This window comes from Dufourea novaeangliae, unplaced genomic scaffold, assembly GCF_001272555.1.
Source record: "Dufourea novaeangliae isolate 0120121106 unplaced genomic scaffold, ASM127255v1 scaffold64, whole genome shotgun sequence".
Classification (NCBI taxonomy): Eukaryota; Metazoa; Arthropoda; class Insecta; order Hymenoptera; family Halictidae; genus Dufourea; species Dufourea novaeangliae.
The window spans coordinates 642,479-786,657 of record NW_015373954.1 but is presented as its reverse complement, the minus strand read 5'-3'; the positions used below and the strand labels follow the sequence as shown (position 1 = coordinate 786,657).

The 144,179-nt window shown below is 43.6% G+C and overlaps 7 protein-coding genes across 7 annotated transcripts; 5 read left to right on the top strand and 2 right to left on the bottom strand.

Moving 5' to 3' along the window:
* The first annotated feature begins 6,277 nt into the window (after positions 1-6,277).
* LOC107186295 lies at positions 6,278-20,944 on the top strand. Its single transcript, XM_015574128.1, has 7 exons — positions 6,278-6,439; positions 9,329-9,513; positions 10,390-10,628; positions 10,838-11,116; positions 18,215-18,557; positions 19,522-19,813; positions 20,726-20,944. Exons 1-7 carry the CDS (start codon positions 6,278-6,280, stop codon positions 20,942-20,944), a joined length of 1,719 nt encoding a protein of 572 aa, XP_015429614.1.
* Positions 20,945-31,853: 10,909 nt separating this feature from the next.
* Positions 31,854-33,536, top strand: LOC107186301. Its single transcript, XM_015574134.1, has one exon. The coding sequence runs from the start codon at positions 31,854-31,856 to the stop codon at positions 33,534-33,536; it is 1,683 nt and encodes a 560-aa protein (XP_015429620.1).
* Positions 33,537-48,950: 15,414 nt separating this feature from the next.
* LOC107186279 lies at positions 48,951-55,255 on the top strand. Its single transcript, XM_015574112.1, has 7 exons — positions 48,951-49,063; positions 49,168-49,363; positions 51,652-51,968; positions 52,273-53,849; positions 53,927-54,322; positions 54,391-54,785; positions 54,902-55,255. The coding sequence occupies exons 1-7, from the start codon at positions 48,951-48,953 to the stop codon at positions 55,253-55,255; spliced, it is 3,348 nt and encodes a 1,115-aa protein (XP_015429598.1).
* A 1,298-nt stretch (positions 55,256-56,553) lies between these two features.
* On the bottom strand, positions 56,554-58,027 carry LOC107186202 (protein HGH1 homolog). The gene is made up of 5 exons (XM_015574024.1): positions 57,921-58,027; positions 57,566-57,800; positions 57,263-57,496; positions 56,900-57,184; positions 56,554-56,824 (listed from the first exon to the last, which is right to left on the bottom strand). The coding sequence occupies exons 1-5, from the start codon at positions 58,003-58,005 to the stop codon at positions 56,554-56,556; spliced, it is 1,110 nt and encodes a 369-aa protein (XP_015429510.1). The 5' UTR covers positions 58,006-58,027.
* A 941-nt stretch (positions 58,028-58,968) lies between these two features.
* On the top strand, positions 58,969-82,685 carry LOC107186314 (ras-like protein 3). Its single transcript, XM_015574153.1, has 4 exons — positions 58,969-59,656; positions 78,743-79,019; positions 79,570-79,851; positions 82,039-82,685. Exons 2-4 carry the CDS (start codon positions 78,837-78,839, stop codon positions 82,126-82,128), a joined length of 555 nt encoding a protein of 184 aa, XP_015429639.1. The 5' UTR covers positions 58,969-59,656; positions 78,743-78,836; the 3' UTR covers positions 82,129-82,685.
* A 176-nt stretch (positions 82,686-82,861) lies between these two features.
* Positions 82,862-92,606, bottom strand: LOC107186201 (carboxylesterase 5A-like). The gene is made up of 4 exons (XM_015574022.1): positions 92,451-92,606; positions 90,665-90,938; positions 86,018-86,127; positions 82,862-84,879 (listed from the first exon to the last, which is right to left on the bottom strand). The coding sequence occupies exons 1-4, from the start codon at positions 92,604-92,606 to the stop codon at positions 83,551-83,553; spliced, it is 1,869 nt and encodes a 622-aa protein (XP_015429508.1). The 3' UTR covers positions 82,862-83,550.
* Positions 92,607-96,593: 3,987 nt separating this feature from the next.
* Positions 96,594-139,659, top strand: LOC107186274. The gene is made up of 11 exons (XM_015574107.1): positions 96,594-96,675; positions 133,777-134,310; positions 135,158-135,369; positions 135,444-135,544; positions 135,797-135,913; positions 136,041-136,191; positions 136,302-136,640; positions 136,720-136,945; positions 137,028-137,185; positions 137,246-137,350; positions 137,437-139,659. The coding sequence occupies exons 1-11, from the start codon at positions 96,594-96,596 to the stop codon at positions 139,657-139,659; spliced, it is 4,248 nt and encodes a 1,415-aa protein (XP_015429593.1).
* The last annotated feature ends 4,520 nt before the right edge of the window (positions 139,660-144,179 follow it).

The following is a 144,179-nucleotide window of genomic DNA, read 5'->3' as shown; positions in this document are numbered from 1 at the left end:
CAAAGTAATCAAAGAATTTTAGCTATGGAATGTTATCGCAACAATATTTTTTTTTAAAGTGGAATAAGTCCATTTCTAATAATCATAGTTAAAACAACTTTCTAATTGCAATTATTATTGATTATTACGACTTCAGTGTGCACTGCTCTTTAGTAGATATTAGCTAGTGCCTGAAAAACTGTTGAAGGGTTCGGTCAGTAGTTGGACTCTTGGAAACTGTTAACGAGAAATAAGTTTGAAATATAAATCTTTTTTTATTTTTAGTTATCTTAACGAAGTAAATTCTTATAATTGAAATTAATTCTTAAACTTGATTATTCGTGTATTTACATATCTTCATTTTAATTATTGTTTTAAATTAAAAAATCCATTTCAGTAAAGGAAATGTCTATAAAAATATGGACTTAAATTTCCTCTTGTTCTTACTTCTTATAATATGTTATTATTGAAAGTGGTATAAGTCCATTTGGAGCTAAAAAATCGTTCATTTTCTTTAACAATTTTATACCGTTAAAAACATCATCCGAATTGATTAACGTTTGCCAATATTTTTAAATTAATTCGAACGCGAACCCTTAAATATCTCGATGTATGAAAAAATCGACTTACACCACTTTCAAAAATAACAGCTCAATTATGGATGCGCGTGACGCGTTCACACGACGGGGCTAACGAAATCGCTTTCGATCTGGCGAATATACACGATCGAAATTATTACTCCGCCGATCGAAGAGTAGGTACCAACTGTGTTTGTGTGTGTGTGTGTGTATGTGTAAACTTACGGTGCACCCTGCCAGGATTCGTTACGTCAACCGCGTCTTGTATTCGAATAATATAATAATACCGTGGGTTTCCCGCTGATCGGATAATCGGATTACGAGAAGTCAGGATGATATCATCCCCGTCGTGGACTCGCGATCCTAAACGCTCACGCATACCACCTATGCGCAGAGAATCGTCCTCCATCTCGGTTCTCTCGATTAATAAGACCGCACAGGTCGACGACGATTTTTTGAAAAATTGCGTTAGCCAGTCAGTGAAATTTCCGTGTGCTTGTCTGCGTCACGCGAGCGTTCCCATGGGGCGGTGGGTTTTCTGAAACAGCGCGGAGTCTGCTGTCCTGGTCTTACTCGGTTGGTCTCTTTCGTGTCCATCCGAGAGGAAATTTCTCGTAAAGCCTGAGAATATTATCTTGTCATCGCTGTACGAACATCTCGAGAAAGAATGAAATCACAGGAAAAAAAAAAAAAGAAGAAAGAACGTACGATGCATAGAAGGGTTAGCCGACCGCAAAACGATCCTGACGTATTGGGTTCGGTCGGATGACTGGTCCAAATAAGGTTTCCACTGTGGTAGTAGTTAAGTTAAATCCATCTTCCCGTTTAGGTACCCGCAAAATAGACTCTGCACGGAGATGAAATTACCTTGGAACAATGCGGTGAAATGTTTGATCAAAGTAGGATCGCTCGTTAATCGGTACACCCTATAGAGGTGGTCGGCGTCGGGTTAAACGAGTCGAAGAGTATCTGTACAAACGCGTAGGTGGAGGGAGAACGGTCCCCGTTGGAAGCCTCACCACAGAAAATCGTATTGGGGGACCGTTTTGAGTCAGACAGAGAGAGAATCGTGCTGGCTAACCGAAGGAGAAGGGAGAGAGATGACAGGGGAACGGAGATGGCGCTAGTTTAGTCGTGTACAGAGAAGGCATCGTTCGCATGGGCATGTTCGGTTGTGTTAGAGGTAGTGATGGGACCGACTTGATCTTTATCTAACTGGTTACGAAACTCTGTAAACTGATTTGAATATCCTAATTCGGCGGGGACCTTCGATGCAAAGTCAACAAGAACATGTATCGGTAGTTTACAGTTTTCCCGACTAATATTTTAATATCTAATTGACTTGGAAATACAGGTAGATTCGCAATGAGAGCTGAAAATGTTGGATTTAAAAGGTGGATACGAATTTTCTACACAATTGCCATTCGTACGACGTGGTCCATACGTGCTTGGGGTCACCAGGTTCGATTCGAAGAAACTACGAAATAAAATCTACACCGGTACTAGCAGCGTCACCAGGTCCAATCGGTTGGTAAATCAGCATCCCTGTCTCGTCGGCCCGAACTTGACACGCTGACATTTGATGAAGCCAAAAAGCGTGAACGAGCAATTGACACCGGGCCGCATGTTCTCTCCATCGCTAATCAATGAGCCCTCTCTACCTGCCCGGTTTAACCTGCCATCCTCGAGCAGGGGCACCACCGCGGCGTAGAGACTAAAACAGGCAGGTAGGGAGTCGAGTGTACTTGGACAGGTAGGGAGAAAGAGGGAGCGAGCGAATGAAGGAACGAGAGAGAGAATAGGAAGGAGAGTGAGAAGGAGGGAAAGTAGAAGGGGCCCCTGTACCTCTCAACCATCGCGTCCAGCGTCTCCCCTCTCACTCTTTCTCTCTCTCCCTCTCTCTCCTTCAGGCCGACTGGTCGATCTCAGTCTCGCGGGGCCCCGGGACTAAAATTCAGGACAGAAAACCGTCCGGTTAGTTCGAGCCTGCTGGCAGAGAACGCGCGCGTTTACCGCCGATCGCGAGTCGATCCTCGGTAAGGTGTGGCGGTTCGTCCGAAAGAGAGAGGAGAGAGGAGAACGGAGAAGATCCGAGACCCGTCGAAACGGGCATTCGAAACGAGCAAGAAGGGGCCCTGATAAAGGACAGACACACGGAGAGCCTCAACGAAAGGTCGCTTCACTCTTTCTCTCTTTTTTTCTCTCTCTCTCTCTCTCTCTCTCTCTCTCTCACTCTCCCACTCTCCCTCTCATTCTCTCTCTGTCGCGCCAACACGGGGCCTTTCTCTCTCGCTCACTCTCCCTCGTCCGCGTTTCACTCGAGCTCTTCGCGGAGGATCTCCGCCGTAAAGTCAGTATCCCGTGATGGTTAGGTACGCGCGAAACCCACTCGCGCCGCGTCGCTGACAAGTGAACACACGTATTGTATCGGAGGAGAACCGACCGACGCCGTTTTCGTTTGGATTTCGTATACACGCCCGACGGGATTTCGTGTTTGCCTCACAGCGAGACCTGTGTACAATACACGCCTTTTGCGCGCCTTTCCCGACAGACGTTCAGGGACCATCGGTACCAACACGAAAAGGGAAGCCCGCCGTTTGCGAGAGGTTGGAAAAGTGGTCGGTGTGCCAGCGCAGCTGTCAGACTCGAGGGGCCCAGGTCTCGGCCTCTGTATCGCTGGTGCCCGCAGCTCTTGTGTATATATACGTACAGGTACACAAAAGGTGTGCTGGACGCGTACTTGGGAACCACGTAGCCGGCTCTCGTAACCGTACAACTTGTTCCCCGGGCCGAGAAAACCGACGGGGACGGCCTGGTGCGCGCACCTAAGACCCGTTGCCTCGACGCGACGCGTTCCTCGATTTCAGCAAAAAAAACCTGCGGCCGTTTCGATACTCGTCGAACACCGATCCTCCTCGGTGATCAGTTCGTTCGATGATTTTTCGTTGTAATCATCCGTGGTGCGTCGTATTTTTGGTAATCTTGTGCATTGCTCGAACGTGGAACCAGTAACGGGGAATGTACACAACAGAAGTATCAAGAGGTTTAATGGACTCGAGTTAACTCTTCGAGGCAGACGAATTTAAAGAAAATAAAAATCCTAGTTGCACAGAATTTTTTTTTAATATAAAAAGAATTATGTAAAAATAAAATGGTGAACTGTATGACTGTGAGTAACTGCAACTTTTCGAGGTTGGTTAAAATATATCCCACCATGCATAAATGGTTAAGCAAAAGGTGGGACAGTTTTTAACCCATCTAACCCTAAAGAGTTAATTTGGGTTAGACGGTTTTACGGTGTTAGAAAAAGGAATGGGAATGAACGGCCATAGGGGAGTCGTTTGATTCTTTTCTAGTTTGATAAGGTGTTATGAATAATTCGGGAGTAATTCTCAGTGTGGAACGATGGAGAAATGTTTCGGTAACTGGAGACCACAAACAGATATCATTCAGTAGCGTGGAAATGTTTGGAAATAACGCGAGAAGTAGCAGTGGGATCAAGTTCAGTGCATTCTCTGTGAATCGAGTAGACGGATGAATATCGTGTCCTTTGAATCGCGTAGTATCTGTACGAACAATTTGCTTGCTATATACACCTATGTTAACATCTAATACTACCTTTCCACGGGCAAGTATACTTTCGTTCACCATTGTCATTTTCGTATATTCGTTCGGTAACATTAGCAAGGTCGTGAATGTTCGATTCAATTTTGAGTTTCCAGTAATCCTTTCGCCAGATGCTGACGAAAATCTGAGACATATTACACGAAATTAGATGCCCCAAGCAAAGCTAACGACGATAATAACGAACTCACCCGAAGAAACTCGAATGTAACAGCTACCGTCAAAGTTGATGAAAGCAGCAGATTTGAAAGTTGTAATCTTCGTTCGCGGGGGATGTGGTTGTTGCGCATTTAATTGAACGGTTCGGTTAATTGTATTTTTCGTAAGTCCAAACGATCCTGGTTTCCCCATCGAACGTCTTCCAATGACAAAAGGAAGAGAACGCCTTCCTCACGGACCGTTTATAAAGTGTTACTATTGCAATAGCATGCGCAGCCGGTCGGTCGAATGCAATTTATCGTCGAAAGAAACGTAACCCTTCCTGTAAACGGCTCCGTGTCTGTTGGTAAAACGAGCCTATTACATATTTACGGGGTACACGCGAGCGTATAAGATTTCGAAACGCGTGTAATGCATAAATAAAGAGAGCAAACTTATACCGTAACAGAAAACGCGTCCCGTATAGGTTCTCATACATCGCGTTACCGTGTATCGATCGACTTGAATTCAACGACAACGGAAATCGAGAGTCTGTCCTATCTCTTCCGATCGGACGAAACACTGTGTTCAAGGGGCAGGGACCACGGACTCGTTGAGAAAACTGGGAGAAATTCCAGAGACTAATTTCGTTCGTTAGTAATTACTACGAGTTAATATTTGTACGCGCTTTCTCCTGAGATCACGGCCGAGGAATTTTTCTGCATAATATATATTCGTTGAAATTAACCCGTGGAGAAATAAGTTTCACGGTTAAATGTTTGTAAAGAAGAATACAGGTAGAATTTACATTTCGTGGAGGACTCGAGTGGTGAAATTATGCTGATCGTGGGTTCAGGGTAATCTATTACGACGAGGAATAATTGATAATTCACCCGTGAAAGACTGACATTGATCTTCGACACGACGGCTTCCGGTTCCTGGGCCGTTTTCGCTTCGGATACACGATCGACGCGATGCAAGATCGGTGGGAACCGATTCCTCGCCCGGACGGATAACGTAGAAACGGGTTTAAGCGTGAAAGTAATTGAGGAAGTGGATGAACAGACAAGCTGCTCGTGTTCTTCGCGAGCCAGGAACGGTATAAGCTCGCCTCGCTCGGAAAATCGGTATTCTTGCTCGGGGGAAAAGTCGTCAGACACCTGGACGAAGTGGCAGAAATTTTCCACGTTACGCTTATCACGGTGCTGGCGCGTCCATTTATCGGCTTATGTAAATCGCTTCGTTTTTTTTATCACATTATGCAAAAAAGCGGTGGAAATAAATTCAGGGTAACGCTTTAGGAATGGGTCTAGTCGGGTTGATCGACGTGTAATCGTTAACCCCTTGCCCTACGATTTTCTTAACGTCTGCAGACTGCAGGAATACATTGTTGTCGCTGGTTTCCCAAAAACTGTATTTATCGCAACTGTATTTTTACTGTAAGAGTTAAAAATTAATATCAGCAACGTGGCATTTCACTTCGACTCAAAGAAAACCGAATAATATTCTTGTATGTTGAAACGATATTGAAATCGTTAACACGAGTCTGACTCGATGTTATAGAGCAAGGGGTTAATTACGTCTTTCGAGCGATGCACATATTAAGCGATAAATTTCATTCGATGAGAACGTTTAGGGGTTAATGTCAAGTACAGACGACGCATATATTAATCGTGTACTTCGATATGCAACAAATAATAAATGATCTTACCCCATAATTGAAGGCCGAATATAAGCCTACCTTTATCGAAAAATGTCCACTTTAGTGTCCCACGATCTTATCCTACATAATTGCCATACCTATAATTTTGCAGTTTCACCAGAAGTATAGATTTAATCGTTAACAAAGGGAGGACCGGTAGATCTTCCTATCGCACACAGACACGAATAATGTTTGTGAAACAAGTGATGATAACACGAAAGAACCTAACTCGTTGTCTGATCCAGAAACGTGAGTGATGGCCCTACGTCTGAGGAGCAGCAAGGATGTCAAGAAGAGCTCGTACTACGTTTGGTACCTGGGCGCGAGGGAGGCCAAGGGGGTGGACGCGATGCCCGGTGCCATAGCTTACCTGCTCGAGCGGGAACGGCTTCAGGAGCCTTTCAAGGTCACGCTGCAGGTGAGCGGTACCATTCCGAGATCCGGTTTCTCGCCCCGGCACAGCCGAAAATACCACGAAAAAGAGAATTTTAATTGTCGGTGGGGTTCAGAGTGGCGGTCACTTCCCCCACGGATACTCGCGATATTTTTCGCGACTGTTCGAGACTACACCGTCCGATCCCCCGTTCACGGGTGGCAGTGAAAGCAGTCCGCGGCTCGAATAAAAATCACGAATTTATGACCTCAGCCTACATACCGAAATCGCCAAGCCTCGACCTGCTGCTGCTGCTCGCGCGACCACGGTTATCAGCTTCCTCGGGAACGCACGTCACTTTTCCACGAAATTGCCCCCCTCCCAAAAAAAAAAAAAAAAAAATGAGAGATCTGAAGGCTTAGACCTCGGATTAATGGTCCATCGATCCTCGGGGATGACCAGAAGGTCGAACTCTGCGCAGCCTATCTGTATTCGCGATATGCAAATTTCAGGCTAGTTAGATCGGCTATATTTTTTGATTTGGAAGCGCGTGGTGTAAGTTTATATACACTGGATTTTGGACTTTTAGGCTGTTTTTAAGAGGGGTGTGGTCTGTTTTTGAGCATTTCTTGGAATCGAGGATATTATACTTTCGACTGAGCGAGCTATACTTCGAACTTTCGTTGCCTTGTAAAAAAATATCTTTGTAATTTCTTCGTTTCTACTCAACGAAACTGGTAGTAATGAACTCTGTAAAGATTAAATTAGCAGGCTCTAGCGAGAAGCGTACGCAGTCTATCGCGCTGAACGCGTTAACTGTATTCATCTTTTTACGAGTGGTTCACGCTCCAGGCATTAAAATCTCCGCGATATATGATTCTTTTATTCCACGCCGCAGCCCGTACTGTCTAATCCAATGTTAATGTAGTTTTCCGTTGAATTAACTTTCAATGGAATCGGTAATTGATAATTCGTAATGGGAAGTCAGTCTTCCATTATATGATCGATTTGCCTTGATAAGACACGTACCAGTCTACTATGTAGTGAAGGCTGATTAAATAAGCGCAATAACAAATTCGTTGACCCGAATCTTACAGAAACTAGCACGCCGCTAATACATCCGGCGCGGTTCGATATGGGAAAGAGAAAAGAAAATGGACGATACCGAAATTGTCCCGCGACCGTTAAACCAGCGTGCCGCTCGACATTCCCGTTGCATGTCAATTGAAATTTCCAAAGGGGGTTGCACGCAGGCTTAAAAAGGTCTCGTTACTCGCGATTCCGGCCGCATCAGGCAAAATTGCTGACACGATATTCGCATGGAAACGAACGATCCTTCTTTCGTGTTGTGCCCTGATTCCGTGGTAAATGGAAAATTTCGGTGTTACCGACATTCATTGCCCTCGAATTTAGTATCCAGAACCAAGCGTTCCGAAATCGATATCGAGGATATCAGACGTCGACGGTTATCTCTGTGTTCCTAACTCGAATTATTATGAAATAGAACTTTCTGTCTTTTTTAAAACAATGTAATATCAAACCGAGTTTTCATTTACATCTGTTAATTTAATGGTCGATGAAAGATGAATCTAAAAAGTGTATCTCACGTACGAAAGAAGCCCACCGCGTGGTTTAAAGGCCACGGAAACAAAGGTGTTCTTATCGTACAGCCGGGATCTTAATGGATGCGATTCGAGGTGGATTTAGGCGGCGAGTACACGTATGTGTCTTCTCAAAAAAGAGAAAAAAAAAACAGAAATATTACGAAATCTCCGGGGCCCGCCTAATTATTGTGCAAGTTTAATTGTCGGTGGAGTTGCGAGAACGCGCTGCTCGCCTTGAGAATATTTTAGCACCCCGAATTTTCACGAGGCTCGAGACCGCCTTAACGAACCGTCTCGGAATTGGAACGAAAATTGCGCGTGATTTTCTGCGGTCAGCGTCGTGGAAACCGCAGACACGAGGACGGTCGATCATTTGCTCCGCCATTTTGGAGAACGCGTGCTCCTGGATTTTGTAATTCGAAGTTACATCCCGAACACGATAGTAGGAAGGATTTTGAAGGAGGCACAGCTCATGCTCCCAGAGGCCGGAAATTTTCTACGCGTTTCATAATAAATTATAGGATATTGGTATTTCGATCGTTTCGTTTTCGCACTTTCTCCGAACGAGATTTATGTTTAAGCATCTCCTCTCTTCGTGATGTAAAATTTCGCATACTTTATATACTCCTTATCGCCTTTCTTGAAGAGAATTTTATTTCCTGCAGTAACATTTTTATGATCGTACGCCAAAAACAGCAGATTACTCATCGAAATTCGCGATGGATTCTCATGGCCGTTAACGAAACACACCGAGCCCGGGTAATTTCAATGCCTCGGGCGGAACAACAATTATCGATACGCTCGCACACACCGTTGTTCCTAAAAGCACGATCGTAAAATTAGAGAAAGTTCTATATTTTTCTAATATCGTGTTCACTTTCATCGTTCCGCCGTTACTATTATTTGCTTTCGAAAAGGAAATTGCGTTTCCACGCGTTCGTAGGAGGCGGTGTACAAAGCATTGTCCCGAGGAAAGACTTTCCTTCTTAATGATAAACGGAGTCGCTTATCGAACGCGGCTATTTGCAGTCACTGAGCATCAATCGCATAATTTACAAAATGCTTAACCAGTCATTCGATGTAACCATCGAGATTACTTAAAATTACTTTAAATGCTGATTCTGCTCGGATATCGTCGTCAATTTGTTCTCTATAATCCATGCTCTCCGAAACAATACATCCGAGTGACTAACCGCTTATTAAAATTCAATTCAACGAACCGAACAGCGTATTACGAGCGGCACGATTTGCACGTTTGAGCGTAAGAACGTTGCATTTTCGCGGGCACACGCGATGGTCGTTCAGAAGAATCCTGTTTTATGTCCGGCAGGTGAGCAACAAGGGTCTGAAGATCATACAGACGGTACATCTGGGAGGTTCTACGAGGTCGGCCGTTAAACATTTGGTACCAGGACACGCGGTACTTGCGGCCGTGCAACGGGAGGACGTCGTCGCGGCGACTCTTTTGCTACCGAATCCGGCTACCAACAATCCTGTCCACGTGCACGCCTACAGGTCGCTATAAATCCAAATTAATTCGCAACAATGCGGTGTATTCGCACAATCTAATAACAGATACTAATAACGGGCAATTATTCGCGGAGGTAACTACGCATCGTAAGGTTCCCAGATGATTCCGTGACTCGTTAATTCAGGCTGGTAGCCTCGTTAGTCGGGCTAACTCGTTAACGAACCGTTTGGCGTGGTGTCAAACCATCTACAAAATACCGCCGGTTTCCCTTCCCCTCAGAGTAACACTGTTCCATCGTTGAGAAAGACGGTACGCGGTGGGGAAATCGATTTCCGCGAGACAGTCTCCGGATAATCCGATCCACCTCGATACACAGAGTCTCGCTAATTAACGACTCGCGCGCGATTCTAACGGGTCGATAATAATGTTCGTTTGCGTTCACACGTGCCGATGACTGTATCCGCGGCAGCATCGCGAACAGGCCGCGAGAACAGCCTTGCCATTGAAAACAAAATCACCGTACGTATGTATATGCATTTTCATTCGTCGTCGTATCCGATCCGTGGGAAAACGGCTTTTCCGTCGGCGTAATCGGGAAATTATACAACAACAACAACGGTCGTTGAATTCAATACGTGCACCGATGGTCCCGATCGGAACCAGGTAAATGGCTCTCGCCAATGGGACCGTGATAGTTCGGTGACCGCGATTTCTTCCCGAGTTCACGGAGAATATAATAAAGGTCGGGAAGGAGGGCTGATTACGCGATGCGCCGCGATAATTGTGCTTGATTAGAAATTGAAAGATCGTTCCAGAATAACGGGGAACGACGACGGGATGGAATGAATCGGTTTGGATGATTGGGTTGCCAACGCGTAGCCGTGTCCCTCACCGTGATTCGGATTCCTCTCTGACTTCAGATGCGACTCGGTCGAGACGGCCGAACTATTGGGCAGCCAGCTGAAAGCACTGGCGTCGCACTCGGACAATTTGGCCAGAGTTACCTCGCTCGAGGGCCGAGTACGTAGCAATTTGGGTAGCGATGGCAGGAGTACCAGAGAGTCCGAGTCCTCCGAAGGCAGTGGTGAACTCAGACACGATCCCGTGCAGACCACCACGATATACGAGTCTTTGGCGGCCGAGTTACGCGCGAAATTAGGTAAACATTCGTCACAGAAAACTGTTCACCGACTTATTAATACAGTAATGGTAATAAAGTTGGTATCGCGACTACGGTTGCCGATAAAACTTCTATCAAAACGACTGCAAAGACTCCGACTATGGGTCCGAGTATTTAAGGTTCTAGTGGGAATAAAATGTCACAGGGGGATCGGTGTTAAGTAAAAGATATGCTTCCTGTTCGTCCAGGCAGAGGGAATTCCGGGGACAACGACGTTGGACCGATACTACTGCCTCCGCGGGATTACGATACGGTCCACAGACACCGTGGCAATCTGACTGGCATCGAGTTCCGGCGTTGCCTGAATCAAACGATCGTTGGTGGTAGTACGACGATTGACAGAGGCGGCACGAGAAGTGCTGCCAGCAGCGGCATAGGCTCGGACAGCGCAGCTACGCCCCCACCTTATCAGAGCCATCATCCTTTGGGCCCGAGACCATCCAGACCATCCAGAGATTCTTCCTCGGGTAAGTGGACTTTGTTAGACCTCGATCGTGAATCTAATTTCAATCATTGATCGGTAATTTATAACCTGTGTCGAATTGGAACGATCTTATGGTTGATTTTCGGGGAATGTTAACCCTTTGCAAACCGATGTCGTCGCTGTGGCGAAATCTACGTAGAAGCAACTTTGTATTTTTATACATTTAAAAATTAAAATATTCTTCACTTTTCCATCGGGACCTCTACTGTCACATTGTATTATAATTGTGTGTTAAAATTAAATAGTCCTGGACTTGCTGGTATGTCATATTAAAAATTGTTCGGAGTACAAAGGGTTTAATTCTAGTTCTAGCTACTAGATCGGTGGAACATTACAAATAAGGGGTACCGTATTTCCTGAAATGATTCTTGAAACTGTATCTGAAAATGTCGCAACGATTACGAGTCATCGATGGGCCAGGTAAGGATCGATTCGGATTTACCGAAATTTCGGAATACTTTGTTCAGCAACTTCGTCGCGGAACACTTTGGAAATGATGTCACGTCGCGTCGCGGCGACACCGAAAGAATTTCATGACAAAATAGCCGCCGAGTTGCGACACCACGGAGGCGTGTAGCGTTCGCGGCGATTCGACAGTCATGCTGAGCAAGTGTGAAATTTATTGTGAATGAGAACCGGGAACGAACGCAGAATTCACCGTGACTGCGATGCAAATGGCGCGTTGCTGTTCAACGCCTCGAATCGACACGCTTACGGGCGTTATTGACGACTGTGTACAGTATTATGTCAGCTGAGGCTGGAACATAATTTCGCGGAATGACGCGCTCCTAAATTTCGATCGAATTATATCGTTCTTGCATCGAACCAGAGATGGGAAAACTCATTATCTAGATAAAAAGTTTCGAATAACGTATAAACGATGAAAAAAGTATTTTGTCGTTTGTAGTTGTTCAAACGTCGAAATTTCAATTTTTATAATAAGATAATACTTCTTTATGAATGAATCGACATTTGTCGAACAATTATTTAATCTCATTAATTGTTTAAAGCTCAGGACGACACCCTTAGATACTGCTGCTTTTCACTGTGTATTATTCGAATAAAATTCTGCCCAACTCTGTATCGAACACATTACGTAACAATGATTAGGTATGGAACAACAAAATATACTCTGCCTATTCGAACGAAGCTTCAACGTACGTCTACCTGCCCCGATAATTGTTTCTATTCGGTCCCAGTCGCACGACGATTAACAAAGCAAATTGCATCACGCTGAAATTGACTTCTCTGTTGTTCCTGGGTATTTCGTTCAAGGAACAAGCGTTTGCTTCACACTCGTCTGGGCAGGAGGATTGTCGTGAGTCGGTGTCGGTTAATTGCCCCCGTGGAAAGTGGTCCAACCGTTTTCCTAAGAAATTAGGCGATCCGGGTGAACGCGCGCGCCATTACACCGACTAAGCGATTGCACCGGCAGATGCTGCACGAAAGTGAAAGTTTTCCCTCCTGGTTCTTTTCCTGGTCCCACTCAGGAAACGATCCTTGCGTCCCCATAATAATTCTCCACGACGAAAACAGATGAAGCGTGGAGGTTCGCGTTTCCGCGAAAGAACCAGTCGCGGATATTTATCAAGTTACGCGGCGCGGCACCACGCGCGGCTCTGTCACGTGTAGGAAGCTTCAAATTATTTATACGCCGCCGTAATGACGGAAAAATGCGTGACAAATTATGGAAGGAATGACAGAGTGAAGTGGCAGGGTGTAGTAACTGAAATGAATGGCTGGCAATAACGTAGGATACTTCCTGTATGTTGCTAGAACGTTAACCAAAATGATTACCGAGACCTGACAGAGTGGAAACGAAGACCTAACATAGGACGTAAAACAATGAAAATGATACATTTACGATAGTTCGATGAAAATAAAAGAATCTGACTCTAAGTCCGGGATTCATAGTCACTACTTATTCTTAAGCATTTGCGTAACCTCTTGCCCTATAACATCGTCTCAGACTCGTGTTGACAATTTTAAAATTGATTCAATAAAGAAGAATATTATTCGATTTTCTTTGAGTCGAAGTGAAATTCCACGTTGCTGGCATTTATATTTAACTTTTACAGTAAAAATATAGTTGCGATAAGTACAGAACTCCTTTCGTTTCTGGGAAACTAACAACAACAATGTAATCCTGGTTAAGAATAAGTAGCGAATATGAATCCCGGCCTAAATCGCCGAAGGTTTAATTGGAAATTGCCTCACGGAAATTCATAGTGTATGACAAAAATTTGGACGCTTTCTACCTGCGTACAGGTGGCCGCGTGTTCCGCCTCGAATCTTATCGGAGCTCGTAGAAAACCGGGCAGAAGCCGACCCCGTAACCCAGTTTTCGTTGTCGGCTAAACGAAAAATCGTTTCTTCATCGCGCGTCGCGAACGTCTTCGATTTTTCTTTCTCCTCGTACGAGTGCTCCGTGTTGTTGCCGCGCTGAATGCAAAACCGCCCGGTCTAATAACAAATTCGTTCGTCTACTTTCACTCCGATCGTTCGGGAGAACGATCCGCGCAATTGACGAATCAACCTTGCGCCACGGAATGGTTGAACGGGTTTGACCCTACCCGGGAGAAAGTTCGCGATTTTGGAAAACAACATACCGATCCGAATCACAATTATCGGTCTCCTCTTTCTCATTTTTGATTCGTCGTAGTTGCGCAACGATCGAATTCCACCGCCATTTTCGAGCTAAGCTTCTCAGGAACGATTCGTATTTGCTGGAAGAACCAAAGAAACCACGACCATTGGTACATTCCAGATTCGAAACGATACGCGGTATTTTCCGCGGCGTCGAACGGTACTACTCGCCAGGATATCCAGAATTGAAACAGGATTAAAAGGGAGACGATTGGGACTTCAAAGTCATCCGCGATGCGCGTCCACATTGGGCGTGACTTCCTCCCGTGGAACATGTTTTTCAACGGACGACTGACCCATATAACGTAAACGAATAAATTTCGTCAAGAGGGGAAAAAAAGAAGTAAGATATTCCCTCTCTCTCTCTCTCTCTCTCTCGTGGTCCACGGCGCGGATGCTGCTGGGGACCTGACTCGGCGTTAACTATACGTATATACAGGTGAGAGAGAAAGAAAGAGAAAGAGAGATTGTATTGGGCACCTGTTACAGTGGAAGGAATACCGTTAGGACGTCGTGTCTGCGGCAGGTACCGGGCCTACGGGTATACACACATATATCTTTCCAGACTCCACGATGGTACCAACAGGCAAAAATCAAGCTGCTTTGACACAGAGGATGTCGATCCGTGCTACTGGAATTTGTACTCGACCACGACGATCTGTTGAGCTAATTTACTGTCTACCGGCTGAAGCTATCGGACGAGTGTCTTGCGGAATGAAATATCACTGATTATACCGTTGAGCTTTTTTAAACACCGTTATCAATAATGGAAACAGTCCTCGGACCAACCTGAAGTATTAATTCAAGATTGTCCGTAGGATGAAATATTAGGAATTTAGACACTGGACAGGGATGAAGCTTGAAAATTTCGCAGAATTATAGAGAAGAGATCCGTGAAGATTACAAGAAAGAATTCTGTTGGACAATTGCCCTCCGCGTTAAAAGGTCGCGGCGAGTCGTTACGCGAAACTTTAATGCGCGCTGGAAATTATGGGTGAAAATCTCTCTCGTGGATGTCCATGCTCGTCGCACAGAACCACCGTAGGTTCAACGTGTGTTACTTTATCTGATGCAATTAAACCAAGAGGGGATTAGGAGTCATTCGGCAGATTTACAACCTTAACGCGAACATACATCAAGCTGCGAGTTCTGTTATTTTCTAGTTGAACGTGCTACTGACCGACTAAAGCCACTTTTCACCGGCGAGAAAACCAAAACGTGGATTTCCAATCGTCTTTGTACGCGACAACACGGTGATTCCTTCGGTTTTCGGCTCGAGACACCGATTCTAAACGCAAGAAATCTCGAGTACTGCTCTTAAACGTGGTACCTACACAGGGTGATTAATAAATGCATGTCAATACTTCAAGGTGTAAATCTACACAGTGATATAAGTAGAGAAACGTCATATGAACATATGTCCTGTATACCTTAGTTTTCGAGTTATGGATGATTTAAGAAACTGTTCAAAATGCACGATCTCAATCCATTAGACTTTTACTTTTAGAGCCATTTAAAAATTCTATTCTGCAGTCAAGGCAAGTGAATAATGTGGACGATCTGCAGGAAAGGACATCAAATAGATTTGAGACTGTTCGAAGAATACCTGATATTTTCGAGCGAGTGCGGAACTCAATGTTACAGCGTACAGTAGCGTGTGTTGAGGCACGAGGTGGGCACTTCGAACGTTTTCTTTAATCATCCATAACACGAAAACTTTTATTATTATTAAATCTAACACAACGCAACTTTTATTTAATACTGTATAACTGTACAAGTTAATTATAGTACGTCTCTCAATTTAAATAATGACGGTTGTCAGCGAAACGACTGACCGATTCAGAAATCGATCCTCTAAGTCAGAGGCATCTTCAGTTACAACGCGAAGCCAATTTCGTGGCTTCGAACGTCATAACAATACATATAGGACAGATCTGCACATGACATTTTTTACTTATATCAGACTTACTTATTTATGAATCACCCTGTACCTATCTCGAGCATAAAAAGTGTCAAATTGCAACGGTTTGTCGCGCGTTCGCGGACGTTCAAAGGAAAATCGTGAGCCACGGTTTGACGTTATATCATCCGTCTTTCGCGGGCCACGGAAGAACCCGTTTCGCAACAAGTGTCTCGGGGACACGATGCATCACGGGGATCACGATTTCCACGTTCGTATCTCCATATAAGCGCCGTCGCTTCTCTCGCGGCCCACCACCTCGGCGTAGACCGCGAGATCTGGCACACTTTGGCCGCGCCGAGCTCACGATTTGCGTATGTATCGGTGCCACGCGCCGACGATACATCGCGTGAAACTATCCCGAGCTTCCCAGATTCCGTACGGCGATTAGCCGATTAATTTATCGCTTCGTTGAGTAACTGCTCCGCCATGGACGTGTTGTTGCCTCGTCTCGATGGTCCTCGGGTGCCCGGTTCATCTCTGGCTACGTTCGAACGCGTTCGCGTGTGTCTCGTTTCTTTTCTAGAACAAAAATCCGTATCAGTTATTTATAAACCGTACTCGGTAATTTAAAGTGGGCCATCGATGGTTCGAACGCATATAGGGGAAAGGTGTCTAAAACGATCCCTTTAAGGCGTAATTTATATAAAAAATATAAATGTTCGTTATTTAAATAAAAGTAATGTAGTTTTTGTGAGTTAGTCTATCTATCTTATTATTGGCTTAAATAAAATTTCGCTACCTGATTAGTTAGACTTTTTATTCACATTTCTTTGAGGGGATGCTTAAGGATCATTTCGTGATGTATGTAATACGACGAACATTGAAAAGCATTTCATTTATTACATTTTATTTAAATAAAAACAGCTTTGACGCATTGTTTTTCTTTCATACTGACGGGGCATTGTTGTAACTAATACAAAAAAAATCAATAATATAGAATATGGGTAAAATGATTCCTGGGATCATTTTATCTTAGTAGAAAATTATATGACCCCAAACATCCAACTCACATTCAGTGGTTTAATATAACCTCAACTTATTACATGCGATAACGAACCATTAATAAACTTATTATTTAATTGTGGTTAAATCCGCGCAAGAAACAGCTGTCACATTAAACCGTTTATGACAAAAGTTACACAACATTGAAAAAGACTTATCTTAGATAAATTGTAGTAATTTAAAATTTTTCTTGTGGACAACACACGAAGCACTGATATTCACATGGCACTTCGAGCAACGATTAGTGACTATAGGTGGTGAAATATAGCACCACTAATAGCCACAGGTCAGCCAGTAATAATTTTACCCCGAGTGATTGTTTTAGACACTTTCCCCCTATATACGATTCCACTGAAAATCGACCATTCGAATGATTTATCAAAATGTTCCGGTACTGAAAAGAAATCATTGAAATTTATTCGATCGTCTCTCAGTCACAATCGATCTCGAACTCCTACAATTTCGTCTGACTAAAATTAATCGAGATCCCCTTTACAGAGCCACGCCAGTGAATACCAAGCTCTTTCTACTCCCCTGAAAAGCGACGAACAAGAAGGTTGCATTACCCAAGGCGATGATATTAAGAAGATCCCAGGCTCTTTGCCTTTTAACTTTTACCTAGCGCACGCGCGCGCGCGGTAACAGCATTCCGTATCCCGGCTCGACGTTCCACGTTCTCGATTATTGCGCAAAGGAGCTCTCGAAAGGCACATTTCCATGCGGGAGTGCTCTCGCGCGCCGGCGCGTCGCGCGCGAAACCTCTCGTTACCCGTGACGATAATCACTGTGATCCGAGTGGTAATCACTGGACGACGGTAATGATGATGACGACCAGGCTTGGACGTCACTGGTCGCGAACCGCCTGAATTCGTGTGCAAATCGACCTCGTGTGAGGTCATACGAGGAACAAAGTTCCGCATTCTCGGCCCACAGCCCGGGGGCTATTTCTCCTCGTGTCTTTTCGAATCCTCCTCCCCCTTCCTCCTCGTTTCCAGCTTCTCTTCAAACCTCCATGACCTCTTCCGCGGCAGATACTCGGGCATTCCGGTCCCCTTGATGTTGCAGGTTCTTTGATAAAAGAGAAACCGCGGCTTTTACCTTGACGACTCTTGACATTTTATTTTCCTTCGCGATTGCGGTCTGTCCAGTACACCGAGCGAACGGGTTCGATCACTTGATCGGGGTTTAGCGGTGTTCATTGTTTCAATGAACACCCTGTAACTCGAGAACGAACGACAGACGGGAGAGCTTGATGTTTGTCGTTTCGATGACGGGGAATTCCGATGACCATGTTCGAAGGAATCAGAATTCAAGGGAGGACTTTGGAAGTTGAATATTTGCTAGAATTTTCGTAGAGCCTAGATGATCACCGGATCTAAGTCGGATCTACGGTCAATTTTAACGTTACTTCAGCCGTTCATTATTCTCGTATGTCAAAGGAACCGAAATAATGACACGAATTCGTTTCAGACGACGACTGGGGAGCACCAACAGAGGAGAACGAATATCTCCCCGAGGCAGAGACAACGACCACGAGTTTAACGCTGCCACGGCTACCGAGAAGCCCGGAAAGATTGCCGAGCCAGGTCAACAGAGGCGTTTCACCGAGTTGCAACAGAAGCCGCAGGGCTCCAGAATTCAGGCAACGATCGCCGAGCCCTCAATACCAGCCCAGAATGAGCCCCGGCGAGGTGACCAGTCCCAGGGAGAGATTCCAGGATGCCAAGGAGATGTTCCGAGCAATGGAGAGAGAGGCCATCGCCAGGCCTGTCCTTTCCAGGCAGAGAGAAGTTGAAAGTCATCCCGTTCACAGGTAGAGCGCAAATATTTCTCTTGGTTCACCGTTTACCCTTCTTTGATCCGCGCGTGTACGACGTGTTATACTTTCTTCGACGAAGAACCACAAGTTCCGAATAAAATAACAACTTTCTCGGTTTGAAATATTTCAATTGTCAAAGTTACAAGCTCCAGATATCGATCGAACGCCTAGCCATGAGTCATAAAAAAATTCTGGGATATTGTTGGAATTCTAAACGAAATACAAAAGAGAATTAAAAGGCTATAATTTCATGATCGAGAAACTATGTTACACTTTCAGTCGAGACAATTTCGAATCGAGTCCCAATGTCGCAAGAAAGTCCCGAGACCTTAACAACGTCGTCAGATTCGTTTTCTAGCCAAGAAAAAGTGGATTCTGCTGAATGAAATCCCGGTTCCACTTAATTTTCTCCCGGTCGACCAGATCGACTAGTTTTAAAAGGCCACGTATTATCCATCGCGTTCGGTTTTTCTCCGCTGGCATTCGTTTTTGGGCCAGCAATCGCCGTGTGTCAGTCCCAAGTAAGAGCCGTCCGTCCAGCCGCACCGCGAACGGTGTCTCTGGTTTCCAATGTGCCCACGATTCGACCAGCTTTCGGTTCATAGAGTGACAAACGTCCCTGTCGATGGCGTGCGCATACCCGACGGCGATTCGTTTCGCGGAAAATCGGTTGGCAGAAGTGGCGCGTGTTTGCAAGTAGAACGAATTCGGAAGTGGCACGCCATCGAATGAATTCCGATTCACCTGTCACCGAGGTCACGCTAAAACTTTTCCGTCTAATCGTGTCTTGCCAGTCGAATCGTTTCATTAATTTTCATTATGAAATGATGATTCAACATAGTGTCAGTAGGACGCGTAATAGATGCCTAACGTAGACGAATATTAATAAATTTGGATGCAATAGCTACGGTTATTTCACCGTTTTTTTTTTTTTTTCTTTTTTTTCTGTCCACGACAGGGTCGAGTCGGCCAGGCAAGCCCACGATGATCATCTGGGAAGACACCATCCAGTCATCAATAGTTCGACGACTGGCCACGAACACCTGATCAGACGGAATCATTCGGAAGTATCGGAACGAGAGAACGATATTCCTTACAGAGCTCGGCCACGGCCGCGAACCCATCATTATGCGATGGAACGCCCACCGGAGCAAGAGGTCTCGAGGCCCCGGCCGAGAAGCTGCTACGAAAACCCGTCGGTTGGACGGGACTTCCGAGATCAAAGGAACGTCGTCGTCGATCCGAGAGAAGTAAGGGGTCATTGATTCCACGATGAGCTGTTCTGCTTCGTGAACGTTCCTCAAGGTCTTTCGTGCCTGAAACCCCGCAGGAGAGGAGTCAGACTCGGGTCCGGATTGGTGCAACGACTTTAACGTGAATCATTGTTACTAGAATGATATTTAACCTTTTTGTTTACTGGATATTATACCTATGCCATTTGCGATCACAATTTCGTTGCACTAATACGGATCATTATATCGTGAGGATTTTACAGCTATCTTCTTACTAATTGAACCGAAAATTTACTATATCTTGTATTGAATATAGGATTGAAAATAGCAATCAGAGAGATCTATTCGGAGATTCTAAACGGTCTGTGAGTGTAGTATTTTCTACGAGAATGGCTGATCCCTAACTGAAATGCTAATTGCTGCTCGCCTCGGTAAAGAAAAGGGAGTGTCTGGTAGCCTTTTGTTGACTTTTGCTGCACTTTTGTCTGCCCGCGAATTCCTTGGAACTCGACTAGCAAATATTCTTCGCGATCAACGTATCGTTACGAAGTCACGTACTAAATTTCACGGAGATATTAGTAAGTCACGTAGATGTACAACAACAAGAGTCAGCTCTTCCTTGAAGATTCTTCTACCACGAAAACGTCCATAACCCTGAATCCCGTGCATAAATCGTGCATTTCAAAGGTAGTTCATGAAACATCCTATGTTCGAAACAAACGAAAAGGAAATTCGAAGTATTGAAATTACTGGAATAAGTAGAAGCTAATTGTCCCGCATACCTGTTCTGCACTTCAATTAATTACAAACAATAGAATACGTGTTATAATTGAGCTTCGACGAGCCGCGTTATTAATTTCAATAAGGCGATCTAATGCTATAGGTGCAATATTGAATTCGAACTCACGTGCAATCGACTTTTGTCCACAGGTCCGCGACTTCCGGGATCGCGCGCACGTGCGGGAAATACGTGAAAAGGTGCGGGCCAGGGCGACAACTTATCAGGAGCTTTCAGAGCACGAAAGATATCCTGGTCTGGATCGCGAAAGCGCGAGACCACCCCTCGAGATCGTACCCACCCCAGGAAGATACCGACACAGCTACGCCGAGCCACCGAGACTCGGTCTGGCCGCGCTTCATCCCTACTGAGCTATCCGCTCGTTGTTAACTAATAAATTATTTAATTAATCGACGTATGCGTACTATTCGACCGTCTCCGAGCAGACTATGCAGCATTCCGACAGATCCGAGTGGGAAAATAAACCTCCTTTAGAAATATGTTTATCATATATTCCAATAGGGTTCGAAATCGACTCCTGATTCTGTGTAAACGAAGTTTTTAGAAGAAGTATTTTACGATGGGGAAGGTGTAACGTTGATCTGTTTCAGTGAGATAGTGACTAGAACTGCCTTTGACAGAAATTCTATCTCGAATACAGTGAGATAATGTTATTTTCGTGGAATGTATAAGCTTTTAATGAAAGTCTGAATTAAAGTAAAAGATGATTGCTGTAGTGTATAATTAATCGAGGGAAGCGTGAATTATTTGACGTATCAGGAATTCGTTGAAAGACTTTCGTGTGTCTTATTGTAGTAAGTCGACACTGTCGAGAATGCTGTGCCCAGTCAAGAGACGAATGGAGATTAAAATTTCTTATTCATTTTGTATTTACGTGGTTCGTTGCGCTGTGGACCGAGATCCTCGAGTCGAGGATCATTTGTTGACTTTTGAACGCGACTCCGTGCACTATATTGTTACGCGCCGGATGCCAGACTAACGATAATGATAGGAATAATAAGCAGCTGTAATACTGACAGTAATTGTAACAATAATAACGGTTAATAACAAGAAACTTTATTGTTCTTTCTGTTCGCCCTTTCATGCATCCTGTATTTTCACAGAATATAACATAAGGTTAAATTCACAAGTATCATTAAAATCAGCGGTTGTAATTTATAATATAAAAAGAATATTTAATGATTCGAATGTGAATGGCATATCGAAATGGTCCGTAGTAAGTGCAATTTGTGTAATATAACTGCAATTTATGAGCCTAGCCAAGCAAAAGGTTTGCTTGTAAATTCGTGGCACGATGGACTGTAGAAAACAATGGTCGTCAAATATGCTATATAAATCCCAGAAGACCATGTGATATATGTTTCATGCAGCTAGAGACGCATCTCCGAACGTACGATGCAGTTGCACTCGGATGTATCTTATTTCCCTTTGTGTTTTCGTAGTCTTTGTTACATCTTCCATTCTATTACCCTCAGACACAGTCGTAAGAATGGATTCTCCGTTAAAATTGTCGAAAATAGAAAGTATCGTCGAGTGTAATTATTCAATTGCTTCGAGAAGTAAAGAAATATTCTCCTTTGACGCTTCAGTTGTAACACGATCTACAGATTTATAGCGGCGTTATCTTAATTTACGCTCTAAAAAGGGAACCGGCATAAAGCGTTTCACGGAGATTAATTATCCGCGTGACTTCCTTCATCGGAATCTTGAAAGAATTTCAATTTTTTTTATCGTACGTTCAATTAAATAATACACCGCAACTCGACGAGGCCTTTCTCCACTTCCTCCTCCGTAATGACTTTCAGACGAACGACTTTCCCGTTTAATTGAAACTTAATGGAAGTTAAACATTTTTTCGAAAGTCCAAGAACCGTTTAAAGATTACATACATGGTGTTACGGTACTACATACATTGAAATAAAGCATCTTTATACTATAAAATATAGACCTGAAAATTGGCGATGGCCGCGAATTTCACGTCTAATGCGATGCATCGATTAATTTTATCGACGAAATGAATGTTCCCGCGGTCTAAGTACAATCTGACTCATTAGCACAGTCTCGAGCAGGTCGAAAATTTCTCTGATAAGGCGCCGGGCACACGTCGAGACGGATCACGTACAGTGGCTCGTTAAATTGCTTTCATGGTTAACGGAGCAGGAAGTCGCCGGTTTGCATTGTTTCAGTGCCTATAGTTGTTGCACGAATAACAAATGAATAGAAAGTCTTTCGTGCCGCCGAGCAAATAAATCTCGAGCTCATATGTTCCGTTCCTTTTTTTTTTTCCATCACATGCCTCAATTTGTTGCCATGCGTCGCTGGGAGAAATTAAAACTCGTGGTGAATCATTGCGGGTTTCCTGTTTTTTTTTTTTTTTTTTTTTTGCGATATAAAAGAAACATCCGATGATAGATATCCTCTCGTTTGTCAACGTGTGACATTTAACCTGCTCTTCTAAATTAATCGAATGTCCTGATACATTTATTTTACGATTAAACGTTCTGCTCAAACGTTATCACGACTCGAAGGTGATGAAAATTAGATTCTCACCGAACGATTTTGAAATGATCACACGGAATTTCTATGACGAAAAGCAACCGCCTTGGATCGCAACGGGGACGTTCGACGCGTAAACGATATCAATTTCCCTCGATTTCTAATGCATCTCGGTTTTGCCCTGTGGTTTCCCTTCGTTTCTCGGGGACGATGGAATTTCGCAAGTGTCGACCAGACCGTTGCGTAACCGGCCGCGAGGCGAAGTGATCGTTTCTTAAGCCGAAAACACCGAGAGACATCGATGGCTTCTCGAGACCGTACAAGCGTTTTCTTACGGGCAGAACGAAGTAAAGCATGAAAGATTGTCCGCCTGAGAGGAAGTTGTCACGGCTCCCTTCGTTTCTCCCTGACGAAGCCTGTAATCGCGTAGTAGAACGTTACTCCATTCGCGGATCGGCTCTCTGCGCTTGGGGACCGTTAGAGCGGAGACGAGGGGAACGGTACACCGTGGAATGGGTCTGGTTGTCGCGTGTAATGAAATTCGCACGGCGGGGTCTAATGTAATTCAGAAATTTGATTACCGTTGCGAGACCTCGTGGTAATACATTCCGAGCGACGAGCTACCTTGCACGCGAAGAAACGCATGTGAAGCAAACGGAATTGAACAATTTGACGATACAGGTAAGACAGGTGAAACTGGAGGGATAGAGCAGAACAAGCGTGAATGAATTACTGTTTTGGAACAGAATTGATTCAATTATTAGCAGACAAGAATATGGATACCAGAGATTAACCCCTTGCCTTATAACATCGAGTTAGACTCGTGTTGACGATTTCAAAATCGACGCAACAAAGAGGAATATTATTCGGTTTTTTTTTAGTCGAAGTGAAATGCCACGTTGCTGGCATTAATATTTAACTTTTATAGTAAATATACAGTTGCAATAAGTACAGAATTCCTTTCGTTTCTGGGAAACTATCGACGACAATGTAATCCTGGAGTCTGCAGACATCGAGAAAATCGAAGGGCAAGGGGTTAATGGTATTCGGTAGCATTCGGAAAATCTTTGATCTCTGAAGCTTAATAACCCGTGAAGGCCACTGCTCTCCGCAGTCTGACGGAAATACAGTCAACGACAAAGAAACTAATCCAAGAAAATCTTCAGCTTCCCGTCCCACTACCAGGAATTTCTACCTGTAAAAGAACATAGATTTCTATAGCCGCGGTGTGTCTACTGTGTCGTGCCTCGATCCGTGAGAGAAACAGATTTACGGATTAAAGAAGTAACCTGAGCGAGCCTGTGTGTCTGTGGTCTCGCACAAGAATAAAGTGGATCCCCTTCTCCCATAAAGGGACTACGAACCTGCTTGCTTCTCTCGATGGCAGTGACCTGTTATAGAGGGTCTCACGGGCCGCGTTTGCCTTTATGCTCACGTGCGATGCTTCTCGGTTAAATGCCAGCCGTTGCGCAGCTAAGAAACTCGCGTTACGATATGATTCAGCGTTTCGTGAACGTGGTTCCCGTGAAAATCTATGAGAAACTAACCTGTAGCATAATCATTACGCTCGAGTGACTCGCGGGAATACATTGTCGAACCCTGAGCCCCAAACTACACGTTCGAAAATTTCATAATTCTAATTGTTGGTCGTAACGTACCTAGTATTATCTGTCAAAACACGAACTTCGAGTATGAGACCGAGCTTTTGAAATATTGCCAGCTGTGAATATTGAATATCGTTGCGAATCATTGTGTCATCGGTTGGAAAAGGTCGACAAAGGAATTCCAATAAGCACGTCGCATGAACTACACGCGCGCATTCGGATTCGGTCGGAACTGCACGTCATTCAATGCTGCTTTCGCATGAGTTTCATGCGTCGCGTCAGACCGCCATCAATAGGCACACGTCGATGTACACTGCAAGCTACGACCCGCTGCCTATCTAAAGGCAGAGCTACGTGACGGAAAAACGGATACTCCGTGTCGGAAGTTCCGTTGCTCCCGATGCGCGTACGAGAAAGAATTTTTCTAGTTTCTCCCCCCGGCACTCGGCCCGGTTATGAATATATTCCACGTCTCAATGCCTGCCTGTTAATTATCGTACACCGCGAACATTGTAAAAACAACGCTGGATTCCGTGAATGCTTCTGCTGACTTTCGAAAGTATTTAAATCGCTGAACAATTATTGAATTACCATGAAATCGATGTTAGAAGCGAAATCGCGACGACGAAAGTAGCTCTCGAGTTTCCCTGTTTCTGAAATGATGTTTACATTGTTCGTAATTAAAGTTAACAAAACACGAAGCTTACCGATTGATTACTTCTGTGCAGTTTATAATGTTAAAGTTTTGTAATGTAAACTTTGATCATCGAGAGAAATATCTTATTGACCGACACCCGTTAGATTGGCAAAGCACAAAGGTTTAGCGTCGACCGCATTAGTAAAAGTGAACCGCTACGCCACCAATATATACACCTCATCTCGTGTTCCTAACGCCTGCCGTCTCCCGTTACTCTAATCGGCCGGAGATTTCAATGCGCGCATGTGCCCACAGGACATGTCTTTTCGGTCGCGCGCATTGAAATCTCTGCTGGCCTGCATCTTCGAACATGCGCAGCTAAAGAAACATTTATGCGTCAACTATATTGTGTCTAATAAACATTATTAACATCGTACAGTTCTCCAGTTTCGCTGCTACAACAAAAATTAATAACTTTTCTTAGAGACATAAAAATAGCGAATACTGAAATTTACTTTACGACAGGCAACACGATATATGCCTCAGCACCTGCGGCTGTCAAAGTAAATGTTTACCGAGTCCATTGATCAACACTCGCGGGTTTCGCTCGTGGTTAGACGAGCCAGCACGTAATTCCCGCCGACAACAATCTCTCCGGAAGAATTTCCGTTACGTCGCCACCCCTATTTTAAATGTCCGATGAACTTTCGCGTCGCTAATCAAATAATAATCTTCACAAAGAAGAAGAGAGTCTCTGGAATTTTGGGAGCGGACGGAAGAAAGTATTATACGAGCCACTGAGACGAAATGCCAAGTATACTTGGCAGTGGACATCTGTGCCGGGTGAACAGACCTCGGAAGATTCATAGATATTTACGGGCGTCGCGCGCGCGCGCAGCCCCGGGGCTTATTTGCATAGGACTTTCGAATTGTTGGCACGATCCGACCGTAGAAACCAGTTAAAAATCACCGACGAGCTTTCGAGCTGATTGATCGATGACCGCGATGGATCCGTGTCTTCCGGAATGCAACGAAATTTCGTATCGAAGTATAAATAAGGAAACTTGCGAAATCGTGCTGAAATCAGCTCAAGGAACATCGAGTTAACCGTAACGACCGAACTCTTTCGAATTCTTGCGAAAGTGACAAAACCAAAATGAGTAAAGGCGATTCGAGAAGAAATAAAATTTTACGGTAATTTTAAAATACACTTAACTGTACCCCTTTTTTCCCTCGCGACCGATGCAGTACGCAGACGAGAGAGGATACTTTCTTTCCTTTTTATCGAAGTACCGTGACTCGTGTCGGCGGCGGAGAGGTTACTAGACTCCCCCGACAGGATTCTCCGCATATCTTGCGTTTTTTCCGCGGACGAGTTTGAGTAAAAAACAAAACAGGACGCGCCGTTGATTCGTTCTTTTCTGCTTGAAAGACAAGAAATTATATTTGAAAAACCTTGAATTATGTGTCGAAAATTCTGTCAATAAGATCGTGTCTCTGCGTCGACGTGAATTACAGATTGGAAAATCCTTGAAGTTGCATCGAGATACTTGAATTGCAGATTGGATATTAAAAGATTCCGAAAGGAGAACTGACGGTCATCGGAACATACTGTTCAATTTCGGAATGGCACGCGTTTTGTGCCGGAAAGTTAAAACGGTGCTTCGTAGCGGCGTCGAACTTGTCTGCGAAAGATTGTCATGCATCGACGCCTTGAACATCATGACCGATATTCTTCTTAGTCACGGGAAGGCTTTTTACCGTCAAACTATTCCGAAGCCGCTGGAACGGTATCCAAAAAGGTGTCAATATTCTTGGACAGAGAATCACGGATGATCTCTGTCGCAGTTTTTGAATTTAGAAGAAATCGTTCATTACATCCTATCGATTTCGAAAACATTTTTCATTGAACACCTTTCTTGCGGGTAGTATTATGCGGAAAAAGGAAATGCACGAGTGTCCCAGCGTAGTTAACCCGGAAAAAGAGAAAGAAGACTGTTAAGTGTTTTGAAAGCTTTCCCCGCTAACTGGAGACCGGTGCTGTTCCTTTACCGGAAGTATAAAGTGGAATTTCTTTGTGGATTCGCGCTACCTGGTAAGAGTTTGTCACGGATCTCTTGTTATTTATCGTATCTCCGTGCGCGGTCGCAAGCATCGACACCTTTCCAGGAAGTCCACTAAACCGAATGGAGAATAACAATGTTAAAAGGAACTGCGAAATACTCACTCTGTAATTCGTAATGTACTCGAAATGACGCGACGAGAGGTTAATTAAATGGTCGAAGGAATTGAAGAGGACCGAATTCCTGATGGCGACTGTTCGCGATGCAGACAACTTCTGGATTCACCGTAATTAACGCGAAAACGACCCACTAACCCACTCGTTCCACGATTTCAGGAATCATCAAGATGATATAGGGGCACAGTTTAGTACTCTATAGGCAAAAATTATTCGGGAATAAATCAGAGATATTTCTTTTAAGATGAATTATTCGACTAAACAAATAACTATGCACATTCGTCGGTGGAATTGGAATTTCCAACGAATAATATGTCGACGTTCCAGTAGATCGATCGTTTGCGTGTAAAAAAGAAAATAATACACTATGAATGCTTCTTCCCTAACCGAATAAGTGTATTCGAGGAGCGTAAAACACGCGAACGACGCCCAGAAAATCAAAGGAATTTATGTCTTTTGCTGGGAGGAACCGGTGATTTCGACGATTGGCCAGTCGGTTCGCAAAACCATGTGGTTGTCCTTCGACCGTGAACGAAGGATAAGCGGTTCCATTTTCTCGACTGAAATCCTCGAATAGCACGGACCCTGTATCCGATTATTTGCATACTAATGTCCCCATTCTCGATCGGCTCGGAATGCACGCGTGTTTTCGGGATTCCATTGGGTCCACAGCACACTTCGCTCTGTACTTCTTTTTGTACCCGAAACCGTATGAATTAAAATGTTTGTCGCAGAAGTGGAGGACAGTGATAAAGTTGCGTTCTTTTTCTCGAACACTCTTTTTCGAGAATCCGATTCGATCTTGGGATTAAACGAATAAAATATAGTCTTTGACCGTTGATTTATCGACGTGATCTGGTACGAAACTTTCTTTCACACCTCTGGGATTATTATTGTTCTCACGACGACGGTGCACGATGAAATATTTCCTTCGGTAACGAACAATCACCGTGCAGCTCTTACGTTCCACTTTCCTCGGTACGTTCGACCGTTGCAAAATTACTGAAATGTGCGAGGCATGCGAAACGTTTCGCGGACCGTTTCCCAGTACGAAATTCCCGACATTGGGCCACGGTCAGGGTCTTCGGTCACGCGACCCTGATTCCAACATTTTCTGGCTTTACGTGACGCATGCGCCTGCCACGATTTTCATCCACCTTTCCTGTCCGCGGCTAATTACATGGAAAACATTGCCGTCGTCCGGTTCCACTACCGGTGTTCTCCCTTTTTAATCTAATGAAGTCGTAGAAAACACGACGGGGGAAGCACTTCGCTCGCAGGAAATGCCAAACTAGATTCGTCGTTTCCTACGCGGGCTAATTGCAAGCCGAAGAAGAATGAAGAAGTATTTTTTTTCTTTTATATTCGAGACAATTCGATGCACTTTTGCTGAGACAACAAAGTATTATTCTTGAAATTTAATGTATTCTTGACTTTCTTATGGTGCATCACAATAATTTATAGGATCTACGGCTCTTAGTATTATTCAATCTTGAAAATTTCACATTTACCTTCAGTTCAACACAACATATTTCCCTGAACTCAATGTTCTGTTCGATTGTTAACTGATTTATAAAACTTTACACTCTAATATGAGGCCAACTGACGGTCGATTGGTGCGGTTGCGCAACGAATATTCGCGATTTCACCTTCGCGGCCACGCGGTACCGAACACACATCCAGACGTGCCGACCTCGAGACCTCGAATCGGCTCCTGTCAAAAGAGAACCGCACGCACTCAAGTCTTCCGTGGTACTGACATAGTTTATAATCGGTCATACGTCTAGAGGTAAAGGGCGGCTCGCTGCGTTTGTCCGCAGGTATGTGTTTACCTGAAGGCCACCCGCTGTGGCGGACCATTAATTGTTCCGTTGACCTTCGTTTCTATGAAAAATCTCCCTTTTGACGTGTCCAAAGATATTTATGAACGGTGAAACACTAATTTTTTGAATCTTCCAGTAACGGTCTTTACTGAACTATTGGAATCTACTGCGTAGTTGCAGAATCTTCAAACTAGAAGAAACGATAATTATCGTCTTGTCTTAATTATAGTTGCTTGCAACTGTCCAATCATGGTGTTAATCAGGAAATGGATCGGCAAGCATTTACTTATTAAATTACAACGCCTGTGGATTGCGTATATTGATACCATTATCAGGGGCGGAGTGAACTGCTCAAAAGGAAATGGAGCAGCCTTTTTAATTGCTCGTAACCCGCACGGACTCACCCAGGAACGTTAAACGCACGCGTCTCAGGGAGTCAGGGGCACCTACCCGGCGCGCATTTACAATTTTAATCGAAACTGATTAGATGCGAATTAACGCGTGAAAAGAAAGTAGTACGAGTTCGTTAGCGCGACGGCTCGAACTTAATCAGGACCGCTGAGAACTGTTCTCTCGAGGATCGAACGATCGATAAGCGAGCGACAGCTTCTTCGAAGATGGTTCAGCGTTTAATTAGTCCCTCTCTAAAATAGCAAAGATTCCGCGAAACAACAGAAAACGAAGTCGAAAGCGTGACAATTAAACTGGGACGGGAGTTTATTAAACAAATTATCAAGGGATACGCATCCTGGAAGAAGCAAACGGTGGATTAACGATGGAAACAGTGCGTGTTCTAATTGAATTCAACGTTGAATTAAACGTACCCCTTCTAAGATTCTTTTGCGAGAAGATGTATCTTACATCCGTTTTCAATGATCGATTACGTCCTTCGAACAGAGAACTTCCAGCTTGCGGAATGTTGAGGCTGAAAAGCAACATTTCCCATCGGTGATCGCACAAGCGAATGCGCAAACTACCGGCGACAAAACGCGCGGTTGCATCACCTTCTCTCTCCTGGGAAAAAAGGCGAGAGCTATTAGCGTTCCTCCATAAAATCAGCCTAAGAATGCCCATTTCCCTCGGCACAATTCCAGACACCCCATCGAGCGTAGGGCCGAAAGGCAGGCAGCCACACGGGGACACGACGAGCCAGGGAGTGCCTGACTCGAAGCAGAAAAGCGGCTGGCGAAGAAAGAGAGGGGCCCAGCCAGGTGAGTCGTAGTGGGGCCCGCTCCGACGGAGTCTCACGCCTTCCGTCGGTCCGCAGTCCGACGAGGAGCGTACAGGCGATCGCAGCTCGGTATATTCCGCTCGCAATCGTGCGCGTTCGGTGGCCTCAGTTGCGGAACAACCGATAAAAGAAAAGGTGTTTCGATCGGTCGGTTACCCCACGAGGAGAACGATTCTCGCGGTTGGGCTAGAAGAATAAGGGAAACACAGACCGAGAGAGGATAATCTTGACGGTGATCGGGTGAAGGTAGAACCAGCGCCATCTGCGTTCACCTGGGCGTCCGTGATCGAAGAAGAATCGTGAGAAACGCGACGTGTTCGGGATCAAAAAGTAAACGAGAAACCCGTGGTGGAATCTCGCCATTTATCGTTGGTGTTCGAGGTAGATGAGGCTCGCAGGAAAGTCGGAGACGACGGCTCGCGTGGCTAACGCCTGCGGCCGCGCCTCTGGATTCCACCAGCGCCGACACAACGCTCAGCGGGCCCGTTGAATTCCAGGCTGGTTTGAACGGTGTGTGCGTTCTCCTTCGTCCGTGCGCCGGGTGTGTACCTGTCGATCGGTACACGTGGAGGTGAGGGGCGACCGGGAGGACGACGACGCCACTGCGCACACCGCATACCTGAGGAGGACCGGGCCAGGTGAGAGCGGAGTGGGAGATTGGAAAAGGTTGGCGAGAGAAGGCTGGAAGAAAGAGCCGGACGAAGAACAGAGGCGGAGAAACGAAGGTAGAGGAAAAGGAGGAGGAGGAGGAGGTTAACTGGGAAGTGGGGAGGCCGTCAGAAGGCGGCCATAATGGCCTGACGCGATCTCGAGCGAGTGGCGGCTACAGCTGCTGCGAAATAGCCGAGAGCGGCTCTCCTCGTCGTTCACGCACCCGTATTTTGCAACAACTCGCTGCCTCTTTGGAAAGTGACTGCGTAATCGCGAGTGGAGTGAATTACCCCGGAGTCCCCAGCCCGGAGTTTTTGTGTACAAAGCTAACGTCGCGTGTGCGCGCTCGGTTCTCCCTCGGTTCACTTGGTTCCGGTATATCGATGCTCGTTCGAATGGTGCTCGATGGTTCGAATGTTCCGGCTCGGTTCTAGTTGTTTCGGGGTCGTGCACGGTCCGTTCGAGTTCCTCGTTTGAGTTCTTGTCATCTACGTTGGAGAAGGAAGGAGATCGCCGGAGGCTGGCTATTGTCTCGACTATTCTTGGCACGGTTGCGGTCCATTGAGTCAGCTTGAAAAATGAGGGGTGCCAATCAAGACACGGCGACGCCGTATTGTCGTTGCCGGGTTCTTTACCTGGGCAGTTCCGTGCCCCATGCTAGTAAAGAGGGTCTGCTTGGCGTTCAGGAGCCGCTAAGGGAACTCTATCCGGAACAGGGCGCTCTTGGGGCGCGTGGAATAGACTCGTGGTTGAGCGTGTGGAGCAACGGTCTCCTGTTGGAGAACGTAGACGAGCACCGTAAAAAGGTCACCAGATTCTTTCCGATCGAGGCGCTTCATTACTGCGCCGCGGTCAGGCACGTAAAAGGCGGAAGCGGAGACTCGTCGAACACAAGGTTCCTGCCCCTGGACTCGCCGTTCGCTAGGACACCCAGTGCAAATCATCCGCCCCTTTTCGCCGCTGTATTGAGAAGGACGACCGGCATCAAGGTTCTAGAATGTCACGCGTTTATCTGCAAACGAGACATGGCGGCCAACGCCCTGGTCAGGTGTTGTTTCCACGCGTACGCGGACAGCAGCTACGCGAAGGGTCTGGACCCCACCACGGTAACAACGAACGGAGTGACAACTGGTCATCCATCGAACAACAGCCTCTATCATACCCTCGGGGGTTCCAGCACCACCCTGGATAGTCCGCAGGCGAATCGTTTGGACAGCACCTCAACGGATGATCTGAGTCTCTACAACGGCGACGAGAATCACAAGGTATGGGCAAGGGGTCGCGACGAGGTAGACGGTGTATACCAGGAACAAGGGACCCTGCGAAGCACAAAGGGTTCGAGACCCCGTCAGCTAGTCGCTCCACCGCCACCACCACCCCCACCACCTCCCCCTTCACAGCCCTTGCTTCTCGAAGAGTCCTCGTCGTCTTCCGTTCGCAGGAAAGCGAACAAGAAGCTGAAAAAGCTGAAGAACAGAAGTCACGAGGATCCACTGCAGCAACCGCATATTCATCATCAGCTCCACCAAGGAATCTACACCAACGGCCATGGGCATCATACCCTGGGTCACCCGGTCAGACAACAACACCATTATCCTCATCCTCTGCCACCCAGTAGTCGATCCGTTGCCGGTACCCTAGCCAGACCAGCGCCAGTTCTCTTGGTACCAGCGGCAACGCTACCCAGGAAGGCGCATCATCATCCGAGAGGACTCAGGCCTATCCCAGCAGCCGCTCCAATTGTCCCAGTGTACGCTCCGCTCCCGGTGGTGCCCCCTCCACCAGCAGCGGCCATGTACCCGGCTGGAACGTACGGGACAGCTGGGAACAGAGGCAGAAGACAACACCCCGATGGCGGAGACACTTCGACTCTCGGAGCGTCCAGAAGATTAGCCGCGTCCCACGCTGACCTAACGACAGCGGAAATGAATCGTGCGGCCGACAGTCCGGAGAACGAGTCCCGTTTTGGTACCGGGATCTATCGACGGAAGGGTCATCTGAACGAGAGGGCATTTTCTTACAGCATCCGAGCGGAACACCGTAGCAGAAGCCACGGCAGTCTAGCATCCCTGGGCTTCAGTGCTCAGAATGGGAACGCTTTGCCCAAGGAGGAGAAGAAGGACCGAGAAATAGCTCAACTGGTGGCAGGTCTGAACCTGGACGACAGTCCAGAAAGAACGCTACCACCGGCGAACTCCAGGACTGGATACTCTCATCATCAACAACAGATGCAGCCGTTGCCCAGGCCCCGGCCCCGTTAGGACTCTTACAAGTTGCTGGGTGTTTGTCGTGTGTACTCCATTGTTTTCTCGACTGGATAGAGTTAGAGGACAGTTTGATTGATGAACGATAGCGATATATTGACTTGTTCGAGGCCTGGGCTATTCCTTGTCTTAATAATCGAGGATGTATAGAAGTGAACGATAATCCGTTATTGTATCTTTTAATCGATGTAGGATCAGTTTGGTTTCGAGGTCCACGAGGACTGGACTTAGAATATGAATGAATTCGAAGTTGTTAAGACAGTTTTGATTTTCGAACGATACAGAGGGTGTATTCGTAGCCGGAAATTCGGACTCGTTTTAAAGAGTCCACGAGGTACTCTAACCGGGACACTCGTTTAAGGAAGAGGAAAGAGCCTCTTCTTCCTCGCGAGTAAACGATCCATTCGTTTGCAACGTTCGCGTGGAAAATCGTGATGGGTGGCCAAGCCGAGAGCCACGTCCGACCAGTTCAGGTGGCTTTCGATTCTCGGAACGATCCGAGTAGGAAAATTACTCGGATAAAAAGTTGATGGTAACCCGGCCCCATCTTCGTCACCGGTTTCTACCTGTGACCTCTTTCATCTCATCTTGAAAGTCGATCGGCTTTGACGAATTAAAGACTCGGATCCTTCCTATCGCGACGATTAACAAGATTCACGTTGAAGATTTACCGAAAAATTTACGAGTTTCGTTCATTTCCGTCCAGGTATTCGTGGAAAGATTCGTTGCTCGAGGACCAGAAGATTCGTAATAAAATATTCTCGGAAGAAGAGTCTCGAAATAGTCTTCCCAAGAATTTTAGGGAACTCATAGGAGAGAAAGATTCGGAATAATTTATCGCAGTCGTAAAATTCACGATCCGAAATTTTTCGGGAGAAAGTAGTCGCCCGCTGGGAATCTCATTAAGCTTGTCTCACTTGACGAAAAGCCCTGGTAGTTCATTAAGGTTAAAAATAGATTTTTCAATAAATTCTTGTTGCCGGAAAAGATTGGAGTCGCGAAAAAAAAAAATGACGTAAGAGTGGAGACCATCCTGTTGTAAAGCGAGCGAAGTAATTAGACGTGCTCGAATTATTGTCGCCTGACCGAGAAGATCGTTCTAATGGCTGGAGCTCGTCAGAGGACGAAATCGTGGAGGCATGCAGCTCGCTACCTCGTAATATTTCCTTCGAGAAAACATTGTCGGTAGCTTCGGAACTGGTTCTAGTGTCTGCGTGAATATAAAACTTAAATCAATCCGATTACGGAAAGAAAACTGCTCAACCTTTGACCTCTCGACTCGTATAAAACCATTAAAAATTGTATCATTGTCGCGAACTCATTGACTGATTTAGAAGAGAAACAGCTTTTCTTATGGAAAGTAACGCGACGATTTAAATTCCTCCGGCGTGAGTTTCTGTCGGCGGGATCGTGAGAACGTGAACGTTAATCTTAATTGCGTGGGAAGAAAAAATTACGCGATGTCCGGGACAAGAGGCAGAGGCACGAGATTAAGGTCTCGTATTTCTAGTCCTTCTATCTGCATCGATAGGACCGAAAAGTTATGAAAATCGAGGAGACACGATCGTGGGGAAGATAACGCGAATGGCTGGGGAAGAAGTTTCCATTGTCGTCTCCCGATACAGGCTCACTTTTCCCTGGGAAAATGAACCGTTGTGGTAAAACACCGTTGACCGTTTAATGAGAGAGGGGACATTGGAATCACGGGCGACATTTTAACGCGACGCAAATAATTACATACGTGAACTGGCTCATGGGAACGACAGTACGGGGGAAGCTTGATGTAATCTTGAAACACGGTGCCAGCAACATCGGCCCCTGACGCGACTGGTAACGCGTTCCGCACAATTAACGCAGTGAACGTAATTGGAGGTCGGTTTAATCGCGGGGAAAAATTGCGAGACTTATATATTTTTTGGGCGAGAAGTCTTGGATTGAAGGACACGGGACGCTTAGAATCTGTTCGATCGGTGAAATTACGGATGTCGAGGATGCTAGAAATTGAAATTTAGAATCTTGGGAATTCAATCGGGGAATTAACGATCTCGATTAAACCTGTCGACGGATATTAAGACCAAAATTTTCGAGACTGGATACGTGCTCGTGTTTGCTCGGATACACGGAACGTGGTTATTTCGAAACTGGTTGCAGACACTCACTCGTATGCATCGATGAATACTCATTGCCATCGTCGTGTATGCATATGCAATTAGGCTTGATTATTATCGACTCGTGGTCGATGTCAGTTGGTTACACGCACTACATTTCGCAAACCCAGACGGATTTTTTCGAACGTCGTGACTCGCGTCTTGTCGACGCTCGTCCAGACCCAATTCACGCGGATGAATACGTGCATTTTTTTTCTTTTCGTCGTTCGGTTGACGGAAAGTCGCGAGATAAATTCTATTTGCATTCGAATACCTTCAATTTGAATAAAATACTTACTCGTAAAAATCAATGTATCCTTTTTGTAACTACGGATCATTGAATTCCAAAGCTTCTAATTCCTTCATTTTCACGTAAAAGTCTCTGTAACTACTAGTTAAAGACTGCAACAGCCTCCCTGTAATCGCGTTTGTCAGAACGATCCTGCTCCTTTCTAATACACAGCTAATTAAGATCATCACGCAATTTCCTCCGGACAGAAGCAACAGAGTCAGCGTGAAGGTATTTAATGATCGGTTAACGGACGTATGGAAATTACGACGCTCAACAACGATCGTCTGTCGTCGTTCGCGAGCGCGGAGTGTCGCTTCTGTTTCGCAACAAGGTTCTCCGTTCGAATAACGATCGAGAGGGGAAAAAAAACGTATCGCAAGGCAATATTGGTTTCAAGGTATCGCGAGTGCAATGGACCGAATTAATATTGAATAAATAATCGGTTGGAAATCGAGTCCCACGTGGGCCTCGATAAATTCCTTCGTTCCTTGCGTGCTCCATATTCCTTTTTCTCAATTAAAGTTACACCAAAGTGAAGGGTGAAGATATTTTTCTCGTACAATTTCTCTGTATCTTGGGTTCGTGATCTTGCTGACCAATTTTGATCCGCGATCGAATCACCAGCTGTACGACTGATAGCTGTCGTAGGACTCTGCTGTTTCCGGCCTCCTTTGTTCTCGGACAGTAGATTGCCACCGAGTTTCTCGTTATGGAATAGGTGTGTGGGTGGGCTAGCTAACCAATCGGTTTTCATAAGCGTCACGCGGTCAGAGGAGTTTCTGAAACGGTGACCTAGTGACACTTCGCCGACGAATCGGACTCGTCGGTCGTCTTGCGACACTGTGAAAAATTCCTTTCACTGTTCATGAATCAGAGATCGATACCATTGCTCGCAAAGAACAATGGTACACGTTATTTGTAGGCAATGAGAATATTCCTTTTAAATAAATCTTCTGTCTCTTATTATTCGACTACAATTGAATGGGTCATTTTTTTAGTCTCGAACTCTTCGAAACTTCTGGTACCTCAAGAGCAACATATAAGATCGACGTCTCGAATTTGCCATCCGTTTTCCGTTTCCACGCGAACGTCACCATTTTCTATTCACAAGAAGTATACCTAAGCGTTTCGATATGCGGGTACTACAGTGCCTTCGTTTTATTTCGTTTCTATTCCTTGGGATTTCGACTCGACAGCGCTACCCCACAAAGGTCCAGCATAAGGATCAGTGCCAAACGCCATAAAATGTCCGACTTGGCGAACTCCGTTGCGGTTTTTTTTTTTTTTTATTTCGTTTTATCGTTTCCAGCAGCCGTTTGATCCGCTCGTCACGGTGAATTTAGCAGAAAAAACTCGAGTCTGGTTTTTTTGCAACGCGCGAGAGGTGTTCAACAGGGATGACACGCGAGTTTTCGTGGACGTTTCGCCGTTATCAGGCCGGAACGAGCGCAGTTCTGTTTCTCGCGTTTAGTAGAGGCGAGATAAAATAAATAAAAATCAATTCGATCGATATAAATTTCGCCGCTTTTACGTACAATCTCCACCTTTCCACGGTCTCTCGTGATCGTGTTTCAAAACAGAACAAAACCGACGTTCCAGCATGATAGTTCGTGGAATCTCCGGCTATCGGTTTGTTTCTTTTTGTCGATCGATTCTTTTGACAAGAGAAACATCTAGTTTTTTTACTGTTCTGGGCTTGTTTCCCATAAAGTGGTCTCCGTTACAGCCATAGAAGCAATAAAACGTCCAAGAGAAACCGTGTATTAATAAGTAAATGGAGGAACCCTGTCTTATGGCCATTTTAATGTTCTTCGATGCGATGTAAAGTTAATGGATTCGGCAAATAAGTAGTTCAATTGCTATGTTATCAAATTTTTACAGCTTTTCGTGGCCAATGAACGAGGCCCTACTCTTCGTTGTCTTCAGAATCCTTGAGCTGCATTGAATATAATAATATAACGACAGAATACCACGATGAGTGGACAAAGAAAAAAGCACATAATTAGATGAATTCCTATAAAATTTAAGTCGTCACTGGTTTCCAAGTCGGACGCAGGTGCAACTGGAACTTATTTATTTAATCGTATGTGCCAGATGATCGCATGAAAGCTCCCATGCGGAGTGTTTTCAGCTCGACAATAATTATTTTTTTTTAATCCTTTACCTAGAAGAAAACGCGTCTTACGTGATAAATATTTGCGGAGCGAAGTTTGCGCTTGCATCCGAACACGATACCTATATTTCACTGCCTTCTGAAAAGTACTGTACCGTTGTAGAATTGCAAATTGTCAATTTCATCGAACCTTTAGGATTTTTTCAGAAAAGTACGTTTACACGTCGACTCTTCGTTTGGCAATTGAGAGGACGAAAGATTCAGTAGCAAGGCATTAAAAGTGTATAGATAATTGCTTGATGTTTCGAAAAGCGTGATAGATTACCAAACGAAGAGTCGATCAATGGAAAAACCTCGGCGTTATTTATTTATCGCGGGGACGTAGAACCACGAGAAACATTGTATATTGTATATGTATGTAACGATGGACCCTCCTCCTTGATTTCCCGGTTATTTCATTGCGCACGGAATCGCAGAGGCGAAGTTTCCACCGCGACACGCACACACGCCCGCGAGCGTCCTCTTATGTAAGCCTCGAAAGATCACCGACTCGAGAGCGCCGCGTGGAATGCTGTTACCCTGACGCACGATTTCATCGAAAACCACGGCATATTTTCCAGAATCGAACTGTGAAATACGTTGGACGAAAAATTCTACGATCATAAGAGAATACGTTGAAACGGAAACGCGGGAGATCCATCCATTTTTCCTCTTCAGCCACATGCGAGAACGTGTTATGTGTATTGTTACGTGTCGATTGCCATGCAAGATTAATTGATAATAAACTAACAATGCAACGAGAGGTTCACGTTCATTAAACGGTTCGGAAACGGTCGACGCCGTTGGTTCTCGGTGTACATCCACGAGCAAACTCGGCTTCCACTAGGGGAAAAAGTGACGTAGAAGAAAAGTCTTCTACCACTTGATAAATTTATTTTAAGTACTGAAATAAATGTTAAACCGAATGTTAATTTGGCATACATTTCAATAGTTCCCGATACCAAATGGTAGGAGGCCTTTACTCTTACGTCAATTTTTCCCCTAGTGGAAGCCGAGTTTGCTCGCCAGTGTATGTATACATAGGTACCTATAATTATCGAGAAAGGGCCGATCGACTATGGCGGCGGGGCCGATAGGGATCGACAGCGCACCCGGTGCACCGTGACTCGAATCAAGCGTTTCCTGCACGGTGCATTATGTACGGCGGCGCATACCTATGGCGATCTTGGACAAGAAGGCACGCGAGCCTCCGTCGTCGACCACATTCCGTTCTCGCGTATAATTTTCAGGGTTAACCACAGCCGACGATACGGCAGTTTCGCGAGTCCCGCGAGAACGTCCCTGGAATGCAAATCGCCTTGATTGGCAGCTTAAGTGGAACGCGATTTACTTCCCTCCTCTCTTCCTCGTCCAGCTGAACGCCGCGCCGCTCGGAACAGATTTTATCGATATCCGCGCCTAGAGTCCTTTCTTTCGCGGTTTCCTCCTCGCCGTTCGCCAATTTACATCGTAGCGGACTTAATAGTTTACCGTGAGTGTTTTCGAATCTTTCGATGTAAGAAATATTATTATGGAAAACTATTTTATCTCGTAGTGTTTGTACAACGATCGGTTGCATTACCGACATTAAACCGAAGAATGTACCGTATGCGATCGACCAAACGCACCATCTGTCCCTCCCCAAATCACTCATTAATTGGCGACGCTGTTTTCTTCCGGCAATTACCCGCGCCATGTAAAGACGACCAGAACCGCGAGGAAAGTATCTATCCTTTTCGAATCGGTCCCGGTTTTAATTGGAATCAATCGTCGTTGAAAGTAATGTCACGGTTAATTAGTGTCCCCGTGAGTGAGCATGATCTACGGTCCCCGCGATTCAGACGATGACACCGGCTCCTTAAACGCAGTGTCTGGCTAACCTTGCGGGAAGCCGAGCGCATCGAGCCAGAGAGCATTTCAACGTTTGATTATCATGCGTTTGGTCTACCGCGACAGTCGGGACCTCTTTCTTTTTTTTTCTTTCCAACGAGGAACACATCGATCCAGACCCCTTCAACCATCGTCCCCGCTCGATCGGAATCGATTATCGTATTCGTTAGATACTCACCGCGGTAATTAACCCAAGCGTTACTCCAATTTCTTCGATCTTCTTCAAACTGCGCGGTTCACTTGCAGCAGGCTGCAAAAAGTGCACTCACGTTCACCCGACATTCTATAGATCGACATCTCTTCGTAATTTTATTTTGCTACTGTGGAAACCTTTCGAATTTATCTATCTTTTTCTGCGTAATCGTTGCGAGATGATTCAACGAAGAAATAATTCTTTTACACCGTCTTGCGTTTCAGTAATTTATTTTACTTGGTAGAAGGGTACGATCGGTAGTTATCTCGGCGAAGGACATCGGAGTCTTTAAAACGCGCCGAAGATGTCGAAGGTGGAAATCTTTATGCTCATATCCGTGTCATTAAAACGATGTCCGACGTTAATTCAAACGATGACACGAATTAAAAGAAAAAGGGAAAATAAGTGATTACCGTGAAGCGTGAACACGTAAGCGTCGACCTTCGTCTACGGAAGGATATGCATCTCTGCGTCCTTCTGTTGCGATGCTAAATTCCGTATATCATCGTTCGCGACATTCCATCGCAAAAGGTTCAGGTTTTTCCTTCGCGATTCTATCAGCGGCTAGATTCACTGTTACTCGATCGACGACGCGACTTATCGATCGGCAGGATCTACTTGTGGTCTGATCAGGAATGGAAGAACATGGAAAATCGGCTTTACGTGGACTTCCTGCTCGTAATCGGGCAATTTCAAGTCGTAATGCGACTTCAGGTTTTCACATTTCTCAATTTTCCGAGGAGAAGCAGGAACGTACGATGCAAAGGATATAAATTAAAGTGCCGCGATTTCATGCGATTCCAGCGTTCATTACGACTGTTGGGAACGATAGCGTAATTACGTAACCACCGCAAGTAACATTTCACGAATCGCTATCGTCGAATTATAGCGTCATTCATGATTCCCCTCGCGCCATAATGAATTCTCCTGTTACATAAACTTTTGCGTCACTCCACTCGGTTCCATTATATAAATTATGCTCATTGAGGTTCGAAGTTATCGATACGGGAACGATGTTTCCCAACGAAGATTCGTTTGATACTCGGGGGAAAAAAAGATGAAACGAAATTTTTATAATTTTCAGGAAAAACTGACCCGATTTCTTTAACACTTTGTACGGTCAGTTCAATGCGTGGGAGTAACCAGCGTAACAGTACTAAAATCTAGTAGCACGAACGGTACCGTTACGGATTATAATTTACAAACAAGTGTAATTAAACTTGCGCAAAATAATTCATACAGTCTTGTGACGTTTATCGTGACTCTATGCAAAGTTTGCGAACGCGAATGGGCTTAGATTAGTCTAAAAAAAATTAGAATTGGCATACAAGTTATATAATTCGTCGTTTTTAATGACCGATACCGCTGTGATAATTTTCACGGAATTTTTTATTAACGCCGTTCGTCGATCGGGGGATTCGAATGAATTTCGAAGCCTCCCATTGTCGTTCCTGTAATATCGCGCGATAAATCACGTTACCGACATCGGAGAAGGACGATCACGCGTAGTTTCGTAAGACGATACAACATACATAACGTAATATGTAGTCGCGCGTGAGAGAGAATGGAGAAAGAGGAAGAACAAGTAGAAGATGGGAAATGATGAGAGAGAGAGAGAGAGAGAGAGAGAGACGATTGTATGCAATATCTATTCCTATTTCGAAGACGAGCACCGATAGGAATGTGCCATCGAGGATAACGAAGAAGACTCATTAACGCTATGCTGCGTGTATAACCAACATTCGCAGGCACGTGAGATGGGAAAAATGCCCAGTGAATTTACCGAATCCCGTTTTCGTACTCCTTTTTCACGATGGAAAAGTCATTTCATTCTGAATTGGGCAAAATAAATGTTCTTTTTTAAATCGATTTTGTTCCGTTTTCCTCTGTCATTTTCATCTCCGTACATGCGAATGATCGTATAAGTTTGCAAAGTATAGAACGAGTAATTATAACTGTATAAATTATATGTATAAACGAATCATTATAAATATTTACCGATAATAAAATACATACTGGACTGAATACTCGTCCAACACGAAATTTGGTTAGTTTTTGGTGTACCATTGTTGTGAAACGTATGAAACGTATTAACGTGGAATTTAAGAAAGACTGGAGCTGGCTCTGATCATACGTCATTCATCGAACTTACAAGAAATGAATTGACCCTGTTTCGCATTCACATAATTTTACTACGGGGGGGCACGTCAAAAGCCCGAATTACAGTTAGAACGTAACACGACAATTTACAGTTACAGACACGTAAGTGTAGACATTCGCGCAAGAATAAGGTCAACGATGAAACGATACGGTCCTCGATTTAGACGAATTTTGTGTCTAAACGTTGACCAACGTCTAATTACTGACAGAATGAATCTTCTAACGGTGAACCATAGGCTACGCTATTACTATAATTTATTAATAATTTGAAACTCCCGTATGCCGTGTCGTAACGTTGCGTCGCAGTGTGAATTTTTTATCGCAAATCTTCCATTCGAAATTGACGAATTATATTTGCATACAATTCGTTACTCTACTCGTTACCCTCGATTAAGTTAATTCCTTTGCTCCCGTTGAAACGTTGACAATCGGAGGTTTCTTTTTCGTACGAGACAGACTGTGTAATTGCATCAGACGTCGTGCGTTGCAATTGTAGTCTGGATCAAAAGGAGCACACAGCCAGACAAGGAGATGCCAATGGACAAAGAGGAAAATGGAACGAGAATGGTGAACGAACCAGCTTGCAACCCAACGTAAGTGGATCAATGTATGTAACATCTTTTTTTTTTTTCCATGATAATCGAGCCTTTCGGAGAACGGGTTTGGTTTGGAGCGACTCCTGGCGCAAGTTTCTCGAACGTGATTCGCCTCGAAAGTGTTGATAACTTCCACGGAGAATTAGCGAGATTACCGAAAATTAAAGATACCACCGTTACCGGTTCACGTTTGAAATTTTATTAATTTTCCAGAATCGCGACAGTAATCGAAGTGTTACGTAATGAACATGACGACCCAGTTACATTTCATAACAATATCTTCCCGTATCACGATCGCGGGCAGAATCGATGTCGTAATTCCGTAATCAGTGTATTCGTTACAGTCGTGGTAAATAAATGGTTTAAGAGTTAATTACGGTCTCGTCTTTCGACCGGTGCGTCGGAGGCTGAGCCGAAGACGGCCAGCTCCAATTATAGTCCGTTCCACTTTTGCGCGAAGCGAAATAATTGGTGGACAATTATGTGAGAAGGTTATTTGAACGCGGCGTTGAACGCTTGTAAAAGGAAACGAGCCGGCTACAAAACCATCAGAGAATTAATGGTCCCCCGTGGATCACTTCGAAATCATTCGACCAACACGATGTGTTTTCTATTTATAAAAAAAAAAAATAGTGTCACCGAAGGAGTTGCAATTTCGTGACAGAACCAGGCGAGAAGTCGACGGGTCAAATTTTAATGGACGCAGAGGCTTTTCGCGACATCGAAAGAATTTCGAGCCAGCAACAGCTGCGAAAGCGATTCCTTGAAAAATCATTAAACCCGGTAACTTCCGCTTCGACCGGTCGAAGCGGTACCCGCCAGCTGTCGCTGATGCAACCGTACCGATGATCTTTACAATACATAAAATAACTGGACATTATTATAAAACGCGCCGTATGTTTAATCACTACGGGTCGTAAATAGGAGAAAGAAGGACAGGCGGATCTTACGGTTCCTTGGAAGCTAGACAATTTATGACGACGTGAACGTCCCTCCTGCGTCATCAATTTTACGATCGAGAACGATCTCGGAATATCTTCCGTAGAAGCAAGAATTTTTCATTATATTCTGTGTAAATGTGATTCTTAAGGGAATTGTTTAACGCACCATTCTTGGAAGAATTCGTAATAGAAAGCGGGAATCGCTGGTACATTTATCCTACAAACGATTACTTTCACTGGAAAGGCAAGAAAAACGCGGAAAATACGGGTTCCCTGTGCGGTACATTAAAACGTGCAATTTTCCAGGGTTCCTGAACGTTCCTCCTGTACCGTTAATCGTTTCAACGCGAGACGAGTTCATTTAAATCTTCGTGACCCATGATCCCCGCGCGTGCACGGTCAGATTAGTGCCCATTAAATCGCCGTAACCGTGACGGATGAACCTCTGTCCATGAATATTAAACCTTAATTGAAGCAACAGGTGTGAAATGTAATATTCGTCGTTCAGTTGAACATTATGTAATCGGCGAGTCGAATTTTTTAAGTTCAACTATACAGCTCCGGTGTATCTAGGCGTAACGAAAATGCGGGTATTCTAATCGTACCCCTTTACCGACCCTAATGGTTCCTAGATTCATGTTTACTAGTCTTTACCGACTCTTACAAACCTCATAGCCAATAGAACCATTACCAAAACTTGTTCCCCGACACACCATCCGATCCCCAAACCAGTTTTGATTCCCCTGTACAATCTTCTACCAACTCGACCTCCATCATCGGCTACTGCCCACCCAAACGTTGCCCTTTCCCGTCACCGATGATCCACTTTAAGCGACTTTCAATTTTCCTCGAAAAATAATTCGTATTAATATCCTGGCATTGGTCTTCGAGTAAGTTGAATCTCTTGATTCCTCCTCAACTTCTATCATTGAATACCGAGCACAAAATTCCTGTCCATCACCAGTCCCAGTGTCGATCGATACTAATAGCCCATCCAGTGCTTAGGAGATCACCATCAGGCATTGTCAGGCTGAGTCGTTCCCTCAATCCGGCAGCCTTCGAGCACTCTTCGCGTCCCATCGATCTACAATCCCAATGAACGTAAGAGTGATCATCGACGGTCTACGTCTACGTAGCCATCGTGCACGAGGGAACAGGACGGGAAATATGCCGGCGTTGGAAGTGGAAAAGAGAGAAAGAGCTGCATCGTTGGAATAACTGTACTCTCACATTGGTGAGCGCCGTCGAAGCGCGGTACCGTTATCGGTTACGGCGTTACCACGGCGTGGAGGACCAGCAATGGAAACCAGAGAGTCCAGACTGCAGCTTCTCCTGTAACGATCTTCTCCTCCTCCTCCTCTTCTTCGTCGTGTTCTCCTTCTCCTTGTCTCCTTGTTTCCTTGACCCCGACACCGTCCTTTCCCGGTCAGCGTAAAAATGTTGGTCACCCGATGCACTGATAACTGTAACAAATAATGGCGGCCACTCGCCTGAGGATTTATGGTGATGACTGATACGCCAGATTGCACCTCGAGGGTTTAAGAAGATTAATCGAACAAAGGGATTCGTCTGTGTATTTACTTTCTTTAACATTGAATTTTTAGATACCGTGTAATTTGTTGTATTTTATTTTCTAATCGAACATGGGAGAATTTTGTTAATTCTTGCAAGCATCAACTGTCGATGAAGGAATTTCTGTTAAATTATCCCCTAAGATTGAGTATCTGATTATGAACAATGAGACTGCATTTCACTGGTAAACTATTTCACGATGCAAACGTTGCTGGGTTATCGAATTTCATGGCATCTCCCACGCTGCTTTCGGCTAATAACTATAGACAGACAGCTTGGCAATTAGCGTAGCATACGTAACCGGTAAGCAATTTTCGACCCACTTTCCTTCCGCTGAATTTCTTCGGTTTACTAAAGCGCAGAGAATTTGAGTAAATTGTTATTACCGCGGGACTGAGCACAGTTCTTTCGGTGGAAGCGTTCACCGAGGAAAGGAAAGTTTAAAAATATATATCCTGAAACATTTCAGAATTCAATCGACTGAATTCGAATTAAACGAAGATCGTCTCATAGTCAACAGAACATATTAAAAAGATTTATTCCACCGTCAAAAAGAGGACTCACCAAACGGGCCACATCTCAATACATTTTACTCGACTTATATATATATATATCAAGTTGTAATCAGAAACACGTCTATTTCAGGTTCTTCTCATTAAAACTTCCTTGTCTCGTGCCAAAACTTGTACAGACAATCATTAATCCCCGACGTCAGTCCCACGACTCAATAATAGAAGGCATAACCGCACTCGATCATCATCGAACGGTAGTCGTTCGAGCATCGATCATTCGAGTCACGGCGGAAGCGACACGAGCTAATCGAGGCGGGACCAATTAATCACCTTGATACTTAGATGTCACCGATCGAGACACCGCGCAGTGATACCCGGCGAAAAACGTACGGCAGACGTTCACCCTTTCCGGGAATAACCAACGAGCAACCGAGGAGAGGCTCTCTCCGTCGATCTTCATCCTCCTCCTCCTCTTCGTTCCACCGTGGAGGAGCCGACTCACTGGCTAGAGAACTCGAGTCTCTCCTGCGGAACATCCCCGGCAGTTTCACGTCGACGGTCATCCGGATCGACTCGCGGCCAAGGTCGATCGTCAACGGGAACGTTTTCTCGACGCGTTTGTCCCATGGGACACCCAACGGGATGCCGGATTAATAATCGACGTTCAGCCTGGATCGGTTTAAAATTGAAATACGACGCCGAATAGAGGACGATGATCCAGTTTCGATGAAAGACACCGCGATGTTGTTCGGTGTACGACGTGGATCTTGGGATTTGTGAACGTACATGTCGGACGTTTCTGTGCGATGGGACCCACGGTGGTGATGTGCAAGTGCTCTCAGGGATTATTTCGAATACGTTCAATGCTGGATATCGAGGGCAGATTTTCCTGAAGATTTCTGTCGGCGGACCGATCGCGTGAAAGTAAGTGTTCCCGAAGGGATTACACGAAAGTGGGCTACGGATGCTGCGAAAAATACTAAGGATTATTGACACGGTATAATACGTACGAGTAGGAAATTCAAGTAAATTTTCTTGTTCCGATTTCCAGTGTCCCGGCGTTGAACGCGTAAAAATGAGAAAGGCGTCGAGTCGGTTCGACACGATTTTCCCCGGCGCTCGAATACGCGCGAGAGAAGTTTCGTGTTTCACGGCTTCCGTCGGTCTGTTCGATTTCCATTAAGCCGAAGGCGGACAGTAAACGAGCCGTGAACTTGGTAATTGTAACTTGAACAATCCACGCTTAAATCCGGGCGCGCTGTATTGATTCTCCAAGCTGGAACACGTGACACTATTGCAAATGGTCCTGACGCGTATCGATGGATCTTATTAAACCTGTCTGTTAAATTATTAATCCTTACCCACCATTTATCCCGTCAATTCGACAACGTCAAATCGCTATAAATATACTTAAAGAAACTCTATACATTTAATAATTATAACAAAGAAAATAAGAAGCGGACAAAATTTAAAGGACCACTTTTGTCGACCCAACGTTATCATCGCAAAAATATCATCATTAAAATCCCCCTAGGCCCAATTACAACCCAGTTCGACTGTAACAAAAAAACCCCCATTTGAGCAAAAATTCAGTCTCGTTTAATATCGAGGTCGCAAGCTCGTACGATGTCGATCGGGGTAGGGGATTTCTCTGAATCGGATCGACTACCGTTGCCGTAATTAGCCGGGATCGTAATCGTCCACTTTTCGATAATCAGTCTCGTCACGACGCCGCTGTGCAACGGAACACGCGAGCGCTCAAGTCTCGAGATACACGTATAGCCTTTAGAGGCGAGATATCACCGCCACGCTTACGGACGCCGACAGTTGTCTAGCGTAATAAGCGCGTGTAAAGACGCCATCTTTGACGCGCCGTACGATTGTTCGACACCGAACACATTCGGGAAATCATCCGTGCTCTGCGAGTCGTACGACGTGTGCGATCGGACCGGTTAACTGTAAAAAAAAAAGCGCCGTTTGTCCGATCCGGTGCCTTTTAGGCTTGGAATTTGAGCGAGAATTAGAAATTAAAATCACGTCGGGGAAGGGGAGGGGGGCGTGTTGCGATCACGCGTCTCTCACGGGACCGTTAATGTGATCAAATGGACATGTTTAGGAATAACATTACATCGGACGGTATGTGTATCTAATAGTCATGCTCCAGTCAGTCCAGTAAGATAACAAAGGACCGTGAAAACATTCTTCGTCGTAAACGTCGAATAATAGGGAATTTTTTTTTCAATTAAGAAACGCATCGAGTCTCACGCATCGCCGGTGAAAATCGAGCCTGCAGTCGTGTCGATGGCGGGCACGCGATAATTCTGCACGAACGAATATCAAGTAGTGTCTGCGATTTCTAGTCCATAAAATACTGAAAAACACGACGAACGTTCATTTTGTTTTTTTTTTTTTTTTTTTTTTTTTTTTTTTTTTTGAGAACATTCGAGTGTCTCGAAGTGGTATAATCAAACGTACGAGATAGAATGAGGGCTCAGGGCTCGAGAACAACCCCAAAAATGATGAAAATCACTTTTACTCCATATCGAGCATCAAATCTTTCGTTCCTCAATGGAAAACTCCTAGTGCAATCTCGTCGGCAATTACAGTTTTAATTACTAGCGTCCGACGTGCCGTAGTCTCGCATAAATTTAACGGCCGCTGGGGAGCAGGGTCCGTGGAAATGAGGTGAGATCCTGGGGAGATCCCCGACCAACGTCCCTCGCCCCGATCCACGAAGCATTTTTTCATCGTGGCGTAGCTTTGTGAACTTTTTTATCGCGATGCTCGATCTAACTATCTTGCAGGTAGCTCCCCATTGGGTCTTTTGGCGACACCGATTCGATTGTTCCAGAACGAATGAGGTCGTTTAACGAAAGCACGTCTGGAGAGGCTTTGGGGAGCTCGCGAGGTGTACACCTGGACCCGTGGATCGTCTAATCGAACGGACAACACGAGAATGTCGTGCGTAGGGATGCCCCGTTACGAGGATGGCTTCCGGTTGGCTGGGCCCCCGTCGGAGTGCTCCCTCAGGAGCAAGGCTCGGATCGACGCCCTCTTCGAGGACTCTAGGTACCGTTTTCGGTGATACTTTTTACCAGATCGTTCGATTCCCTCCCCCCCCCCCCCCCCCAGCGTTACAGTTAAAGTATATTGAATTACCGATACCGGTTCAGATCGATTTACGGGTCCACGATGGGCGGATGGTACGGGGCAGTGTCCACCATGAACTCGAACAACATCGAGGATACCACCGGCGCGGATGAACAGAGACGAGTGAACAGCGCAGTCCAGGCGCGAATCGAGGCGATGTTCGCTTCCGTGGAGGCCGAAAGCGGAACACCCGGGGAATGCGCGGCCGCCATTTTGCCGGTAAATATATAAATTACTTTCTTCTTTATTTTTTTCCAAGCTGCTTTCGTGTCAGCGTACAGTCCGGTTTTTCGGGGCAACGACACCGTTCCACCGTTGTAATTTAGATCACTTCTTTTTCCTTATGATCGACGCTCCTTTTTTGAAGCTGTTTGTACGCGTTTATGCAATCTCGATATTGTTAGTCACAATATTCGATAGAAAGAGATGTCTTTGCTAGTCAGAACAGTCGCAAAGATTTCACTGCAATTAGATACAATCACAAGAAGAAGAAAAAAAAAGATTTTCACTTATGTTAATTCGTCCGCGAGTCCCAGCTTTTCTCCCTTCCTTGGAATATCGCACGGGAATGGCCATTCGTTCCACTCTCGAGACGGGTTCGAAACTGTCTACACCTCTTTATGGAGGATTCACCTACTTCGTTAACGAACATTACCGCCGATCACGCACCAATCGTATATTTTATCCCAACAATGCGAAAATCTCCGTGCTCCTATCTTTGCAAAATGAACAAACACGCGGTTCGTTCAAAGAATCTTCTTCTCTGGCGTTGAGATCTCTAATAACGCGATTCGGAACCGAAAGAACCTTCTTCACTAGCGATGAAATCTCAAACATGTTATCCCATTTCGCGAAATTTATACAACCTTGATATTGTACGATTTATCGTAAGATTAACAGAAATAAAAACGAGGAATCGAGGCTGTCTCGGGCAGAAATAAAATTTAGATCGGCGTATAATTAGTCGTGAACTGATTGCTCGAAAAGACGACGACCGCGTTAAGACTTTCGAAGAGAAGATCAACGTTATTTTACAACTCAAGTGCAGATGAAACAAAAAAATTGCATACTGTTGCTCGCTTGGTTTTCTAAAAAAATATTGACATGTATAAAATTACGAAGGCTGAAAGTTGAAAAAACGACAAAGAAATTAATATTTCTGGTGACTTCGACCGCAAATTTCTCTGAATTAATCGATCGACATACATACATACTCAAGAAATCGTGGAAATCGGACGGTAAATTGTTTCTAAGGTGTAATTTAAAGGAAACTTTCCTCGTAGAAATCGAATTTTTCAAAGAGACTAGGAAACGCGGAAAGATGGAAAATTGAAAGAATGTACGATGTAAAATATCTCGGTACATTTTTGCAAGATTTCCAAAGTGAGGTGTGCTAGAAGACGTAGAATTCCTGTTATTTCTCGCGGAAAGAGCAGTCGCGGGTAGTTCTAAAGCTTGCCAAAAGATAAGAAAGACTCGGACTTTCCTCTTGTCGGCGTCGTCCTGGCATTCTTAATCGTCACTTTCATTCCGTTCACGATTCACGGAGCGTGACGGGCTACCGAGCCTATTTGGAGCACTGAAAAATTCCCCTTCGTTGCCGCATCGGCACGCGGATTTTTCTTATTGCTACGGTTTTATTGGCCTCCTCTTCCGCATCGTTTCGTTGCGCCATCGATGATTCCTCTCGGAGCAACCGAGTTCAATAGAGTTCATGTCTAATCGACTCAGTCGGATCCATGATCTATCCGAGTCTATCAAATTATACTGTACATAATGAACACCGTGTACATTACTACGGAGCCTACCGCGAAATAAACGGATTTCGATAATCCAACAGCGGGACGTGAGAAATTTTTGCGACCCCCACACCGAACGCCTATTAATAATTATTCATTAAAAGGTCGTCTGATGTAATGTTAACAAAAAATATGCATATTCGGCGTTCGGTTAACTGTAAACGAAAAGTGAGTATCCTGATTACCATAATGTGCTGCGAATTTGTGCGCATTAAGGAATGAAATTCTTTGGATAAAAGTAACACCCCCGACAGATTCGTCTTATGCAAATATGCACGTTCCCTGGTGTTTCCGAGCGGCGTCTGTTAAACGCGAGGATCTAGGCAACGAGTTCATGTAAATTCGCCCGTCTGTACTATGTCTGTGCCAAACGAACAGCCACGCCGTGAGCATTCAAAAAAGTACATTACAATACCGAGTTGACAACGACAGAATGTTCGTTCTATCCGCCAGATTTCAACGTGATTTCATCGAAAGACGTATCGAAGAATTTCTTGAAATTCTTATCGCTACATCATGAATTAATCTATAAACTTTCTAATGCAAAGAATTATTAGAAATATCACGTTTCGGATTAAACTGACGCTGAATAACTTACAACGGTTACATATACCAACACTGTTGGAATCAGGACGGTACTTGATACGAAGGTACTTGTGAGGCGACAATTAAAATAAATTATTCCGACTGACCCATTGTCGCTCGCAGGTGAAGTACATGGGAGCAGCTTCGGTTGGAGGCCGCGTGGCGAGCGTCCGCGGGCTTCAAGAGCCACTTCGCCAGCTTCTAGAACGGATGGAGTGCTCGACGAGGGCCGAACTCGAGGTGTCCAGACGCGGTCTGTGTTTCCGCACCATGGACGGCTGCGAGAGGAACAATCCGTTCCGACGTATCGCCGTGTGGAGCGCACTACGGCTACGCTGCAAGAGGACACCGTCCGGCGATTGGCACCACGCTTTCCTGCCGTTGGTCGGCGATCAGGATCAGGGCCAGGCCGGCGAGGACAAGCACGCGGATCTCTACAGGCGAGTATCGTGAACGAAAGCCGGTGAAATTAATCGGTCACGCGACACCGAAATTAATCGTCGCGATACCATGGCCGCTTTGAAAGCGTACACGGCCATCGGGACACGTATTCGTTCCGAGAGACGAATATTTTTCCGAGATACTCAGTTGATCGTCAATCATTTTTAGTGATCTCTACTCCGATAAACTTTCACCTGGAATGTCTCTGATACGAATTTAACCCTGCTAGAGTATACGAAATTATCTGGTTGATGTATTAAAGAATATAATTATGGTTTTGACCAAGAAGAAAATCACTTACAGGACAATGAGGGGTTTGAAAACCACCGTGGACTGCTATCCGCCGATATTCGCGGTGGTGATGAGGAGGACAGGAGCAACCAGGGTGTTGGAATGCCACGCGTTCGCTTGTAATATAGAGGAGGATGCAGTCGCAGCTGCAGCGACCCTCTACAGGGCTCTGCTCGCTGATCTAGACACGAATAGGCGTCGTCCAAGGCACACGAACGGTGTCGGCTGCGTCAGTTTGGCGTCCGTCGCGTCTAGTGTTCGAGAGCCTAGTCCGTGCAGCAGAATCAGTTCTAGGATAAATGTTCCGCAAGTAGAAGGTGCGTTACCAACGACCGCACATCCAGTCCGGCCACCCAGGACGAAGAAAAGCTCGATCTCCAGCTCTGTCACCGAAGACGACAGTGGAAAACTGTCGGAGGTTCAGAAAGCGCCAAGGAGGAAGAAAAAGAACTCGGACGTCAAAGCGGAGGACATTCTGGAAGCTCGAGGAAGGAGCCGAGAGCCGAATCCAAAGGAGAAAGTTAGTAGTCCCGCGATTCAGACTTTTGGTTCCGTTCAGAAAAGCTTCGATTCGAGGACGTCCAAGGAAGAGGAACGACAGAATGCCAAAAACAAATCTGACAGCAAGTCTGCCACGTCGGAAAAGGCCGATGTGGTGAATAATTTCGTGGGTCAAACGGAAAAATCTTACGACATCGGTGCCAGTGGATTCTATGAAAAGTTATTGAACAGGTACGAGAAACTTCCTGTGAAAGCAAAAGTGGAGAAGGTTACCAGTCCCGGAAAGCAGAGTCCTCCGAATGAATTCGATCTGAATCCTTCTGTGGAGGCTGTGAAGAAACAACAAATATATTCTTCTAGACCTGAGTCTTTGATCTACGACAGAATCGACAAACTCGGTTGCAAGGACGAAGAGAACTCGATGTACGAACGGTGCAGGAAACGAAACAGCCATGAGAGGCTCTACGAGGACCATTTCAAAGATGCAGACAAAATCTACAGCATCGCCCATGAGGATATTTATAGCGGCAGGAGCAGCAGACTTGATCGAAGCAAGGTAAAGAGCTCTCAGGAGGATATTTTCTTCGGGAGGTCCTCGAGAAGCGACACCTATCAGCGGGTCCAAGAAAACTCTGGAGAATCTGTATCCGTGGAACGTAGACGTTCGAGGGATCAGGAGAAGGTCTCGACTGGAAGGAGAGTGAGTCGAGTGGTTACCATGGATAAGCCTCTGAGGAAGCACCTGAGCGATTCCACGTCGAATCTGAACCTACCTGAGTACAGTGAACCAAGAGTTAGAAAGAGGAGCAGAGCAGGCAGCGAACCTCCTGTTAGTCATTCGGAGGACGCAATGAAAATTCTACAAGAGGGTAGATTGAAGAGGTCTCAGAGCGATATAGACATGGATAGAGGTGACTTGATGACTAGGGTGGAGCTACCTCGAAGGGGCAGCTTCTTGAAGCCTGGTAGCGCAAGAAGACCGAATAGCATTAAGGGTGGAACACCTTTAGGGTTCACCGAGTTGTTCGACGAGTTCAGGAATCAAGAAGGCCTGACTAGCGTAGATGACATCTTGGCAGCCATTATTGGTAAGTACTATCTGCGAGACAGAGTTTTCTATGTCCCATTTGTACTTTAATTAATGATTTCTCGTGCCCGATTTTAGACCCTGAAGGAATGTCCTTCAACGATTTGAAACCCCTGTACAAAGAATTCCTGTTGAAATTAGCAGCAACGTTAACACAGGATGAACTGTATCAGAGGTCGGCCAGTATAATGAGAAGACGCCGAAGGCCCCAACGAAGAGGATCGAGTCACCGGACCTGCTTGTTGGGTAGGGCCATCAAGAGATCCGTGTCGAGATTAAAGGGAGGACCAACGGAATTCACTTCCGTGATCTTTCCAGCAAGGAGATTGAACGACAGTTTCGGTAGTAGCTCATCGTGTGACGTTAGGAACAATCATAGAAATCGCGTTTTGGCTAACAGGCTGGTGAAGAGAAGATCCTCTTGGAGGGGGAATAAGCCTGGTTGTCACACCACTTCGGAGGACAGCGATACTTGTGAGTATATTGGAAGGTCAATGGCAAGTGTATAGCCGAGTCGAATACAATGGACTTGATGCTTCCAGGTAGACGATTGAGTCGCAACGTAGGTGCAGCCGCGAACAGAAGTAGCAGCGGTTACGTTAGTTGCAGCGAGTGCAGCTACGACTCCGAGTCTTGCACCTGTGTCTCGGCGGACAAGTGTTATTGCTCATTATCGAGAAGGGTCCTTCCACAACCACAAGTCGTCTCAAATACAGTCATTTGTGCCTGCGACACAGATAGCTGCTCAGAGAGTAACAAATGTTACTGTGCCCGACAACCGAATCAACAGATTCAACCGACGATATTAGAGCAACTTAGACAAAGAGGCATCGTACCCTCTGAAAGCACCCTGAGCAGAGGGGGAAGTCCAGAGAGGATCCGGGCGGCGAAAACGACCAGAAATCGAACGCCTTCTCAAGGTTTGGATGTACTCAAGGTAACAAGATAGAGCTCTCGTTCTGTCCAATACTACTTTGTTGCAATAACACACAACATTTACACTGAAAATATATATCTTGGATCAATTTTAACGACTACAACGTTTGATTCCAGAAGCAGTCATCGTCAAGCTACGGCAGTTCGAATAATCTAGCCTTGGATTACGATCTATTCAATCCAGGAAGAAAATCTCAGCAATCCTCCGACAGCGAGAAGGTACTAGTCGTTAGTGCCAGAGACACTCAGGGACGTTTGGTCTATGTCGGTGGTGCTGAGAGGGACAAGAAGTGTACCTCGCACTGTTCCAGTAGATCCGGGGCCCACCATGAGGCTCTTTCGATCAAAAAAAGCGCGGAAATCGCAGCTATCTTCGGCTCTGATTCGAATAGAATCAGCAGACGAGCCAGTAATGCCTCCAGTGTCAGGAGTTCCATTAGTCTGGAAGCTGGACTGGGCTATTTACCCTGATCATCATGTTTCCCATGCTATGTGATCTGATCAAAGAATTTCAAATGGTGAAAATTCATATCATAGGTGTCTAGAATAAAACGGCTAGATACAATGTGTCAGTATTGTTTTATGAATAAACGAGGAAACAAAATTTCATTAAGATATCCCTAACTACTCCGAATAGAATGAAGTTAATGGTACAAATTAATGAGAATACTTAAATAACGAGAAAAAATTGTGGAATAATTGATGCTAAAGGTGCCAAAGAGTATCAGAAAGGACATGACTTATTCCAAAAGGGATTAATATGAAATTAATATTTATATGGATATAATTTTTCAAGTAACTTATTCTAGAAGTTTTTGATCAGATTCTGTAGAGATATTTCACAATATAAACAAAAAGTTAAGATAGTTCGAATATGGATGCTAGTGATAACAATATCGTTTAAATTATACTTTTAATTATATGCATTAAATTATTCAATAGCGTTAATTAATGAAACTAGAAATGTGCAGGCATTTATTTATGCAAGTTTGAGCCAGTTAAGAAAAGAAAAGTGAAATTCATGTTTAGATCAGAATTCAACTTTAGTTACAAATAATTTCCAGAAAGAAACGACCGACGGATCGATGTACACGATCAATATACCGGACATACGGGTAATAATTAATTAACGGTACTTTTATCTACAGGCTACGCAGAAATGTGTCAGAAATGTACCAATCCTCTTTATAACGGTATCATACTCTCATTTCTGCGAGACTTGATCTCAGCAAAAGTGGCTTTGAGTCGAGCGAAATAAGTTTAGCGAATTACTCGATACATTATAAGAAAAAAAGCGAATTTACGATATTCTTACAAGTACCTGTTTCGTTGCTTGTAAGCTTTATACAAAGCTATACATTTTATTCTTCTAATTTATACAGGAGAACCTAGAACATACAGACTAAAATTATTAAGGACTTGAAAAAACATTGTTTTCAAAATTGATTTCTAAAAAAGCAGTAAGGCATTTAATTACTTCAAGAGTTAAACAAAGCTCCAATAATGTTTAATCAAATTTCGCATAGTCTTACTTAGAGGATTGTGGTTGAATGAGATTTTTCATTCATATGTATTTATTTTTGTTGCTACACTGGACCTGAGAAACTTAATGTAACTAAAGATAGTCTATTGCATTAAAGAAAGGAAGAATGCAATATTTCGAATCACTTGGAGAATCATTCATTGTTCTTATTCTATTATGTACATTGTGTGCAGTATCAATGAAATAAAGAAACAGTGTTGTTCATAAAATTTATTTTAAAAACATTCTATCGTGTACTATTAATAAAATCTTTATCCATTCGATGAAACTTCTCTGTGTACTCAGAAGGAACCTCTACTTCCTTCAAATTATCTAAACCTATTTCGTCTTCAGTCCTGATTAAAATGTCTATAACATTTTCACAAGCTAGTAGGGCATTTGTATTCTTTTCCCATTTGTGATACTCTCTGAGTATTACGTAAGTATTCTTTGCCCTCAATGTCTCCCTACCTTGCTTTGTGGCACACAGCTGGGCCAATGCCTCCAGCAACATTATCCTAAAACAACCTAAAGTTACAATTCTGCCTAAGGCTAGTCCCCTAAAATACAACCTTAGAAATATATTTGTTCACCTAATATCTAAGTCTGGTTCCCGTGTTTTGGTCTCTGGCAAATATTGTAAACTAATTGGTAGTTTGTCATTATCCTCATCATCAAACTCTTCTGGACCAGCCAATGGCAACAGAAGATAAGACAAAATATCTACTTCAGGGCTTAACAGCCATTCATGATTTTCAACATCAAAACAGCAATTTTTTAGTGTACCCACTATTCCACCACGTCTTAATATGCTATCTGTATATTCTGTGAAAGGGAATAGCCTTTGGATAACACTACGTTCTCTGTCCATTAAATATCTATGCCCAATCGTGAAACAGAAATTGTTATTACAAATGAAAAATACTGTTTCAATGCATTAACCAATTTGTATGTACCTTCTGACTCTTGGGGATTGACTGAGGTTGCTAAATACAGGTCCTAAATAATGTAGTTTAGCACCTGTATTGTTGTACTGTTTGGCAGTAAATGCAACAATTATACTATCCCACGTATATTTACTTTTTTCAATAAGTATTACAACTCTATCAACTAAATGCAATGGTCTGGTCATGTTAGAAAGTATCATACAACATGGATCTGCTAAGGTACTCTCCTTATCCATTATAAATCTGGAAATATTTACTTTCAACTCAAACCAGAAGAAATACTGCTACTTAGCTAAGGAACATAGTATCTACCTAATACAAACATGTATTAAATTGTAATTATATATTGTATCTTGACTCTGTTTAGACATTTCTGAGATCAGTAGGAATGCGCTGGTCCCTGCTTCCTCTGCAGTTATATTTATTAAAGCTAAAGAAGCATCTTTAGAAATTGCTGTAGAGGAGTCTTGTATTAAAACAACTAACTGAGTTAGTAATTCTGGAAGTTTCAATAAAAGTTCTCGTCCTTCGGTTGTTCCAGTTACACCTGTTGTTTATTATTAATCATAAAACTTGTACATTTTCCATTCAGATCATAAATAAAAAAGAATCCGTTTACTAGCAAAGATTAAGGTTAAAAAATATTTTTTTGAATAAAAGTACTCACTGAGTACGTGTTCCAAGGCAACGGCTTTTAAATCTAATCGCATTCCTGGACGTAAGTATTGACACATTTCTTGAAGAGATTCCATTGCACATAAATAGTTATTCAGAATAAAATTAAAAGACAAAAGAAACACGCGCTCGAATTAACATCTATCAGCATCTGAAGAAAAGGTTCTTAACTATAAAGTGACACACTATGCCATCTACGGTAAAACGTTTAAGCTACTAGCCAAATACTAGTAGTAGCACATGTCAATAGATAACGCTACTGTGACCTCTGAGAAAATTTTATATCACTAATTTGACTAACATTTTAAAATATGCAGCAATTAACAGCTGTTATTAAGTAATATTCATGCAGGAGACATCACAAAACAATTCAGTGTCTTAAAAGGATTTAAGGATTATTTCACTACCTTATTGTCGTAATCAATGACAGTTTTAACTGTGATGTTGTAATTACTTTTAATTCACACTTCCTGGGACTTGATCTACGTTTTCTGAACTTTAATTTCCGAGCTTGACAAAAAAAAGTGTCACAAGAAAGTGTAAAATATTAATTTTCTTACGATCCCTCGGTCCAGGTCTCGGAACCAATAGCAATGAGCATTTGCTAGGGATTTTATCCTGATAATAACACCACGTATGAGTAGGCACTGTTCACATATGTTATTCAGTCGAGTTTCCATTCTACTTCATCACTTCTCACTGCGTATGTTAATAGATAAACATATACAGATAGGATACAGATTGTATTACAATTTTATTACTATCTATTTCTTGTAATTGCTATCAAATCGTTCGACGTTGATGCATTTTTAAATGTAATTGAAATATAAACCCACTTATGATCGAATGGACCACGTTTACATTCAAATGTCCCGCTTATTTCTTACGTTTGTTCCGATGGTGGCATATCCGCCGGAAGGTCACGTGTCATGCCTGATTTCGGTGATTCCCGTTTGGTAAAGCAGACTTGAATGGCGTTCATCTCGTTTAATTCCCCACCTATGCGGCTCTCTATCGTATAGTCACGGGTAGAGGGCAAAGCGGCGAGCAGCAGAGAGGCATCGCCCTAGATAACGGTAGAATCGTGGGCTGGTGTCGTGCTGGTTTTTCGCGAGAGTGCTACGAAATCGAGGGGGAATTCTGTATTCGCGAGTAGTCCCCGTGGAGTAGAAATTCGTCCACGGGACCCAAGTTATTCCGGTGGTATGTGATCCGGGCCGCCTTGAGGACAGTGAGTAATCGGCTGTTCGAAGCGACCGAAGAGGAGGAGGAGGACCGTGACCCGAGGAGCTTCGGTGCACCCGCGGCGCGCCGCGCAAGACTCTCCTCGACCAGCGGGGAATTTCTCAGGCAGTGACACGTTCGTTTCTTTCGTTCGGTCGTGTTTTCGTATACCGATCATAGAGAGACAGAGCCACGGATCGTCTCTTTGGCTTTCGATGTGTCCGACAAGTCGACTGGACGACGAACCGAGAACAGCAGTAGGAAACGAGTAATCGCCGGAGAATTTCTGTAGATTGGGATACAGTGGGCCGTGGACAAGGACGGCGAAAGAGGGACAGAGAAATAAAGAGAGAACAAGAGAGAGAGACGCGGATAGTAAACGAAGGAGTGCGCGAGGAAGAAAGGGAGAGACGGAAACAGTGCGACATAGAGGGCCGTTAGAAACGAGGATACCGATAACCGAGGACGCTGAACGGATTCAGAGAATATTTTGAAGGCGCCAAGGTAAGAGGGAAAACCGTTGTCTCGATAGGGATATGCGGTTTCTAAAAAAAGATCATCGTCCAACCCCCCCATGAGGTCTTTGTGGCGTGGCACGCCAGGCAAACGCCGCCGGAAATCATGCACGGTGGCCGCCCGCGCGTTTTCTCAGGCGGTGCCCGATCGACACTATTTTCTCAATTAGACAATACATCAAGCGTCCATTTTCTCGCATGTCCTTATTCTTGACGTCGAATCGGTCACATTTATCCAATGTTGTGATGTCGTCAGTTTCTCATGTCAAATGGTATTTGGATGCCTTGAAAGGGGACCGAGTTCTCGTGCAGGTTAGGTCCGACTATCAAGCTGGTTCTAGCTTATGGAATGAAGGTCCGATTATCCTAACGTCTTCTAACTTTTTTAGCTTCAAATCAAGTAGATATGGGATGGACCTAATGATTCCCTCCTCGCGTGAGTAGAACGACTTTTTTATGCGGTCCGGGCCCCAAAAAAGTCGAGGGCCAGTTCCAGAAACATGGGCAATATCTTCTTGAGGTAATGTGTCCCACATTGGACGTCGAAATTTTTAAACTGTTCTGATTGCTGTCTTAGAGTGGACACCGGTCTGCTCTCTCGAACTCGGGATGTAACCTCCTACTACTACTATTACTACTACTACCACCACTACTGCTACATGCTACTAGGGCCTACTATCTCGACAGATCAGCTTATCAGACAGTTTAGATAAAACGGTCGTTACGTTCGCGCGAAAACCCGCAGAGCACACCGGCAAGGACGAGAGTTGCACGGTGAATGTAGGCTACAATGTATTATTAGGTTGATCCATGAGTCTTGCGTTTTTCACAGTGTTCTAGGTTTTACTTTCGATTTCGTTTGCATACAAAGTTTATGGGAAGAGCCTAATATGTTTTTTTCCAATAGTGGATTCATTCATTTGTGAATCACAATCTGTGTCGCATTTTTTTGTTGAACTGTCAAAGATTTAAGTCAATGCTTTGTCTTGTTCTTCAGGTGATTAGACCATAGATAATGCTACCAAACTATTGTAGATGGTAAACTCATTGGAATTTGTTTAATTAATGTAGTCCCTTTCTATGATATTATTGGTCATATACAATGTCGAAAAAGTTTTCGAATGTTTAAAGTTCTTTTTAAGTAAATAAATTCTTTGTTATGTACGATGTTTCAAATATCCCTAGATATACATACAGTACCTAACTGTACCTGTGTTTCATTCAAGTTCTATTTTCACTGCAGAAATGTTCCTTAGAGTTCAACGGTGCAATATAGAATAACATAATTTTTGTCACATTTACAGTAACACTATAAATTTTATCTTACTGCGGTCGTCTTAAACACTTTCCCTGTTTCGTCTTCCTGACTCGCCGGTGATTCACGTGAGTCACCGCAAGACAGGAAGTGACTTGGGAAGAAAGAAACCCAGCAACGTGCAACGCTTGTGCGTCGAATATTTGTTTCTCTCGCGTTTAGAACGCCACTACGCTTGTCATTGAACACACAGAAATATTCACGCGAAAGATCGGCAGCCGTCTAATCTCTCCAGAACCGAAACTGATTTCGCTGGAACAAAAACAATGATCGACGGTCTAATAACAGCGCGATTCAGTGAGGTGCATCGAGCAACGTGTTGCGTATCGTGGAAATATTCTAATTCGGTGATCGATAAATGCGAATGTATTATTGATCGACGACAAAGATGAAAGTTTTGTTAATTACCGTGGCCATTAAATAGCTGTACCAAAGAGTACACAGTTGTGTCACGTGATCTGCAAATTCTGGGGTTACAATCCGTTTTGAATTTCATAGAAGCCTCATCTAATTATTGAAAATCCCCTTAAAAAATATATAATCAGTGGTATCAACTTTAGAATAATAAATACTGTTATTAACTGTAAATTTGTATGCATTCTTTTGATAACAGAATAAAATCGTAGTTAAACGTTTCTTTCTAAATTAGTTTACCGCGAAACCATTAAAAGATAATTATAATTGAAGTAAAGAATTTTCTGTTTTAAAAGAGTCGGTTAAAAAAAGTTTTTAAATGAAACAATGTCGAGTATTTTAAGTACGCGTGGATTTCCTTCGCAAGATTTCCTTGTTTTCTGTTCAACGCTGATTTCTTTTCTCTGTACGTGTTTGTACGCGATATTCGATATCAAAATCACGCAGAACTGCCGCTATGCATTTTTAGATTCGATTGCTCATTCCTCGAATTTTTTTACTTCTCTTTCTCTGTTCTCGCATCATTTTTCTCCTCGTTGTTTCGTGTATCTGAGATACAATTGTAGCTTTTGTAAATTTTAGAAAACGCACAATTTGTAGATTTCGAAAATCAACTTCGTTGCTTCGAAATTCGGTTTCTGATTGTTCTTTTTTCGGGATTCCAAACGGCCATCTTTATTCACGCCGCAATTTAAATCGAATCACGAAGGGTAAAGCATTTTCGCGCTATTTAGAGAAAATAGCAAGCGTTAAAAATTTCGAAAAGGCAGACTAATAAAAGTCGCGTCGAATCGGCCACGCAGTAGCTTTCAAATTCGTTATCTGTTTTGCCACCGATAACTTGCCACCATCGTCATTCTCATCCTCAATGCTACTATCGATAAATCTCGTCATTTTACGAATTTACTGGACCCTTATATTGATTCAGAAATTTCTTAACCAACTATCAAATCGATTTATCGAGTTTATATGGTCACGAAAAATTTCTGCAGATATTGCAATTGAAATGAAAGGTCTCAATTAACGTAGATTTCATTCGGAGAAAGAGTACGTTGTACGTGCATCGGTACCGATAGTTTCGTGCAAAATTACTATTACCTTCACTTAGCGAAGCGGGAATGACTCACAAACTAATGTAATCATTTGTGACGCCTGTTTTACAAGAAATGACGTAACAAACGTCGCGTCGCGTCATATCCGCATTGTTCCGCAATTATTTTTTATCAATTTTCACTCGCTTCACAGTGAGTTTCCCATGATTTAATTATATTGCACATTCTTCCAAGTCCAACTAATCGCTTGGTGACAAGTGGAAAACCTTCGAAAAACACATCGAATCGCCAAACCTTTTGTATTTAATCCGGAGAATAATGTGGAAATTAAGGTTTAATGGTCGAAGGGGGGCAGCAAAGATCCTTTGAGAACCGAAATTGCATTCCTTCCGTATCAGAATCAAGTCTTTCTTTGCACGGATCCTCCCACCGAAGGACAGTGAATTACGGTCGTTTAAACGGTTACGGAAGCACCCGGTTTATATCGTGTTCGTGGGCTGTTCTGGCGTATATTTCAAAGGGCGATACGTCGCCACTAAAAGGGTTGATATAGACGCACGCGTTATGCTCTGTAATCGATAGTTTCGGACTAGCCCGGACTACTGGCTCGATCACAACGGCATGATTATACCTCGTTGGCCCGAGTCTAACGTGAAAATTCGCATCTTTGCTAAATTTAATAGATTCCTACGATAGATTATTTGTCATTCGCTAATTATGTACTTAAATGATACAGATGGTATCTACTGCATAAAATTATATGTACAGTCCACAACACCTTTAACCATCTATGACTCACCTTTGAAAACGATACCCCCCGCGACTTTGAATCCGACACCAGCTTGCAGGTTAAAATCTATACGATTCCCTCGTTATATACGTTCCGCGCGACGATGATACAGCGGCGGGGATCGATTTGTCGCGGCGGAGAAATCTGATATCGAGTTACGCGTAGATCTCTGTCGGGCCACCCTGCTAATTAGTCGGACCGACAAGAATTGGCCCTTAAAGGTAGCCAGAGGCGTGTTAACTAGACACCAGCTGCTTTTCTTTCCGTAGCCTCCACCCTGTGCTCGGGTCCGTAGATTTTTTTTTCCCTCGGTTACAAGGACTTTCACTGATTCGCGGTTGTTATTGATGGTTTCCGATAAGAATTGACCTGAGGGTACACCGTGAGATAAGAGGAGCGCTTCACTGTCTATTGCGCTATCAGGTGAGGATACGATTGTAGCCCCTCCTACGCTTATAGATCCGCAAGTTACTGTCGTTTGTTACGCTACAGTTTGACCAATCAATTTTGAGACCATTGGTAAGAGAGGAAGAATGATTCAATGAATTTCTCGCCTGATATCGATGATCGTGAAACGAGAAGAAAAAAATGGCGGAGGATCGAATACTACGCGATGGAAAATCATCCGGTTCCAGGGTTATCGTATCGGCGTTGAAAAGTCAGAGATCGAGAAACATGAAAATAGAAGACGAAAACGTCGGGGTACGATATCGTCGATTCTTGGAAGCACCAGCGATGCGTTACACGGTCAGCGAAGAAAATTGTGGGGCTTACATGCTTGGTGTCATTGCGTGACGCGAAATGAGTCATGAGTTCGTGAACCTTATGGCGGGTAACGTGTTCCCTGGTTCCCTCTCGATAAGTCATCCTACTTCGTCGTCGAACCTTCGTGTTTTATTTCATTTTTTTTCCCTCTCTCTATCTCGTTTCGTTTCCTTCGGTGACTCTTAAGTCTTAAAAGGATTAAACTCGTTAGAATTACGATGATTCATGTCCTTCGGTCTGCTTCTGGGCAGGATCAACGCCGATAACGTGTTCTTCGTTGTTGTAATGTCCCGTGAAGAATGCGGACGAATATTTCTGAACACTTTTTGCCTATGCAAAATGAGGAGTCTGTTGAAAATAGATCTTCCATGTTCTTGAACTTTAGATTTGAATTGTGGGTTCTTGATGAAAACGTACAGATTCTTAAAGTAACGTTCACACGCGACGTTCCTAATAATCCTTTCCAAACGTTTCAACATTATGCAAATAAACGTATCTTATCGAGATTATTGATGCGTTTTTGCTGGATATATCGTTCTCACACATGTACGAAGCATCATTGTCCCGAGTGAAAGTTATTTTTAGTAATATAGACACCCTTAAGAATCAATGTTACAAAGTTTTTCTCCGAGTACCATCAGATCACGGACTAATAATTGAAGATACAGGCGTTGTATCAAATATCCCTACCTTGTTTGGAGGCGCATAATAGGGTGAATCATATGTCTGTCAAGGGTTGATCATACTTCCAAGTTTCTCGATACACCGTTTTCATTAAGGCAACTGGAGACACCCGATAGAATATCCGTGATAGATGCTGTGCTATGGTAATATTATACGAAGTATAGGAACAGCAATTTTGATAATGCAAAGCTTAATGCGGTTACCAGTAGGCTCTATCGATTTTGTATCGCGAAAGCTATCGCCGTAAAGCAATCATGTCGCAGACCAAGCTTAATTAATCTAATTCTGTCTTCTTCGGATCACTTGTAAACACGGCGTTGGTTATAAATAACATAAATAACTCGAGGGTGAAAAAGAGACATTTCTTCTCAAATTTATGGACTGATTAGAATTTCTGCAGTCTGTGCGTTGGGAGTAATTTTATGATTGTTCTGTTTCCTGAAGATGGGCATCTCAGAGACTCAGAGTAACGATGGAACGCGAAGAAAAGCGCTCTCATCGAGCCGCGTAAGACGTAAAGGAAAAGTCGCGTTATTATGCCACGTCTCCGGTGGAAGTGCCGTTTTATGTAACAAAATATTGGACTCCGTACGAGATGCTTGTTACGTTATACCTCATTTGTTACGAAATGAAACGCGAGGGAAAAAGGGGCCATCACTTTTTTCTCCCTGAGTACATAAAACGCCATGGAGAGGAAAGATTCCACCCCGAATTCTTCAAAATACATTGAAAAATACACGAAACTCCCTGTCGTTCTCTTCAACCATACATCATTCTTATGGAATAAAAACATTTCCATTTCTAGCGTGGAATATTCATTCAGAAAAGATTTTTCCAGCGTGCACAGAATTCTGCCAATAAATCAAAGAAGACAGAACATTCGTTCCTGCGATATTGGATCTATCACTCTCTTTATTGGCTGAATTAGAAATTATTAGAGGCACGATTCGTCGCCGTCTTGGCGCAAAAAAAGATACAATGGACTGTACAATTTCGACGAAATCTATGATTCATTAACATTGTATAGAGTCAATTATTTTATTCTCTTTCATCGAAATATATATCAATACGAGGGGTTCTATTATTTATTGACGTTGTATTATTTCCATACCAGTGACGGATACACAGAATGACCGCGTGGAGATTCCGAATTTTAATTAAGATTACACTGGGCCCGTTTAGGACGCGACAATTACGTCCCGATGTTAATTAGACATTAATTATATCCGTCGATACGGTGTCTCGTTGCGGGATCAGCTGAGATAACGCGAGTTCTTTGCTCGAAAAATCTCCCCTGGGCGTGTCTTCCGTTCGTGACAATGATGCCCGCTAATTAGGGTCGGTTTTCACGCACCGTGACACTCGACGGAAACGTTACAATTGATATTTTTCCGTCGATAATTTCATTCTCTGACAGTCTTGTTAACACTCGCGACGCGAATATACTTTTAATTTAGTCCTAAGTTAAGTTTTCCGTATTTGTGGTAACAACTTAATAACATTTTATTTGTTATTAAGTCTGGTTAACAAAGAACTATTGAATTAATAAATTAGAACTGCAGTTAACACGTAAAATAGACGTTCCTCGCTGAATATTTGAATTCATCAGCATTGCTTAAAGAGGCCAATCGCTAATAGGCAGCTTGAAATCATCGTCCACGAGGAGGACGCATAATGTGCTCGCCCCAGATACATGTGGCTGGCCTTACGTTGGCGATTCACTTCCTGTGCAATCAGGTCCGATCAATTAATGCTTGAATGCCTTCTTATTTGATCTCATAATGAACGTCAATCAGTGATCAATTTGTCCTTTGAACAAAAAAATGTCGTATTACCGGAAAAATTGAATCTCTGTAGACTTCGGAGGTTTTCCTCTTCTAATCGTACAATTATTAACAGTGAACACGAAGGATGATCTCAAGTGGATAAAACAACGTGAAAGTATAGAATAGCTTAGAGTCCATCAAGAATGTATTGCGAATAAACTAAGAATAAGTAACAGAGCTACATATAATGTTGGTTAAGCTGAGTGGTCCAGAGTTTCGCGAATCGAAATGTGTAAACGTTTGCACGTGCCTGATCACGCAATTTCTCTCGCGAACTAGTTCCTTTCACTAGTGACTACTAACCCGTATATAATTCCGATAAATCGATAGTATCTCGGCTGTAAACGTTTTGTCCACGTAAATCTTACACTGGCAAATTTTCTAATTTGATATCGAATCGAAGAATGTGGATATCGATCGTCTATAGTCTATTGAATAAAACTTTCGAACGTTGGTTGTTTTTTTTTTTTTTTTTTTTTTTTTTTTTTTACTAAATAGAATAGAATAAAGTACGCGATACTACAAGAGGAGTCGACGGTTAGCTGGTTCAGCGATGATTAAACGCTGAGGGAATCGGCTTACTCCTAACTCGTCGCGTCAGAATACGGAGAACGACGCGTTTTTGAGACGTAGCACAGTCCTCGGATTGCTTTGAAATTATCCTGTGCTTCCGGGACAAGTTTCTAATCGCGGGAACGTTAAAGATAGTATTCAGAGTCATTAGTCCCAATCTACACCCTATTTAGTCTTTCATGGTGTCTATTTAAAAAATTATTTTACATATACGTATAAAATTATTTTACATTTACGTATAAAAACCTGATGTATTTTTTAAGATACCGGAGAATCCACTTTCGAGCTGCTCTTGAATTACAGTGTATCCTCGAAAGGCAAAATATCGTCGAGTAAACACAGCGTGAATGTTAAGTCTTTGAACTGCAGTTTAGAATCTGAAGGGTTCTTCGGTCGAGAAGCGTATTTTTACTGCTCCTCGGTGAAAAATTGAAGGAACGCGCGGAAAATTTGAAGAGGGCAGTAACGGCTGCCGCCGCGGAAAATGTATGTACACAAAGTAGGGGTAGTTTCACCCTCTATTGGCCAGAGATTACCCGACCCACTTAAGGGAACATTAGTCCGCGATTAACGTCTTCCGTGGAACCGAAGGTGGGAGCACAAAACTGTTTGTACACACTTAACCCAGTTAAACGTGTACACGGCCGGCGGGGGGAGATCGATGTATCTCCCGAGGATTATTAAAGAACGCTCCTCGAAATTCGCGATTCCAATTTGCCCGTCGATTCGTTCGTTTAATTGCGAGAAATCCTCCCTTTGTTCCGCACGGAATCTTCCTACCGTCGAAAGATTACTGGGTTCCTGCGAAGTTTCTACAATAGACACACCTTCGAATTCTTTTAAAATTTTGTTACTTTGTATTATTATTCTATATTTTTCTTCAATTCTGAATGGAAGAATGGTTCGCTATATGTGAAGTGTCGAGTGCTAAGATTATTTTAAAGATTGTCTCCGAGAGAATCCCAGGAAAATTCTCGTTCGATGCAAATACTGTCTAGAAAACTCGGTGACGTTTCCGACTTAAAAATAAAACTGAGCAGGCGTTCTTACAGCGGGGTACGTAAGCTGATTTGAAGCAGTCAGTAACAGAATGAAAAATCCACCCACGTGCAATCTATTTTTTCAATCTGTTCCCGGTTGTTCCCAACCGAATGTTTCACTGGTTTCATTTCTGAATGTATTACGAGCTAGCTTCTTTTTCAAACGGAATGTAAATCTTCTCAGGTTATCTTAAATGTTGAATTGAATATTTAGTAGTATCCCACGACGCGCTCGAAAAGAACCAACAAGCCTCGATCAGACATCCGACACGATCACACTAATTCGTGTATTCTGTAAAATATCCGTTCGTGGATGGACCGACAAATCTGGGTCGAAATTGATCCGAACCAGCATTCGTTGACACTGATCCGCCGACAGAAATAAAATAAGGAACACTTTTTATAACCCCCGATCGATCGGAGCGTAGTATTCTATTTTCGTGGCCGTGGGGATCAACTTGTTGACGAGACATCGAAGACGGTACGAAAATCAGCGAACCCGGCAATGGTGGATTAATATATTACATCGAACGTTTCCTCACGATAATCTGCCGTAACAAGACGGAGAAACCGTGTCCCCGTGGCTAGACCCGAGGCTGTCGACATTGTTGAAATCGTTCGGGAGCTTAAGGGGTCGCGATGCCCTGAAACTTGCTTCTTAAACACAGGCGAAGCGGCTGGTAATGCTTTAATGGACCACTGACAGCGTTCTTAATTACCGGCGAGATGAAAAAGTCAATAATAATAGCGAGCTGTCCGAGAGAACAACGGCCTTAGTACGTTCGCCGACGTAGAGACCCTGTCAGATTTCATCTGGTCTTTTGTGTACAGGCGAACAAAAATTCTTGCTCAGAAAACACCATAATGGAACAGATACAAGTTGAAAAACTTGTATCTTTCACATTTCTTTTGTAACCCTTTCGGTCATCTTCGATCGCACTTTTTCTCCAAGCCTTCTCGGGTCATCTTTGGCGAACTTCTCGTTGTTGGCTTTTAGGAGTCTCTTGCGGGTTCTCGGGGTTCCTCGATAACACTCGAGGACTTCTGGCAGGTCTTCGGGGTTCTTGAACGATGGCGTATAGTAATTCTTAAAGGATCCACCCGCGTCAGGCTTCTAACAAGGAATCTTGGATGGATATTCGCCGAAGACCATCAGCGTTCATCGACCCGACCGGTGGTTCCGCAAGCGAACAGCCTTATATACCAAAGCGGCGGCGGTTTCCGGTTCCAGACAGCAGCTTCCGGTATCCTCGCGTCACACCGATTGGCCGCTGGCTGTCCCCCTGCTCTTCTGGGACACGGATTGACCCAGTTGTTTCAGTTCATCCGCGCGGGGGAGGGGGAAACAGAACGCACCGTCGACGACCGTGTTCCTTTGACGTTTCGCGGATTGCTGGCAGGCAGCCGGTTTAATTTACCGGCTGCCGTTTTATTTCCTTTCGACCCGTCCGGGCGACCGAAATGAATTCGACCGTGTTCGTAATTACAATGTCAATCTCGTCTTCGTTTTGAGGGGGCTCGGGGGCGGAAGGGGTGGCTCAGCGACAGGGACGCGAGACTTGCCTTCGAAGGAAGAAGGGGAGATCAAGAGTATTTTTAAAAGTACGCGACTGATCAAGGTGGAGACCACCACACCACTTCGGAGAACATCAAGGCGCAGTCTTAAGAACACGGTTCATGCATTTTTCATCACGTGTTTCTAAATATAGGTATATGTATATAGGGGTGGTACACAACCTGAAAGTGTTGCGGCTCGGATAAAACCGAGTGTAGTATTACTCGCGTGATTAGCGGGAATAAGCAATGTTGGGCCAGCAAGAGCACGGCTAAGAATTAATCTAGCTACCGAGCAGTTCCCCGTTACGCGCGATTTGTGTCGCCTGTTCTCGTTATCAGGCATTACTTCATATCCTGTGAACTTGCTATCCGGGACATGTATCTGCGCGTGATACAGTTTCACCGAGAATCTCGTGAATTCCCCGAAACTTATTTATTTAACTTGTGGTGTTTATTTCGTAATAAATGTTCTGACACGCAGGGCGATTTGAAATTTCATCAACGTGATCTACGAGAAGAAATAATGTTTTGTATTTCCAATGCAGTCTGTTGAATGGTATGAAGAGCGTTTCTATCGATCACTGTGGGAGATCGGTAAAAGGTGAATGAAAATTTGATCGAGTAAGAGGGTAAGAACTTCCAATAAAGTTTCGGTTACTCAAACATTTGCTCGTCGCCAATCCGTTCTAGCAAACACGAGCGGGGCTTGTTCAAACGTTTCACTGATTGCACAATTATTGCAATTTCGTTGGTGCCCGATCGATATCCTTACTTTGTAGCGAACACCTCGGTTTTTTTTCTTTTTTTTTGCAACGTGATCCATGAAAGTGTGTAATCCGTGTGCATCGATTCGGTTTTCCTGGAAATGTTTTGGTCCAAATGCTCCTGGCATTTTATAATGCAACAGAAGAGAACTCGCTGGACCGAGGTAAATCCGGTCGGTGCATTCGAAACACGAAGAAAGCCTGAAATACAGTAGAAAAATTACTTCCGGTTCGGTCACTCGGCTATTTAGCAATATCTTCCTTCCAGAATCTCGGGCTGTAATCTATCTGGCCATCTATTCTCGGGTTATTTTCGTACGTTCGTTTTCGTTCCCTGTTTGGACGAGGAGATCCGAAAGGATTTCACGGAATTCTATGCGACTGGAAAATCAGAAAATGTCTCGGCCAGTTTCCGTTCGAAAATCGTACAAATTTAATCGTTCGAGGAGATCGTTCGTGACCAATTTCGTAGATGGAATACCTGGCGATCGTTTAATTAAATTTCAAACCTTGTGTCATCGGATTTTCTTTTTTTTTTTTCTTGTCGGAATTTCATAATTGAACAAGCAGACAATGATATAACGGAGATCGTGAATGAAGAATATGTTTTGGTCTTATAAAAGGGATGTATGGAAGTTAATATCCGATTGAATACATGAACAGAAATTGTTATAACGTCGGAAATCTCGACAATCTGTTTACGTCTAGAAAGAACCTTGTGAGCATTCAGCGTTTTGTCACGAGTCCCCTCCCGGCTTTCCGTCGAAAAATTTTAACGTCAGATCTCTCGACGCCTTTGTGGTATTCGTTTTCCTTTTTCAGAGGAGTGGCGTTGCGATAATTAACAAAAAGAGGGTGCGAGGTTGAACGGGGTGGGTGGCACTCGACTCGAATACTCCTGTAGTGGTTCGCCGATAACGTTTTCCTGGGTTTCCTGAGGGCGAAATTCTCCCCTGAATTTTTCACCGACCCCCATCTGTGTTCGTCAAAGAAAAAGGAAAAAGGACACAACCCTTTCTCGACGATGGCGATTGAAACTTTTACTAGCAAAAACCCTTTTCGATACTTTCAACGGAATATTGACACTCACGCGACCATGATTTTTCAAGGGTAATTCAAACTCATTCTTTATAAATGATAAAGAAGGAATTAAAGATGGCATATTATCAAACATCAAATTCAAGCGATTTTTAGCGGAATGTTAACAGTTGGAAGAAGTGAAAGTCAGGATAAGTTCGATTTCACGACGATTCCATCGGATTCGATTACGTCCCCTTCATTGATAAATTTGCTTTTCCCATCGCGTAGGAATAGAATTTTTCTTGCTTTTTCCGCCGAATGACAAGCCCCTTGGTCTACGGAAGAAATCATTTAATCCTGAAAGCAATTTCTATCGCGACTCGGAACTTGAAATTACTATTCGCATTACACTGAGCCAGGGACCGACTTATTCGCTCAGCTGATCCGGCATTTTTCTTTTTCGCGTCCCGGAAATAAATTGCACTCGCTAAGTGCTCGCGGAAGTAATTTTTTTTCGCGGAGATATTGCTGTTATATCATTTTTCCACTCGGATTCCCACAAATGGATTAGGGTTTTTTTCCCCCTCCAATTACTTCATCCCGGTCATTTTTACGGCCACGAATCTTAACCGTTTCAATGTTAATGTTTTTCGATAATCCACAGATCAAACATTCCACGCGGAACAAGCTTTGGCGGTGGTAGGTATATTGTTTCATGTGTTCCCCTGAACGGACGGGAGCTTTGGGAAGTCTAGACACGGGATATATGTTTCAATTCCTCGAAATCAAAGTTCCGCTCCCCGAAAAGGGCGCAACAAGGCGAGACGTACGCGTCGACTGGCTGTAAAGTTTACCATCCCCGTGAAAGGATACGTCGATGTCGCGAAAAGCCGATAGTTCTGTCATTAATTCTGCTTCGTTAGAAGTTCGAGCACGCTCCCTCCCCCCCCCTCTCCCGTTCCTCTTCGCGCGGTAGAGAGACTCGAATTAATTCTGTTTTGGAGGAGAGAAGAGCGCTGCAGTGCAGCCAATTGCATCCTCGAGTGTCTCGTGGCCGTGTTACGTCTTGTTCCGCGGCATCCCTCGCTTGTAATTAACTATACGACAACAAGTATAAGCATCAGAAGACAAGAATTTTCTGACAACGAGATAATGAACGTGTAAAGTGATTTTTTCGTCGTACGGTTTCTCCTTTTTATCGGTCCGTTTCGCTCGAGAGGAGTTTCCAAGGCATTGAGAATCGCGTTATAAAACGCGAAAATCCTCCGATATCTCTGCGCCTCGCCGGCCCAGCAAAGGGGATGAGAAACCATCGAAATAACGGGTACCCTGAAAGGAGGTGCATCCGATAGGATAATTCGGTTCGACTTACCGGCCCCGCGGATCCGTCTTTTGTGCTCGACTGTGAAAAGCAAACGACACGGGAAAATGTTTGCTAAACGCGCTCGATTGGCCTCCCATCGACGAGTTTTCGACGCGCCCGGTATCTCGGGACGTTTCTCGAGTGATATTTATTAAAACCCGTTGCACGGTAAACATACAGATGCGGTAGGTTCTCTGTAGACGCATTACACAAGGCTAGGAACACAATTATTAAGGCACAGATAGTGCAACACTACACTTTTTCACTGCATCGTTGAAAAAAAAGTTTTCTAAAAAATCATTTTTATATCTTCAACAAAACAGAATCAACTTTTTTCACGGTGAACCGCAGCGAGATAAAACGTGACAAGGGAGAACGACGGGAACATAAACGAAAGCGAGACGATTCAGCCGACGTAACGAACGACCTTGCCACGAAAAAAAAAGACAAAAGAAAATACGAAAAATCCTATTCAAAGTGCTTCCCCGAAGGCGCGAGCGAGCACTTCCGCCGGAAGAGAAAAATAAAGATTTTCCAGGGAGAGGTGGATCCTGGTCGAGGCCAGGGGATCCATGGATCCTTTTCACGGCCAAACCGGCAGAAGTGCTTCGTGCACAACGATACGACGCAGAAATCATTTGGAGATGAAAAATGGACGGTGAGAGCACTCTTCGCTTCGCTCTTACCTAGTGAAACACCGCGAGTCCCTGTGACACAGTTTTGCACAATAGAGTAGTCTGCCGCTTTTACCGAGGCTATGCGCCATTCTTTTTCATTCTTAAAGCACCGGCCTCACGGCCCTCGCAATTCATTTTTAATTGTCGCTGCACCCCGACCAACCACCGCGTGACTGTTCCCCTTCGAGATCACTAACTTAATTTTCTGCCAAATCGCAGCTTAATTTTCGGGATCGTTCTTCTTTTTAAATCGATATTCTAACGTTGGTTAAACGAAACAAGAATCGTTCGTTGAAAATTGTAAATTATTGTCGTTTCTTCTTATTCAATTTAAAGACCCAGATTGGACAATTCTCTCGTATAATGTCCAGCTTCAAAGGACCTATAGAGATTCCGCTATTGTTCGTTCACCCGAAGTAAATTAAAATCTAGTAAAATTTTCAAACAATTTTCCAAGCAAAACGGTTTTCCGAGTCAAGTATGTATTCCGCCGCCCCGTCAATAGCAGGCTGCTTGATATCGGCGGTCTGCCCGCAATTTTCCCGTATATCGAGAGAGTATCGGACCTTCGACGGGGCTTTAAAAGCTCATAACACGCGGTTCCCGAATCAATGAACCGTTAATTGGTTTCGGAGAATAATGCGAAGGAAAGGCCGTGCGCTAATTGCTCGGCGAACTATTGTTCGTCTACGTTAAACTCCCGAAAACATGGTCAAAAAAAAAGACACAGCGACAAATATTTCTTTTTTCTTTTATAATTAATAATTTTCCGTGTTTCGTTTCCCCCCGTCTGTTAACAACAATTTTATATCGAAACCCTGTAATTAGCTCCGAAGCGAGGCAATTGTTCGCTAAAAGTTGAAATTGCACGCGAAATATTTCAAATAGTTTTGTAAACGCGAACAAGTAAATTACTTTCATGGCGCGTATTGTTTTATCGCGGAATAATGAAAACATATTGTTCCGAGGCGACGAAGAAACAGGGCGGTTGCTTCTCCAACGAAAGTTTCGTCTTTCCTCCAATTTCGAACTTTCGATCTTTTTCTACCCCCCGGAAGTAGAGGCGACGCCGAGAAACCACACGCTCCTTCGCGTGTTACTCTCGCGGCGGTGCTGACGAACTTTGATCAACCTTCATCGTCTTTAATTAAACGCATCAGTGTCAAGACGGTTCTCTCGCTCGAGAGACAATTGCAGCCTCCGAATGCACGGGCACGCATCGTGGAAAAATTCTCACCCCCCCCCCCTTGGCCGCAAAACTTTATCGATCCTTATTTCTATATACGGCATACACACCTGAGCTGCAGGAATTTCAGAAAATCGTCCAACGGAACTAAACGGGTTACCGTGAATAGATAAAGTTCCATCGATACTTCGTTAACGATATAATTGACGGATGAAATTTCTCCGATAGTTTCGGTCGGAGAACTCCGGCCGAGCTGTTTTTGGAATAAAGGTACCACCCCCGTGTTCCCCATTCTGTTCACGTTGAATCGCCGTTGGTATATTCATTTGGCAAATGGACGCCGTCGTTTCACTGGGAAAAATCAGGGACCATTTTCGTTGATTGAATTCTCGACTGGTGGTTTACCGTGTTCTTTCGGGGAATGGAATGCGAAGAACACGAACCTTACCTATCTCAACAATAATTTTCCCAACTCTTTGGGGAAAATTCCTGGATATGCAATATTACATCTACCGTTCGCCCTAAATAGAATACCCGATTACTTGTCGCTAAATTTCACGAGATCCAAACCCAAATATTCTTCCACGGACACCACCCTTATTTCCCCTCGTTCCTGGAATCAACCGAGTGTCATTCTCGAACGCGACTCGGGCTTCGATCGTTCGCTCCATTTTTCTCCGTTTACGCTCCAGTCTGCATCGGAACGTACCGATAATGTGAAAAACGCTCTCCGGTTTTATTTATAGCGTAGAGTGTTGGTTCGATCGGTGGACGAAGGGGTGTTGGGGGTCGACGGGGGTGGTCTGGCCGCGAACGGGAAGCCGCGTGTCGAATTTCTCGAGGTTTTAATTCTCGCGCGACGGAGCGGGCGGAGCTGCGAAATTCGGCCGGGAAAAGGGCGGCGGATCGAGCCCCCTTTCCCATAACTGGGTCACCGGTCGAACGTTCGCTGCTCCCTCTGCGGACGTATGCGGATACCGATATATTTTCCTCGGCTAGGAAAAAGTTTTTTGGACTTCGTCCAATGGGGGGGGGGGGGGGGTAGTCGATCGCGACGAAACTCGTCGACTTGTTGCTGATCCGCGACCCGCGCGATCTAATTACTCCCCCTCTGATTGATTTCGTTTTCGGAGTTATGGCGCCCTCGATGTTTCGGCCCCCTTATTGAATCATCGTGACCAACATTGGGGTCTCTCGAAGGCTTAGGGAACAGTATTTTCGAGGAATCGATATACATATACGAAAGATTTAAACTTTCGAAAACTCGAAGGGGGTAGTTTTCTTATTTTTATTATTGCAAAATCCGCGCACTCTATCCAAGCTAGGGAAAAAAGGAAAATAAACGTGTCATTTGATTTCATTAGAAATTGGTTAGATAAGCTGTCTATAATTAGATGAGTCTGAAATAATCGTGGTCTGAAATAATTGCAGAAAAACTGCAGTCTATTAATGACAGAAGTAGGAGGCATGCATCGAAGCGTTGCATCGAACACACCGTAACGAAGGTCAGAAAAGGTACGGTTTTCGATCGGAAAAGTTCCTCGAGAATATTGAAATCAGTTCGATCTAGAAGTCGATCGAGTTTTCCGATGGTGGTGGTAGTACATCTATTGCTGGTTCCGCGACCAACTTCTCGCGTCGTTCTTCAATGTAATCGGCCTCTCCCCTCGATTCACGTCACCCTTCCGGCACAGACCTCGTCTCTGTGTGCACGCGTGTGCAAATGGAATCGTTGAACTCATAGACCGTCTCTTCCTTCCCGGATGGGAGCTACTCTGACACTTGAGGTTCTAACCCTAGCGAGCCTGGAAACGCTTAACCCCCCTCGTCGATTGGCTGCGCGTGGTCGCGAGAAGGGTCGGTTCAACCGAAAACACCTCGTGTTCCGTGTCACTTGACTCGTTATCGTCGAGATGTCCCTTAACCCCATGCCTAGCCGACGTGTACTCGCGACTCCACAGAGTTATTCAATTCTTGAGTATTTCGAGGGAGAGGAAAAAGAATACCCTTTACAGATTTTCGAACTCGATTCGGTGTATGATTTTTTTTTTCGTTGTCAGAGAAGGTAATTTTTCTAAATTACGGACTAGAATTTTAACTATACTTCTTGCTAATTAATCGAGTGATTCGATTGATGAAAATGGCGGGGAAACGAATGTAGGTCCCAGAGTAGGAAGAATCTAATAAACTTCGATCACGAAATGGAGATTCAAATTCGTGTAATTTGAACGGTAATGTTTTCGTAGTGAATTGATAGAGTAACTAGGACAACCTAAATAGAATCAATAGAGAAACAAGTGTAGGTCCTCCAACAGGAAGAATCTAATAAACTCGATTCACGAAATGGAAAATGAAATTCAAACTGCTGAGACAGTAGATACAGACAAGTATCTAATTTTTCTCTTGCTCCTTTGGATTCCCGATTCACTTCTATGAATATGTATCGGGGATCAATTTGAAATGTCTAATTCATTGTTAAAAAGAGAGGTCAGAATTCGTTCATTGTAACCGCGGAGATTCTCTTTAAATCGGACTCGAACGCTACTCGTAGTATGTATCTTGAAAGGGATGCGGTAGCGTAAGCGGTCCCATTCATAAACCTAAAATCAATGACGAATTGGTGAAAAGAAATCCGTGGCCGTGGATTGGTCGCGGCACGTCGCCATGATGGCATCGTCGGCCAATCGTCGACCGCGCCTTGTTTTCCCGTACTTGTGCACTCGTGGCGAATTCACCCCTTCCTCCCCCCTCCCCTCCTCTCTCTCTCTCTCGCCCACTTGAAAATTCCTACGTTTTTACCTTCTTTTCTAATTATTTTCGGGAGATGAGTACGATCTTGTACCTGCGATCCCGGTGGAAAAATTTAATTAAAATGCCTATTTATGCTACCACTGGAAATGTCTCTTTTAAATTGAAAAAGTTGGGAGGAGAAATAGATTTGTCACTGATGTTTCATTAATTAATTAATAATTTCGCATACCTTCGAAACAGAGAGTCTATTTACATTGGAATTATTTTGTGATTTCTGGACGAATATGGGTATCCAATTATTATACATGTTCCAAATAGGCTATGAAATAATTGATTCAATGTAAAAATAGAATGTTAAAGCTGTATAAGAAGAGATATTTCGATCGTTATGGAATGGTGGAAGTTGTTGAGTTAACTGTACAATTTTACGTGTCTGTTACTTTGGTCGAAGCTAAAGTCGTGGGACACACTGTATGCAGGCAGGAATTATCATTCTATTTGATCTCGTTGCCGCAATCCAGCAAGTTTGTCTAGTTTTTAAGACAAATGGCGCATTGCGTGCACGAAGCAGGCGCAGTGCGCTAGTTAAACGACAGAACGAACGAGGAAACTTTAAAAGCGAATTTTCGTATCCCACGGTTATACGTATTGTATTTTCACGAGTTCCATTCGATTTTCGAAAGCATGAAATTAGATAGGTTTCGATCAATAAGTATCTAGAAAAAACATTAGACACGAATAGACCAAGTTTCATGTTTCACTGTGAAAAACACTTGTTCTTGATTGATAAAATAATTCAACAAAAGCCACGTCCGATCATTCGAAACACTTATTATCGTCAATTTCCGAAATGGAACCCGAAACGCGACGTTTTATTATTCCGTGGGTCTCTAAAAAAAAACTGGGTGAACCCTCGGGCAGCCATCCTTCATTTACAAACAAAGGTTCGGGGGAAAAAGTTTTCCAGGCGAGGACAATAGAGGTGGAAAAAAATTCCGCGAAGCTCGTTTTTTCTTTTCCTTTTTATCGTCATAAATGAAATTTCGCGATTCCAACGACGGGACTTCTGCTAGCCACTGAATAAACGACAATTAAAAATTCCACGCTACCTCTATATCTTGCCTGCACCGAATTAAATATTCAAATTTAAGCGCGCGCTCGAAATCTGTGTTTCAAATCTCGCTGATTGACAACCTTTCCCCGAGAATAAGCCGGCGACGAAGATTATTTCACTAAGGCGATTAACTATTTACGGAGAATCATAAATATGGAATATACATTAGTTGGTCTGATTTCAGGTCCGTTCGAGTGAGGGGAAAGAGGAGCAAAACGTGGCGGATTCGGTGACCCCTCGGCTGTGACCACAGGCGCACAGAGAATTAGGGCAAGGAAATGCGTGAATATAAAATAGTGGTGTTGGGTAGTGGTGGTGTAGGCAAGTCCGCCCTCACTGTCCAGTTCGTCCAAGGAATCTTCGTCGAGAAGTACGACCCGACGATCGAGGACAGTTACCGTAAACAGGTCGAGGTCGACGGTCAACAATGTATGTTAGAAATCCTAGACACAGCCGGAACGGTGAGTTTTCCATAGAAAAATTTACCAGAAATCCACGCACCGACACTGGTGCTCCCGTAACGATTTTCACTTGTCGTTACCGAACTCCCCAAAAATCACTGTCAATTGACACCAGAGATGGGCACAATTTTATTCGAATAATACATTATGAGAAGCAGCAGTATCTAAAATCGTCGTCCTGACCTTGAAACAGTTTATGAGATTAAATAATTGTTTACGAAGTGTCTACTCGTTCAAGAAGAAATATTATTTTATTATAAAAATTGGAATTGCCACGTTCGATCAATGAAAAATGACGAAATTTTTTCTTCATCTTTTATTCGTTATTCGAAACTTTTTATCTACATAATGAATTTGCCCATCTCTGATTGGCACTCACGCGTGTCAGAAATTTAGCGTACGAACAACTTTGATAAATTTAAAAATAGAAGTTGGAGATATCTTTTTAGCGAGTGAAAAGTTCACGGTAGCACTAGTCGCGTAGAAATAAAAACACAACACGTGTAGATCGATAAATGTATGAATTAACAACGGTCTGTTTGTTCACCAGGAACAATTCACAGCCATGAGGGACCTTTATATGAAGAATGGCCAAGGCTTCATACTAGTGTATTCGATAACGGCACAGTCAACGTTCAACGACCTACAGGACCTCAGGGAGCAGATCCTCCGGGTAAAGGACACAGATGACGTGCCAATGGTGTTGGTCGGCAACAAGTGCGACTTGGAGGACGAGAGGGTAGTGGGCAAAGAGCAGGGCGTCAACCTTGCCCGGCAATTTAACTGTGCGTTCATGGAGACCTCTGCCAAAGCCAGAATTAATGTTCACGATGTGAGTAACGTTAACCCAATTCATCCCCCCTTCTCTTCCAAACACTAATAGAAATAGGGCGGAATAAACTAGAATTCGAATAGATCGGGAATTTTGGTTAACACCGAGATAACAACATTCGCGGAAACACTTTCACTCGTCGATGTCACCGCTACGACTGCCCGAACTGAACTGCGGTCTCGGCAAAATAATCCGAAAGATTTGACCTGCGTGTAGGGTAGAAATTCGTGGAGAATCAAACACCATTGACAGGCAATGGGAGATAAGTTTTGTAAATACGAGACCTAGTCAGGGAAAAGTGACCGCACAGTAGGGGTACGTGTGACGCGCATACCGACCGTAACGGTGCCGTTTTCACCCTCGTACTCTGTACACGTATTTGTTTTTAATTCTGCTACTATTTGATAGAAAGAATTTAAACCTAGCTGTTGGATGGACAGAAAATGAGGGCTGAAATGGGTTTCCAGAAAAAAGATTAATCTATTCTATTTCATTTTATCGTTTGATACATTAAAACTGGGACTGAGAGAATGAAATAGAATGGAACGCTGTTGATTCATAGAAGAATCGAGTATAAAAGGGAATATATTAGAACATAGAAAAAGGTAGAATAGAATAAAATAGAATATTTTACTAGAAATCAATACCAGCTTCCCCCTACCTTCAAAACCACAATAAAAAATTCCTATTCCAACTGCAGATTCGAGCATACAACACGCAGTGGGGATTTTTAAAAACCAGTGAACATGCTGTTACAAAATAACAGTAGTCTGTTCAGGAGGCTATTGTTGTTTGATAATTAGCGTGACGTGTGGGAGTTCAAGACCGTTACGAAGGCCGAGATATTCTAATTGAATGTGGGAATGCAATTGCTAAGTGTGGGAGTTGCACTCCAGGCCACACAGGATTCTCGGCTTCTAGTTAGTAACGCGTCGCTCGCAACCCACAGATTCCAACCTACTGTCTACCAACCTAGTTAACGAAAGCAAAAATGAAAAAAAGCTTCAACTCCCAACTTTTCAATATGGACCTCGCGTGAAATTTGCAGTCCGTGAATCCAGTATACAAATTGTTCCTCGAAATTATCATTTTGTAAACTGTCCCCCTATTACGGAGACTTCAATTGAAGATATTTACCGGTTACAATATCACTGCTTTCCTCTATGAGGATGTTCTCTGGCGATAGGATGCATCTCTTAGAGAATCCTCGGTGAACCATGCTGCAAATGGTTTTGTATAAGTTCTCCTCCCTTGGAGGATTTGTCTCTTGTTCCCTGCATTTCATTACTTTTGTTATTTTCGTCGTTCGAAAGTGCAATTCAGTTGTGCGTAATTGGAGCACGGTTTTCTTGGAGCAGCTTTGAATGGAGGGCGGGGGGGGAATACACTATGCGGCTGTTTGTTCAAAGCACGATGACGGTAATTATTTGGTGCAAATAAAAGAAGATCGGAATTTCCATTGGGCGTAATTAAAGGTCCACTTTAACGTTTGTTTGGGAGACAATTGGAATCGCAAAGATCAATAGGAGGCAGTATGGTGGTGACTGTCAGCCGCGGACGGAACGGAAAACGGCCACGTAACGCGGGCTGGTTATTTTAAATAAATTTTATTTACATCCATGTGTCAACATCCACGTTGACACGTTACATGTAACTTCGTTTTTACATAGACTTTCCAGCGCATAACTTTAAAATAAACTTCTTCGCGGAAACACACTGTCAGGTCCCTCTACTATCACAGCTAGGACAGAGATAAGACAAGTTCTACTTCGTTACTTCGCTATAACTTTCAAACGAGATGAAATATATTCGCAGTCTAGATGTAAGAAGAACTTAACTTAGACGGTGGAACTAAAGTTCGAATTATCAGAGCTAATTGTGTTTTATGGCTCGACGGTATTTTGCAATTCGAATTTAATCGACCCACTATAGGAGTGTTCGGTGTGTCTATGCAAAATTTAGATATCAGGCTCGGTTATCAATTTCCAGAAATCGTTTGATCTTAAACAACCTCACCAAGATTTGGAAACGAAGATGATCTTTTAAACTGTAACACAATTTCTTTCTCCTGGCTGGACACGTGTTTTCCTCGCGCACCTGTACTCGACATCCTGTCTCCCTTGAAATTTTCCCGTGTCCTTTAAGCACTAAACGATCCAACTAACCGGATTTTCTCGTGGATTCCAGATCTTCTACGACCTGGTTCGACAAATCAACAAAAAGTCACCGGAAAAGAAAATGAAGCAGAAAAAGAAATCGCTGTGCCGACTTCTGTAAAGTAGAAGATGTAGCAGAAGCCCATACTCTCCTGCACGATGAGACGGGAAGCAACACGCAAAACCGGGTATACCAGTGGGAAAGATGGAACAGAGGGGGTTCAGGCGACTACACGGAACAAACACTAGTGACAAGGAGGGGGCTGACGGAATCATAAGCAAATAGAGGGGCAACACAACGAGGAAGCGGACACAGGGGCGGGGAGGGAGGGTTACACATAGTCGTAGAACACCCAGAAGAAAGGTGGTGACAATGACGCAACGACGACGGAGAGAGGGTACGAAAGGGGATGAAGGTGGAGAGAGAACGGCGCAATGGAGGGGTGAAGAGAAACAGCGAGGAAAAACTAATAATGTTGTATATACGTTGGTCCCGGGGTGGCTCGTGTGCACGCGCAAACACAGGCGCACAAAGAGTTTTAGTGTTAACGAGACCCCGTGGCGTCGGTTATCATTGTAGGCGTTTTGCATTAAAGAAGATAAAGACGAGGCGGAAGAAGAAGAAGATGAAAAAAAATATGATTACTTAATGATAGTATACAAATATATATATATATATAAATATATAAATATATTTAGGAGAAAATGATGGAAAAAGCAAAAAGAAAATGTTTGGATGTGCGCGTGCGCAGGCCACCAGCCCCCATGCATCGCCCGCCGCGCACCTCTCTCTTATATATAATATAATAATTATACATAGACGGTACACACACACACACACACGATGATTATTATTATTACTATTATTATTATTATTATTATTATTATTATCAAAACATCAAAATATTCATAAGTTATATCAACCGTTTGTTTCTCGAACAATATATGTTTTTTCTATATCTCTCCGTATTAAAGCAAATAATAAAAAATCTCTCAGTGAATGTTAACAAAAAAAAAAAAACAAGAAAAAGTAAGAACGAAAAGCCCAGGCTGGTGGTTGTCCTCCTTGCTTCTATACCATACGCCCCCCTTCCCCCTTTGATTGGACTCCAGGGATGATGAGTGGTTTAAGTCAGGTTCTTATGCTGGCTCCAAATCTCACTTGTATCCTTTTAAAAAAAATACTTTTTACCATATCGATAAGATTGATTTTGATAACTGTTGGAATTTATTTCGTTCAGTGGAAACCTCGCTCAAACCAGTCAGATCCCCGATTGGATACACCTGTTAATATCTTGTCTTTACGAATAATTAAGAAACGTTACCAATTTCGTGTTTCTTCGATTCTAAAGAATACGAAGACAGAATCAGTACTATTCAAGCAGCGTTGAAATTGTAAAGTAGCCGTCGAGAAGTGTATAGTAGCTGTCAGCACACAGAAGGAGCCACTCGTGTATATATCAAAATATTCATCTTAGTTTACCAACGATTGCACAAAAGAAGCCCCGTTGAGCATGTACAAAGAATATTTCACCAGCATCGACTACAAATCAAGAGAATGTAACACTACCGCTATCGCAAGACCACTCAGAGTAACCTTATACGAGGTATCCCTCCACGTGGTAGATCCACTGGTCACGTTACAGCAATTGTTCGTCGCTTCTTCAAGTACCCTGGGATAATACTCGTTCCAAAAAGCAAGAGCCTTATAATCCACAGCGTTACCGTCGTTCATGTCAATATTTCTATCGATAATCAATATACCAGGCTCTTCTTCGGTGTACGGCTCCCATTTGACGTTATTCAAAGAAGGATTCCCAGACCTGGCAAAGTTGGCTAGCATCAGCATCATCACCTCCGCCATCTGTTTGTCGGCAAAGTTCCACTGAATCGAACTACCAGGGACCAGAGGCAGCCCCCAAACAAAGGGTAGCTCAAACATGTGTGGAACACCAGCCCATTCAGGTACATCCTTCGTGATGAACTGTGTCTTAGGACGGTAGTCGAACCTATAAACGAAAGCCATCTTATCTTTTGAAATTTTACCGGCCAACAGTGTCAGCCCGGCGGCGAAATTCTTTTCGGTTTGAAGGTCCAAGTATCTATCCCTGAGGACACCTTGGTCCTTGCTCGGTGGATGTGGTTTGTAGAAGAATAACACCGCGTCGGTCACCATCTCCGGCTTCATATCGCAAGTACTGTTGTCTTCTGTACTGGAAACGAGGGCGAGAAACTCATCGGTGATCAGCGTCTCGAATCTACTCGAGGATAATTTGCCGTCTTCGTTTCCCTTGCCCAACGATTCCATGTACGCTAAAGCTTGTTCGTTGTTGGTGTAGCCAACGATGAGCGGGACGCTGTTCAATTGACTGCTGTCTAAAGCGTCTCTGGGATGCATCGGCAGGAATGGATCAGTGGAGTTGTTCGTCTCAGAGTCCACTATCGGACCCCACGTCTCTATGTCCGAAGACTCCCGTACCAGAATGTTCACGTCCACTCGACGAAGACACTCCATCAGTGCTGACGTAGGACGTCTGTAACAACCGAACTTCTCGGCAATGATGTCCACGACCGGGAGTTCAGTTTGGGGTGAACCCACCGAGCTTATTGCATCCCCGCTCATGGCTATCGCCTTGGTGAATTTGCCTCTGCTCAAGGGACTAATCAGGTGCAGACCAACGCTGATGGCCCCTGAACTATGACCGTAAATTACCACGTTGGATGGGCTGCCGTTGAAGTACTGGATCTTCTTTTGTACCCAGTCCAGAGCTGCGATCTGATCGAACATCCCATAGTTCCCCGGCGCCTCGGAGTCCGTTGTTGTGAAGTATCCCAGGATGTTCAGGCGATAGGCTACGGTGACCACTAGGACCTAGAAACGATTGTGTAGATGTTAATGCTAGATTTTAAGAATACCGTATTCCTTTCGATCGAAAATTGAAGTTCTTCGATAAGAAAGATATCTCCTATTATTGTTAAAGTTGAAAACATGATTGCGATGACATCATCAGTTATGGAGGATGGTTTGAAGGAGACGTTCAAGAATTAGGAACGTGTAACCATTCGTTTGGAAACATCGACTAGTAAGATTAATATCTAGAAACAGGTCCAAGATCTATAGGGACTTATAGCGATGAGAAGACAGAGAAGAATTAAACTTTCAATATCGTTCATATGAAACTATCACAATATTACGATTAATGCATAGGAAGAATTCAGGAATTGCGGACACACACACACACACACACACGCATACACACACATTGGACAAGTAACCACACGAAGAAAGTGTCCAATTTGTATTTAATCACGAACCCATATCCTATGGTGTCATTCCATGTTCTAGTGTAGATTTTCCAACATGCTAGAGAATACTTGTTCCAAATAGCGTATTTATAGTACGGAGTGATATACACGAAGTGTTTCCAACTAAGAATAAAGTATTTACAAAAAGGGACAATAATTTTACCCGAGTGACATTTTTTTATAATTTTAAGCAACTTTTTAATAGAGAACCCTACACCGTAACAATGTCAGAATGTCTTGCAACCCATTACTATCAATCGTAGTGTTTGTAAGTATGTATAAAAAGTGAAACATGATTCTTTAATGATATTCGTGCTGATAATCTTTTTATAGGAATAGTTTGCAACAAAATTGCGGTAATAGTTCCTCATAAAGACTCCGAATTAGCATTTACAACCGTATATAAAGCATGCATCATAGATGGACCGTAATGCAATTCCAAAAGGTTGGATTTACCTTGGGCCGATCTAACACGCAAGAAACACCCTAATTTCGTTCGATTTTCTGTCGGCTTTCAACGTCCGCCTCATTGATTCGTAATCGGAAATTCTTTCCAAGAGAATAACCGCTAAGGTCAGAATAAATGTCTCTCCGACGTAATCACCTTCAATCTAGATGTGTTAATTAACGACCAAATATTTTGAGCTCGATTTCTGTCGACCATTCCTATAATGTTTACATAAAAGACAAGTATACCAGCTTACTTTCTGTTTGCTGACAAATATGGTCGCGTCCCAAATGGCCGGGGTACCAGTGTTGAAGTCACCACCATGGAACCATACCATCACTGGCCAACCATCGTCTGGTCGATTTCCTAAACAGAGGATCGATTGGTTCAATAAAACGGCTATGTTTCAACTGAAATTGATCCTTAGTAGTTTCTATTTTTTATTTTAGACCACCTGAACTGGTAAAATCATTCTTCGCAATTACTGTATCATTATTTAATATTTCAGACGGATGGTGATGAGTGAAACGATGAAAATTAACATTACCGATCACGAATTCTGATTAAAAACAAAACTACTGCCGATGAAACAAGTCCGACTGGAACTCTAGGAATTCATGAGTTCGCATTCGCCCTAAATGAGCCTGCATCCCCGGTTTCGGTTAAACCGGTGAATCGATCGTGAGAGTATTTGCATAGTGTTATCCCCTTGCTCGTCATGAGACAATCCGTAATCACTTGCGACGTCATTCCCCACCAAAAGTTCTTGGAAACCTTCAAAAGGTCTTAGAGGTGCTGCGAGTATTAAGACAGTATTCGTCATCGTGAAGAAAATGTTGGTCACCGAATAGACTTACTAGAAAAGAATACTAACAAAAAACTAATAGAATAGAAAATTATTATCCAATTATTAAATAATCGATATGAGCAAAATTGTCAGTGAAAGTCACCCTTCGGGTACCGTTGATTGTTTTAAATAATCCATTTCGAAGCATCACCCGAAAATAACTGCCAGTTATATTTTATTCAAACCCCAAGCGTGCCAATTACGTGGGAATTTAACCCACGAAGGGTTAAACGATTCCACCGTTGGTAGCGTTGCAACTTTTATGAGCATCAGAGGCCAGAAATCCCGCGAATGCTCGGAGGCGATTGAATAATTAATATTCGGTGATTTCTTCAGCGTCACACCGGGCTCGGTTTTTGAAGCGTGCCAAGGTCGAAGAAATTCAGGCCGTTGCACGGTGGGATGCTTTAGATGGCACGATACGGGGGAAACGATAGAGCTGTGCTAACAGGAAGTTCGGCCTGGGGTCTTCGTTATCGGCACGATGGCGTCTCAGACGTCCAGGAATAGACTCCTTGTGATCCACCCCCGCCGCGACAATTCATTAGCCGTGTTATCGCGATTTCGATGCGGCACGAGTCCTCTGAAACCACGCTTCTTACCGCTGACAAATAGTTTCGGGCTATTATCTTTGAATGGTGACTACGGAACAAGCCTCTGAGGGTGTACAAGCTAGATATGGGTCAGAGTTGCACGTATTACATGTTTCCAAATAACATAATTCATTAACAGAAATAAACTTCAAGTATATGAAAATCAAAGGGATGACTCGAATAATCGAGAATATACCGAATATGTATCGAAGAATGAAACATACTGATACCAAATGCATCGGTGATTCATGGACGCTGGGATTATATACCGTCCAATCACAAGAGATCTGTACACCCTCGAAATGAAAGATTCTTCGAGTATGATGTTTCAGCTGGAGCGTAATTTATGGAGAATCGTCGGAATATTCAGAAAGACCGACCGATTCGAGCAGATTCGGCACTGGTACGCGAAAGAAAGAAACAAAGGGAGCCACGGGAAAGAAAGAGGGGCTCTCTGTGGTTTCGTGACCGGCCTCAACAGTATCTTAACATCTCGACCGACCCTAAAAGATCGCGTGCCACGACGTGCGCCAGTTACTGCTACTCTCTTACTCCTTTGCTGTTTCTATATCGACCGGGGTTGTGGCCGGCGGAATCGGCACGATTTCCCGATTCACGTGTCCCTTTTCCTGTTTTCTTCCCCCCTTTCTAGCCGGTCGCACAAGACACATGATGCCCGATACACCCATATATCTGAATCTCCCTTTGCTTCGCTATTCCAGACACAGGACACTCCCTCGTGCACAAGACACATGATGCCCGATACACCCATATATCTGAATCTCCCTTTGCTTCGCTATTCCAGGACACTCCCTCAGGTCCCTGGACTAATCGAACATTCATGATAGTACGACTGTCGATGAATGACTATGAAAAGCTCGTATCGATTGCTCCCAACTTGGGAAGATCAGAGTGGTCCCCTCAAGGCTACCGGAAGACAGATGATTATACTGTTAAGAGCAAGGTCAGTTTTGTCGAGTCTGTTAACGGAGCAAGTTATCGCGAACAAAATCCTCGGAATTGCACTTTTTCTTTATAAAGTACCTATTATGAAATTGGGTTAATCATACGTCACAGCGTGATACCATCGTCATCGGCCCGATATAATTACAGGGGAAAAGAACAGGTGTTGAGGGGGCAATTTTGACGAAGCAAATCGACCCTATCTGAGACTCATAAAAATTGTAACGTGATAATCGAGACGGTGAAGGTCATCGAAGGTTGTCCCATAGTAGCTTAAATTATACCATTAAACTTTAAGCTCGAGGAGTATCGTTGTGGTCTTGATAAAGGTAGTCTACGAAGAAATTAGCGTTCCAGGGAGTGTAAGTTCTGTAAGTTTGTAGGATAACATTTCCCCGTTTGATAAATCAACAGTACGATCGATCAGACTGTAACGGTGAGCGCGGAATAGAAGTATGTACCTATAAGAGAATTAAGAAAGTTTCAACGATGGATGTTCGCGAACAACGGGTCTCTGGTATCGATTCCAGTCGTTGAAATAAAAAAACTGGCAGTGTCAGACCTTCGACCCGATTTTTTTTATGACTCGCGACCTCACGAGACATCCAAAATTAGTTCCTAATGATGCCTGTAATGCTGCCATTAGCCTAGTCCTTAACCGACATCCTTAAACAACCAGATTTACGTACCGGCGGCACGCAGAGGCCGCGTTTATTGTCAATCGAGAAATTGGAACGTGAAATTACTGCGGATATACAATTATTGTTAATCGTACGGTGATTGGAAAAACGTAATTAACGACTGACGTTAACAAGTATTTCGAACGCATAGGATCAGTAGGTATTTCGTAGCTGCACACCTGGAGGCACGAAGAGAAGACACGTTTCAAAAATAAAAACTAAATGCCTCATTGAATTCCTCGCCCCAAAATAAGACGAAATTCACCTGCGAATCTTTGTGTAATGTAATTTTGAAGGTATTAACGTACGTTCGACGATAAAACGATTTCTGCAGTCACGGCTGAGTTTTCGAAAATGTTTTACAAACTAATCGTCGTACGAGTAGAACAGATAGGACAATTTCAATTCACTTTCAAATAAACATATGTATATTATCTTGTGTCAAAAAATCGTATTATATCTTTCATTCACCGTTGAATTTGAAATTTCTTTAGCCGCGTTATCGCGAACACCTCTTTCACAAATGCCTAGTTCTTAAATCTCATTGCAAACCTTTCATTCGATAAAACATAAAGAAACAGAACTACACATAGTTTTCTACAACCGACGACATTCTAATCGTAGCCTGTTCTTTGTGTTGTCGAGATAGAGATCGCGTCACACCACGCAGCCCCGTGATATATCGGGGAAAATGAAGAAAGGGGCTGCTCCCCGGCATGATCATCATTACCAGACGATCGCGTGTTACGGCGGCTTAAAAGTTCGGTACTCGGAAGAAACGTTGTCGTGTTGAATATCGAGGATTTTCATCGTCGTTACTACAATACATATCAAACACAGGCGAAAATTACAAGCCACCGTCTTAGTGTCAAACGAGCACCTTTTTTCACCTAATGACGCTTGTACATACACTAACAGTAAATGGTTAATGAATGCCGCCAGAGCGACATCTTACTCGACGCAAGAATGCGTTCTAGTTTCTAGGTCCAGTCACTAACTATTAACTCTTTGAGGCAGACGATTTTAAAGAAAATAAAAATCCTAGTTGCACAGAATTTTTTTTAATGTAAAAAAAATGATATAAAAATGAAATATTAAACTGTATGATTATGAGTAACTTCAACTTTTCGTGGTGGGTTAAAATATATCCCACCATGCATAAAAAGCTATGCAAAAGGTGGGACAGTTTTTAACCCAGCTATCCCTACAGAGTTAAGACAATATAAGGACAACTCCATTGGCGTAACTAGGTAGGGGCCAGGGTGGGCCTGGCTCCCCCGGCCAGAAATTATTCAAACTATTAATCCTGTAACATCAATTGAAGGACCGGATGTAATAAAAGCACTAGCGCTCGAGAATGCAGAAGATATTTTTGCAGAAAAAACCAGCAAATTGAAGCTTATATTATGATAGATTTTAAATATAAATATCTGCACACAATATACTCTTGCTTTTAATCAATCTCGATTTTGTTTTATTTATAAGAATTATGTTTATATCTTTCTATGCTTAGTTTCGGTGTTAATTAAATACGTAAATAATTATTTTAAAACGTGCAAGTTTATTTTCTGCCACCCACGTACTTGGTATAAAATAGGTAAAGGTAAAAATCCTAGTTACGCCAATGGACAAGTCAGTCCGATGTAACAATACATCAGTTTCAAGTATTACTTGAACAAAACTTTCGGACAAACAGATCATGAATAAATACGCATGATGTCGCGACTATGAAAATTTTACTGTTCAGGTGAATCAGAAATCCGTTTAATCAGGTATCCAATTAATCAGCGTTCAATTGTGCCACAGCAAGACAGACTTACCATCCGGCACGAAGATGTTCAGGTAAAGACAATCCTCGCTGACACCTGGATCTGGCTGATCAGGCGGCAGCAATCTCTGATAGAGTTTCTCGTGGAGTTTCAGTCTGTTGGTTGCTTGTTGACATGAGGGTGCGAATTGCGTTGCGTTTCGTACACCGCTCCAGGTTGGAAGGGGGTCGGTCGCGGGGGCGGCGAAGCGTAATTTACCCAAAGGCGGCTGGGCGTAAGGTATCCCCAGATATTGTATCACCTTTTGTGCACGAGTCAGCAACACCTACCGTCGCCAAAAGTGTCAGAAATTTCTATCTGCGGCGGTATCGTTCGGCGAAACAGGGAAACGAGCGGTGATTCATTGGTGAACCTTAAAAATAAGCTCGGACAATAGGTAAACTAAATCTTTGAAAGAGTTTCCCCGACAGAAACGGAAATTGCATTCGATAAATCACTCGTGTGTAGAGCAGAGTGTAATCGTCCAAAATGAACCGTAATCATAGACTCGAAATAAGTTGGATTTTGAACACCTTCTAACGATCGCCGGTTCGCCGAGACGCAATTAAAACAACATTACTCATACTCCGTGATTCCTTGCGATTCCGATCTAAACTACTTTGCTTCCTTAATGCAGCCGTAAAACGAAAACCCTTGATATCGTTCTGAAAATTGTTGTCGTTCAACGCTTTTTTTTTTCTTTCCATTTCGACCGTAGAACGGTGAAAACGGTAATTTATTAATATTAATGAGTAAATCGTCGCGAGTAAAGTTTCTGCGGGTAATCGACGCATTAAATTCTCTGTAATAACATCATTTCGTTGAATTATAAAGGTAAGGGAGTCCCGCGATTATACTTTGAAATGAGACCGAAGTGGAACAGTTCGGCAAACTTTTTTTACCGCGGGGATAAATGGGTGGGAAAAAATAATCTATAATATTAAAATTCATAAATGTCACACAACCGGTTATGCATTCATCGTGCACCGTATCTGCATATCCATTAATTCAGACAATTGAAACTTACGGTGCTTGCATGTTTTTGTTCGTCGCGCGGATGCAATGGCAAATAATTATTCAAACGGCGGCTTTCATGCCCCAGGATTTTCATATTCGACAGTGATATATGCGTTTCGGGTGTGCACCTATATAGTTGCGTCTTACGCAGAAATGGCGCGATAGGTTACGAACGTGCACCTTTGCCGCAAGCAGCTTCCACGTGCTTGAAAATACCAAGTAAAAATAAAGTATTACTAAAGCGTTTGGACATTATTCATTTCAAAATACTGAATAGTATCGTTGACACGTTCGCCACCACTTTTTGCTACGACAGCTGTCCTCGTTATTATGCGAAAACGAGAATATTTTGTTAATGGAGAATGCAAAATCACGATTGTCACAAGTACAGACACCTCGACCGAAAAACCTTACCAATCGAAACGCAAAATCCACACCCGTCGAATCCAGGTGTTCAAGCTCTAATCTACTAAACAACCCCTTGAAAAACGACACCCCGTAAAGAATGAACTTATTCAGTAAAAAAATTACAAAATCTCCCGTCGGTATCTTGAACCAATTACGGAAAACAAATGCAGTTTACATCTTCCATGGGAAGATTGACAGTTCCCGATTGTCATAGGAAGCAAATGGCAATCCCCTGCCTAGCAAAGTCACCACCCCGTGGTCGCGAGCCCGAAAATCGTTTCGTTTAATCGCATAGCAACCATATTCACGGGTGGCAAGCCTGGCAATCGGAGGAATCAGGGGATGAGTGGATGGGAAGTGAAAATTGTCGCACCTCCTTGCCGGCGACCGATCCTTGATCCGGGATCTTGACGAGTGGCTGCTCGCGTCCAAGGCCCTGCCTCGCGTGGGTCCTCTGGGACCGGGTGACCGGTATCCCAGCGAAGAAATGCGGGAACAGAGCGAAAACCAACCACGCCGGACACTTCATTCTGCAGACTGACTGATTTGCTTCGGAAACAATCGGCGGTTCCCCGACGGTGGTCCCTCTCTCTCTCTTTCTCTCGGGCCTCGTTTCGCCGTTGCGTGACTCCAGCCGCGACCACCCTCGGCCAGTTTCTCCTTCCTCGGCTTCGAATACGACGCGGTGGAGGTCGAGGCCTGCGCTCTTTCGCCCTCGGTTTTCTTCGCCACCCGTCTGAAACGGGCCTCCTGCGACCGGCTGCGCTATGTACCTCCCCTACACCTTGCCCTTTCCTCGAGCTTTCGATGTACGCAATCTTCACGTTAGATTCGTGGGGAAGTCTACTTTCTTTTTGAACTTACGATCCTCGGTACCAATGTAGAAACAATGACAATAGAGTAGAGACAGGTGTATTGGTAACGGTTTTCTTAGACTTCTCTCGATAGGTAAAGCATTGATTGAGATCAGAGCGAAAAGGTCTGGAGATCGTGGAGGATTTAATGGTGATTTTGTTGAAATTGTAATGTACAGGAATAGAGTGCACGTTTGCTGTATAGTAGAGCAATGGGAAAGTTGATTTTTTGAAAAATCGTTCGAGTGCCATTGCACTTGGTCGCTGTTAATTTAATATGACCTTGTCGTCACAGAGATGTCTAATTTCCGTTACTTTTCAAAGGGGAATGTCGGACAGCGGGTTAAACTTTTATTCTTGGAACTGGATCGTCTGGGTAATATCGGAATGAGATTGAAGAAACATCGAGGAACACCCGTGATTGAAAAGGGTGGCGGTTAGCGTGACCGCAAAAATCGAAGAGATAACGAGCGAAAGCATTAAGTAATATGCACGTCGGACATAGGTGAAAGGGTGATGCTATAGAATACGGGATGATTGAAGCCAATTGGGGCAATGAATTCAGGAGTGAATATAGCTATAACCGTAGAACACAAAAGGAATGAAACTACGAACACAGTTTTCAATTAAACAGAATACATATATACCGTATCTATATCTACAATACATAGATATCGACAAGGTTATTCTGAATGAAAAAAGTTAGATCTAATGGAATCGAAAATATTTCGAGACTGATATTTCTACTGTTGGCCTACTGGCTAAAAAATAACTTATACGGTATGGATGTTTCGAAACGACAATTACGTGGATAAACCCTTTTCTGTTGTCCTTGAAAATCGATATCAAGGGTCTTTCGCCCCGTTGGCGTGGCAGCACGCTATCATTAAGATGCGATCTTCATGCGACCGTCCCTAACTAGTACGACCTTGAACGTCGTGTCGCTGAGGAATATCTATAAAACTGAGAACTAATTGGTCCGGCCGAAACGAAACTGCACGACGTACGCTCGTGATAAAACCGTAGATGCGGTTCTTAAGATCTATAGTGAAGATACGATTTATGCATGGTTATCGTAATAATCGAGGCTTGCAACGGGGTTCTTGCTCTTGGATCGTCGAATGCGATACCGTCTATCAACTTGAGGGACACTGTTTCAACGCAAACGGGTGCAATTTTATGTTAAATCGTGCTAAAATCAACAGTATCATGGATACTGCTTTCTAACTACAGAGTTACCTTCGATTCTGCTAATTGTAGGATGTTGGAGCACGTAGACTACTTGTCTCAGAAATAAATGAATCAAACGTTTCTTTTCAATGTTAATGTTTCTGTTAATGTCTTGAAATAAATTTCAAAAGTGCACGCGGCAGGGTGGCAGATGGTATAACCATCTAGCGGCCAGATGTGTTTACTAACGTAGCGCCTACTTTCATGCAACCCGTTCAGTTAGGTTGCAGTAGTTACCGTCGGTCAGTTTATGTATGCAAGCATATGTGCGTTAAACGCGACATCGTGTGTATTGCGTCCTGCACGTGCTGGGCGACAGAATGGGATGTGTGCGCACGTGTGTAAAAAATAGGTGCGAGCGTGGGGCGGCCCAGTGATCAATTAACGAAGCGGCAATTATCAAGCGTCTACTGTATGTACATATATACTGTGACAGACAAGGTATGCATTGTATGAGAATAGATTTATCACCTTACGAAATTTCGTGGCCCTAGAAATCTGTAATAACGGCACCATTATTAACCTGTGATTTTAGTATCTACGTTATGCCAAACATCTATGGTAAATATTGCCAAATCTAAATTATAAACTAAATAAATTATAGTTATTAGATTATGTGTTAGATACATTCGAAAATCATCGAAGAAACCACTTCTTTTACGTATATGTATTAATTAATTGTATGTACAGTTTCATTTTTTTGAAACAAATTAACGACAGTAAAAAATATTCAGCCTCAGTATCAACCTGTTCTTGTTAATTATGCCTCGAAGTGTGACTTTTTTATTAAATAATATGCGCATTAGCACATTTTAGAAGGGTTCCTTTAGTTTATAGAGATGCCAGATAGATGGCTATAGTGTTTATTGGCCGAAAGGGCAATGGATTTCAATAATGTTGTTCCTATTTTCAAGTTCAATTACATCAAATAAGAAAAAGCATGGGTTTCCAAAGATTATAATACACTTGACTATACTCTACTTTTCCAGATCGAGATGGATTCTAATAATTGTAGTCGTCTAAGCCGTTTCGTCGCAAATAACGAATAGAATGCAACACTTTCTAGTGGGGGAAGGTTACTGTTAGACCATACAAAATCCTTATTCGATTAAATCTGTCCATATAATGGCCTCTAAAAGGAAATTGTTTATTCAGTTGTAAAAATGCACGCAAGGATTGGCTACAACTAAGACGACTGGACCATGTCAAATGAGCCTCTCGTAACGAAAACTGATCTCTAAGACGTTCTCCATTACATATTCAGCTAACGAACATACATTCCATACCACACATATAAAATTCTTACGAATACATAAGTTTCAATCCCTTAAAGCTCGAAACATTGGTCCATGCCATTCTCGTGTCATTAAACGAACGGATTTCAGCCTCTCGAGACATTTCACAAGAAACTATCAGAACCATAAAACATCCAGCAGACAGCCAGTCGTTTGGAAGTCCATACTTTTCTACGTCTTCACCACAACCCGTCCTACATAATTCTTCCACGTAAAAAACACCCGACCCGTCACCTCGGCAGTACACCCCCCACCCTCCAACAAAAATCCAATAGATAAAAACCGAATCCACAATAAATATCAAAATCTCAATCAAATCTCGCAAGATCCAGAATTCGATCAGCTCCTCTCGAAAACGAAAATCGGTCATCGAAACAACACTATGTCCGTCCCAGATTAACGCAGATTATTCCAGAGCGAGCATCAGGCCCGGGGCATCACCGCCAGTGTCCCCCCTAAAAACCGGGCCGGTTTGAAAAAGAACGAGACAAGAGGGGGGGGGGGCGTTGCGAAGGGTTAAAAATATATCGGGACGGTCCTAATTCAATGACCAGGCGGGCGGGCAAGCGGGTGGGCAACGTACGGCGGCTGCGGCGATTTACATGAACGGGCCGTAGAAGAGAGGAAGGCGAGGACAGTCGGTGCATTGAGGAGACCCGGCCAGACCAGAAGAACGTGGAACCGTGGAACAGGAGGAGAGCCAGGCAGTCGCGGCGCAGCGCGTTGGTATGGGTTGCCGGAGCTGTTTGCCGATTCGTTGACTCGCCGGCACGGTTGGTCGGTTGGTCGGTCGGGTCGAAGGCTCTCCCAGCTCTCTCAGTCCGTCTCGCGACCGCGTGCCAAGGGGATGGGACGTAGCGCGTTCTTCCTTCCGTGATCTCGATCAAGATCGTCGGGCCGGCTTGCGACGTTCCACGAGTACCGAATTCTGACGATCGGCCGTGCGATGTGACGATTGTGCCGGATCCCTTTAGGCCCAACCCGTGATATATACATATATATATATATATATCGTGTGTCTATACGAAGTGAAAGAAGTAGGAATTTTTTCTGGACGCGCCGAGACCCCGGTTGTATCATCCTCGGCGCCTTCCGGTGCTCGCAAGGGGCAAGATCGTGAACGTTTGATGCAACGAGATGGGCAGTGAGGCGGACGCGGAGACCACGGGTACCAACGCCGTGGACTCGGATGAATCCGATAGCTGGGAGAAATTTTTCGGTAAGCCGTTTCTTACCGTTTCTATGAACGAATGTGTTATGAATTTTATTGGTATCGCCGGAAACGTACATAATTGGAAGTTTCGTCCCTTCTGTGGTTAGACGTAATACTTATGTCCGGGAGGTTTTATGTCCCCCAAGACCATGGGAGAGAGACTGTGTTTTCTATGGCGGTAAATACCGTTCAGGATTAGTTATGAGCTTTGTCGCGAGTACCGTAGCCGGTGTTTCTTAAGGTTTATAGATCGGCTACAGTTTTCAGGTTTCCCAGATGCGTAGCGGTAGTTGTATAAGGCAATTGAATTATCGGAGGATGTTTTCGAACTTTTCTTTGACCACCACTGGCAAGCTCGCGTGGCTCGGTAAGCTGTTATCGCGAGCACGCGCATAAGCTGCATGTTAATAACTGGTAGGAAATGTAAATGAGGCGTAGGTCTTATGCACCGGAGGTCGCGTGGTTCGATGGAAACTGGACTGTTTTCAGCAGTTCGGTTCGGAGCTTCGTTAGCTTCTTTCTCTGTAAATTTAACCAGATTTTGCGTCAAACTAGACTGCTGATTTACGTTTATGGAAATTCATGTTTTCATTCATAGAGTAGTTTAGACGAAATATTTCTATCTATAGGGAAGGTTTCGTTAAGTTCTAGATGAGACAATAGCGTCGCTAATCAGTGATCAGTAATCACTATTAAAATCTCCAATTGCTTATGTTTTGGCATATTCATACGCAATATGAATACAACAACCAAAAGTCTAATCGTAAAGCTTCGTAAATGATCGTCGCGTGTTGATTGCCCCTAATGCATTCGCGCGTCTTACCTCGAGTGGATAATTTGCCCAATTTAAAATGAAGGTAACTCGAGGGAAACCACGTGATGTAAAATAAACGGTAGAAAGTTGTAGCGTTCGACTAGGTAAATAATTTCAGTGTTTTAAATATCGTCAAAATTTTCATAATAAGAAATTTTTAAGTCGAACGACGACTTTGAAAAAGGTGGTTTATGCAGGTCTAGAAAACTTCTGCTATGTAGTTAATATTATAGATTTCTCACGATGGGTTGGAAGGTATTTTAGTTGAGACGATTAGAGAGATTGAACTTATCTCTGCATAAGATTCGAGAGCATTCGGGAGATAACAGGAGATGTTAAAAAGATATATCTCTTTGATACATTTGATCGCTACAAATCGTGTATTAGGTTGTATCTACGGTTGAGAACGTCTCTGTTAGACAGGTGCAACGTGCTCGGTTCTCGGAACTCAATATCCTTGTACAACGAATTACGACCATACTAATCGACGATAGTAACAATTAAACGGTAGTTCGATAAATGGGATAACGTTGTTACGAGTTTTCCGCGTCGATAGTGAATCTTTTTCGCAATGTGTACAGAAGATACGGATTCCTGGAAGTGTAGAAACGTAGAAATCTTTGCAACAGCTTATCAGCGATTTTTGCGGACACCGGTGTTGTCACTGGATCGAGTATATTACTCAGGTAAACATTAATCCGATAGCTTGGTTAGCGATTCTCAGTGACGTGTGAATTCGGCGCTGTGCTTTTGAAACTTTCGAAATCGAAAAAAAGAAAACGGACATTATCGTTTTTACGTATATCGTTCTCCAATATCCGCCTCTGGAAAATTAGCTTGTATTTGAAAAAAAGAAAAACGAAACCAATCGAGTACACGTGAGATATCAGAACGAAGATAAGTCGAGACACACGAGGCGGTTAACAGTACTATATTTCACGGAATTTCACGTGAAAGAGAAAACGTGAACGTCTTACGATTCGATTTTGTCCGCCGGCTTAGCCGGCGCGGCGGCATCGTGTGTGCACAACACGTGTAAGAGACGTTGCGTCCTGCCCTCCCTTATCGCGGCACTATCTCATTACTTTTCAAGATGTTGCGCACGATGTAGAATTCATGAGTTTTTACGCACCGCAGATAAGTTCTCGATCGCTATCACGCACTTCTTTCACGTTTGGCTATCCTTCATATTCAAAAGATATATGTGTAGCACTACATTTCGTTACCACGTGGTGACAACCTGTAATCGCTTGATTCCCAAGCGAGTGTGTAAGTAAGAGTAATGGATAGTTAAACCTGAAGGAATCTCAAGAAAGTTATCAAACTTATCTACCGATCGTAAAAACGTACGAGTTCTATATCGGTTCGAGTATCTTGAAAAATATCAAAGAATTTCTAACTGCAATTGAAATGGACCTCTATCATTTTAAGAACCGTCCGATCCAACTCACAGTTTTATATATGTAATTCTCGTGAAAGAATATCCAGTCCCAGTGGAGTAAGGAGGCACCAGTAGCCGATTCAACCGACAGTCTCGTGGCCAACGATGCTCCGTGACTCTCGTGGAAATTTTCTGATTTTCATTTGCATGCCACGGGTACGTAGTCCCCGCGGGAGCGCACGACAGTCACGAAGACGCTTCTCCCTGCTACTCGCGCGGGACAAGTGGCGAACTTAAGGATGCGATACGACGCGCAAAAAACACTCGCTCTGCCGGATGCAGCCTAGAGAGACGGTCGAGAGAGGCCTGTGCTTTCCTCGGACTCGTGTGCATCCCGTCGCGAGACTGTGCTCGGTTGCTTGCTTGCGTGTCACGCGTGCATGCCTGGCCCCGTGTGCACACGCCCAAAAATCGAGCAACCGGCTCTCTGGATCCGTCTGAACTTTTACGAGTCCTGTGAGATCGTCACGGTATAGCCTAAAAAATTTCAGAAAATTTACGAAAGAAACTCGATTTTATTCGAGGATTAACTCCTTGCCTTATGATTTTTTGGACACCTGCAGACTTCAGGATTAGATACTTGTCGATAGCTTCCCAGAACAGAAAGGAATTCTGTACTTATCGCAACAGTATTTTTACTGTAAAAGTTAAATGTTAATGCCATCAACGGGCATTTCACTTCGACTCAAAGAAAACTGAACGATATTCCTTTTTGTTGAAATTCTTTTTAACGCCCTTGTGGAACAATTGAAAACACTGATTCCGATTGTCTCTCTTGAACTATCATTTAACATTCTATGCAACGATGTATGTAGTAAAAGGATCAGATTGATCGACAGCAGACGCGTACACATCGACGATCATTCAGCAGGACATCGTAAAAACAAACTCCTCATCAACCATCTCCTGTCGTTGACAATATCAGACGTTGTCTATCTACGCAATCGACTAGATCGCCTAACAGCATATTATTACACGCTGGGCCCCAACGTGCGCCGGCACGCGGAGCATGAGACCCAGGAGAGATTGCGCGCATCTATCTCGCCCACTTGTTCACAGCTACGATACTGTGCAGGTTGTCTCTTCCGTGTGAGAGCATATGCCCGGACGACGGCCCCTAGAATGGGGGACTCCGTTTACGCGTACACGAGTCACTGGTACAAAATTTGTACACGGTCCTATGTAAACCCGTGACGAAACACCGGGACTATTTTCACGGGGAATCGGGCCACCAGGGTGGAATTATGACTTCGGTAAGCCGTAGACAAACTCGAGTTGACGGCCTTCCATGGGGAATCAATAACAGTAACTTTCACTCTGACCCAAAAACTACGTGTCTCCTATGGTCGCTGGATACATAGAATCTTCGTGAATGATAATACTTAGTAGTTTTTTTCTGCATCGTACGGTTCCTTCGTTTTGCGTATCTTCCGGGATACAATAGACATAGTCGTGGATATTCACGTGTAGTCTCTAAGTTCAAGAAAGTGGGAACCTGTTGAGCTTTGGGAGTCGTGTTCCAATGAATAATACGGGTTTGATGACTGGGTACACGTGACGCATCCCGCGATAAACCACGTTCTTTTTCTAAGCGAACCCTGGTAAACTCTTGATTCTCGTGTGCATACAGGTGAGTCAGTTTACGAGAGATTAAAGGTAAGAATGTGTACTCTCGAAAAATTTGAAGAAACAGAGATGGAGAGTCACGAAATTTCGAGTGTGTATCGCGATACGAATCGTTCTGTAGATGCACCTACGAGTATGTAATATTCCGTCCGCCAAGCACTTGGCGTTACAAATGCAGCTGGGAAGCACGATACACCCACGCTTCGCTGAGCCCACACAAGCAGGGCCGTCGGTATGGCGACCCAGGTGTCATGTCCCGGAATGTTATCTATCAAAATGTTAATAAACGTTTTCGATTCGGTTACGGTACAAACCGTCACAAGAAACTTGTCACGCCTTTTGTACAGTTAATTGCATTTGGTAATCAAGTAAATCAAAGAGATTCCTTTCTGGTAATACAATGATTTTCACCTGTAACGAGTATAGACCCTGTACAAGCATCGAGAGAGCTTAGACAGGGTGCTAATGCTCGGAAGCCCTAGTATGAATATTCGTCGAGAAAATGGCAGCTGAAGTAAGGTTTACCCTCTATCAACAAGGGTTACTCGAACCCCTTAATGAGGCACGCGGGTATTACGTTACTGAGGGATGTTTCTGTATACAGGGTGTCCCGTCAATTCTAAATCGAAAAATTACTCAACGGATTGTGTATACGAACCAATTAAGGCTCTTGCTAATGATTCGAGAATCCGTGTCGGCGAGTGGGTTGATTCGTAAAATTGAAACGAAGATGTCACGTGAATCTTGTCGGCCACGATACAGAACTCTCGCGTCGCAATGGTATCGCGTGTCTGTGATTCAACACGCGTGGGGAGGGACGAACCCACGTTAAAAAAGAATCAAGGGAGATACGTGGTCTCGGTTAGAGACGAAGTCCGTAAACATCCTCTTGAACGACGCGAACCACATCCGAGAAGAAAAAGGATGTGTACCCCGATACTGACTATCGGGGCTGATTTTGCTCGAAAAACAGTTTATATTACCCCGATTTCCATTGAAACACATGGGTGTGGCGATAGTCTGGAGCTGCCCGTAGAACGAGGCGATTCGATCCACTATAATCAACGTATTAAGTTTCGATATAGAAACTTGGTTACGTAAAATAATGAACATAAGCGACCACAGGACAATACGAACACCAGAGTATGCACGTGGAACAGAACTTTCCACGCAATTAATAAACTCTCTATTGTAGACGATTTTTCATCCGGCACAGTGATTTCCCTCTCTCTCTCTCTCTCTTTTTATCTCGAGGTGAACGATTTCAACGAACATCAAAATATCATTAAGAAATCGAATGGATTACTCGTAAACGGAAAACATTACAGGATAAATAACGAAGGTGCAGCCGTTGAACAAGTAGAGATACATTACCGTATATTATTTCTTACCCTCCGCGAGTGGTCAAGGCACCCGGATAGAGGCTTGATTATTCCCATCGGGCATGAATAATAACGTCGCGGCGCGTTCGTTCAGGAGGAGAGAAAAGATTGAAAATCCGCAAGACCTTCTCGCGCGACCCGTTCCCAAGATCCATATGCAATTCGAGGCTTAGAATACGTGAGACGCCGTCCGAGTTGCGAGGGCAACGCCGTTCTCCTTTAAAGTTTCTGCACGTGCAGCCCCGAGGATCCACGGTGTCGGGAAATCAAGTTCAATGGCGTCGTCGGACGACGATCGAACGAGTATGTACACGTACATATACACGTTTTCGTGCAGACGCTTTGATACACCGTTGAACGTACAGGTTGATTCACATACATGCATAACGAGCCTTTCCAGTTTTCTGGAAATTTCTCCAGAACAAATTCATCGACTTAACCCTTTGAGTTCCATGGACGTATATATGCGTTTCACGAATGTTTTCCGCTTACACTCACGACATAAGTAAAAAATTATTACTGTCTGAAATGTACACATACAGGGTCAACCACGAATCATGCTTAGTAGAGATTACTCTATTATTAACAGTCCGATCGAAAATGTTTTTATCATGTATAGCATGGTTTCAAGAGAGCTTTAACGTGATTATAGCAAATTTTTTGTAAACTCTGTTTTTTCATGATTTTTAAAGGTCACCTTCAATTTTTTGCAAAAACACCTATAATTTTTTTATGCCTATCTGTTAGAGGATTTCAAGACGAATACGGTAAAGAGCTCCAGAGTCAAAGGGTTAACTGTAACCCAAAATTATTTCTCTTTCCTCTCAAAGATTTAGGCATCGAATTATACAGGTCGTTTCAGCGTACGCGAGTTCACCGTGCGTTTAATCGACCCGACGAACGGAGCCCTCGTTAAATTATACGTGTGTCCTTTCACGATCCGACTCCTCAATTACCTCCTCCGGTTTAATCGATCCGTCGCGCGGATAAACAAGGCGATTCCATGTCGATCAGCATTCAGCCACTACAGTTAGACCCCCGGCGAAAAACCACTACTGGCCGTAGTGCGCGCGGGGTGGCGAACTGGAAGAGTAAAAAAGTTGCCCGATGTCCCGATCCGGGCAGGGTCAGCCTCTGCCGACCACCGACCCACGCTTCTTAAGTCCACAATTGACTCGCGTGTGTATCCAATATGGCCGATAAAACCGGATCTCCACACGTCGAGGGGGTTGAGCTGACTCTACCCCCCTTCTCCTGCCATGTACACGCCGCCGATACCCGGCCGATGCCTAATGTCGTTACTCGTTACGATTCCCTTATATGTAACACGTGCCGTAGGACCGTGGCCGCTCGCGGATTGAGATAAAGGTTCGTTTACACCGCATCGTGGCCGGTCGCCCTCGTCGTCTGCTCACCGATAGGGTCCGACGATGAGGCCCGTTAATGAGGGAAAAATTACGCCTGGTGTCGTGGGTGAGGTCAGAAAATAGGAAGCTAATCGGTACTACTAGGGTTGCCAACCGTCCAGGTTTGTCCAGGAATTGAAGTTGCTGTACAGAATCCAGATTGAATGTCAAAATGTCCCGGAATTTCAGAGAAAGCTATCGACCAATATCACTTACACTCCAAAATAGTTAAAATAAAGAAATAAACATAAAAAAAAACTGTATTAGAATTTTTTACATATTTTTTGTATATTAAAAAAATTTCCTCGGAATACTAGGTATGTTATGTTAAGGGGTTTCTCAGTGGAGAATATTGTGAAATTACATGTATGTACATATATTTCAGTTTAGGACAATATGTCCAGGAATTGTCTCAGGAAAATTTGGCAACCGTAGGTACGACCCTTCCGGATGGATCTCCTTTGTCTTTTGTCGGTTTTGGTTCAAACGGCCATTATGTCGATCTTGCGTTAGATGTTGCTTTTTTAATTGTCGATGAGATAACTAATGTACTGGAGGTTTATTCACGATGCTATAGAATGTAGTCCAGGCTAATTTAGAATCTAAAGAAGCAAACAGATACAACATTTGAAAAGAATATATCCATCATCAAATTGGTACCTGTGTGTTTCTACGGTTTTGTTACGGTTCGTTACAATTCCGTTGGCAACCAATCGGCGCCTGCAAATGCATCGATGTATTTATCACAGCCCCCGATACACTCTTTATCTTTCCGGTGCCCTGTACATATGTAACGCAGAGAGCCCACAAAGGTGTGTGACTAACGCGACAAATATGTAGAACACCTTCGTTGTACAATGTATAGACCGTGTGTACGTTTTACGACCGGCCTCGTTACTTTTGCAATTTGTTATCGTCGTCGAAAGTGTCACGTCTTTAGCTGTATTTCTGCGGGCGACGCAAACTTTCCGTGACGTTACTCAAAATACACGGGGAAAACAGAGAAATCATCGCTCGGTTGCGTCACCGTGTGTTGTTACGAAGACCCAATTTCCTTCGCGAGGCTGACACTGATGGCGATTTTGCAACCGTTGCACCGTGACATTTTTCGAGCTTAATCGGATCCACGTACAGTGGAGGTCGAAAATTCGAAGTTAATCTTGCGCGCGCAATACAATGTTTCGAACGGTGAATTTATAAATAGTCTCGGGGAAACGTTTCTGGGTCCAACGATACGTAGACAAATCAGCATTGTATCTTTGTGTGGAGCTTATCGTTTGAAAAGCAAGATTGAACTCTGATTATTCAACGAGATCCTCCATTGTAATCCACGAGTAGAACACGCGCGATGGAGGAACGGGGCGCGTCGCGAACGTCGTTATGGCTCTAATGTGCAGCGGGAGTGTGAATGAACTCGTAAATCCTGAACGTCGGGACACTTTTGTCCCGCGCACGCATTAGACGGGCACACGTACTCGCCCGTGGACGGGTCTAATAAGGTACACGGAGCGCCAGAACCTTTTGTAATACCATTGCCACGCATTCAAATCACTGGACGACGCCGCTCGTAACTCCGTCCAGCGGCTCAGTACAGAGCTTGTAATAACTTCCTCGGGACACATCGAACCTTCCTGAACTCTCCAGAAAATTACACTTATTCCGAAGAAGTAGAATTTAAAAAAGTAACTGGCCTATTACTTTCGTGTCGTATTAAATTGAAATGTCGAAAGTACTGGCACGCTGTCAGACATTCCTACCAGCTGTTTTAAGGGGTTATGCTAGTGTGAGGGTTTCAGAAAATCGGATTTTTCTTCTTTGCAATTTGCAACAATTTTTTGAGGAAGAGGTGTTTTATATGGCCCGGAATAGGTGATTAGCTGTAAGTATGAAACATTTCTCTTTTTATGCTCTAAAACAGTACTTGAAACTTTGATCGCGTGTTTCTCGAAGCTACTTTTTCTTAATCTGCGGTCATGATAACTTAAAACCCTGTTCATTGGATGTGTCATTCTAGCCCGTACCACGAGTTTTTTGATATATTAAAAATTACAAATTTGAGGGTTAAAAAACCAGCCATTTTTATGCAAATAAATTAAAGCTTTTGTTTGAGAAGATGCCGTTTTTTTATTTCTCAAATTTTGTAAAATTATTCTAGTACGGGCTATAACCACACATATAAATTAAGAAAATATTTGTTTTTCTTTATTTCACACAATCACGAGATTCGATACTATTCTAACTTTTAAAAAATACATTGTTTTTAGTTTATAAAAATATAGCATACTTCACAAATATTATTTAGTAAATATACATATTACTCAAATTGATAAGTTGAATAGTTTTTCTTTAAAAAATTCCCAAAAATAGCCTTATTATATAGCCGTCACACTAGGATAGCCCCTTAAACGACAGGGAGTGTGGAATATATTTTTTATCGTGAAATAATCATCACGAACCATCTTAGTCGATTAATTAGCCAAGATCTTACTCGACTTCGAGTGCCCCCGAGTTAGGGAGAACTCGAGGGAACTCGAGCGTTGATAGAGTAGTCTAATTTGTTCGGTGCGATTGTGTCGGATCCCGGGGACGTCAACGACAAGCCAATTATCGTGATCTCCTCAAGGGAGGATGGATCGCGATCCACCGTTGAGTCAATACGCCCTGTAACCGACAGATAAATTTCCCGCGGCGTAGGGCCCCGTGTAACGAGCGGTTCTAAATCAAGCATACCTACGCGCGTAGGTAATTGTGCGCCCTCTTCGATTTCTACGGATTGTTTAATTTATATGCCCCGACGGTATTCAATTATCCCCGCTGCTGTACAATTACCCCGCGGCGTGCGTGCGTACGTACGACTCGAATTTATTTCTGGCTGTAACGTTAATTGTTCGCGAGTCATCGCAGATCTCCTCGCGTTCACCGCAATTACACGGCCACGAGACCCGTTTTTGTCCTGTTCCACATGTCAGAGGACGACTCGTCTTTCGACAATAAAACCACCTGGAGAACCGTGCAAACCCTCCGTATCGTTTAATTCGATGCTTCAGAAATCACGTGGGGAGAGATTGGATAAATGCAGATATTGTCGAGAAATCCTGAATCTATAAAAGAATAAGTCTGACTGACTTATCAACATAGCTTCATCTTAGGACATGGGCATGCACGAAGAAAGGATTTTTCGAAATTCAACCCTTGATGGGGTGAAAAGGAATAAAATGTATTTTCTGTGAATCTTCTCTGTCTCTTAAACCCGAGGATATATCCCACGGTTTTTTTACATTAAAATCGTACTTGTTCAAATGCCTGGAAAGTACTTTCAAGATTTTTTGAATCTCTAATTTAAATTTGTTTAAAAAATAAATCCCGAAATCTACACGAACGAAGACATGGGAGAAAAGTTAGTATATGTAGTATGTATAAAGACAAACGATATTTCTTATATGTTACGTGACCGATATTTACGGAGCAAATTGTGAGGATTACGAGATTTTTTCTCGAAAACGGAGCCTTTGTGTGAATGGAAGCTAACGGCGGTATATTGTTTAGACCCGCCAACACGAAACACCGCCACTAGCTATTGCGACTGTTGCGGCTCCAGCACTTTGATGTCGTTTCAGTTTTAACTTCAATGGTTCCGACGATGATCCCCATGTGGCGTGTATATGTGTTTTGCGTGCCAGCGATTTTGTAAGCAGAATTAAGGACTGGCCTGTTAATATTATGGAAAGCAATGGATAGAATTTCACGATCATGCTCCTGTCTTCTTTTTATTTTTCAATCGTTCCTATTAAATGCCGTGTTATTCGATAGACACTAGAAATAGCGTGTAAAATCACTAACGGTGATTTATCACAGTGATTTTTTTATTTTGAGTGAATTTGCTCACTGCGATCGTAAGTCCTTGATCTTTAAACAGAAAAACATATTCAATATGATTTTACGATGAATTACATTACTATATTTGTGTTTTTAAAAATCAGTAGGAGAAACAAAGAAATTCTAAAAGAATGATTTGCTAGATAACATGTAGATTATAATTTATAATCATTAATTTATTCATTATTCTTCATTGTTTCTAATTATTCCTTCACTTTATACGATATAACCCGAATTTTTCTTTTGATGTCGTTAATATAAAATATACAGGTTATGTGTCGCGTGTAAACTGTAAAGAACTGTTTGGTTTCTCCACCAATCATAAACGATCACTAAAAATCACGAATTACTGTGAAAAATCACTGTGATTGGAAACGAGCATGATCACAAGTAGCAGTTCACGCCATCTCTAGTAGACACGAGACAGAGACGAGACACGAAGGGAAAACAGGCTTCTTTCCCTCATCTCCCGGAAATATAAATCACTTTCTAAATCATTCCAGCAAACGAGATGCTAATGAACGTGACTCAGACGTTGGACGAAACAGTATTTTGAGCCCGGTAATCCAAATAATGCCAGTTGATATCCGGGGATAGGATAGATATAGACGTTGGACGAAACAGTATTTTGAGCCCGGTAATCCAAATAATGCCAGTTGATATCCGGGGAGAGGGGAAGGGGCAGCGTCGCGGTGTGATATTTAAAATGGAAATGAAGTCGTTCGAATGTTTCACGATGTCGAAGGGAAATGTAAGCCGCTTACGCTGCTTGCGCGCGCGTATATTAGTTACGATGCTTCCTACGCGCACGTTCTGCTACACTGAGCCGTGATAATTAGCGGAGCCCCGATAGCTCCGGTCCCCTTGGACGGCCGAACAAAGAATTTCTTATTGAAACTTGCTGTGCCCCGCGTTTTCTCGAATGTCGTCCCGTAAATTGTCGATTAAAATACACGCTCACGACCCTTTACGAGAAGAGTTTCCTTAAGATACGCTTCATTTTTTTTTTAAGATTTAATGTGTCAACGTACTAAAAATCGCTCGACTCAATTAACATCTAAGGTATCGATTAATTGGATACCTGGACCCCTGAATGTGTAACGGAATTAAATTTCCTTTGCCTAAAATTACTTTCCGCTTGATGGATTTTAACGTGGACCTCCCAGGGTCTCGATACCCGCGAGAAACGAGGTGTTCCGCCTTTGACGCGATTTCACGGTTATTTTCGAACCCTTTTGTTCCGAAATTAACTCGATCTTTCTTTCGTTTTAAAATAAAAGCATTCGTTGAAAATGGAAATTTCATCATCATTGAGGGTAACTATTCGTTAACGATTCTTTCCATTACTGTTTGACTTGAAAATGACAATTCTGTCTTTCAATGTTTTAATTTTTACTATATCGTGGAATTACCAGGAGTCAATGTACCTGACCGAAGTCAACCTGATCCCCTTAAAGCACATGCCCGCCCAAATGCGTATTTCTAGGAATGCTAGAACGACTATACATGCTTCGCTCAAAGCATATTCTGCCAAGAGGCCGCCTCGTCGAAGCGTAGTGAAACGATTCCGCGTGCCCGACCGTTTTGTCCCGTTTTGTGAGTCTTTTGTGCCCCGGTTGAAATCGTTTCGAATGCATCAGCGTGGGCGTTGTCACGCGCGTGACGAATACGTGTTGTCCGGTTCTCGGTACATACTCTGTGGTCTGTCACCGCGAACAATTTTAACCCTAGATTTCGTTTAACTACGCGAACACGGAACATTCTCTAATTATCAGTAAGTACAGGTAAGATATTCACTTGCCCAGATATTTCGAAGTAAATTTCGGTTGTCATCGAGACGAGGAAATTCGATTAACTTCCTTAATAAATGGTTTCCTTCGAACTAATGAACGTCGAGTGGAAAATCTACAGTCTACCGTAACTGGGTCCCAACAGACCCATTACTCGTTGAACAAGGGTTAAACAGATAAGATGAAGGTTTTTTCTAGTTGACCGGAACGACGATAAGAGACAGTGTAGGGACACGTGGACGTCGAAGAGATAACGAGCGGGTGCCACAGTTCGTGTTCTTGTGTCTCCAGCTAAATCGAAAGGCTGGATGCATGTCGGATAAGAAATCGCAAAAACGTCTGCGTTCGCAGATTTTTACGGAACCGAGAAAAACCGATCGCGGTGTGGTGTCGCCCCGACGTGTGGGAAGGTAATAGGAGCAAACGGAAGCCGTGCCCTTTAACGCGTGGGAGGAAGACAAATTGTAAATAACAGTTGACAATGGGTTCTCACAATATTCATTAAGCTATCGCCGCGACGGCCGACACCATTGGACCTCGTAATTCTCTCATCCCTTTGCTATTACACAGCAGCAACGCGTATTGTCATTGCCGAGGGAAAATAGATGTAACAAAAACGTTCCAGGACGTGTGTGCGGACAAATGAGACTGTAAACGGGTTTCAATTGGATCGTGTTCTATGTAGGCTGGCTAGGTAGTTCGTAATTAAATACATAATACTGGGTGTAACGATAAGTAGTCTGCTGGATTCAACAAATTCAGCACTGGCAAATCACATCACCTTCGACCGAATAAAATTCTCTACGTTATTACCACGTTGAGCTATGCTGTTACCTTTTTGAAAGCTTAGACAAAAGAAAGATAGTTTCAAACTCCTGAGAAGAAATCTTTGGAGACATAAGAAAGCTAGAGATCGTATAAGGTGCTTCGTCAATTTAAAATGAAGTATTGCAGAGACTTTCCATCGCTTCGATCGTTTCATAATGCAGTCTGGACAGAGGCAATTGAAACACGGATGCCTGATTCAGCTTTTGGGGGGAAAAATGTTGTTTAATACCGCGTGGGCACCGCCGGTGCGCCAGTATTGCGTTTATCCCGCGGATTATATGGGTGGAAAGTGGGCACCAGGCGAGAAAAACTGTCATTTGACGACCGGTCAATGGGCTTGGCAGCTCGTGCACGATTATTATATTTACAACCTCGATGACGTACGATCGAATAGAACGTTCAGGATTTAATATTTCGTTATTTCAATACGGTTAATCGAAGTCGGACCTAGGAAAATCAATTTAGAGTCGCGTCTGGATCCCTCGATCTCCACTTCGGTTCTACCGAATACTCTGATCTAGTTCACTATTAATAGACGGAAATATATGTCAGACCGGAGCGGCCTAGTTGATCCGAAAACGCCCGTCACCGAACAGCAACAACAGAATATTAATGATGTTACATACCGCAAGTTCGCGTGTCGAGGATGACCTGCCGTTTCTTTGTTTCGCGAACACCGCGAAAAACGACGACGAAATTAGCGTCGTATTAGCAGAAATCTCCGACTGAGCAGTCTGTTCGGTCTACTCTTTCAGCCGTCAACAATTTCTGCGTAACTTTCGATCACTATCCTCTTTCTTGTTGCCCAGTTTTACATTAAATTTCAACATTCTACATGCAGACTCCTCTCGATTATTGTCTGGCTTGTTCTACACGATTATTAGGCGTTATCCCCACTGGGGAAACCTGTGAAACCTGTCAAGCGCATACTTCGTTGCCCATCTGCTTTCGGGCAAAAAACGAATTTACGAGGGTCCGAAGCATTCCTTCCTATTAAATTATCGTCCCGGCGCGGACCCGAGTTCGGGACAATAATCGAGAGGAGTCTGTACTTCTAAATCTACATGAAATGAATCACCATCGTGTCGATCTATTCTTTTTTCCAAGGAATAGGTAAGTCTTTAGGTATACCACTGGAATATGTTTCCTGTTAAAACTAACGAAGGAGAAGATTTACGTAAGTCTGGTTTCCAACGGGCCATGCAGTCCAGCGTCGGGGGTTGATTCGTTTCCTGTAAGTCGCCAATGGCGCAAAGGCGAAATCAATCCGGTGTGCATGTCCGAGATTTTTTTTTCCCAGTCGACCGACGGTTTTTCCAGTGAAACCGCAGTCAGAGCCCCGCGTCTCTTTTCCTGCGTTAACGTGCAAACGATTCGATGATCCTAGAAGCGAGAGGATGCTAACGGACAGCGATCCACACCAGCCGAGCTAACGGTTCCAGGCTGGAGAGTCTCTCTGGCCGTTTCTTCTTCGGTTTACCAACGGCAACGCAACACAATCGGCCCGCGGATCTTTCCTTTCTATTCCTCGTGACTGTCGTCGTTTTCTTTCGGTTCTTCTTCTCGGTTAGCTGAGATGTTCTTTTACAGCGTGCGTATAACCTAACGTGTCCTCCCCTCCTCCACCAGTGGATCTATTGTGTGCTGGTGCGTGGTGGTTCACCGGAGGACTTCCGGTTAGATCAACACCATCTTTGACGTGTAGTGCAACGGCAGAAACGGAAAGTACAGTAAGTCACAGTGATATACTCTGGCAGCCCTGAATTATTCAGTGATCAATGATGGACGAATCGAAACGTAGCCCCGTATATTGGACACATGCTGAGAAACCCCTCTTCGTATATCTCCCCTTCGACGCCATAAAGCGGATCGCTTTTAATAACCCGTTTCACGTTTCGCAGATAACGAACGTACCGAAACAGGTTTATTCGTGTGTAGGGTGTCCTTCTTTTCCGAGTTTGTTTACCGGTTACGCCACTGTCGCTGCTCTAGGATCACGGCGTTTATTTCGCCTCCCACGTGCGCGCGAACCGACCCGCTCGAAATACCAACGCGCGCTCGCTGACGCCGATCTCGATCACGAACGGTGAAATCGGCCCCGTATACACATACATATATACCTATGTGTCGATTATATGACAAATCGATCCCCGTTCGATGGGCGACGTTTTCGTTCGCGGGGAAATTGCGAAAAGCTCCGTGACATTATCGGAGCGGGGCGTGACCGCGATTCGAGCGAACCAGACCCGATGATTATCGATTTAACGCTGCAGGAACGGTTCACCAGTCTATGTTCTCCACAGAGATATGTGTCAATTTATTTAAAAAAAAAAAAATCCAATCTTGTATCTTGATACTGGAAAGCTCTGCTACAGGTAAAGAGAATTGGTCTCCGAAGGTCATCGAGCGGTTGGCCTTCCACCATTCCGTATCTAGGATTTCTTGATCGACGAATACCCTCGGTTCCTCGATCCAATTATATCTTGTTTCCAGAGGATCTATCAATTCCCTTAAAAAAGAATCCCTCCGATATCTTTCTTGACACATCTCGAGAACACTCTGACGAAGTCGTTGACCATACCGGATGGCGGCGGGATCGAACGAAAGGAAAAATCATCCTCTGACGCAAGACGTCGTGGGTGCAATGACAGCGGAGCAGCAGCTGATCCTCGTCCGGGAGCCGTTGATCCGGACCGGCGTGTGTGACCCGTCGATCCGCGAACTCGTTCGTTCGTTCGTTCATGGGGACCGGTTTTCTGGTCGTAGCCGACCGGCGACAGAAAAGTCGCCGCGGCGAAACGAGACCGCACCTCGTTCCTCCGTGGTGGTATTCCTGTCCCACGTAAAGCTTATGCGAGGCAGAAGCGCACCGGTTAGATCTCTCCCGCACCGGTCGATCCACAGACAGTGTTTACCGCGACGTCTCGCCAGCGCGGCGACTCATTTCCACGATTCTTTCACTCTTTTTCACGCGACTGTGCTTCAGGGTATTCCATTTTCCCGACGAAAGACTGAATGCCACATCAGTGTCTGTGTGAGATTATCGTTACGTTATTAATTCCAACCAGAAGATCCTACGATCTGCCTTTTTAGAGACGTCGAATTCAATGATTCTAAATGTAGAATTATCCAGTTTTGGTATCTCATGAACAGAGGAGATCTTTGTATAGTGATTTGACAGAAAGTAGAGTTCGTGATGTCTGAGGAAGTATACATGTGATTGATTCTATGGATCTACCTGGCTAACGCGTGGAAACCCCTGTTCTTTATCGACCCGGTAAGTGTGTCCAGGATTTTACAACACGATTTAAATTGGTGATACTTGCTGAAATACCTCGAAGAAGATAATTTCGTATTCTTCGTAACGATATAATGAAATTGTCGATGGAATCATGCTAGTCATTGATTAATATAGTTCGCGACTGCTGCAGATACCGTGGGCGAACCCTCAAGGTATCGAGTGTTGTTCGTCAGGATTTATTTCGCGTTTTCTATGACTCCAACTCGAATGCCTCGTTATTATTGTTATTACTCGTGCACGCGTCCTCGATGAATATTCAAAGTTAGCAGGCCAGGAGCTCTTCGTCGACTATGGTAATCATCGGCCAGCTAATGTTTCATTCATACCGCTTTCGCGTTACGAATAACAGCCGCGAGTCGGCCAACACTTTGACGTTCGGAGACACACAGATCTAGATCACAGCGCGATCGTTCTAGAAAGAATGTTACTTTAACCCCTTGCCCTACGATTTTCTTAACGTCTGCAGTCTCCCGGATTAGGGGAGAGTTGCCTATTTTGGACCACTTTTTTATTTTTCTCTCTCGCACAAGCATAGAACGTCGCAGGATGCAAAGAGAAACGGAAAAAAAGACAAGCATTATACGTAGATTGTACGGTGTATTGGTCGTTTTGAGAAAATGTGTGATAAGAGTAATATCTTAAAAAAACTAAACTAACGACTTCGGTTCATTCCGGGCAACTGTTTTCCTAATTTGGACCACCGGTTTCCTACATTGGACCGTTCCTAAAAACCAATAATATTAAATCTACAATTTCAAAAAAAAACTGTTTAGGACATTGAAAAGAGTAGAAACAGTAAGAAAAAAGTATCGTACGGTGCACGAGGTGCATTAGTACGTTTTTTTAGTGGGTTTCACATTTTCCATATTTTCGTGTTGTCATTTTGAATCTGAATAAAAAGAAAAATTTAACAGAAAAACACCATTTTAGTATACTTTGAACTATTCTTGAACTATTTTTATATAGGATATAGATTGTATCCTAGAATACATCAGTCCAATTTAGGCAACTAGCGGTGGTCCAATAGTAGTCAAACCGCCCACCCGTTTATCCATCGACGAAATGATTGGTATCGCTGGAGAACATCCGTTCGACGGTCGTTTCACGGGTGTCGCTGAAATTTACCGCCAACAGGCGCAACTATTAGGTCATTACTAAACGCGTGTCACTTTTTTACTCGCGAGGACGACGAGAACGACAACGACGACGACGACTTTCACGCGCATATATTACACCGGTCCGAAAGCCGGCGTTGTAAACACAACGGCGGTTTCGCAACCGGTGCTGCAACCGGAGCCACGACGCGTGGACTCCCTCGACGAACTAACCGAGAATTTGGAATTTCGGTGGTCTTCTCCGTGTTCGAACTCGGTGTGGAGAACGAGAGAGCGATGGGGTTCTTTACGGGTAGCCTGTACCGGAATTCAAACCGAGTAGATCGTCGTCGGATAGACAGTTTTGTGGTTGTGCTATCTCTTCAACCCCTTCGCACCGGTGGACGAGATATCTCGCCACGTGATTTCGTTCATGATATGCTTTGGACGATCTCGTGAAAGCATATCATGAACGAAATAACGTGGCGAGATATCTCGTCCATCGGTGCGTAGGGGTTAAAGCCAGTGGGTCGTCGATGACTCTGCCATAGGAAGTTCCAGTTTCACGAGGTTCCCCATTTGAATGACAAAGTTGATTTCCGTCTACCCGTTTCCAACGATCGACCCTAATTTTCAGCACGAGTTCCGAGAAGCAGGACCAGCTTCCAAGTAACCAGGCGGTCGGGAGTCACGTTAATCATCCTCGCCGTCTTACATATATAACGTGGCTAAGTACAATGACGGCCAATTGTTCGTAATTAGAACAGCGCGTTTTACCGTACGAATCAAACGCAGCTGTTCGACCACGACGGGACACGCTGGTGTGTACATGCTCTGAAAAAATTTCGAGGATTAAAACCTTTTGAATATTTTAGCCGATTAATACTCCGAGCCACGAATACGGAATGGCCACAGAGCTACTGGGCTCAAAACTAATGCACTCGGTGTAACATGGAATGGAATGTCCTTTGTGAACCCCGGGCTGTTTCACCTCCATATATGTACGCGGATTGCTCGCTTAGCTAATGTCTTTCGAACCACGCGCGACTGAAAGCCATGGATTTCGACGTATTAACCCCTTGCCCTATGATTTTCTTAACGTCTGCAGTCTCCCGGATTACATTGTTATCGATAGTTTCCCAGAAACGAAAAGGATTCTGTACCTACCGTAACTGTACTTTTACTGTGAAAGTTAAATATTAATACCAGCAACGTGGTACTTCACTTCGACTCGAAGAAAACCTAATAATATTCTTTTTTATTGAATCGATTTTTAAATCGTCAACACGAGTCTGACTCGATGTTATACAACAAGTGGTTAAACGCGAAATCGTCGATTTTCTCGTCAGTAGGTATGATTTCGAGTGAACCAGGGAAGTATAAAAAAAAAAAAGAATAATCGTGGTGTTAATATTTAACAATATTAATGTGTCATTTATGGGGATGATCTTATACAATTAAGTTGGTGGGAATTAAAAGTTGTTACAGATAAAAGATTGTTAACTTTTATATTCAGGTGAATGTTTGTTTTCGAAGTAGCGTTCAATGGAGAGATTAATTTAATTTGCAAGCATTGTCGTCCCACCCTCGTGCAGGTCAAAGTGCGCAACGGGTCAATTTTTCCAGATACGATCGATCCATCGTTTGAGATCGAGGGGGCCACCGGAAGAGCAACGATTAGGATTGCTAAATACCCGAGATAGATTGTGGCAAGCCACTAATTAAGGACGTCGATAGATCACGCTTCGGCTAATGTCGAATTTTGCATACCGCCGTTGCTGTGGGAAAGATCGATAGCGATGGAACACTACGGTTGCAGCAGTCGGCCCCGCTAATTAAAAGAAGCAACAAATTACCGCAGTCCCTTGGGGAACAAAGAGAAAAAAACGTGAATCGATTCGAAATCGAACGACAAACGATTCTGACCTCGATAGAAGATCGAGGAACTGAGATCAAGAAAAAATGGGGCATCGAATCCGATAAGATCGACGGAACGTCGAATTATCGCACGTTCGTAATTAGAGTACACCGTTTTACGCGGAATCGTCCCGTGAAACGGCAATTTGTTATGCAATTAAGTCGATTAAACGGGGGGGGGGAGGGGGGTCGAACAATTGAATTGCAACGCCCGTCCCTGCTTTTCCAGCAAAATCCCTGTCGTCCTCTTACGCGACGCAATATTTCATACCCCGAGGACGACGGGAGACAATGAGCTTTGTCAGAGGATAATTATTGGTCTCGTTCTTCGATCAACTTAATTCCCTTTCATTGTCTCGAGGTGCAACGTTTGCTTGTGCAACTATCTGGTTTATTATAAAACGGAATCTTTATTCTCGTTTTATTTCTCAATTAAACACAATGAATGATCGATAGCTGTGAAGGAATTTTAATTCACATACTCATTACAGAACTCTGACATGTAATATCTTGAAAATTATTTAAAGTTCAGGCTTACCTTTTTGTTGAAGCAATCGCATTTTAACGGTACTGTAAGGTTTAGTGTTAAATTAAGAAATAAAAAGAGATTGATATTCTGGAAATTACGTGAGACGTCTTTGGTAGATAGGTCACCATTTTGTTTTCCCATTCAACTGGTACCGAAGCCACGGTTATGGTACCAAATACAATTGTCGTTCGACTATTTGAAAATTACTTAATCTGGTGTATCAAAAGTGAACAATAATCTGCGAAATCTAACCCAGACCTAATCCTAACGCGGGAAATCACTTTCATCGGTTCCTCGTTCAACGAGGCAGAAAAGAAAAAGACAAGCAACGGTAGAGAGAAAGAGAGTCTTCGCGTAACAAGCCGATCGAATTACTCAGAGTCGGAAACTGCTTAGGCTAATTTCATCCGACCGACCAGTTTTCTATTTCTCCGCTTACGAAGGTGCGTTGAACCACGCGCCTAACCCAGACCTATATACATAGTCACTTCAGGAAGTTCAGTCGACTGTAAAACGTTGGAAACGAGGAAAGGGTGACTCCGACGTTTCCGTTAACTTCCCTCCTCGACGGATGAAAGTGTCGGTCGTTCGAGTTTCGCACAGAAAAAAAAAAACAAAATGGTACATCGAACCGCTTAAATTCTTCCTATTATTTTTAACGTTGTAAGAAAAATGGCCGTGTAAGATTGAGGAATTAAAATCAAGATTCGTCGAAGGCAGCCGCCACGAGGGATCCGTTCTCTGGAAACGGGAGAGAAAATTGATCGATGACGTTCCGGGTATTTATTAAATATTCCGGCTAAAAGCTCGGCTCTGGTGGACGACGAATAAAAATTACGTTCGAATGGAACGCGACGTATCTAATTGTCGTATTTATCGAACGTCCGGTCGAGAGGGCGAACGAGAGAGGAGGAGCTGACACGCTGTTAACCGAGAAACAAACTAAAACGATTACCCCTTAATTACTCCCATCGATATATCGAAAACCAATGATTTTTTTATTTTCCGTGGACACGCGATCGTTCAAACGTTCAGCGGAACGTAGGTACGAAGTATCGCGCCGCGTACTTTTGCGCGGGCGAAAGTTACGTTCACCCGCGCGCGTGTTTTTTTCTTTTCTTTCATTTGTTCACGATGGAAAGGTTGAAAGAATAACAAATGGATACCCGTTTGTCCTGATAGATGATTCGGATGCAACTGGATCAAAGGAGTTATCCGAGCGGAATCAACAATAAAACCATTGTAGTTTAAATCCATCTAGTTTCTCGTTAGTCTATTGAAACTCTAAAACAAGAGAACCGTCGAGTTGGTCCTTCCACGATTACCGAATGTCCAGAAATACCAAAATTTTCCAACTTACGCAATCTCGTGTGCCGTGAAACGGACCAGCAAGGCGTATATACGCGAGAGTGTACAAGGACCGATCGATGTCGGCGGGACGAGGTGAAATTTGTCAAGGAAAAAGGGCGCGTGGAGTCTGCGCGGCCGTCACTTTCACCGGCGGCGTCGAGAATAATTCAGTGCCCGTGGTAAACACGAAGATTGGCCTGGTCTGGGCGATCGTTCACTGAAATAACTCGAATCAATTTTTCACGAGTGTGTACCACGTCCGCGCCGGTTTCCAAAAAAGGACGCAAAGCCGCGAGCGCGTGGATCGTTAACCCACAATTTTAAAAGCCGGTCACCTCTTTCCACCCGAATACCCGGCCTGCAAGTGGAGCGTCTTGCCCCGCAGGTGCAGTCGCGCCAAAGGCGTCGGTGTTTCAAGCGGAAATCCATCGTCGGAATCGACTGGAATTCCGCTGGATCGAACGTATCTCCGTGATTCTTGTCATCAAAACCCGTCAGAGGATCGAAATCTATTTTTAACCCTTTATGTATACGTCAGATTTAGAGAATCATATTTCCAGGGGTTTTGTCGCGAACACACAGATGACGTGCACGTGCATATTGGGGCCATTTTTGAATGAACTAATCGCGGGAAATAATTGTTTTCCTCGGAAGAGGTGTTTGGGCGTTAAAGGAGCAAATAGAAGAAATACCGTCTCTAAACGTATTGATCAAATTAAGGGTTTACATTTTAGTGGCCTACCGCGTGTAAATCACTTTCAGTTTGCCGGTCTAATAGGCATCTGGCTTTAGACGAAACTTCGTGTAACTTATACGTCCTGACAGATACGGACGGAGCCATTTTTAGAATAAAGTTGCGTGGGGCCATGGACCCCATAATCCGGATAAGGGTTAAAGGATTCTCTCCCTCAGTCTCCCAGTTCGTATCCTCTGTCCTCCTCGGTGTCTTTCCTCCAACGTCTTCTTTTCTCCGCAACTCTTTCAGATCCATCTTTCCTCCTCTTTCCAAGATCTCGTTTCTGTTGTTCCTTTTCCTTTCTACGTGTCTGCTTTTCTCATCAGGGCACCGTCTTTCTTGCTCTCTCCCCCGGTTGGTCATCATCTATCACCTCTTTCTTCTCCCTCGACTTCTTTCCTCTCCGATCCGCCTGGGCCACTCCCCACTCGATCCCGATCTCCTCGTCAGTCCTCTCCGGCGCGGCGTCGCGCCGCGGGAAAAAGGGGGACGCGGGGCGCCGCGGCGGACTGGCGCCGTCCTGCTGCACGCATTTTTCCGCGTCGATCCGTGCCGCGGCACGAGGCTTGAGCCCGCTTTCTGGGAGGAGAAGCTACGCGCTGGCACGTGACCGAACCGCCCGATTGAATTCCACACGGTATGTATGTACTTCGGATAACTGGCCGCCTCGAACGCAGGAAAATTTCCGGATTCGATGGCCGATCCATTGGTTCTCTGCTCGAAACAAACGAGCCACTGTCTACGATAAATCCTCGGTGAGTGTTCGAAGGCTCCTTGACGCTGATAAGGAGAGGTCCCCAGGTGTATCGCAGACTTTTTTTAATGAGATTTAGCAGAATAAGAGCTAGGAATTGTGAAGCCAGTGATATTTGTTTCGACTGCTTATGGCCACTAGTTTATGAAATATTTAATATCCAGTGCCGAGGAATCCTCGAACATTCATCGAGGATTTAGTCTAGCATGTGTCAGAATTAGCCATCATCCCTTAACACTGTCTTGGATTCCGGGTCGGGGAATTGAGTGCAGCGCTTTATAAAAAATCTTGATAAGGTTCATTCAATTTCATGTAACAGTGTCGTAAGAATCTAATCGTGAACTAAACGTTTCGGAGTTCTCAAGTGTCTGTCTGAATTAGGTCTGAGCTAGGTTTGAGATTGCAAGGGGTCTTACAGACTCCTCCCGATTATCGTTTGGCTTGTTTTATACGATTATTGTCCAGGCGTTATCCTCACCACTAGGGGAATCTGTGAAACCTGTCAAGCGCATACTTCGTTGCCCCTCTGCTTTCGGGCAAAAAACGTATTTACGAGGGTCCGAAGCATTCCTTCCTATTAGATTATTGTCCCGGCGCAGACCCAAGATCGGGACAATAATCGAGAGGATTCTGTATATACTATCATTGTATGGTAGGGAGAACATGCTTGTGGGCCTCAGTACAGGATGAGTAAGTTCATACTTTAGACCAAATAATGGTGATTAAATTGTTTAGGACAGAGCAGCGCGATTGCAGTTATTTATACATTGAATCACAGTAAATAGATTGGTCATCCAAGAATTGTCTGAAAACACCAGAGAATCCCCAAGGAGCAAGGATGTCTGATAGACAAGCTAGGTGACGAAACCTCGATGCATCCCAGGGATTTAAGAGCATCATAAGCTTCTAATGAGTTTCTGCTTGCTTACGCAACTCTCGATCGTGTTCCACGCGCTTTTTAAAGGCACACTTTCGGGGGTTCTCGAGAGGATCGAGGGTCGCGATATACGATTCGAATGGATAGATCTCCAGCGTCGAGTGTATCCCAGCTCGGTTCTAAATAAAGCGTGTGTGTGTGTGTCCCGTGAGTCTTTTCACGCGAGCGTAATCGAGGCGAGGCGGTCTCTATACACGTCTCCGCGACAGAGCCGCGAGGGCCGATTTCGAACGATGCAAAATTATAGTTTCGTGCCGATCCGGCCGTCGTGGTGTTAAATAATCCTCGTAAATAACAGTGAACCGGCCCCGAATGAGATATTTTATCAACCCTGGTGGTAAATACCGTGGTCGCGTTAGAACAGGGGCGTATATAACGTTCGACAGGGGGATGCAGATCCGATTTTTTCCCCATTCGGGGGGAACTTAGCCTGTGAAATTGAGCTTCGAGGAGGCGCAATTACGTTCGCGCGTACCGGTGATTGAATACCAGACTGGTAATAAAATTAACGCGAGATCTGCCTGACGGTTGACCGATCGTCGCATTAACTGGTCACGTTAACTGGTTCTACCAAACCTTATTACTTCGCTGGATTTAACTGGCAATCCAGGTCAAGCGATCCTTTATTTTAACCCTTCTACAATCTACGTTTCGTAATGGACCAAATCGACGTAGATGGAGTCCAGGGTATGGATTGAGAAATAAACATCAGGATTAAAATACTTGGTGGTCCCAGCAGTGTACGCGGTAGCCACCGGTGGAACGGATCGTGTGTTCTCGATCTACACTGGCTTCCTGTACCAAAGTTGCGCCCATCTCGGAGGGGACCAGTATCGATCGCGACAACCGCGAAAAAATCGGATTTCACGGCGAGGCAAGGTTTCAAGTATCCTCGAGCCGGCGCGTCTAGTTTCTTTTTTAACCAACGCGCTCTCTCGTCTCGCATACCGTGCCAATTATTCTCCGCACGGAAGTTCCACGGCCTGGCGTGAGAGATTGATGCAAGTCGATGCACTCCGACGTATGTTTTATTCATACCTTTCACCGGGCCCGATAAGAAAATTATATTTAAACCGGCGCCGAGCAATGTCGCGGGCAAAGAGAGAATCGGCGAGAGAGTATCGGAAATTTCGTTTGCTCTCGAGCGAACCAACAATATACCGGGTGGAGGAAAAGTATCGTGATACGTTAATATTTTTTTTCCCAAGAGGAAGTCCATCGAATCTTAGATATAGCCAGTTTAATGAGGGCAAATCTCGGAGGAATGGGTCAACAGGATACACTTTCGAGACCGATTCGTAGAAATGTACTTTCATGGAGATAATAACAGGTGGAACCGTGCTGTGCACGCGCACACTTCTCATCCGTGTTAACAATTACTAATTATCCCTCCGGAACATGTTACACAGACGTGGACGCGTCTTACGTGCATCCTTATGCTCATGGGAGCCGTGAATTTTCATTCCGTCGCGAGAAAGTTACGGAATAGATCGAGAGCGTAGACCGTCAGGTGTTTCCTCGTACCTTATGGAAGACAATGCCAAAGGAAGAGGATTTTTATCTGGAAAACGATCGTCTGCATCGAAGTTTCGGTTACTGATGATCATCTTAATTAGAAAAAAATTCTCTACCATTGCCACCACGATGATCCAATCATATCACCAGTTCATCAAAAGCGTATGCCCTCTTTTCACATGGTACCCATTCAAGAAATGATTTTTCCTTCGTAAGATATATATCACACTTTCAGCCAAGTCATCTCGCGATTTTTGGTACCGGGAGACCAGATTCAGGTGCCCTCGGGGTCGCCAACTCCCGTACTCCACCTTTGCTGCAGCCCCTGAGGTAGGCATTAGGAGCACCATAGGTGTCCCGTTAACCCGAGATCTCGAGTTCCCGCGAATGAAAGTTGTACCTCGCATGTTCCGGTGATTCATGATCGGCTGGGTGGTGCTCTAGGGCTGGGGCCTGTTCTCCAGAAGGACGGTGCTCTTTTTCTTCCACGGCTCGAATTCCTCGGCCGTGAGGAGGGCAGCTCAGAAGAATAAAAGCTTGATCGGCCACTGCAGCAGGCAGCTAGAACACCGTAGTGAGTCACTCTCGGTGACTGGTTCGTTGTAATTCATTGCGATGATTGAACCCCCACCGCCTGGCCCTGGGAGTACGGCTTCATTCACATCGGAGGAACGATGACCCTGCCAACGACCGACCGTTCGGTTTGTACTTTAAGTTTGGACTACTTCTTTCTCAACGTGGACCGATGATTAATAAAGACATCGATATTAAAATTCGGTTATGAGAGATGTATACCCTTTCGAATTATTTATATCTTTTTACTTTGGTGTACCAATACTGTAATTCACTGTTATTTTCAAGCGGTAGTGTCACGTGACTCGAAAGGCACGTGGAATGAAATTTATCTCATTGAGAGTTTATAGAGCGAGGAGATTTGTCAACTTTGTGACCAGAGGAATGAAATATTATGAAATATCTGTATCGATAAGACGCGAGCATATTAAGCTCGAATTGATATCGATTACCCTTACGACTTTATAACGGTTAGCAGGAAGTAGAAGCAGTTCGTTCACTGCTCGACCGGTCGAGATAAAGACGGGCAGGTTAATCATTCATCGAGGTTTACGCAGATTTCGTAATTAAGGTAAAAAACTAGGCCTGCCCGTTTATTCCCGCGCGGGGTAATACCTGTGTAACAGGTCACCGTGAAATTCAATTAAGAGGCGTCGTACGTGACTGGCGAGAGATTTACTTTCTACTAAAATTCAATTAAATCTTTCCACGTATTTGGAACCTCGACAAGATTTTCTAAGGAACCGTGATATTTCTGATTGCGATCTGTTTCTTAAATATTAAATGTGTAACACAGTGCATTTTAATATCACCAAACGCATCACTAATAAAAGTATGGAAACACAGATTGTTTCTGTTTGATATTTCGTCTGAAAATTCTGATTCGCTAATGGAAGGAGACACGTCGATATATCTGATACGTCGCGACAGATTACGCGATAATCGTAACTCGAGCCGATCCGGTGGACGGCATCCTTCGCGGCAATTTGTTAACCTTCTCGTTACGTACAATCGCGTCCCGTACGGTCTTCTCATTTTATGCAACTGCGTTACACTCGTTGAATGATTAATAAGGTCGATAAGGCGTGTGCGTTGCATCGAGCACGCGCGCGAGCCTCCAGGATAAGTTCCCTCGAGTTTCGTAAACGTCGTCCACAAGGAATCCAGTAGAATCCTTGTCTAGATTGCGTTGTCATACCGGAGAATATTGCCAAACACTGTTTAGATTTACGTAAAGTCCAGAGATTTTGGTTAATCTCGACTTTTTTCACTTACGTAACCCGGTACCATTCTATTCGATTTTACTTGACCTTCTATAGTACAATTCTGTCCCATTAATAGCTTCAGAGCAAGGTAGTTTAATATTCCAAGATCTATTACGGTACCCCATCCTCTGAAACCTCCTTTATTCCATCTGAATCACGGATGATAATTCCCAACTGTGAACGCAGTCTCATTCCTCATCGTCGATCTCATTGTGAACGTAGCTTTACGCCTCAGTCCCGCTCGTCGGCATTCGGATCCGTCTATCCGAGTGGCACACTCGCTCCATTCCCATCTTCGCCTCTCTCCACAGTATCTACCTGTTGCTCGAGCAGCGAAGGCTACTCGGTTCTACCTGCTGCTCGCCCGTGTGCGTCGTCTTCGTCGCGACGCCTTCACGCGTGTGGTTTCCCAGAAGCTGACGCATCTTCCGTAATTCCTCTCAGGCGTCGATTTTCTGTTCTCGAGCGATCGAACCGTCGCGTCCATCGATAAATCGTTCGCGAACGAACCACTCCGTTCCGTGAATCGTTTGATCAGTGGATCCGGTGGATCGTGACGGATGTGATCATCGAGCCTCGTTGCTTGGGGCCAACCAATTGCCCCCTTGGCCGTCACGGTGTGTCAGTGGTTTCATCCAGGGATATCGATCGAAATGGCGACGTATTTGGACGGTGTTTGACGTGACCCGCTGGATTCCCCGGAGGATCATCCGCCTTCGGAGGCTGACCCGGTGAGTGGTTTCGGGAAACGTCGTCGGGATCTGCCGCGGAAAATCTTTGGGACGGATTAGCAGCCCTGGAATGCGGGCTTGAGAAAGACCAGTGACTATGGGCTTTAACGATAGGTACCGGAGAACGGGTTCTGAGAAGGATTTGTGTTCAATTGGTGATTTTTTTTGGGCGGAAGGGAGTTATTCGATGAATCGTGACGCGTTGAAAGACACTTCGTGAATAGATTATCTTCATTGGAGGTGTTCAGTTTGGGCTATTAGAGAGTAAGGTAAAGCTACTTAGAAACAAAGACATGCAGCTGAATTGTTGTTTCGAAAGATTTGTCGGAAGGAACTACGTTGAACGGATTTCATTGTGAATGGAACACAACAGGAAAGGAGTGGGTCCTGACTGCGTTCAATGTCCATTTCCCCGACAAAATGATTCATCCGAAGAGTCACAGATTACTCGACCGCTTTATAGGACGTTCACGATATTGTACTTCCTCTGGACGGAATTATTAACAACTGTTACAACGTAGATGTGCATCGTTCGATATTTCTTCAGATCTATCGATCATAGTCATTGAGTCTGGCGTTCACTTGGGAACAGTGTTTCGTAATACGTACCGTTATCTCGACTCTGTTTGTATATCGATGCAAACAGTCATGGAGAATTCATAATAGTATCATTGTGGAGTTTGTAGAAAGGCTGTATCTGTTTGTCGTGTTTAATTAACACTTGGCCGAAAGATAATGTTAAATAACACTTGGCATAAAGATATAACTCGAACGCTCCGTTTCTATGCACGGAATTACAGCACTAGCCAGATGATTATCGCGCACGAAAATACCGGTATATCGCGACGTATGATCTGTTTGACCATCACTACGCCAAATGAAATCGGGTTATCATCGTTCAAACATCGGCTGGAGCTGCGTTTCGCGTTCCAATACGGAATTCGCCTACGTGGGAATCGTACGACACAATGCCTGGCATTGGCGACACTGCAGATTCGCGGAAGTCCGAAGCACGCGAATTCGCTGAAAACGTTTCTAATTACCGACGACGGTTCCACGGTGCATCGTAATACCGTGCATTAATTATAACTATCCTCACTTTCCTTGGGTGGCCCGACTCTCCAGAGTCAGCCATTTTTATTCGCGTAAACACAGATGAAAGAACATTTCATTCGATCGCAATTCTTCGTGTTCACTCGTAAGTCTGATATTGGTAATAAATGAATCTTTTATTCTACTGTAAAAATGTTCTTAAGATTCTTTAATACCGGTGCGAAATGAAGCCGATTCACTGGTAAACGATTGTACGTCGTATTCGACCTTGACTACTTGAATTCCTATAATTCATTCGATTGATTCAGCTGCTCGATAAACGTGTATTGGTGTTGAAACGAAATAACTGATAAGATTTTGCCTGAATTCGTTTATTCGGGTATAGATAGAGTCCCACTAATACTTTCTAAAAGTACTAGCGAACACGGTTGAGTTCTCTTATCCGTAGTCAAGAAAAAGCGAGCCTGAGATTCTTGTACCGGTCGAATTCCAAACATTTTTCATCCGACTGGTTAAACTAACGTAATATCGTCACCTCCAGTCGGCTGGATTATTCTGACAATCAAGATTAATCCTTCAGATACCGCTCGAACGCAATTGACTACGTTCTAGCTCGTAAACCGTGCAATTACCCCGTTTCCGACTTTTTTAATAAAAAAAGATCTAATCGCTTGATAACGTGAATCCTTCAGACAGACTGAAATATTGAATCTGGATGTAATCGATTCAATTAAGTAGGCATTCATTTCTTCTCTGATCTTTGAATTCTAGATCCTCGTCCACTTGAAAGTGGCTTGGCTCAATACTTAAAACTTGGATTATCATCTATCTACCTGTTCTTCGAATCATTAGAACTCAGTTAGAGCTAGCAGTAAACTATTCTATCGATCTGAACTCAAAACTCTTCCTCGACTACTGACGTTAATATAAACCCAAGTATCGATCTTAATCTATTGGATCTAGTCTACATAGACTGATTCTGTTATCTCCACGTCTGGTTCCAGTGACACCAAGATTTAACCGAGGCATTACCCAAACTATATCCTAGTTTCCCACGAAACTGTCAGCAGAAATATCAGAGTTCACTTTCGAACCCGTAAGAATCCGTACGGGTATCGAATCATTTCACAACGGGGAAAGAGTTCAGCGCGCTTGCTGGCAACGGTTCAAATTTCTTGGGGGCATCACACAGCTAATGGCCCCGGCAAATCCGCCGGTCGCGAACCACATCACGTAGAAGGAGGTAGGTCTCTCGCGTCGTCGGGCCCCGGGGAATGCCGGAAAAGCAGAAAACCGGCGACGAACCAGAAAAGGAACGAGATCGCATTCGGCTCACGTAGCTGCGCCGCCGAGGGACAAGTACCAAGGATCACGTTGCGCAAACGTGAGACTCCTCTGCCCCGGAATTCCAGGCTGCCTTTTGTGCCTCTTATCTGTTCCCGGAGATGCACCCGGAAACGCGCTGCCCATCCAGGCGCATTCCGATGCATGCAGTCTGAGGTGGAGGAGAGAAACCATTGTAACCGATCCTAAAACTGCCTATTTCGATGCTACCTGTCCTGGGGCTGTCGGTGGAAAGACTTCGATCGAGGAGGATCCGTCAGCCTGTCCGAGTGACCCCAGTTTCTTTCTGCAAGAAGAAACGAGCTGTCAAGTAGAAAAGGACGGAAATTGTGTGTCTGTAAATTGGATAGAAGCACTGATAAGAGTTGAAAGCACAGACCTGAAGAATATTAGGAAGAGGAAAGTAAACGAACACATCTGGGAACAGAAATAGATAAAACCATGATCAGAGAGGTGGTGAGCCCAGAATCTCTTTTGCTCCAGCCAGTGCCTAGATATTTTTATTCTAAATAGATTTCGTTAGGTGTCTATTTTTGTGGCTCGGAGACGATTGCGAGGAGGGGAAATATTATTTTTATAGCCCTTTGTACAGAGACTGACAATCGCGGATCCCTGGAATGCATGCGGTGGCCGCGGGAGAAGAATGCGGAGGAATTCGAGTGACTCATGGGAAAAGGTCGAACGAACGAGTCGGAGAACGATGGAGGTGGCCCCATGAAAATCAAGCTTGCCTGACCAGCATGCAAGAATATTTAATGTTCGCGGAAAATTAATCGGTCGAGCAACACTGTTCTATAACAGATTAGATATTACATACATACGTGTATATCGTTGAGACTTATGTCAGGCAATTCGATCGATCCCCGTGTAAATAGAAATCGCGCGACGCCTCCGAGACGTGATTTATGAAAGTAACTTACACAGTGAAAGTAGTCCCCCCTTGATGGAGCCGTTAACGTTAACACAAATTATATTGGCGACGGTTAATGGCGCTCGCCACTGGAATAATTATTCGAGAATTCGGACCATTCTACCGATCGTTCGTGGTCTCGAATATTATCTTCGATCAACACGTTATTCTTTTCGTAATCCTATACAAAATAAAAAACTGTAATACATCGTTGTTCTAATATTATTACCGTCCTCGAGAAATCGAATTTTCTGGTTCTCCATAATGGCGGATGGGTCCACCAAGGCGACCCTCGTCATCGGTTTTTCACATCTTCCACGAAAAATTGCCAAAAACTATCGAACTGAAGGCTTAAAATCTATTTCTATTCTGGATCTCTGATACACAGATTAGAATCGTTCAAGACGTCGTCGCGAGGTACGATTAATCTTGTTCGCCAAGAGCAAGAAATATAGTCGGAGAAGCAGGTTTCCGGGTACATCGGGGCCGAGAGATAAGGCGCCGAAACGTCGTGAACGGCGTCGAAGGGAAAGCCGGGAGATCGTGTTTCTTGGGGGTCGCAATAATCCGGGGAATCGCGCGGCGAATGGCGGTCGATAGCGCGGCCCGCAATGGTCCAAGGAACGAGACGAGCGCGACGATAACCAAACGGTTTACGGGTTTTATTAAATCACGACCGGGATACGTGTTCGTGAGCGACGAACGATAACTGGCAGGGCTTGTTCGCTCGACACGTTAACCCATTTGCATTAGAATCGTTGAAATTAACATCGGGGAATCCCGAATTGCCCCGGTAGTTTTTTCTGGCTTTGGGCGTTAACGCTTTCGCGGTCGCCTACTTAACGCATCGCGAACCGGGACCGTTTTGGCGCGGTTCCATGAACCTTAACACGCGCACAAAACGCACCGGAGGCTTTGTTAGTCCATATTTTCTCTCCCTGAAGTCACAGAAAACTTGTCGTCGTGTTACGATTATTGGAGCTAGTCACACTGCCCTGTAATCTATATTACTATCTGTCCGCGCGCACGTTTCAAAATTAGTCATACAGTTAAGGTAACTAGAATTTATTCCCTTTTGTTCGTCACGCGATTGATTCAGCAATGGCGCAAGCACGAGAAAACAGTCCTTCGGTTTCGGTGAGTGTGCCTCGCACCTGGAGACTGTAAAACAAACTGCACGTGGCCGTCGTTACATCGTTTTATGCGGCCTGAACGGTGGAGAGAATGCATTCTTTTTCGACATTGTGTGCACGAAGAAAGCGTAAGATTTCGTAACTACCTCGTCTTACCAATCCGACACCCTTCGTGTTCTACTTTGTTCGCGTAATAACAGCAGAAAAGTACATGTATTCGACTCTATTCGTTGCCTAATAATAACAACAGTAATGTATTTACCGTCATTTTTGTAAATAAAAAACTAATTCGTATATTACACGGAAGAAATGAAGGCAGCATGGACAGCACATTTGAATAAGCGATAGGCATTTTAATCTGCAATTCTTTTAGAAGCTATATTATCTTCTCAAGTGTGGATGTTAGAATCCAACCGGTATCCAGGTTAGGTCTCGATTAACTCTAGATTGAGTACAACTTTAAGTACAGTTTTGATGGAAGCTTGTATTGAGGTTGCATCAAACGGTGATGGTAATAGTTCCGCGATTACCACGCATTCAAATCACCGTGGTACCGTTTAAATTAATGCTACGTTTACGATTTCACTTCGCGGGAACAGCACATTTTATCAACACGAGCTTCTCACCGTAGAATCTACTTATCATTCCCACATAATATATTAAACATCGTTTCGCTAGGAAATTATTCCTTAAACTTTAACATAAAGCTCTTTCGAACAATCGATCGCAATTAAGTCTTAACGCAACCCACGGTGCACTCTTCAACTACGATATTCAAAGCCTCTACTAACGATCCACGATGGAACTTAATTTATTACAACCGACTGTATCAAGTACCACCGATAATTAACTAAACAATAAACATTATTACAGTCCACCGATGATTTCATTACCCTGATAGCAATTTATCCGTCACAAACAATCAACCAACCGATCCCGTGAGAAATATTACGGTTTAAAACACAATGAGCGACGATTATAATCCCTGGAGGAGGATCGCAACGATCGGTATCGCGAAGTAACGCGTTGAATTTAAACACAGGCAAATGAGACGCATCTGCATATCGAAAGCGCGAGTTTCCCAGCGATCTACCACCGCCAGTATTTTCACTGGCCTTTCTGGTCAGCTTCAATGCGAGACCTTGTTAGTCATCCTCGCTCCTTGTCATTCCCGCAACGACGCCGAGCGTCCGTGGTCGCTTGTTGCTGCTGCTTCTACTGCGTTCTCGTGAGTCAGAGCAACGTGGCGGGCATGCAGACGCAACCGGCCACTTGAGACTTTTCAGCGGTCGTTCGCGTTGCTTTTCGTCAATGAACGGACGTTTCCCTTTCTTTCTCGTCCCCCCCATCACTCCCCCCGTGTACACGCTATTTTTGCTCGACGCTCTGGCCGACGCAACCCGGCGCCACGGCCGGTCGATCAACGTTTTTCTCCGGGGCAGTTCACTGAATCCGAATGGAGAGTAGGACTTTCATCCAGACTCTGACTGGCCGTGTCGTCTGAATTGAAGAGGATCATCATAATCCCTGAATACACACATTTCTGTACGTTTTACTCGACACCCTGATCCGTCTGGCAAAGTCCAATTATATGTTTCTTCTTTCGACTTCGTTTCGTTTTCGATAATGTCCCAGTAGTTGAGAGTGTATTTCATACGACTTTCTATGGGATCATAGTTTTTCCAGGATGAACTAACGTCTGATGATTTCAGTTATTTCACGGAGAACCCCTTCGCGAACCATCGCCTCATCGAATTCGACCCGAAATCCTGATTCGTGTCGAACTACAATTCGTCTGGTTAATTAATCCGTTTGAATGGTCCATTTCCCAGAAAACATGGCTCCTGCGACCGCATTCCATGACGGATCGAGGGCCAGCTCTGTCCGTATCCGACGAAAAGGTCACGGAGATGAGACCGGGACACGATTCTCGCGATGGCCCCCGCAAACCAATTAAGTAACCGGTATTTATCGCGGCGATTACCGGCGTTACACGGTGGTTACGAAACGATTACGGGACAGAAGGTGGCTCCGGGCAGGAACAAAAAACCAGCGGGTCAGTGAATTGTTCCGAGAGGTCGTTTATCAGTAGCACACTTTCACGGACACTTAACTTTTCCCGGTGGCTGTGCAGCCTGTGATTTTTCAACGATCGGAGACTTCGATGGCTTTGGGCGACACCTCTTGGCGGCCACTAGATCGTTCAGAGGACCATTTCGGGACGAAATTGATTCGGAATGATAGACCTGAGATTAGAAGTCGTCTGATTCGTTCGAAGTGGTCATTTCATTTTGATATATGTATAAAACCTATTCCGGAGGCAGAAATCTTTCTAGGGTAGATGTTCCAATTACTGCCACCTTAAGATCTGTCTATAACTGTCACCTCAAAAGCTAAAGTAATTCTTATACACTTTAACAATTTATTTTGTATAACAGATACAGGGTGAATAGGAGAATTATGGGCTCTGTCGTTGGTATAATATCGCCATCACTGCTTGCTTACGTAGTGTAGTTTCATCAATTTTTAACTACCAACTACGTACAAGTACATATATTTCTTTGCTTTCGTGTAATCATTTGTCGTTTTGATCAAGTAAAATAAATAGTTGCAGGAACCTTTTGCGTTGCAAAGTTCTGTTCCCCTCTGTCATTTGCGTTTCACGACAACAAGTTTGATGGACGAAAATTCTAACTGAACGAAGTAATTAAGCTCGATGAAGGAACAAGCGTGTTTCTGTTAAAGAACAGAGCGAGCGTGGCAAGAAGAATCAAGAGAACCGGGAGTCGTCGTTGCGCTTGTCGTCGTAGAGCAGACACAGTTTTCTCTCTCTCCGCTCCTTTCCGCTTTGCTCCGCTTCGCTCGTTGCTGGCCATATGCGTTCCTCCCCGATCGCGATGTTGCACTTGGCTGGAACTCGGCTAATAATAGAACCGGGACCAACTTTCGTCTCGGCCTCGCGTGCGCACCGGCTTCCTCCGGCCTGTCACGTTAGAAACCGATGACACGGTTCGGCCTTTTGCTCCGCTGTGGCTCCCGTTTTCCATCGTCCCGCGAGCAGCACGCACACACAAACACATGCACGTCGACCATTCTGAGCGACGTACTTCCACGGTTATGAGATCCTGAAAATAATTTAGAAATCAGCGATTTGCTAACGATATGATCGTTCGTAACGATCGAACGACTCGCTCCAATTCGAGAGGAAACTCTCGGCTTGAATACCGTCGAGGATTCTTGGTTTTCGGGCCCGGACGTGGGAAAAGTTGGAAATCGGCTTGAGCACAAGTGCACTGAACCTCGGCCACGGCACCGTGAAGAACGGCCCACGGTGACATTTAGATCGTTTTTTTTTATCTTCAAGAAGCACATTGTGGCGTTTTACTACTGGCTGTCCCAGGAGTAGTGCCTTGTATTTTCGAGGGTCTTGTCCTTGGTGTTATGTGACAGAACCGAAGTCTCTTATACAGGAGCTGTTTGTTCTTCCAAGTGGTACCTTTATCGCTTGAGAACCGACTTGTTCATTTATCAATTTCATTCGAGACAGCATAAATCTGATATTCGGGACAATGAAGTCCGCCATTTCATCCGCAACGAGCTAATAAATTCTTTGAAATTCAGCACAGTTTTCTAAAAGCATACAGTCCCTCTCGTAAAATAAAAGGAATCGAGAGGAACAGCAAACAATTCTTCAACGTCCCGGTTTAGCACTTCCTGCGTTCAGTTTCAAAGACGGTAACTTAACAACTTTAGCTAACGCCTGTTATAGTAGCTTTTTGCCTTCCCAATACGCGCATAAATAACCGACCGAAGGCAATTGGTCTAACGATAAATCTCGCCGCGCAAAAATATACATTGCTTTCTTTGCCTGTTCTTTATGGAAGATGTTTGCATTCGTACCCCGACAGCTGCAAATCCCGAAAGAATAACTTCCTCCGCTGGCCCGAAGGCGAACGTTCTATCGTGGTTGCCCTCGTTATAAATCCTGCTTGATTTGCAAACTAAATCAGAAAAATTATTCCGACTTTTAACGATGCAAACCATAGCAAAACGATAAGTATTACTGTGATAATTATAAATATTTCTGAAACTCTCAAATGTTAATGATCACTTAACACTTTCCCCGACGCTATTACTTCATTATTCCACGTGCACGATAATCGTGTATAAATTATAGTCTCGATTTATGCATTTCGCTTGGTCAGATTTCAATTATTTATCACGCGTGCGTTAAGGAGAAGATGTTACATTCTCGTTGGATCGCCCTATATAGATCCGTGCCACGCAAAATGCAGAAGCAGCGGAGAGCACATGTTGCCCCGAGAACAAGTTCATTGCACGTTGATTCACGTCCGCCTCGAAGGGGAATTGGAAACCATCACCTTGCCCGTTTGTTTATACAATATCGTTATGTTTCGCGGGGTGCGCAAGTAAACGAGCCCAGTGTATGCAATGCCGTGGGGGCTGCTGCCATCGGTATCTTGAAACGCGATATTCGCAATAAACAAAATTCCGGTTGCGGTCGGAAATAGGAATTTCTCGTAGCGGATTCGCGATTCGATTCACAGCAAGAGAGCTATTTTAAACCCAAAAGAAACAATCCTCAAGATATTAAATTTCTCAAGTGCAGACGATTAATTAGGGTAACGCCATAGAAATTGTTTCCAGTCACCTTATAACCGATTCAGCTCCTATTATCCCACTGTTGGGAATCACAAACTGATATTTCTAAATTCCGCTGTAAAGATAATGAATAGTAAAAATAGTAAATTGATCATTTCTCACGCGAACTGCTCTTCTAGGATCCAGCACGGACCTGGTGCCCCAAGTGCTGGGGATGTTCGACGAGCTGGTTCGTCGCGGAAATGGATACACCGATCACGTAGTCCTTCCCACGGTGCTCCAGAAGCGTTTCAGTTTGGTGTCCCGTTCCCATCGAGGCTCCATATTCGACCAATTCTGTGCTGACGTGCCGAAGGCCCAGACCGAGGACGCGATGCCCTCGGAACAGGGAATAGAGAGCAGCGTCGGGGTGGTGATCGTGGCCGAGGACGTTGCGTCGGAGAAGAACAACGTTTACGGGACCCTGGAAAACCAACAGAAGGATCGAACCACCCGCTGTACGATCGAGGAAAAGTCATATCGTAGGGAGAGCAATGGACTCACGCCACTCAGGTACAACCGGAGATGCAGAAACGCTGGTAGACCCCTCTCTGGAAGCTCTGTCGCGTCCAGTACGTCATCCAGCGGATGCAGCAACCAAGGGAACACCTGTAATGTTAATCCTTATTTGGCGTCCGTGGAGTCTCTGGCCGACACTTGCGCCAGTTCTCAAGGTAAGCACGAACATTTCGGCGCAAGATGCTCGGGTAGGAGATTTATAGCTCTATCGAAAAATTACTCACCGGTGAAGCTGACCTCCTTTGCTCTGGGCAGTACTCTGTCTTTTGCTGCTACCATTGTTCTTTATGTCGCAATATAGAGTCTAAAGTGTGAGAGGTCCTTTACCTGCGGATAGCACTGCAACAAACGATTGAGTATACACGAAAGAAATTGTCAGTTAACGTAGGGAATACCATATTTCTCTCTCGCTCTCTCTTTTTTAAAAAGAGAATTCTGTTCATCGTACTCCGTCCTCCCAAAAAGGGAGGGTCAGTTAGATACACATTTTACGAGCGTACGCGAGTGACACGCGGTTGATCTTCGCGTGTTGGAAGTGCACGCATTTTCTCGTGCAATTCAGGCCGGCGAGCAATGTTTTCCTCGATGATCGCGGACTGCCGAGAGAGAACTTTATTGCCACCGTTGCTATCATTACTGTCATTGCTGGTTATTACGCTACAGCGAAGAGAAAGTCGGAGTCCTTGGAATCTCCTCCGACTGATACATTGGGAAACAGATTTCTAAAATATTTCAAGCTATAATCATTTCCTCTGCATAATATTTATTTCTGGCGAGCTCTTTGTCGAAACACTGCCAAAAACGATCCATTAACCGATGCTTCTGGAACTTTGTTAGTTGAACGTAATATTGATTTTGTAGTTAATCGAAATAATTAAAACTCCACTTGATCATTTTAGTAAATAAGAGTTTTGACGATAATGACAGGAAATGTTAAAAATTTTAATAAGTTCACCACTCTTCTGCAATGATAACGAGGATTGATTTCTTTTGATGAACCAGGTTCTGGGGATAGCGGAGTGGTCACGGTTTCAGAATCGAATTGCCGAATCGGCAATGATGGCAGTAGTCAAAGAAGAAACAGTGCCGAGGAGGATCCATCGTTTCACAGGTCGCGTTACTGCGATCCCCATCGAAACCCCATGGAAAGGGTGCTTCTCGAAATAGTCGACACCGAAGCGATATACGTGGAACACCTACGGCAGATTATTCAAGTAAATTCAGCATCCTCTCTTCTGCCTCTTCTTCTGCATTTAGAATCCTGTAACTTAACTCATGGGTTTTTCAGGGATACCTTATATTTTGGAGAAACGATCCGGCATCGTTTGCCCACCAGATGCAACTAAGTGACTTATTTAGTAATATCGAGGATATTTTTGAATTTAATAGGTAGAGTATCCTTCAATTATCACATCCAATTAGATATATAGACTGCCTGTGACTTACATAATTAAGACTATGCAGCACCTTACACTTCTCCTTTCTCTCCTTCACTTCCTAATATTTCTCTCGAAGCATTAGTATCCATTTCTTTTACACTAGGAATTCAGTGAACCAAGGATTCGAGAACTGGAATAAATTAAAGTTAAAAGGAGATTAGACTTCTATGTGATTTTTAACAACAATGTAATTTGGTTTCAGAGAGTTCCTTAAAGAAATAGAGAAATGTGGTTTGGACCCTGTTTGCATGGCAAACACATTTATAAAGCACAACTCAGGATTCAAAGTGTACACAGAGTATTGCACTAATTACCCAAGGTAAATATTCGCTGAGTACATGATTTAACAGTTATTACATTCTTTAAATAAATTAAGATACACGAATATTATCAAGTGTCTTCGGTGCTCTTGGAGTTCAGACGGAAATTAATACAGTTCATTTCAGGACAGTTTCTGTTTTAACCGACTTAATGAGTCAAGAAGAAGCTGCAAATGCATTTCGCGAGAGGCAAGCAGCTTTGGGACATGCGTTACCTCTTGGGTCGTTTCTTCTTAAACCTGTTCAAAGGATTCTGAAGTACCATTTACTTTTAGAGGCAAGTACTCTATATTCAATTCCTTCTTACCACGATATTAACCTTGACACTGTTGATTATCTTAAAACAGAACAGTCAAATTTAACATTAACAACTCGATACATTTGCAGAACTTGTCGAAGGAGTATGGAGCAGACTGTGAGTTAAGAGAAGATGAGACTGAAGGGAGGAAGGCGATCGAAGGGGCGTTAGCTGCAATGACTGGTATCGCAAAGCACATTAACGCAATGAAACGACGACACGAACACGCTGTGCGTGTACAAGAGATTCAGTCGCTTCTGTACGGTTGGCCTGGGCCAGATTTAACCACCAGCGGAGAACTGGTGGCAGAAGGGCGATTCAGAATGCGGGGAGCGAAAGCCCCTAGGCATGCTTTTTTGTTCGACCGCATGCTTCTTCTCACCAAGAAGAAAGAAGATGGACTTCTAGTCTACAAAGCTCACATTATGGTACAGCCCTTGTTTCCATCGTTAGCGTGCACCAATCGTAGGGAACACTTTAGTGAAAATACTTTCTTCTTGTTCACAGTGTTCTAACCTGATGCTTATTGAAAGCATACCAGGAGAACCGCTTAGTTTCCACGTGATTCCCTTTGACAATCCTCGACTACAGTACACCCTACAGGCGAGGAACTTGGAGCAGAAGAGAGAATGGACGTTGCAGATAAAGAGGGTGATTCTTGAAAATTACAATGCGGTGATACCTATCCACGCAAGGCAGTTAGTCTTGCAACTTGGCCAGACTCAACCAGAGGGTAATTAGAAATCTGATTCTGTCGAAACTGCTCGGTTATTTAATCGATACCATCCTGCACAGAGATTATATTATTTTTATAGATGACGCTCTAACGGACAAAGGGTCGACAAAGAAACAATATTCCGCACCGCCAGAGTACTTAGAGAAGCGTAAACAGGAACGGGAGAGACGGAGGTCTGAAACTGGGCTTAGGCAGAAGTTTAAGAAAAATGCCAGAAAGTCTGAGACTACAACCGAGGTAAAAAATTAGTACCTACATTTGCTTTGTACGATCTCTTAAATTTTATCTATTTTCTAGGATTCTCCAGCATCGCCAAGGAAAAACCAGAATGAAGATTCTAGCATGAATGATTCTAGAGATCAAAGTCTTAGAGTTTCTGATGGACGCGGGTCGAAAGTCAAGGTACTAAAGAATATACAGAAACTTTATGCGTTCAAACTACACTTGATATGTTTTGTAAATCACACGATATATTATTTTCTATTCAGGATCGCTTCACCGGTTGGAGGAGAAAGTCAGAGCCAGGCTTCCAATCCTACGTCTGTCTCAATCAATCCGACGAGGAGCAAAAGGAAGACATTGGCGACACGGGATCAGCGACAATTGAGCCTGAGTGCGCGATTATTGAAAACGAACAACACACGTCGAATCCGCCAACGCCAGAAGCCAAAGAGAACACCGAGCAACAAACTCAAGTTCAAACAGTCGAAGAGATAGTCGGTCATATCCTCATGCAGAACCAGGAATTCCAAAAGCTCCTCGAGAAGCAACGAACGAACAGCATCCTGAACGTTAGGCAACAGCAACGTTTCAATAAACACATGTCCGCGGACACTTCCGACGACAGCGACTCGGAGAACACCAATTACATCACAGAGAACACAAACAACCGGATGACGCGTCTTCGTACAGCGCAACGGGACAGGCTAGTCAGGACGAACAACACCTGGAACACCCTATCCTCATCCCGGGATCATCAACCCACACAGTTGCAGTTGTTGTACGACAATCTGAGTAAAACCGAAAACAAATTAAACGATACCACCGGCCTAAAGAATAAGATCAACCGTGTCCACGAGAAAAAAACGATGTTCGAAGCGTTCAAACGGCAAAGTATCGTCACAGAAAGCAAAGTGATCAAGACCGCGCTTAGGATACGGGAGAATTCAGCGTCCAGGAGTGAAGAACCAACTCAGACTACGGTTACCAGGGAGACAGAGATAGTAGAAAACGACAGGGGAACGACAGGTGAGAATGCGGACTGTAATCAGGATACACCAGAAGAGACTAATAAAGGCTTTGGTAACTACGATAACTTACAACATGTTTGGGAGGGTCTGCAAGAGGAGAAAGATCTAGATAACAACGACAGTCCGACCCGGCCGGCGGTGTGGCTAACCAAACGTTGCGAAGGACTGCCCACATCGCCCCAAAAATGTGGCTCCCTTCCACGGAGTTTTCAGATCAACCCAAACTCCAATCAGAACGTGACCAAATCACGGTTCTTGCAGAGGGACGGGAAACCAATGAGCGAGAGACCGTTCACGATAGCGTCGGATAAGCCTGCGGAGATCAATCTGGAGGATATGGAGAGATACGCATCGACCTGCCAGCCTCAAGGAAGGATCGCCAAGTTTCCTACCTCCGTGTCGACCTCCACGTCGACGTTCTTCTGTTCCCTGGACGATACTCTGACCGATGCCTATTCTGAAATTCACATGTCGTCCTCTACGACCACCAATATACACCCTGACCATAAGATCTACAGGGCAAATACGAGTGGTAGTTCCACCATATTCAAGAACGTCCTGTCGAAGGCTGGCAGTCGTTTACAAGGATTAAGAAACACCATGAGCACGGAGACCCTGGAGTGCAGCGAGGAACTGGAACGGACAAAGTACTTCCGCTCGTTGAGCACAGGTAAGCTGAAGAAGAAAGGAAAACTGAAACACTCCAGGGAAGCGTCATCGGACGTGGAGGAGCTTGTAGGCTGTGCTGCTAGAGGAACATCGAACTCGAGGGTACCGTCGCTTTATTACAAGCAAGGGAGTTCCAGTTTGGGTGCTCGTATCGCTCAGTCCGATTACGCAGATCCTTCTATACTGTTCTCGGAGAGCAAACGGCTCGGTCAACTGGCGAACAATTCAGTCCAGGCGAAGCAAGATAAGAAAGAGGACGAGGAGAGTGTCGAGAATAGGGAAAGTGAGACGGACAGTTTTTACGAGAAGTCGTTCGAGACGATCGAAAACTACGTGGACGCGGACGTGGATGATGCTTTTAGGGACAGTGCAATATTTAGCGACATGGAGGAGGTTCTCGTGGCCAGACCGCTCTCGAGTCACGCGACCGAGGAGGTGTCGTTTAAATGTAAAATCGCGCCGCCAGTTCCTGCAAAGAAGAGAACTGAGTCATCCTTAATAGTAAACCCAGCGACGTACACTGCGACCACGAAGTGCAAACCGAACGTTGCTCAAAAACCTGACTATTTGAGGGTGAAGTCCGTGTTCTTGAAAGGACCAGACTTGGACTGCAAAGTGTCAGTGAAGTCACCTACGAATGAGAGTGCGACGTACCAATATCGGAAGAATGGTACACAGAACAACTGTGTGGAGAACAATGGCGAAGAGAGGGATGATGTGTCTGCGGGACAGAGCCAGGCAGGCTGGGTGAGGAAAATCGTGGGTCAGTTGCAGGGTCACGTTGAAACATAAATAATTATACCAATGAAAGTGTACAAATTTCACTGCGCGAGAAACTGAAGAAGAAAAAACGCATGAATTTCACGTTTGTAAACGTTCTCGGCTCTTTCAAGATTGGTAAAGTATTTTGGAGGGTTAGGTACATTGTTGACGACACAAGGTTGTTGAAAAATTGTGCAAAATTATCAGACACGTTAGTGGTCTTTTAGAAGAGTACATCTTGAAAGAGTTAAGAGATCAATGTCCAGATCAATAATACTCGTGGGGGACATGATACAGGAACCAATAAAGTTTACGTTTGGGTGATCTGTAAAGTACAATGTTTGAGATTATATTTTATTAGTACAACAGAAGGTGGAATGGAAGACTAGAGATAACGAAAGGAAGTGTTCATTTGAAGACTGTTTGAAGAGAACAAGCAGGATATGTAAAAGAGTAACATTGATCTAGATGACATTCTCAGATATGTAATGGAAAGTGTAATAAGTACATAATGGACTTATCTACACGAAAGCAACACATTAGATTTCCAATTTTTTGTTTTTTTTTTTTTTTTTTTTTTTTTTTTTTTTTTTTTTTTTAAGGTACTAATCATAAAGTAGGTAAACGAGAAAGATATTGAGAATGCAACGACTGTTATGTATACATTACGTTTTCCTTTACAGTATTTGTGCCTTGCATTAAATATTTTGTACGCAAACATGAAGTTCTAGTGTTTAGACACAGGTGTATCGTACAACACTGAAACGAATACTGCCGCATAATTTGTCATATAATGTGAACTAGTGGTAAATAGAAAAAATGTTATAAGTGATGATTTCATCTAACGTATGTCGTATTTAATCTATGTCATTTATAAATTTGATGCCAATGATACAGGGTAATTGGAAGCTTTTAATGTTGATCACGAAGGAAAATTTAAATATCGTTGAATTTTTGTTTAATCGGAATTATCGAAGTGTTTGAGGGTAACAGTTGATACTGCCAATAATAATCACCCTGTATTGTTATGAAATTTTACAAAGAAGATTTTGCTACTACTGTTAATGTTGTTGGTCAAACTCTACTGTAAATCAATATACGTATCGACTGAATATTGTAAGCGTCGATAAAGTTACAAGTAACTCGTTAGGATTTGAACAATTACTTTATCTCTGAACAATAAACAGACTCATTTAAGTAAGAATGCAAGCTGATTTTTAATTTTTATTTATTCGTAAAACCTAACGGGTTCACTATTGTCCGACTATACTTAACAGTATGGCGTACTGAACTCATAATAAAACCGTGTGATTTATTCGCAATTACGCTATACAGATAACTTAGTTGTTCGCAATAAATCAATCTAATTACTATCAGTATTCCTTCGTTTGTCATTTATGTTTGTAATTAAAATTATACAATATAGTCTTTCAATTTATTTTTTAGACTAATCCTGCACAGTGTGCGCCTGCAGTATCATAAATTTAAAATGAGAACGATTATTTTAAACGAAGCTATCCTAGAAAGAGGATCAAAAAGGATCCAAAATTGGCTTCAAATATTACTTCAGGTAGGTTTTATTACGAGAGTGTCTATTTACAGAGGTTTGGCTAGTCGTGCTTATAGATACCAGTAAATGATACATAATGCTCATAAATTAGCTTCGCAATACTGCATTTATAAAAAGAAAAGAATTGACTAAAACGAGTGAGAAGCTTAGTGAACTGAAAAACGATCATTCATTATACACATTATATACAACCGTAGCAACTATAATACACTTAATCGTATTATTACTTCGAATCAGTGTCTATCTCCTATCCAGAAGGATATTGCATACTTCGTTAGTTTCGGTTACGAATATAAATATAAAGAATAAATAAAGATTCTCATTCACAGAGATTTTTCTGCGATCTCTGGGATGTTGTATACGGTATCAAGCATCCCAAAATTAGTAGCTCACATAATGCAGAAGAAAATTTTTTAGTAAACCCTTTCGATACAAAGATCAATATGGTCCGTTTGTGTGTTGAATGTTTCACCGATACATTCAGCAGAAAGCCAATTCAGATTTTATACGATGTCTCTTACACAAATCTGACTGATCAGAAAAAAAAAAGTACCTCGCATCAAAAGGGTAAAACCAGCCTTTTCCAACCCTTGACAATACTTAATGCGATCGAAAGTAAAAAGAACTAGGATATCAATGGATCTAAGTGGTTGTAATCTTACATGTAGTCACGAATACTTAACATATTCTCAAGGGTCCTCCACGGTGTCAGAGGAATCGGAAAATTCTGGTAATTTTTCTTATGCAGCATCTCATCGAGAAGCCCCTTAAACCTAAAATTCATTTATGCGATAACAACACGCTTCTCCTATGATTCCACTTGTAAGAATAATTTCATTAATCGTCGCATCTATTCGCAGCTAAAGCTTTGGTTAATAACGTGCTATTGACATATTGACAATTTTTTTTTTCATAGTTCGTAAAGTGGCGCGAATCAACGAAATTTCGATATCGTTATTCACGCTAATTTATATCTCTTTGAACATACATTCCTTCGTTAAAGAATTTTATTAAATATATATATTTATATAATATTTGTATTCATATATATCTCTTTCTCATTTCTTTTTCGTGTATTTCTTTTTGTTTCGTTCTAAGTCATCTCATGATCCTTACAATACGAACTTGCCTCTTAAAATATTCTTTCTCTTACGTATTTGCACTTCCACGCAAAACATAACACACAGCTGATAAATCGTCGAATCCTGGTATTGCAACTTAAGGATAATTGAACAGCACCCGTGAGATGTTATTTTTCTTTCGAACCCTGAGAGCGACAACGTTCTTCACTGATATCAAGACGTAACAATCTGAGATCTTTCGTTGAACCTTTTTTCCGTAATCTATTTCTATTTCATCTAACACTTTACATGTTGAAGTAATACACATTGTTTCTAAAAGTGGTATCAATAGAGTATGTAAGTACAGTAATTTCAGTACTGTCGCTCTCAGAGTTAATTAAAATTAAACCATAAAATCGACGAATAACATTATTCGAATGAAATTACACAGAATATAAAACTAAACGAGTTACAGGATATTCTTCCTCAACATACTGAAGGTAAGAGCTTGCTCAATACTGAAATTTTTTTTATCGAAACATTTTCTGCTAGCCCTTCGTTTCTCATGGTATCATGTTTAACTAATTGTTAATGTAACTGTACTACTTCGGGAACATAAAAATATAACGAACCTTCGTCTACGCTAGAATTGAAAGTATCCTATAAGACTCTTAAATTACTCCATTTACTAGCAGAGGCAAGGACACTGATCTGGTCAATATGGACAGGTACATGTTATCGCTGTACTAATTGTCCTACTGCTACAGAAATCTACATTCTTTTAAATGTATATGAATTGTTCTTGATGTGAGATTTCAATTCGCACAAAGTACATATGTATGTCAAGATCCAATAAAAATGAAATATCTCAGCTATGCACTATATTTAATGAAACTCTATTGAGGGATGTGTTTAAAACTTTCTGGTCACAAGTAAAACACGGATATGTAAAATCTGCATGTGACGTGTGTCTGTGTTCCTGCGTTTCTCTCCTACACTTCGTCTTCTCTAATAGTTGGTCTGCCCAAGAGTACGTACATACTCTGTACTTTTTACAATACTCTCTTCGCGTTAGCGTAAACGTATTTTGTTCTCTCGTCAAACGTAGCCAATATATTTGCATATTTGGTTAAAATGCATACTCGACACCGTGAATGAAATTATTGTCTTTACAATAATACAAAAATTCGCCAGGTAACATTGCAGTGTAACTATTTACGACATTATTGAAGTAGACTTTCGATACTTGCACACGTATGCTTGACAGAACAGCACAAGGAAATGAAAAAGTACATATTTATGAAAGAATAAAAATTAGTAATATATCCAGGACATAAGAACTTCAATGCAGAACCTCAATAGAAGTAATTTGCTACAGATAAAAAAACAAGTAAATGATTAGTGATTGTGCGTGAAATTAACTCAACCAACATCTGGAATAATATTCATAGAAACAATTTAACAATGATCCTGGTTATATTACCAATGCAAATATATCCTTTGTACATATACACATACTCATTTTTAATGCTTAAAAAGCATATATAGAATTTTCACACCTTCAATGGGTTCTACTAATCTATATCACACCATTTATACATTCTCTTGAAAATTAGTTTCCACATTTACAAAGCATAAGCTTCCTTCGATCTTGATCCAATGTGTACATCATTTTTTCTAATAATTACTATATGAACATGGAAAATGAAATGGACTTAACAACCCATATGCATTGATTATCCACTAAAGATACGAGCCACAAAATATTTTATGAACCAAAGCACTTAGTTTTTGAATACTTGTAAATGACAACTTATGTAAATCTGCATAGAGGCATCCTGTTACTATATTTCTAGACTGCTTAAGAAAATTATGAACTCCAACAGCTTGAGTTAAACAATGAGAGAAGATCAAACGAT

What these genes read in the sequence shown, in the direction of transcription:
- LOC107186295 (XM_015574128.1), top strand. Translation starts at nt 6,278, where the DNA reads ATGGCCCTACGTCTGAGGAGCAGCAAGGATGTCAAGAAGAGCTCGTAC. An exon ending in CGAGTTACGCGCGAAATTAG is followed by an intron (nt 10,629 to 10,837) that starts GTAAACATTCGT and finishes CTGTTCGTCCAG; the next exon opens with GCAGAGGGAATTCCGGGGAC. An exon ending in TCGTCGTCGATCCGAGAGAA is followed by an intron (nt 19,814 to 20,725) that starts GTAAGGGGTCAT and finishes TTTTGTCCACAG; the next exon opens with GTCCGCGACTTCCGGGATCG.
- LOC107186301 (XM_015574134.1), top strand. Translation starts at nt 31,854, where the DNA reads ATGAGGGGTGCCAATCAAGACACGGCGACGCCGTATTGTCGTTGCCGG.
- LOC107186279 (XM_015574112.1), top strand. Translation starts at nt 48,951, where the DNA reads ATGTCGTGCGTAGGGATGCCCCGTTACGAGGATGGCTTCCGGTTGGCT. An exon ending in GCGCGGCCGCCATTTTGCCG is followed by an intron (nt 49,364 to 51,651) that starts GTAAATATATAA and finishes TGTCGCTCGCAG; the next exon opens with GTGAAGTACATGGGAGCAGC. An exon ending in AAGCACGCGGATCTCTACAG is followed by an intron (nt 51,969 to 52,272) that starts GCGAGTATCGTG and finishes AATCACTTACAG; the next exon opens with GACAATGAGGGGTTTGAAAA.
- LOC107186202 (XM_015574024.1), bottom strand. Translation starts at nt 58,005, where the DNA reads ATGGAATCTCTTCAAGAAATGTGTCAATACTTACGTCCAGGAATGCGA. An exon ending in TGCCTTGGAACACGTACTCA is followed by an intron (nt 57,801 to 57,920) that starts GTGAGTACTTTT and finishes AATAAACAACAG; the next exon opens with GTGTAACTGGAACAACCGAA. An exon ending in CAATCCCCAAGAGTCAGAAG is followed by an intron (nt 57,185 to 57,262) that starts GTACATACAAAT and finishes GATTGGGCATAG; the next exon opens with ATATTTAATGGACAGAGAAC.
- LOC107186314 (XM_015574153.1), top strand. Translation starts at nt 78,837, where the DNA reads ATGCGTGAATATAAAATAGTGGTGTTGGGTAGTGGTGGTGTAGGCAAG. An exon ending in TCCTAGACACAGCCGGAACG is followed by an intron (nt 79,020 to 79,569) that starts GTGAGTTTTCCA and finishes TTTGTTCACCAG; the next exon opens with GAACAATTCACAGCCATGAG. An exon ending in CCAGAATTAATGTTCACGAT is followed by an intron (nt 79,852 to 82,038) that starts GTGAGTAACGTT and finishes CGTGGATTCCAG; the next exon opens with ATCTTCTACGACCTGGTTCG.
- LOC107186201 (XM_015574022.1), bottom strand. Translation starts at nt 92,606, where the DNA reads ATGAAGTGTCCGGCGTGGTTGGTTTTCGCTCTGTTCCCGCATTTCTTC. An exon ending in GATCGGTCGCCGGCAAGGAG is followed by an intron (nt 90,939 to 92,450) that starts GTGCGACAATTT and finishes TGGCGACGGTAG; the next exon opens with GTGTTGCTGACTCGTGCACA. An exon ending in GAACATCTTCGTGCCGGATG is followed by an intron (nt 86,128 to 90,664) that starts GTAAGTCTGTCT and finishes TCCTCTGTTTAG; the next exon opens with GAAATCGACCAGACGATGGT.
- LOC107186274 (XM_015574107.1), top strand. Translation starts at nt 96,594, where the DNA reads ATGGGCAGTGAGGCGGACGCGGAGACCACGGGTACCAACGCCGTGGAC. An exon ending in TAGCTGGGAGAAATTTTTCG is followed by an intron (nt 96,676 to 133,776) that starts GTAAGCCGTTTC and finishes CTGCTCTTCTAG; the next exon opens with GATCCAGCACGGACCTGGTG. An exon ending in TCTACAAAGCTCACATTATG is followed by an intron (nt 136,641 to 136,719) that starts GTACAGCCCTTG and finishes TCTTGTTCACAG; the next exon opens with TGTTCTAACCTGATGCTTAT.